The sequence below is a fragment of the Myotis yumanensis genome, unplaced genomic scaffold (assembly GCF_028538775.1).
Source record: "Myotis yumanensis isolate MYYU_CA2020_CCGP unplaced genomic scaffold, mMyoYum1.0.hap1 SCAF_11, whole genome shotgun sequence".
NCBI classification, from domain to species: Eukaryota; Metazoa; Chordata; class Mammalia; order Chiroptera; family Vespertilionidae; genus Myotis; species Myotis yumanensis.
This window is the reverse complement of record NW_027223762.1, coordinates 68,416,673-68,538,568: the sequence shown is the minus strand read 5'-3', so window position 1 is coordinate 68,538,568 and position 121,896 is coordinate 68,416,673. Positions and strand designations below refer to the sequence as shown.

General features: G+C 48.5%; 2 protein-coding genes across 2 annotated transcripts; one reads left to right on the top strand and one right to left on the bottom strand.

Annotated features, from left to right (window-relative positions):
• Positions 1 to 335: 335 nt before the first annotated feature.
• Positions 336 to 62,409, top strand: TGFBRAP1 (transforming growth factor beta receptor associated protein 1). Its single transcript, XM_070429841.1, has 12 exons — positions 336 to 409; positions 22,748 to 23,448; positions 37,289 to 37,483; positions 40,000 to 40,154; positions 42,897 to 42,979; positions 44,964 to 45,305; positions 47,020 to 47,077; positions 51,980 to 52,123; positions 53,641 to 53,784; positions 54,513 to 54,672; positions 57,778 to 58,232; positions 59,950 to 62,409. The coding sequence occupies exons 2-12, from the start codon at positions 22,761 to 22,763 to the stop codon at positions 60,124 to 60,126; spliced, it is 2,601 nt and encodes an 866-aa protein (XP_070285942.1). The 5' UTR covers positions 336 to 409; positions 22,748 to 22,760; the 3' UTR covers positions 60,127 to 62,409.
• Positions 62,410 to 81,413: 19,004 nt separating this feature from the next.
• Positions 81,414 to 82,729, bottom strand: GPR45 (G protein-coupled receptor 45). The gene has a single exon (XM_070428541.1). It carries the CDS (start codon positions 82,727 to 82,729, stop codon positions 81,623 to 81,625), a length of 1,107 nt encoding a protein of 368 aa, XP_070284642.1. The 3' UTR covers positions 81,414 to 81,622.
• Between the last annotated feature and the right edge of the window lie 39,167 nt (positions 82,730 to 121,896).

The window sequence follows — 121,896 nt, the reverse complement described above, 5'->3', positions numbered from 1 at the left end:
CGGTGCGGGCGGGGCCGGGAGCAGGTGCGCCGGGACAGCCTCGCCGCACTCCGCACCCGCGCTCGCTGCCCGGCGGTCCGCGCCTCCGGGACCTGCCGCCCCGCCCCGCCCCTCACGGCCGCCCCACCGGGCGGCGGAGGACACTGAGGCCCAGGGGGCGCCCCTTGGCCGCTGCGCCCGGAGCGGGATCTGTAAGGGCCGCGTGTGCCCGGCTGCGGCGGGCGGGCGGGCGGCGCAGGGACACTCGGGCTCCCGCCTCCCGCGCAGGGCGGCCGCCCCACGTGACGGGAAGCGGCGGCGGCGCGGCCGGACCAGCCCCGGAGCCGCGGCCGGAGCGGGCGGCGGGCGGCGGGCGGCGGGCCCAGGCCGCAGGGCCGGCTGGACGCGGGGGCCGGCGGGCGCCGCGCCGGTGAGTGCGGGGCCGTGGAGCGCGGCCGGGGCTGGGACGGGAACGGGTGGGGCGCGAGGGGGGCCTGGGCGGGGCGCGAGCGGACAGCCGTGCGTGGGGCATGTGCCTGTCAGATCTGGGACGGGGTGCAGGTGGGGGTGCCGGCGTGGGGTGCGCCCGTGTGCACCTGGCGGGGGGGGGGGGGGCAGGCGGGCCCGAGCGCGGGGTCCGCGGTGTGGATGTTGTGGCGCGAGGAGGGAGTGGGTATGTGTCCGGGGAAGGTCCGAGACCTCGTCCTTGGTTTGGGGTGAGCTGCTGGTTTTCTGGAGGGGGCCCTGGGAGGACGGTGCCCAGAGCCCCTTGCGCCCCCACCCCTGTATAGTCGGGTTTTGTTGCTGTAATTGACGCTCATGGGATTTCAGAGCTCAGTTCCGGGTCACACCCGACCTGACTTGTTGCCCTGAGCCGGAGGCTCGGCAGCTGTGCTGGGAGGAGGGCAGAGACCTCGCCCCGTTCCCGCCCAGGGGCTGGGAGCTGCCGCCCGCGCGGTTTGCCCGCCCCAGGCCCTGGGGGCTGCAGGGGAAGCTGGGGCTTCAGCCGCCTCCCTGTGCGTCCAGTGGCGATGACTCTGGAGACAGAAGCTGTCCTCCGTCGCCGGTTGTCTGCCTGCCGCTGTCATTGTTTCCGCTCAGGGACTGTTGGGTGACCCTCTCCAAGTCCCAGGCCGCTCTGGGGGCCCGGCCTGGCTGCTGGAAATGGGGGTTTACACGGTGCTTAGTGCACATGACTGTATTGGGTGCTGGGGTTTATCCCGAGGAAATGCCTCCGTGATTGCAGTGACAGGTCAGGCACCGAGGGCAGTGGAGGAGGCTCCTGCAGTGAGCTGGCCGCCGGGAGCCAGCACTCAGGGCATAGGGGCCTGTGGGTGCCAGTGCGCCCCCCTCCCAGACTTGCTTCTCTCTTGTCAGCCAGAAGCTTCCAGCACTAGGTCACATAGGAAGGAACATCTGGCCAGCTGCTTCCTTTTTCCTTCAATTCTGCCAGCCAAGCAGCCTCAGCAGTCACAAGAGCGGCCTTTCTTTGGTGTGGCCCTAGAAACAGCCCTGACGGGACTCCTTGGGAGCCTGTCTACAACCAGCCCTTCCCAGGCCCCGGTGTGTCTGCTCCACGTGGGCTCCAACCCTGATTCTGTCAGTCAACCCTGCACAGGCAAAAAGTCTGTGTTTGGATTCCCCCCAAACTTAACTACTAGTACAGTTGTCCTGGCAGACACCAAACCCTCAGATTCTCAGACCCTTATATAAAACTATGGGCCCAGTGCACAAATTCATGCACCTTAAAAGGAACTGTGGGTCACGAGGCTGTGGTGGGCACAGGGGCAGGTCTTGGCCCATCCTCTGTACCCCTGCCCAGCCCCTCCTGCCGTGGCCCCGGTCCCATCTTTACCGGCAGCCCCGCTCCCTCCGCCGCCACCGCTGCTCCCATGCACCAGCCCTGCTCGCACCCCCTGACGCACCCCCTGACGGTGCCGAGCCATTGGGACGGGCACCGGGCCCTGGCAGCAGGTGCGAGCGGCAGCTCCGGCTCTGGCTGCATGTGCGAGGGGGCTGGCGCCGGCAGTGTGAGCGGCGGCTCTGGTGCCAACTGCGGGTGCGAGTGCTGGTTGGGACTGCGGCGCACGGGAGCAAAGACTTTTCAGTAACTACCGGAGGCTCTCCCTGATGACAGCGACCGGCGCCCCGCCTTGGTCTGGTGCCCCCGCTCACCTGCTCCACCATCCCGCTGCAGCCGACACTCACCATGTTCCGGGCTCTGCCGCCTGCTGCTGATGTCCGCCATATTCCTCACGCACCCTCTGGTGGTCAGCAAACGTCATAGCCACCGGTTGTTTGGTTGTTCCAACGTTCGGTCTATTTGCATATTAGGGTTTTATATATATAGATGACATAGAATGATGCATACAGTTGGTCCTCCACATCTGTGGATTCTCAACTGTATGTTAAAAATATTGTTTTCAGTCCTAGCTGGTTTGGCTCAGTGGATAGAGCAGTGGTTCTCAACCTTGGCTGCACATTAGAATCACCTGGGAATCTTTTTAAAATCCTGATTTCTGGGCCTCATCCTCCGGAAATCCTGTTTCTTTGTTATGGGGTGAGGCCACAACATTAGTAACAAACAGAATTTCCGGAGGATGAGGCCCAGAAACCAGGATTTTAAAAAGATTCCCAGGTGATTCTAATGTGCAGCCAAGGTTGATAGCCACTGGGATAGAGCGTCAGCCCACAGACTGAAGGGTCCCAAGTTCGATTTCGGTCACGGGCACGTAGCAGGCTCAATCTGGGGCAGGCTAGATCCAGGGCACCTGTGGGAGGCAACCAATTGATGTCTCACATCGATGTTTCTCTCTGTCTCCCCCTCCCTTCCACTCTCTCTAAAACTCAATGGAAAAATATCCTCGGGTGAGGATTAACAAAAAATAAATAAAATGTTGTTTTTAACTGTATATTTGTTTTTGAAAAATTCATTATTAGTGGACGCACGCAGTTCTAACCCGTGTTGTTCAGGAGTCAACTGTAAGTGTTAACACAGTGAATGCTTACTCTGGAGTTAGACTCCTGGTGGGTTCTGATCCCAATTTTCTGTACACGTCACAGTATATACATTGTACAAAGAAGTAGGTGATACCCTCGCCTTTCCTCCTCCACTGCCCTCCTCCAGCCGCAGTCCTCCGGCCCTCGCATTGGGAGGAGTTAGTACAGCACTGCAGGCTCCCAGGATGCTTCTGCCTCTGCCCGACCCTCAGGCACAGGGCTTTGTAAGGGCCTCTTCTCCCATTGAACAGCTCCAGCTGACAAGGTTTGAAAGCACAGAGCTTGCTGTTTAAAAAGTGCTCAGTATTCTAGGCCTGATTTGCAGCTAGCATTTCTTTTCAGGAAAACAAAGTTGTTATTACGGCTTATTCCTTCATGCCGATATTAAACATTTGTGATCCTTTAACAAAGCTCGAGGAAATTTTACTTAATGAATTACGCATCTTCATCTTGGGCTGAATCCAGTGTTGATTAGAAATACATTAATCATTTGTGGTGACCAGGTGTTTGGATACCGACTGCTGAGTAATTTGGCCCATACTTTACAACTCATCTCTTTGGTGGTAAACCTGGCCCGTTTTTCTTTATTAAAAAATGCTAGCTACTAAATCTGAGTGTAGAAGTAGCAAGCTAATTGGAGCCCCCCCTGAGCCTGAGTGCGCTGTGCAGAATGGGGGCAGTCACTGGGCGTGTTGTGAAGTCTTGCAGTTGATTTGAGACCAAGATCTTTTCTTGATAGTCAAGTAGCTGCCATCGAGTAAATTAAAGATTCAAGAAAAATAATATATAAAAGAAAAATTTCCCAATATCCAGAAGGCACTGAATAATTCTTTGTAGTTTTTTGAGGTCCAGTATTGAGGAAAATGTTATGAAGAACATGCCCTGGAGACCCATACTCCCAGTCTACTCCTCTTCCCTTCCTCTTCCCCTTCCCCAAGTCCCTTAAGTTATGACATTAATATTATAGGGCGTATATAATATATACATAGGCAACATACATTACATGCATATATAAGATGTGTATATGCGTATATAAGGTGTATATAAATGGTATATATGCGTGTACATATTCACTGTGTATGTATATTTACATACGTCGTTAAATAATTTTGTTTAGTGTTGCCCAGGAAAAGGATACTATCTGCGATGAGTCGCATATTGGTACATGCCAGAATAATGTCGAGGGGACCGTTAGGTGTCAGGCTTGAGCTGTGTTTTATACATATGTGTTCTTTCAGGCCATTGGAACAAGTTTATTGTGCTATGACTAGACTTTTGTGATCTCTGTCACATGAGTGCAAAAGAACGTGAACTGGTTGTCCGGTAGGTCCTCGTTTTCAGAAGAGGGACAAGTTGTGTTTGGCACAAGTCAATAAATTTGTTGTGGATTCCTGGCAAAGCTCAAGATTGAGTAGATGTCTGTGAGAACTTCGGGAAGAACCTGGGCCCAGCATGGGGTGTGGTTCTGTGAGGACAACTTATGCCACATAAAAATACATCCTGTTTTGATAAGGTTAGGTTGGTGGTGAAACATGTAAGGGGGTCATTCTGTACCCGAAATTGAGCAAGGCAGTTCTGACACTGAGTCCCACTGATTTGTGACAAAAGGTGTCAGAGAGTAGGGGTAACCCATTCTGGTGCAGAGAAACCTAAGGGGGCAGGCTGAGGGAGGATGATAGGGCCCTTGCTTTAGCTCAGGGTGGGAAGGCCGGCCATGCTGAGCAAGGGCCCCCTGGGAGGCACTGCGGCAGGACAGTCATCATAGGCCTCATACCACGATGGCCTTGTGGGTAGACTTGTTGCTTTCTTCAGCAGGACTGAATTCTAGGAGAGCATCTGAAATCACACTTGCCCCCTTCGGTCAACAGAGCGGAAAGAATATGGCCTTGGAGACAGAAACAGAAACGGTTTGAAGTCCCTGTTTTATCACCTGGTAGCTGTGTAATCTGGAGCAAGCCGCCGAAAATCTCTGTCCGTAATAATGTCCACCTCTTAGAGCAGGGGTTCTCAACCTGTGGGTCGCAGCCCCTTTGGGGGTCGAACGACCCTTTCACAGGGGTCGCCTAAGACCATCGGAAAACACATATATAATTACATGTTGTTTTTGTGATTAATCACTATGCTTTAATTATGTTCAATTTGTAACAATGAAAATACATCCTGCATATCAGATATTTACATTACGATTCATAACAGTAGCAAAATTACAGTTACGAAGTAGCAACAAAAATAATTTTATGGTTGGGGGTCACCACAACATGAGGAACCGTATTAAAGGGTCGCGGCATTAGGAAGGTTGAGAACCACTGTCCTAGAGGAATGTGAGTGTGACAGGACGTCACTTCCATCAAGTACTCAGCGCCCGTCCTGCCCCAGTGACTAGGGGCTCTCAAGAGGCAGCCGTCAAGGTGTCGGCCAGGGCCACAGTCGGTTGCCTGTCCTTTGTCTAGACTTGGAGCAACAGGAGCAACTGTACCCCTGGGAAGCCAGGTGGTTCAGTGGGTAGGGTGTGTGCTTTTGAGGCAAGCTGCCCGGGTTGGAATCTCCGCTCTCCATGGTCATTCAACCTTTCGAACCTCCATTCCCTGCAGATGGTATAATCATAGTACTCGCCTTCTAGGCTCGTTGTGAGCATGAAGAAAGCATTTAACAGGGAGCCTTCCAAATGTCTTAGCTCCCCCACAATAGTGCCACCACCTGTGGTTCAGAGGAGCTAGATAATAGTGCAGGGGAAGCATGTCAACCAGCCCATTCCTATTTTACAAGGGGTGACAGGCCCTGAGGCTCTATGTGACTTGCCTAAGATCAAAAGAGTTGGCCAAGCCCCTGGAGCTCAGGACCCCAGATTAATATTGAGAATGTCTGCTTTGCACCAAGCCCACTTGACCACCCCTCACTGCGTGGCCCAGGTTAGCTCCCGGGCCTTGAACCTTATGCAGAGGGGGTGGTTAGGGGGCCTCATCTCTGCTCCTCCCAGCTCTGCAGACCTGAAGTCCTCCTGCTCGCCATCAGGGCCTCCCACCTGCCTGCTTCTCCTGAAGCTCAAAGGATGTCAGATTTCTGACCCGCAGGAGTCAGCTGACATTTACCCCAATATAGTCTGAGTTCATCTATGAGAAATATTTCAGATGAGCAAAGGTCCCAAAGTCTCCCCTTTGAAATACACTCTCAGAAGAAAAAACTTAATAGGTAGATATTATTCATACCTGTAATTTTAAGTTAGGACACTAAATTTAGAAAATTCACCCCCAAAAGTTACTGAATAAAAACGATCATAGAGCCTGGCCTGTGTTGCTCGGTGGTTGAGCATCAACCTATGAACCAGGAGGTCACAGTTCGATTCCTGGTCAGGGCACAAGCTCGGGTTGTGGGCTCGAGCTCCAGTTGGGGGCGTGCAGGAGGCAGCTGATGAGTCATTCTTTTTCATCATTGATGTTTCTATCCCTCTCTCCCTCTCCTTTCCTCTCTCTGAAATCAGTAAAAAACATTTTTTTTTTTTTAAAAAAAGATCATGGATTTGCTCCCGCGGCCTGAGTTGCCTCGGGAGTCCGCTGGGCTGCTGGCCATGGTGTCCACTTTCTCCTTTCTGGTTACTGACAGCTCGTTCTGAGCATCTCTTTTCCTGCTAGAAAAGGAGATTCTCAGCTCTCTCTCCTCTTTTTTGAATTATCCAAGGTAAAATGATAAATAAAAAACTGTGATTACATTTACCTTTTTATGTTCACTTTCTGTTTCGAAATAACTGGCTTACTAAGGGGTTGAATGACATTACCGCACTCACCTACGCTCCCGTCCCCGCTGTTAACATCTGGCACGGCCATAGTGTAGTGATCAGAACTAATGCATTACTATCAGTTCTACTGACCACACTTTATTTGATGTCACCAGTTATTCTACTAATGTCTTTTCTGCTCCTCAGTCCTGCTTTTGATCTCTAATCTGTGACGGTTCCTTAGCTGCCCCGTTTTGCATGACCTTAGCACTCTGAGGGCCGCCGGGGACTTCGTAGAGTGTCCCTCAGTGTGGGGTAGTTTGGCGTGATCTCAGGGTTAGGCAGTGGGGATACAGTTTCTTCAAGAACACCACAGTGGTGGCATGACGCAGTCACACTTTAACTTAATGTCGGGTTGCATTCTGTGTCCCTCTGAAGTGACAGGAGCAGCGGTCATGAAACTTCCTGGTCCCTTAGGAAGGTAGGTCACTGGCGCCCAGGCCCCCGTGAGCAACTCTCCCTCCTGCGCCCCCGTGAGGTGGGACAGAAGTGCCTTTCGTTTCCGTCATGTTTCTCTTCGTTCCCTGTGCCCAGTCGCCCAGTCACCCTGTGATGTTACCTTGAGGAGTTAGGAGAGCTTTTTCTGAGGCAACTACAGGTTAAAGAACAAAAATGTTCAGCTTTCTTATCACACAAAAAATTAGGTTTGTGACCACTGAGCCTTTGAGTCCTATCAAATCTCATCTGACATTAGAGCAGCGGTTCTCAACCTGCGGGTCGCGACCCCTTTGGTGGTCGAACGACCCTTTCACAGGGGTCGCCTAAGACCATCCTGCATATCAGATATTTACATTACGATTCATAACAGTAGCAACATTACAGTTGTGAAGTAGCAACAAAAGTAATTTTATGGTTGGGTCACAACATGAGGAACTGTATTTAATGGGCCAGAAGGTTGAGAACCACTGCTTTAGAGGGTCAGGAAAATACTTCATATTTCCTTTGGTCTGGAGAGGATGCCGATTGTAATTATAGTCAATTTGTAGCTTAAGAGGGGAGCTGATTGGCCCACAGACCATTCAAATTCATCTTTCAGGTGCTCACTAAAGTTTTGAGACACTGATGTGATTTTATTAAGTGTTTTATTTCTACAGACTGTGAAGGTGATTGTCAGATCGCCAGTGGAGTCACCCATAGGAACTAAGTGGAGGTGGTTAGCTGTTTTGTGTAGAGGACTTCAGTTAACATTTCATTTTGTTAATTTAGCATGAAGAGAACATCTGCAGGTAGCTTGCAATGGAAGAACTTTTGCTAGCAAGGTTTGTCCAAACCCACCCAAATGAAGAATTTTGAGTTTGTGATTTGGCTATTCATTCAGTCAGGGACGTAGGATAGCTGAAGGAAAAAAATGTGTCCAGTCATACCTGCCTGACTTGCTCTATACCTACGACAGCATGGCCGGGAGAGGAAAGATGAGGGTGGGGTGGTCCAGGACCTGGGAGGAGGATGGAGGGTCAGAGTTTATGCTCAGTGCTGCGGGGATGTGAACTCAGACTGGACGCTGGGCAGCAGGTCCCTTAGTAACTCTGCACACCGTTCCTGCTTATTAATTAACAAGCTGCCCTGAGCCGGGCTGAGTCCATGCCCCACCCAGCTGAGTCCCACTGCCTGACTTCTCTGGGCTATCTCAGTCCAAACACCAGGTCAGCCTCCATTGCTGAGACCAAGGAAACAGTACTAACAGGTAAAACAGCTGATTCCTTTTTTGTGTGCGTGTGGCACTTTTGAATAAGGCTGCTCTGTATATTCTTGTATGAGTCTTTGTGGATATTGGTATGTACTTGAGACAAATGGAAACATTAAATGTGAAATTGTGGGGTAAATGCATGTTTAACTTTATCAAAAAGCAACAGGATAAATGCATGTTTAACTTTATAAAAAAGCAACAGCTTTCCAAAGTGATGGTACCATTTTGTACTCCTTCCAACAAAGTATGAGATTTCTAGTTGTTCTGCATCTTCATTAACATCTAGTGTTGTGGGTTTGTGTGTTTTTTTTTAGTGTTGTAAACTTTTTAATTGTAGTGATTCTAATAGTTTTGAAATGGTACATCATTGTGGCTTTTTGTTTGTAGGAGTTTTTGTATATTCTGGATATGTGTGAGCCCTTTGCCACATATATTACTGAGATTTTTTCTCCCAGTCTGGGGGTTGCCTATTCATTTCTATAATGGTGTCTTTCAATGGATGCAAGTTTTATTTTAGGTTTTGTAAAATCCAGTTTATTAACTTTTTCTTTTATGGTTAGTGCTTTTTGTATTCTAAGAAATCTTTATGTACCCCAGGGTCCCAAAGACATTCTTCTATGTTTTAGATTTTACTTTTAAAATAATTCGATGTATCTCAAATTAATTATTGTATATGGCATGAGGTAGGGATAATTAATGTTAATTTTTCCTCATAAGGTTATCCATTGTTCCAGCACCATTTATTGAAGTGACTTTCCTTTCTCCATTGAATGGCATTGATGCCTTTGTCAAGAATCAATTGAATGTATATGTGGGTCTAATTTTGAACTTTTTCTTCTGTTCTATTGATCTGCTTTCCAGATGTCTTAAGTACTGCAATTTTATAGCAGTTTCTAAAATCAGTTAATAAAGGTCTTCAACTTTGTTCTTCGTTTTTAAGATTGTTTTGGTTATTCTAGGGAGTCATTTGCTACTTAATGACTCGGATACATCCTCGTTGTGCGAACATCATATGGTGTGCTTACACAAACCTAGATGATATACTAGTAGATAGCCTACTACACACCTAGGCTAGATGATACAGCATATTGCTCCTAGGCTATAAGCATGTACAGCAGTTACCATACAAAGCAACACAAGATTAAATCAAGCACAAGATAAAATGATGCAATCAAGAGATGAGGTAAATATGAAATGTGTGAGGCTGCTGCCAGTGTAACATGGTATTCTGCTTTACAGCACACTTTTTTTTTTTAATAAGTAGAAAGAGCACACTCTAAGATAATGATTAAAAGTGTAGTATAGTAGATACATAAACCAGTAACATGGCTGTTTATTACTGTCAATAATTATATATTATACATAATTGGATGTGCTATACTTTTATATGACTGGCAGCACAGTAGGGTTGTTTGTACCAGCATCACCACAGACATGAAAATAATACATTGTGCTGTGATGTCACCACAGGTACAATGTCACTAGGCAATTGGAAATTTCAGTTCTGTTGTAATATTATTGGACCAGCCTTGTATATACTATTTGTTGTTGATCAAACATTATGTGACACATGATTGTATTTTGATTTTCATTTAAATTTTACAACCAGCTTGTCAATTTCTACAGAAGAGTTTGCTGGGGTTATAATTTCGGTCTTCTTTAAGGTATTACAAGATTTTGTGATTTTCTTTTTTTTAAAAATATATTTTTATTGATTTCAGAGAGGAAGGGAGAGGGAGAGAGAGATGGAAACATCAATGATGAGAGAGAATCATTGATCGGTTGCCTCCTGCACGCCTCCTGTGGGGGATCAAGCCTGCAACCTGGGCATGTGCCCTTGACCGGAATCAAACCTGGGACCTTTCAGTCCACAGGCCAACGCTCTATCCACTGAGCCAATCCGGCTAGGGCTGTGATTTTCTTCATAAAGATCTTATACATCTTTGTTAGATAAAATTGCTTCATGTCTAATTTTTTATGCCATTGTAAATGTCTTTCATTAAGATTAACGTTTTTAATTGTTGTTCTATGTAGAAATGCAGATTAATTTTGTCAACTGATAGGTTTTGGTGCCAATGCAATGCCAACAGAAATCCCCGGTTTGGGGGGCAGTGAAGAAGGAAACTTTATTCAGTGCAAACAGCTTAGTTGTGATACAGCACAACTCTGGGGAAGCTTAATAGTGTGACAGCTCAATTATGAAGCAGCACAGCATGGCTGCAAGACAGCCCTGGGACCTGGCAGGCCCCTCTCCAGTTAGGTAGCTCTGCTCTGCTCCAGTGAGACATCCTCTGTGTTTCATCTTCAGTGTTTCAATTCCAGCCAGGGAACACAGAGGGAATGTGCACTCCTGGAGCTAGAGGGGAGGTGGCTTATCTGGATAGAAATCCTCACTCCTGGGCCCAGTAGTAGGGCCTCACTCCTGGACAGACTGGTCTGTCCTCATGCAAATGAGAACTCCAAATCATCATAGTTTGGTCCAAAAAGCACTGTCCTGATTGGTCAGAACAGAGTCTCTCTGATTGGTTAGTGAAGATGGGGGTGAGGGGAAGAATATAGCAATATAGCTGCACAGCTCTGATTGGATGGGGAAAGCCTCAGCCCTATTGGTTGAAATACTATTCCAGGAACTCTTTTTAAGGGCTGGGTCAGATGACAGAAACACTGTGCAGGCAGGCAGTTCAGGGCAGGCTTCTCCCTGAAGTGTAGTTTGTGGAGAGGTCCCTGTATACAAATGGTTGCTAGGCTCTGCTTTTTAATTTTTTAAATTTGAGCCCCATTAGCCACCAGGAGCCCTTTTTAGTAAGTATCTTCTTTCTCAGGGTGCACATATATTGGTTTTAAAAATTGTGAGAGTCTATGCAAACACTAAAATCATCTGTAAATAATTATAGTTTTAAACTAGTGGCCTGGTGCACGAAATTCTTGCACAGGGGAGGGGGTGTTCCTCAGCCCGGCCTGCACCCTCTCCAATCTGGGACCCCTCGAAGGATGTCCTACTACCAGTTTACAGGGATAGGGCCTAAACCAGCAGTCGGACATCCCTCTCGCAATCTGGGACTGCTGGCTCCTAACCGCTCACTTGCCTGCCTGCCTACCTGATTGCCCCTAACCACTCTGCCTGCTGGCCTGCTCACCCTCAACTGCCCCCTGCCGCCGGTCTGCTTGCCCCCAAATGCCCGCCCCCCCCCCCCCCCGCCAGCCTGATCACCCCCAACTGCCTCCCCTGCTGGCTTGCTCACTCCCACCTTCCCTCCCCACTGGCTTGCTCGCCCCCAGCTGCCCCTCTGTTGGCCTGCTTATCCCCAACTGCCCCGCCCCCCACCAGCCTGATCACCCACAACTGCCCTCCCCTCTTGGCCTCTAACTGCCTTTACCTCGGCCCCGCCACCATGGCTTTGTCCAGAAAAATGTCCGGAAGGTCTCCTGAAAGGTCTCCCAGTCTAATTAGCATATTACCCTTTTATTAGTATAGATTCTTTACAACTACCTTCTTTTTCAGCCTGGCAAAGTCTCCCAGGTCAGTGTTGGGTAGAGATAGAGTATTAGTTTGCTAGGGCGGCCATAACAACGTACCAGGAACTGGGTGGCTTAAACACCGTAAATTCATTGTCTCACAGTTCCTTAGGGTAGAGCCTGAGGTCAGGGTGATGGGCAGTGTTGGTCCTCCTGAGGGAGAATCTGTTCCCGGCCTCTCCCCTAGCTTCTGTAGCCTCAGGCATTCTGTGGCGTTACTGTCCTTCCTCTTTGTGCGTCTATCTCTGTGCCTAACTTTCCCCTTTCTATAAGGACATCAGTCATATTGGATTAGGGCCCACCCTAATGACCTCATCTTAATTTGATCATGTGCAAGGACCCTATTGCCACAAAGGGTCATATTCACAAGACTGGGAGTTAGGACTTCATATTTAGGGGAACATACTTTAACCCATAACAGATGGTAATAATCTTGTTCTTTGTTTTCTGTTTTTTCCCTTTTAATTTGTAAACATGGTGTGCTAATTAATATTTAATACTTTTGAATATGAGTGAGAGTGATCGATTTTTCTTTTTCCTACATCCTTATCTGGCTTAATATCAAAGTTGTACTTTGTACTGGCTTTATAAAATGAAGTGTGATACGTTCCCGCATTTAAATATGTTTTCCTAGATTTGGCAGTGTGCCATGGAAAGTAGTAGGGCCTCTGAAAGCTTATGTGGCTGTTGTAAAGAACACAGAAAAACATTTGTTTGAAGCTGATGGGTAAAATAAAAATCTGCTGCCCAGTCCCATGTGTAGCCCGAAGAATAGAATTATTGTTGAGCTGAGGCTTAGGAATCACGACGAACTGCAGGGAAGGGGCCACAGCGACATGTCTTTTATCAGTGGCTACAGTGCGAATGAAAAGGTAAAAATTCTGTGTACATCTGCAGAAGAAAGTTAGTGTTTTTATGTTAGCGTTTTCAAAGACACTCAGATTCTCGTGATCACCAGTGGCAGTGTGGATACTCGTAATTTGGTAGAAAGTAATTACTAATATTTTAATTTTGGACTTAGCACATGTTGCTTTACGTTGTTACTTGATTATTTTTCTAGTCCTATTTCCTTAATGAGATTGGGAGACGTTGGGATATGGAAGTGATTTCTTGAATTTTATTTTGCACACTTACAGGTGCTTGTTGCATGTGTAGAATCTTTTTTTAAACTGTTGTCCATGCATGTACTATTTTTCAGTCTCTTTCCCTAACTAGGTATGTACTTTGAAATTTTGAGAAAAGTATTAAAATGTTGATCTTTTAAATATAACCATGCTTTAAAGGTGACATGCTAACAAAAAGTTAGTTTAAACTTCAGGTCAGTTTGAGATCACACAATAAAGTGTAAATTGTACACCTTAGAGAAATTTTTAATTTTATTACCATGTTAAACCTCCGAATTCAGCCCCCAGTAAGTTGGATTTAATCATAATACAGGTTTGGCCAAAAGTCTATCTTTTATGATTCATATTTAATCTAAGCAAATTTATCACATGAACTAGATCATGGAGAAAATTTCTCCACTGCTTGAAGGAATAAACCATTTTTTCATCCCAGAATGTTACCTTGTCAGCTTTCACTTACTCTGTGCAATTCTGCTTTGGCAACTGTGAAGTTCATAACACAGTATTGTGGACAGTCACTATGCTGTGCATTCGGTCTAGGAATTATTTATCTCCTAGTTCCAGGTTCCTACCCTTAAACACCACCTCCCATCCCCCGAACCTCAGCTCCTGGTAACCACCATATATGTGACAACATCTTTATCCAGTCATCTGTCGACACTTGGGTAGTTTTCACGTTTTGGCTGTTGTGAATATGCTGCGTTAAACATGGGAGTGCAGATATCTCTTTGAGATCTTATTGTAATGTTGTTTGGATACACACCCAGAAGTGGTATTGCTGGATTATATGGTAGTTCTATTTTTAATTTTTTGAGGAACTCCATATTGTGATCCATAGTGGCTGCACCAATTTACATCCCCACCAACAGTGTCCAAGGGTTCCTTTATCGCTACATCCTCGCCAACATTTGTTATCTCTGGTCTTCTTGACGATAGCTATTGTGACAGGTATTTCGATGTGCATTTCCCTGATAATTACTAATGTTTTGAATCTTTTCATGTACTTGTTGGCCATTTGAATGTCTTCTTTGGGAAACTGTCTTCTGTTTAGTTTCTCTGGCCACTTTTATTGGACTGGTTTTTTTAAAAAATATTTTTAATAATTTTGAGAGAGGGAAGAAGGCAGAGGGAAAGAGAGAAACATCCATGTGAGAGTGAGGCATCCATTGGCTGCTTCCTGCACGCCCCCTACTGGGGATGTAGCCTGCAACCTGGGCATATGCCCTGACTGGGCATCAAACCCGCAACCTCTCAGTGCACAGAATGACACCCAACTAACAGCCACACCAGCCAGCGGGCGCGGATTGTTTATTTTTTTTTGTTGTTGTTACTAATTTGTATGAATTGTTTATATATTTGTCATTAACCCTTTATCTGATGCATGGTTTGCAAGTACTTTCTTCCATTCCTAGGTTGCCTTTCATTTTGTTGAATGTTTCTTTTACTGTGCAGAGCTTTTTATTTTATTTTTTAAAATTGATTTTAAAGCGAGGAAGGGAGAGAGAGAAAAACATTGATCGGCTGCCTCACCCCCTTTTCTCTCCCCCTTCCCCCTACATGCACCCCAACTGGGGATCAATCCCGCAACCTGGTTATGAGCCATGATCCAACATTAAGCCTTTTGGTGTGTGAGACGATGCTCTAACCAACTGAGTCACATCGGCCAGCACCCTGTGCAGAGCTTTTAATTGGATCTAGTCTCACTTGTTGATTTTTTAAAAATATATTTTTATTGATTTCAGAGAGGATGGGGGCGGGGAGAGAAAGATAGAAACATCAATGATGAGAGAATCATTGATCAGCTGCCTCCTGTATGCCCCACACGGGGGATCAAGCCCGCAGCCCGGGCATGTGCCCTGACCGGGAATCCAACTGTGACCTCCTGGTTCATAGGTCGACGCTCAACCACTGAGCCATGCTGGCTGGGCCCACTTGTTGATTTTTGCTTTTGCCGCTTGTGCTTTTGGTGTCCCATGAAAAAATCATTACCCAGGCCAATATCAAGGAGTTTCTTCCCTATATTGTCTCCCAATTTTATGGTATCAGGTCCCTGGTTGTTGATTTCTAATTTCATACCATTGTGATGGAAAAGATACTTGGTATGATTTCAGTTTTCTTAAATTCACTGAGACTTGTTTTATGTCCTATCATATGGACTTTCCTGGAGAAAGTTCCGTGTACACTTTAGAAGAATGTGTAGCTGCTCCTGTTGGATGGAATATTTTATAATGCTAAATTCATTTGATTTGAGGTATAGCTCAAGTCAGTCCATTGTTTCCTTTTTGATTTTCTGCCGGGATGATCTATCCATTGCTGAAGGTAGGATATTGAAGTCCCGCATTATTATTGTTTGATCTACTTCTCCCTTCGGATTTGTTTGTGTTTGCTTATTATGTTTGGGAGCTCCAATGTTGGGTGCATGTGTATTTATGATTGTCATCTTCTTGATGAATGTACCCCTCTGTCATTATATACCAGGGTAATGACCTTTTTTGTCTGCTGATTTTGGCTTGAAGTCTATTTTGTCTGCTGTGAGCACAGCTACTCCCACTTTCTTTTGGATTCTACTTGTATGGAATGTCTCTTTTCATCCTTTCTCTTTGAGTCTTTGTCTTTAAAACAGAAGTGCAGGGTCTAATTTTTTAAATCTATCCAGCCACGCCGTGCCTATTGATTGGTGAGTTCAGTCTATTTACAGAGTTTTTGATTTGTGATGTTTTCTAACATTATTATGTTTCTAATGTTATATTTCTAATGTTAATATCTAATATTTGTGATGTTACTAATGCCAACTTACTATTTTCTGGTTGTTTGGTATTTTTATTGTTCCCGTTTCCTTTAATTTCTGCCTCCCTTTGTAAATTGGTGATTTTCCCCAGTGGTATGCTCTGCATCTCCATTCTTTCCTGTGCAACTGCTCTAGACTTTGGCTGTGTGGTACCACGAAGCTTACATAAGACACATCATAGATAACTGCCCATTTTAGGCTGCTAGCAATTTACCTTAGATCATCTACAAAAGTTCCCCCCTTCAACTCCCCTTTTTACATTTTGATGTCATCACTCACTCTTTTTATGTTGTGTATTCATTAACAAGTAATAGCTGTAGTTATTTTTAATACTTATTTCCTTTGACCTTTATGCTGTGTTGAGTGGTTGGCACATCACCCTGTTCCATATTGAGTTTTCTAAGTCTGATTGTATGCTCACCTCTACCGGCGTTTAGTGTCTTTATGTACATTCTCATGTTGCCGATGAGCGTCTTTTCACTTCAGCTTGAAGAACTCCTTTCAGCATTTCTTCCTTCCTTCCTTCCTTCCTTCCTTCCTTCCTTCCTTCCTTCCTTCCTTCCTCCCTTCCTTCCTTCCTTTCTTTCTCTTTTTTTCTTTTTTCTCTTTTTAGAGAGTGGTAGGGAGGGGGAAAGATATGAGAGAGATACATCAATTGGTTGCCTCCCACAGGAGCCCTGGGCTGGGGATTCAACCGGCAACCCAGGTACGTGCCCTGGACTGGAATTAAACCCTAACCCTTCAGTGCGTAGGCCAGGGGTCTAACTACTGAGCAATGCTGGCCAGGGCTCTGGTTAGCATTTCTTGCAAGGCAGGTCCAGTGATGGTTTTGTTTGGGAAAGTCTTTACATCTTCATGTTGGAAAGATAACTTTGCCAGGTAGAGTTTTCTTGGCTGGCAATTTTTATCCTTCAACGCTTCAAATATGCCTCCTCTCTCTCCTGGCTTGTAGGGTTTCTGCTGAGAAATCTGTTGATAACCTAATAGGGTTCTTTGTTTGTAGGTTATGATGTCCCCTCCCTACCCAGCTACTACTAGATTATTTTTTTTGACAGTTTCTTATAATGTGTTTTCAAAAAGTTTTTTTTTAATTGAGATAATAGGGTGATTTATTAGCTTTCTGAGCTTGATATCTAGTTATCTTCCTGGCTTTAAGAAATTATAAGCTATTATTTCATGTACATATAATTTTTAAAAATTGATTTCAGAGAGGAAGAGAAAGAGATAGAAACATCAGTGATGAGAGAGGATCATTGATCGGCTGCCTCCTGCACGCCCCGCCACTGGGGATTGAGCGCACAACCCCGGCATGTGCCCTGACCAGGAATTGAACTGTGACCTCCTGGTTCATAGATCGATGCTCAACCACTGAGCCATGCTGACCGGACTCAACTATTATCTCTTTTAATACATTGCCTGCTCCTTTCTAACTAACTCTCTTCTCCTTCTGGAATCCCATTGATCACATATGCTTTTTTCACTCTTCATTCTTCTTTCTTTGTTCTCCCCTGACTGTGTTATTTCACAGTTCCTGTCCTCTAGCTCATTCACTCTATCTTCCATTTGCTCTGCAGATGCCCTCTATTGCGTTTTTCATCTCACTCTGAGTTCTTGAGCTCCAGAATTTCTGTGATTTCTATCTCTTTGGTTAAAAGTCTCATTTTGATCATGTATATATTTTTTGAAAATTTGCTGAATTGACTTTCTGAGTTTTCTTGTAGCTCATTGAGCTTTGTCAAAACAGCAATTTTGAATTCTTTTTCAGCTAGATCACAAATTCTATGCCTTCGAACTCAGTGGAAAATTGTTTTCTTTTTGCAATGACATGATTTTTTGGTTTTTCGTGTTCCTTGCAATTTTTCATTGCTGTTTTCACATTTGAAGCAGCAGACACCTCCTAAGTCTTTGCTAGTTAGCTTCTATGGGGTGTTGTGTTTGATGGTGTTATATTATCTGGGTTTTCTCCCTCTCTATGGGTGCACCTCCTGCATTCTTCATGCTCCCTCTTGTGACCGAATCCTTAAGCTTTTATGGCTTCTCTGGTTCTTTCAACTCGCTGGAAACCTCTCTTGTTTTCCAGAAGGTGGTGGTATAGCTCAAGTATGTGGTTTGTCCCTTGCCCATTTTCTGAGTGGGCTCCCTGTCTGCCAGAGTTCTCTCTCGTGCTGCACACAGAAGCACACACAAGGAGCTGGCACAGAGGGAGGGGATGTGTGGGTTTAGTGCTCAGGCGGTGGGGGTGCCTGCAGACCCAGTGGGAGATCCCTGGGTGTGATACGCCCAGAGGCTGGCGGGTGGACTTCCTGCTGCATCTGACTCCTTTCATTCCCTTTGAAATTCTCATCTGCCTCTTTCCCAGCCCTTCGTCCTCCCAGCCAGGGAGGTCCTGCTGGGCGGCTCTAGCCTCTTCCTGCACAGCTGGGTAGCCAGGCACTCACTCACGCCTTCCTCTCCTCCATGGGAGAAGTGGCCACAGCCGGGAGAGGTGGCTACAGCCAGGAGAGGTGGCTACAGCCGGGAGAGGTGGCTACAGCCGGGAGAGGTGGCCACAGCCGGGAGAGGTGGCCATAGCCTGGGAGAGGTGGCCACAGCCTGGGAGAGGTGGCCACAGCCGGGAGAGGTGGCCACAGCCTGGGAGAGGTGGCCACAGCCGGGAGAGGTGGCCACAGCCTGGGAGAGGTGGCCACAGCCGGGAGAGGTGGCCACAGCCTGGGAGAGGTGGCCACAGCCGGGAGAGGTGGCCACAGCCGGGAGAGGTGGCCACAGCCAGGAGAGGTGGCTACAGCCAGGTGAGGTGGCTACAGCCGGGAGAGGTGGCCACAGCCTGGGAGAGGTGGCCACAGCCTGGGAGAGGTGGCCACAGCCGGGAGAGGTGGCCACAGCTTGGAGATCAGCACCTGAGAGGTGGCCACAGCCTGGGAGATCAGCGCCTGGGCAGTGTTTCCCTAGGTGGTGCGTGCTGGGAAGTTGCCCTTACCGCTGCCTCTGCTGTGACCAAGCTCTGTTTTGTTTTTTTTGCTCTACTGCAGTGGTTCCCAACCTGTTTTTGGCCATGCCCCACCTAAGCATCTCTAAAATCCTGATCCCTCCCCGCCCCCGCCCCCGTGACATGCAATTCTTATTACAAAAGTGAACATCTTTTCACGTGGAGGAAGCCTAAAAGGCCATTAACTTGGTCTAAACAAGCTTCCAAAGAACATGGCATCCATGAAAGAGAAAAATAAAAGAACAAAAGGACAGTTGAAGTATTGAGGAAGAAATCACTAAGAAATTGTTAAATAATAATAATATGAAATCATATGAAAAAATAGCAAATAAAGTTTCAAAACATAACAGAACTAAAATGCATAAATATGTCACAATATATATTCATATATTATATATGAGGCCCCTAGAACCATAAGAAATACAAAAAAATCACCGTTAATAACTCATTCTCGAAGTGCTTCCCTTAAAAATCAAATTGCCCCTCTGTGGGGCGTGTGCCCCACTTTGAACCGCTGCTCTGGTAGTGTACTGGACTCTCCCTGCAGGACGTCAGGACCTGTGCAGATTCTCTCTCGTCTGCCTGCCTGCCCAGGTCAGCATTGGCATTCTCTAGGTTTACATTCCAGCCGGGGGAGAGGGGTCTGGGCAGGCCTGTGGTCCACTGGTTCCACAGGCGGTACCGAGTTTTGTCTGCCTGTCACTGCATGTCTGGTGGGTGAGCCCCACCCCCACCCCCAAGTCCCCACAACACCCACAGGGGAGCTTTTATTTGCTGACGGATGGCTAATTGGTTGTTTAAAAAGGAACATCTTACTCTACTGTGTTATTGACAGCATTCTGCTTTTTACAAATTACCATTTAATTATTAAAGCAGGTCCCTTATTTAAAGGCCTATAGTAGGACACTTATTTTTAGCAAGACTTGAGTCACTGAATACCAGATAATGAAACAATATTGCATGTCTTTTTAAACATTATAGAATTATGATTTTTTGATAAACCGAAGCTTTTTTAAAACAACTCTCTCCTCCTCCTTTCCTTCGCTGTCCACCCCAGTATTTAGGCTAAATATGAGGTGTTTGATTGTTTTCCATATGCATTTGGCCCTTGAGCAAGGCGGGGTTGAACTGTGCAGGTCCACTGATACGCGGATTTTTTTTCAGGCGACCCACTCAGTTCACTGGACCTGTGCAGTTCAAACCTGTGTTGTTCAAGGACCAGCTGGCAGCTGGGAATCCGCATGTGCAGAGGGCAGTTTAATTTCTATGTGGGTTTTCAACTGCGTGGGGGGTGGGCACCCCAAATCCCATGTTGGTCAAGGGCCAAGCTGTATTCTTTACGGCACACATCTTTTGTTTACCTCTCATGCTAGGTCAAGGTAGAGACTAGAATTATGGGCAATATACTTAAAGAAGTTAAATAGCGAGTGGGAGTCTGCGTGCCTGAAGCTTGTTTCTCTGTTCCTGCTGCGAAGCCAGCCACCGATTTCATGTCCCAGCAGAGGAGTGGCTGCCCTGCCCTCGGAGAGGACAGCCCTCTTTGCCCATCACTGAAGGAAGAACCGTTCTGTTTCAGTATAAGTGTTTAATTCAGCCGTGGGCAAACTACGGCCCGCGGGCTGGATCCGGCCCGTTTGAAATGAATAAAACTAAAAAAAAAAAGACCGTACCCTTTTATGTAATGATGTTTACTTTGAATTTATATTAGTTCACACAAACACTCCATCCATGCTTTTGTTCCGGCCTCCGGTCCAGTTTAAGAACCCATTGTGGCCCTTGAGTCAGAAAGTTTGCCCACCCCTGGGTTAATTCATTAGGATTTAAATGGAAACAGTCGTGTCTAGGGTGGATTTTGGTGATTCTGCTTGGTCATGGCACATAGACGGTGGTGTGTGAAACTTGTCAGATTAAAAGCCCTCTTCCCCAGCCCTAGGCTTTTCCGGGGACCCTGGGGGTTGTGCAGCCCAGATGGATGGATGGACGCGATTCCTTCTCTCTGAGGCCTCTGAGCGTGTTTTCCACAGCGCTGTGCGGAGGAGCGCATGTAAATGCAAGGACTACATTCTGTCTGTCAGTCAGGGGGACATGGGTCGCCAGCTCAGGGCCGTGGACAGCACCGCTCCATCCCTTGGAGCCCAGCGTGGAGTTAAAAGTAGAGTACGCTGGGGGCCGAGAGACCCACCTGAACTTTCAGGGAGTGGGCACGGGGGTTGGCTAATCCTCAAAGTGTTGCAGAAGACCAAAGAAAAACCAAGCGAGGCTTTAAAGAAAAGGAGGGACACTGTTTACTACGCCGGCGGACTCAGGGAATAACTTTCCAAATCTGAGTGAAGAAACATGCAGGGGGCTTCTTTTTATATCTCCCTGTGGTCTTTGTCCCGCAAATATGGATTATGCTTCCGGTCCTTTTCTCGGGCCTTGCAAGAAGGCCCCCAGGTGTTGGGGGTCTCCAGGCCATATCTGATGGTTGGGCCTGGTGCCAGCGTTAATAACCCTCGCTCTGGGACAGTGCACTGTTCACAGTTTTATGGCCTCTATAACAGGTTCTGCAAGACCAGTGTCTGGGAAGGAGGTAGTGACTTAATTAAGGTTATCAAGAATGTACACTGAGCTTGCTGGTATGGATTCCAATTGCTAGCCCCCCAAATATCAGGGTTACATTGGAATTAGCCCTTTTTAGCTTCTCAAAAGAACCATATGAAGTAGGCGCCATCATTACTCTCATTCACAGATGAGGGCCCTGAGGCAGGTGGAAGCCAAGTGAGCTTCCCAAGGTCATGTTGTTACCAAGCGACAGGTAGGGATAGGGAGGAACTGGTGCCAGGGGAAACCTTATCCCAGCCCTGGGCATTCTGGGATGCACAGAGGGGAACCGGAGTCTCCCTGTGTGTAGCTGTCACCGCTCCAGTGGACAGAGGGATAAGAAATTGTAGAATTCTAAAATCTTTGAGTTGATTCCTGCCCTTCCCTGATGCATACATCTTCCTTGAACATTTCCAAGGTCTCGTCCAGCCTTTGCAAGGTGATTAAGGAATTTAGTTTCTCAGGAGGCACCCGCTTTGGGGGCAGCTTGAAGTGGCAGACAGTTCTCGAAGCCTCCCGCTCAGTCCCCTGCAGTTCCCGGAGCTCAGCTCCCTCTCCTGCGTGAGGGCAGCAGGGACTGAGATCAGGGAAAGGCCATCTTGCCACTTTCGTTGCCTCTGTCTTTGTGCAGCGGAAACACCAGCCCTTCAGAGGGAGAAGAGGAAGCCAGGTGAGCGAGGGCAGCCTGTCCTCAGTGGGAGTGGCCGTTACCTGCCAGGCCCGTGACCTCGCAAGCCCTCCCGAGAGACGCGGAGATGTGCCTGTCTTTCCTCCACACGGACACTTACTCTGGGGCCAGCTGTGGTGCTGGACCACGTGCACCCTCATAGGGAAGAACCCTCATGGGAAGCGAGTGTGGCTCCTGCCCAGTGTTCCCGACAGGGTCCCGGGGCAGGGTTTAGCAACACCATGTAGTGCGTCCCACCAGTCACTGCATGCAGAACTCAGGGCAAGATCGCCGGGGTCGTTTCTGCCTTTTCCACACAGTTTCACAGTTTTATGTTGTCTGTGGGGATATGTGTGCTTCTCTTCTGCCTGCAGGTGTGTCTCCTATACAGAGCGAGGAAGCCCACATGGACCGCTCTCCCCGCCCCCCTTTTGGATGAGTGCTGGCTCTCCTGCTGGCCTCTCCCGTTGGTCTGGGGGGAGGAGGCAAGTGGGAAACCTTTTGCCTTCACTGTTTTTAACAGTGTTGAATGCTTTCCCTTCCCCGAAGTTGTAACTGAGGAGTCAGTGTATGTTTGTTGTGGCCTGAAACGGCTCTGCTCACTCCTCGTGAGGTAAACACCGTTTTCCTTTCCTCTTCCTGCAGACCAGCAGCGGGCATGATGAGCACCAAGGCCTTCACGCTGGTCTCTGCCGTGGAGCGAGAGCTGCTGATGGGCGACAAGGAGCGCGTCAACATAGAGTGCGTGGAGTGCTGCGGCAAGAACCTCTACGTGGGCACCAACGACTGCTCCATCTACCACTTCCTGCTGGAGGAGCAGAGCCTGCCTGCCGGCACGGCCACGTTCACGGCCACCAAGCAGCTGCACAGACACCTGGGCCTCCGGAAGCCAGTGTGTGAGCTGCGAGCCGCCTCGGCCCTGCACAGACTGCTGGTGCTCTGTGACTACTCCATCACCCTGGTCCACATGCTGAGCCTGGAGCCTGTCCCCTCAGGGGCCCGCATCAAGGGGGCTGTGGCGTTGGCCTTGAACGAGAACCCCGTGAGCGGGGACCCGTTTTGTGTGGAGGTCTGCATCATCTCCGTGAAACGCAGAACCATCCAGGTGTTCATGGTGTACGAGGACCGGGTCCAGATTGTCAGGGAGGTGTCCACGCCGGAGCAGCCCCTGGCGGTGGCGGTGGACGGCCACTTCCTGTGCCTGGCTCTGACCACGCAGTACATCATCCTGAACTACAGCACGGGCGCCGCCCAGGACCTGTTTCCTTACTGCAGCGAGGAGAAGCGCCCCATCGTCAAGCGGATAGGGAGGCAGGAGTTCCTCCTGGCAGGCCCGGGAGGACTGGGTGAGCTCCTGCTGTCGCCTCTGCTACCTTCGCCTCCCACCTGCCCATTCTCTCCAGTTACCTCCACAACTGCATGCTGAAATTAGAGTGGTCACATAACCAGTTTCTTTTACATTTTACTTTTCAATTACAGTTCACATTTAATATTATTTTGTACTAGAGGCCCGATGCACAAAGATTTGTGCAAGAATGGGCCTTCCTTCCCCTGGCTGCCGGCACTGCCTTCGCTCCAGCCGGAGCTGCCTTTCCGCCTTCCCATGCTGCCCAGAGTCCGGGAGTGGCTGGGGCGGGGCAAGACGCTTGGTGCCTGTGTATGCAAATTAGCCCACCATCTTTGTTGGGTTAATTTGCATACTCCTGATTGGCTGGTGGGCGCCATGAAGGTACTGTCAGTTTGCGTCTTTCTCTTTTATTAGTGTAGATTAGTTTCAGGTGTACAGCATAGAGGTTAGACAGCCATGTACTTTACAAAGTAGACCCCTGATATTTCAAATACCCCCCTGGCAGCGTACATAGTTATTATAGTATTATTGACTGTATTCTCTGTGCTGTACGTTACATCCCTGTGACTGTTTTCTAACTGCCAATCTGTACTTCTCAATCCCTTCACCTTTTTCAAGTCCCCTATCCCCGCCTCCCATCTGACAACACTCAGTCTGCCTCTGTATCTGTGAGTCTGTGTTTTATTTGTTCTTTAGTTTTATGTTGTGTTGACATGGAGCCAGAATTTGCTCTGGGGAGAAGATTCCTTTAAGTAAATAACTATAAAAATAAAAGTCTGTAAGCCTTCCAGGTAAGATTTCCTCTAGTGTGTGGGTGTGTCAGTTGATTGTTTTTGCTCTTCATTCTCAAAAGGATTTGAGGTAGCTCACCGATAGGTCTTTTCAGATTCGAAGACCTCAGTGTTACTGACATAATTTTCTCTTAATTGACTGAGATTTCATCCCAGCAAGAAGGATCTAGTAGCCAGCGCCTTGAGAGGGCTTTGGGGGTTTTGTACGTTCTTCCTAATTCTCTGCCCTGCCATGCAGAAGTTAGAATCAGAGCTACTGACTTCACTGGCAACCTGTGATGTTTACTTCAGCTGTGGAGGCTCCCTCAGGGCGTGGGCAGGTGTGTGAGGTGCAGCTGTGGAGGCTCCCCTCAGGGCGTGGGCAGGTGTGTGAGGTGAAGGTGTGGGGGGCTCCCCTCAGGGCGTGGGCAGGTGTGTGAGGTGAAGGTGTGGAGCCTCCCCTCACGGTGTGGGCAGGTGTGTGAGGTGCAGGTGTCAGTGGTGGCCCCCTCAGGGTGTGCACAGCCTGTGGTGCTAGGGCTCTGTGATGTGCACACATTTGTGTTGAAGTGTGTCCATGTTCATTTTGCAGTTGGTGTGAGTCAGATTCATACCAGGCCTAGACATCACAATTGCTTGGCAATTGTTCAGTGTCTCGTATCTTTAGATTCCCTTGTCCTCTTTTTCTTTAATTTTCTGTTGTAAAAGTTGGATCATTTCCGTTGCATATTGTTGAATATTTGAGGCTGACCTTTGTGTTTCCTGCAAACGGGGAGCAGCAGAGGTTTGGTCAGATTCAAGTGTCGTTATATTTCCTGGTTTCTGAGGAGAGGCAAGACTTACTCATAGGTGGGGACTTCTGTCAGGGCCACACACTTTCTTGTGATTGTGTCTGCGTTGTTACTAGCTATTGGTGAGTATTGCCTACATTTTTTTAAAAAAACAATATATTTCTTTATTGATTTTAGAGAGGAAGGGAGAGGGAGAGTGAGAGAAACATCGATGTGAGAGATAAACATCAATCGATTGCCTCCCGCGTGTGCCCTGACTGGGAATCGAACTCACCACATTTTGTTATATGGATGATGCTCCGACCCACTGAGCCACCCGGCCAACGCAGAAGTCTGCATTGTTTAAAGATGAGATCCAGTATGAGGTCATGTTGATAGAACCAGGTCAGGGCTGCGAGACACTGACCTTATCTACCTGTGTACCTGAATCCCCTTCAGCCACGCCGAAATCTCCCTAACGGCCACCCAGCACACTGGTTCCTTTGATTTGTCCCACAGCGCACAGAACAGAATGATGCTGACACTGCGGCTCCCACATGTGGTTACTGAGAAAGTCCGATTGTTGGTGGTTCTTTTGTCCTTCAGGTGGTATGGGAATGTCCGTCACCTTACTGTGTGTTAGATCATTTGGAGTAGTTCCCTTCCATGTGGTTATGCACCACCGGGACATACAGTTAGATCAACTTGTTTCATTTTACTTTTGATTTTTAGAAATTGCTTTATTTTATATTTTGTTATGTAAATATTTAAAGGGTTCCAAGTCAGATCGATACAATAAGGTATATTCAAAGAGCTTATATCCTGACTCCTTCCCCCATATGTTTTTATGGTGTATCTTTTCATTTTTAAACAAAAATATAAACAAATATGTGATTATTTTTATCTCTTTCTTTCTTGGCTTTTTACAGAACAGTGTGTTAGGAGCCCACTTGGTAGGTTGATGCATGTTCCCCATTGCTTCTGCATGCTGCTCTCGCGTGTGGCAGTCCCACTTGATTCAGTCTGCCCCCTGTTGGTGGGCATTGGGGCTTTCTCCAGTTCTAGGGGATTAACAAGAACTTGCCTTTTTGTACTTCCCCATTGTATCCACGGAAAGCTTCTAGCGGCGGGACTGCTGAGTCAGAGATAGTGCCTGTGCACCCTGCTAGGTGTCGCCATGCGCCTCATCTGCTGGGAACTATCTGTTCTTCCCCTGGCCATTTATTTGAGTGTCTTTTTAAAGAGGGATGTTCCCACTCTTGTAGGTTATAGACAAATTCATCCATATTCTCTGCTCATGATTTTATGGTTTCATTTCTTACAGTAAAGAATATAAGGAGTGGATTCATTTTATCCTTTTCTATACTCTGTTCATTATCCCAACAAATTGATTAAAGAGTCCATTTTTCCTCACTGGTTCAGGTGGCTGCCTGCAGCGTTCACTACATTTCCTTCCATCATTGGGTCTGTCCGATTTCCCATTTTGTTCCATCAGGCTGTCTATTCATGAGCCAATACCTGCTTAGTTATAAAGACTTTATAGTGAAAACATTTGATCGCAATATCTTTTTGCTGGTTTTAGTGTTAGGATTGACGGGAGACGGTAGTTGTTATTTAGAATGCATTTTTTCCTCAAGCTTACTTTGTCTCAACTACATAGACATCATGCAAAATTGTTGTTTTGCTTGTAATTGGTACAATTACTAAGTTCAAAGAAATCACTATAACCAATGCAAATCCACTTTTAACATTTGAAAGCTATGTATTACATTTGCCTTTCTTTCTGAAGATAACATGTGTCCACTCCTGTATCATGAGTAATTGCTCTTAACTTTTTTGGTCTTAATTTAAATTTTATTAATTTAAATTAATATTTTAACCAATATTTTGCTGAAAATTTGATGATAAATTGACTTTATTTTTTAAAATTTATTTATTTATTTATTTTTAGAGAGAGGTAGGGAGAAAGAAACATCAATTTGTTGTTCCACTTATTGATGCATTCATTGGTTGATTCTTGTATGTGCCCTGACCAGGGATCGAACCTGAAACCTTTGGCATATTGGGATGATGTTCCAACCAACTGAGCTATGTAATCTCAAGGGGAATATGGGCACGGAGACCTCTCCCAGCCCTCACGCTGTGCAGTGCGGAGGCCCTAGCATGAATGTGCTTGAAATGAAAAGGGCAGAAACCAGAGGCGATTATTAGTTCTATCTTTTGATAATGCCTGTTGAAATGCAAATAAATCCACTAGCCCTCACCTCATGACTGCCCCCGCAGCGCAGATAAGGGGTCCAGTGATATTTAGAGGGTGCACAAGTGAAAGCAATGGTTTTAAAGGATTTTACACATTTTGCTACACTTGCACTCCTTGAACAATATGGAAACGAGGCTGTCACCTGTTCAGCAAGTATGTAGGCCATTGGCAGGTGTAACAGGAGTGCTCTCTGTTTCTAAGCGGATCTGTGGCACCTTATGCTTCTGGACCTGGACCCCGATTGCCAATGACTGCTCTGCCCTTTGACTCTCGTGAACTCTGCTCCTCTGTTTGTGTAGAAGCCTCTGTTCTTTACCTCTGGTGTCTGCCCTTTTCATTTCGAGAATGTTCATGCTCGGGTCTCCCCACTGCACGGCATGAGGGCTGGGCAAGGTCTCCGTGCCCATATTCCCATGAGAGCTGTGCTCTACGGAACACAGTTATTTCAGCAGAATCCTTGGGATTACTTAACTCTACCAGACGCCTGGGTGAAGGTGGTGGGCACGGCACCGGTGCCTGCTGGGCTCTCTGGCGGCTGGTTCTGACCACGTGGAGAAGTCAAGTTCGTGCGCACCTAATTTGCTCCTCCAAAGCTCAGCCTTATTTCAGGTTCTTAATGCTTCCAGTAGCTTTGCGCCTCGTGCTTCTCTCCTTCAGGATTTTGTAAAGTGTTTTGAGTACTTTGGTGATATTAATTCACCCAGTTTGGTTGGGTGTATTCAGACCTGAGTTACACCCTTCTCCCACTGGGAAACCTTGGGATGCCAAGCCCACCCCCAGCTGTGCGCGTCGCCCCCCCCTCTGGAGCCAGCCCAGACCCAGAGCACTGTTTGTTCGATCTTACCTCTTACCCGAGCCATCTCCACGTGTCTTCCACGTTCTAGGGAACTCCTGACTTCTTATCGCTTCGGAAGAAGTGGAAGCAGGAGGCCCTCAGCCGCCTCGGAGCAGCCCGTGGTGGTGCTGCACAGAAACGTGTCTCCCGTGTGGTCTAGTGTTCTGTCCTTGTACTTGTCCCTGAGAAAGCACTCAAGCCCCATGCTCTCCCCTCGCAGAAGTCTCTCAAGTTCCACGAAGTGCAAACCTTGCCTGCCAGCTGCCCTGCTCCCGATTCCCATTGTGTTGGCGGCTCAGCCCAGCTGTGTGGGCCTGAGGCTGCCTGACCCTCTAAGTCAGGCTGCAGTTCCTTGGAAGTCAGCCCTGCTCTTTGCGCACCGGGCCTCCTCCTGTGGCAGGCAGCTGCCTGGCCTCCGTGTCTGGGTCTCCCCCTCCTTCGTGCAGCCTCCCCTGCAGGTGGTTTCTCTAAGCCCTGGGATATGTGCCGATTTCAGGCTGTACTCCTCCACCCCCACCTAAACCTCCCTCTCCCACCCTCTGCACCCCATGAAGGGTTTGCCCTGTTCTGGGAGCCACTCCTGTTAGGGGGACACGCTCCCCTCTTCCCTGCCTCCCTGTGAGCTCCTGCTGCTTAATGCCGAGCCCACCCACCCCCTCACCCTCCCTGGGTTCGTCTTCCCTGTGCAGCCTGTCTGACCACAGCTCTACCTGGACCCCACCTCCTTCTCTGCCAGGTTGCTGCCTCTTGTAGTAATTACTTATGTCCTTTCCTGAGCCCCTTCAGCGCTGTGAGTCCCTTGGTTGTGTCTCAGTCTGTCCCTCCGTATCTAACTCAGTGCTCGACTCACAGCAAGGGCCTAGCAAGTGTTGAATTTAGGTTGATGCTCAACATGCTCATTTATAATTTTTCTGTTTGTAGGTGTTCATTTAATAAATGAGCTTTCCTTTCTGTTCGTGATGAGTTCACCCAGAGCCCTACTGTTTGGTATATGATACTCAAGTTTATGCTGTTATTAAAAATGGCACAGTGGCCATCCTTGTACTTACTGGTTGGTGATAGATTGAAAAGCAGAATTACTGAACTAATTGTAGGTGTATGTTCAGTTTTGATAGAAAACACCAAATTATTCTCCAAAACGTTTCTTTATGCCATACTAACACAGTCTATAACCTTCGGCCAATGTAATGGGTAAAACTTGCTTTTTTCTTTAAATTTGTGTTCCCCTGGTTACTAATGAACATGGACTCTATTCATGAGTTTATTGGTCATTTGCATTTTGTCTTCTGTGACTTACTGATTCATATCTTTTGTCTGTTTTTCTATTGAGTTTAGTCTTCATAATGATGGTTAGAGACTTAAAGGGTCAAAGGGAAATACTTAAGGTGAAAGAATGGTTCATGTTAGGCAATTGTAACTGTGGTGGGAGATGCACACGTTCTCTTTCTTTCTCTTTCTCCCTCCCTCCCCCCTCTCCCTCCCTCCCTCTTTCTCTCTCTCTCTCTCAAAAAGCTTATTGTTCTGTCATCCTGACAGTTTCAGTTGGTGCTGCTTCACACTCCGAAAGCCAGTGTTGAAAGGGTTGGGCAGGGCCAAGCAAGGGTTCTGGGCACAGGGGAAGGCTTCAGAATATGTTCGGGAAGAGCAGGGCTTGCTCCCCTGTGAGCCCCAGGGCGCCCAACCTCTTGAACAGCCTCATTGAGCGGGAAAGCGCTATCTCTGTACTTGATTTTCATGATGACACACCATCACACACTTCAAAACCAGTTAAAGACACCTTAAAAGATCTTGCCTGGGAAGTATTAACCCACCCGCCGTATTCACCAGACCTTGCTCCTTCAGATGACCACTTGTTCCGATCGATGGCACACACGCTTTCTGAGCAGCACTTCAAAACGTACGAAGAAATGGTAAATTGGGTCTCTGAATGGTTTGCCTCAAAACAAGAAAAGTTCTATGGGGACGGTATCCACAAATTACCTGAAAGATGGGGGAATGTGTAGCTAGCGATGGACATTACTTTGAATAAAGCATTTTCAATGTTTCTCTTGAAATTATCCTGTTTTCTTTGATTACAAAATCCACCATCATTAACCGGTACACCTGGTATATCATCGGCTGCTGCTTTGGGGGTCGGACGTCCTTTCTGGGTGCCCATTGTTAATCCTTAGCACCGACACACTCCTCTCGCTGCGATTCCAAACATACTGCAGCACGTTGTCATATGCAGCCCACTTTCCCCGAGGATATTTTTCCATTGATTTTTAGAGAGAGAGAGAGACAGAGAGAAACATCTATATGAGAGAAACATATGGATTGGTTGCCTCCTGTACGCACCCCAACCAGGGCCGGGGAAGAGCCTGCAACCGAGGTACAAGCCCATGTACCAGAATTGAACCCGGGATCCTTAGGTCTCTAGGCCGACGCTCTATCCACTGAGCCAAACCTGCTAGGGCTACCACAGTATTTTAATCTACTCATCTGCTGATGGCACTTAGGTTGTTTCCAAATCTTAGCTATTTTAAATTATGCTGCTATGAACATAGGGGTGCATATATCTTTTCTGATTTGTGTTTCTGATTTTTTGGGATATATTCCTAGAAGTGGGATTACTGGGTCAAATGGGAGTTCCATTTTTAGTTTTTTAAGGAAACTCCATACTGTCTTCCACAGTGACTGCACCAGCCTGCATTTCCACCAGCAGTGCACGAGGATTCCTTTTTCTCCTCATCCTCGCCAGCACTTGCCGTTTGTTGATTTGTTGATGGTAGTCATTCTGACAGGTGTGAGATGGTACTCATTGTCATTTTGATTGGCATCTCTCAATGATTACTGACTTTGAGTATTTTTTCATATGCCTCTTGGCCTTCTGTATGTCCACTTTCTAAAAGAGTTTATTTAGGTCCTTTGCCCATTTTTGATTGGATTATCTTCCTTTGGTTACATTATATGAGTTCCCTATAAATTTGGGGGATTAAACTTTTATCAGATGTAACATTGGCAAACATGTTCTTCCATGCAGTAGGCTCTCTTGTTGTTTTGTTGATGGATTCTTTTGCTGTGTAGAAGCTTTTTATTTTGATGTAGTCCCATTTGTTTATTTTCTTCTAACTTTCCATTGTCCTAGGAAATGTATCAGTAAAGATATTGCTATCAGAGATGTCTGAGATTTTGCTGCCTATGGATTCTTCTAAGGTTTTTATGGTTTCCCGTCTTACATTTAAGTCCTTTATCCATTTTGAGTTTATATTTGTGTGTGGTGTAAGTTGGTGGTCTAGTTTCATTTTTTTGCATGTATCTGTCCAATTTTCCCAGCACCATTTATTGAAGAGACTGTCTTGACTCCATTGTATGCTCTTGTCTCCTTTGTCAAATATTAATTGAGTGTAATGGCTTGGGTTAGTTTCTTGGGTCTCTATTCTGTTGCATTGATCTATATGCCTGTTCTTGTGCCAGTACCAGGCTCTTTTGATTACGGTATATTTGTAGTATAACTTGAAATCTGATATTATGATTCCTCCAACTTAGTTCTTCTTTCTCAGGAATCCTGCGGCTATTTAGGGTCTTTTTTTTTAGTCCATATAAATTTTTGGAGTTTTTGTTGTAATTCTAGGGATTGCATTGAATCTGTAGATTGCCTTGGGTAGTATGGACATTTTAATGATGTTGATTCTACCAATCCATGAAGACGGTATATTCTTCCACTTGTTTATGTCTTCCTCTATCTCTTTTTTTAACGTCCTGTAGTTTTCCGAGTACAGGTCTTTTACCTCCTTGGTTAAGTTTATTCCTAGGTATCTTAATTTTTTTTGTTACAATGGTAAATGGGATTGTTTTTTTAGTTTCTCTGTGAGTTCATTATTGGTGTATAAAAATGCCATAGATTTATGGGTGTTAATTTTGTATCATGCTATGTTGCTTAATTCATTTATTAAATCTGGTAGTTTTTTGATGGAGTCTTTAGGGTTTTCTATGTTCAATGTCATGCCATCTGTGAATAATGACAGATTTACTTCTTCTTTCCCAATTTGGATGCCTTTTATTTCTCTTCTTGTCTGATCGCTATGATTAGCACTTCCAATACTATGTTGAACAGGAGTGGTGAAAGTGGGCATTCCTGTCTTGTTCCTGTTCTTAGGGGAAATGCTTTTAGTGTTTTCCCATGAGTATGATGTCGGCTGTATGTTTGTCATATATGGCCTTTATCATTTTGAGATATGCTCCCTCTATTCCACTTTGCTGAGAGTGTTTATTAAAAATGGGTGTTGGAATTTTTCAAATGCTTTTTATGTGTCTATTGATATGATCATGTGATTTTTGTCTTTCAGTTTGTTTATGTGATGTATCATGTCTATTGATTTGCAAATATTGTACCAGCCTTGCATTCCTGGAATAAATCCCACTTGGTCATGGTGTATGATCTTTTTAATATATTGCTGGATCCGATTTGCTAATATTTTGTTGAGGATTTTAGCATCTATATCAGGGGTGGGCAAACTTTTTGACTCGAGGGTCACAATGGGTTCTTAAACTGGACTGGAGGGCCGGAACAAAAGCATGGATGGAGTGTTTGTGTGAACTAATATAAATTCAAAGTAAACATCATTTACATAAAAGGGTACGGTCTTTTTTTTTTAGTTTTATTCATTTCAAACGGGCCGGATTTGGCCCGCGGGCCGTAGTTTGCCCACGGCTGATCTATATTCATCAGGGATATTGGCCTATAATTCTCTTTCTTTGTAGTGTCTTTATCTGGTTCTGGAATTAGGATAATGCTGGCCTCATAAAAAGAGTTTGGAAGTGTTCTTCCCTCTTGGACTTTTTGGAATAGTTTGATGAGTGTAGGTGTTAGTTCTCCTTTGAATGTTTGGTCAAACTCCCCTGTGAAGCCGTCTGGACCTGGGCTTTTGTTTGGTGGGAGTTTTTTTATTACTGCTTCTATTCCCTCAGTTGTAATCAGGTTTTCTGATTCCTCCTGATTCAGTTTTGGGAGATTGTATTTTTCTAGGAATTTGTAAATTTCATCCACATTGTGCAGCTTGTTGGCATATAGTTGTTTATAATATTTTCTTATAATCCTTTGTATTTCTTTGGTGTCAGTGGTTAATTCTCCACTTTCGTTTCTGATTTTATTTATTTGGGTCCTCTTTCTTTGTTTCTTGATGAGTCTGACTAACACTTTATCAATCTTGTTTATCCTCTCAAAGAACCAGCTCTTGGTTTCATTGAATTTTTTGGTAGTGATTTAAAAAAATATATTTTTTTGATTTTTAGAGAGGAAGGGAGAAGAAGAGAGAGATAGAAACATCAATGATGAGAGAGAATCATTGATTGGCTGCCTCCTGCACACCCCTCACTGGGGATCGAGCCCACAACCCAGGCATGTGCCCTTGGCCGGAATCGAACCTGGGACCCCTCAGTCCGCAGGCTGATGCTCTATCCATTGAGCCAAATCAGCTAGGGCGGTAGTGATCTTTTTAGTCTCTATGTCATTTATTTTTGCTCTAGTCTTTACTATTTCCATTCTTCTATTTACTCTGGGCTTTTCTTGTTGTTCTCTTTCTAGTTCTTTAAGCCATAAGGTTAAGTAGTTTATTGTAGATTTTTCTTATTTTTTTAGGTGGGCCTGTAGTGCTATGATCTTCCCTCTCAGGACTGCTTTTGCTGTGTCCCAGATTTGGGGTTCTTGTGTGTTCGTTTTTATTGGTTTCCAGGAAGTTTTTTATTTCTTTCTTGATCTCATTGGTAAACCATTCATTGTTTAATAACATGCTATTTAGTCTCCATGTGTTTGAATGTTTTGGGGTGTTTTTACTGTAGTTGATTTCTAATTTCATTCCACTGTGATCTGAGAAGATGCTTGATATGATTTCAATCTTCTTGAACTTAGAGGCTTGTTTTGTGTCCTGATATGTGGCCTGTCTTTTTGAATGACCCACGTGCACTTGAGAAGAATTTATATTCTGTAGCTTTGGGGTGAAATGTTCCATAAATGTCAATTAAATTCATTCTGATCCAGTGTGCAATTCAGAGTCATTGTTTCCTTGTTAAGTTTTGGTCTGGAAGATCTATACAGTGGAGTCAGGGGGGTGTTAAAGTCGCTACTATGACTGTATTTTTGTCAGTCTCTCCCTTAACCATTTGTACGCCATAAGTGTCTATAGACACAAGTGACAAACCATTTTATTTAAATTCAAAACATTGTGGCAGTTAACTGGTTAAAGTCCTCTAGAAGTTTTTAAAATATATTTAGGTGCTCCTATATAGGGTACATATATGTTTACCAGGGTTATATCCTCTTGTTGGATCGATCCCTTTAGTATTATGTAGTGACCTGTGTTGTCTCTTGTGATGGCCCTCATTTTCAAGTCTATTTTGTCAGATATGAGTATTGTTACCCAAGCTTTTTTTTTATTTTCCATTTGCATAGAAAAATCTTTTTCATCCCTTCACTCTCATCCTATGTGAATCTTTTTTTCTGTGCTGGGTCTCTTGTTGACAACATATAGTTGGGTCTTGTTTTTTTATCCATCCAGCTACCCTATGCCTTTTGATTGGAACATTTAACCCATTTACCTTTAAGGTTATTATTGATAGGTACTTATTGATTGCCATTTTAATTCTGTATGCTTAGGTTTCTCTCTTCTTCTAATTACAGCAGTTCCTTTAGCATTTCTTGCAATGCTGGGTGGTGATAATGAACTCCTTTAGCCTTTTTTATTTTTTTTATTTTTTTGTCTGGGAAGCTCTTTATTTGACTATTTTGAATGATAGTCTTGCTGGATATAGTTATCTTGGTTTCAGATCCTTGCTTTTCATTACCTTGAGTACTTCATGCCATTCTGTTCTGGCCTATAGAATTTCTATTGAGATATCAAGTGTCAGCCTTATGGGAGCTTCTTTGTAAGTAACAGTTTGCTTTTCTCTTGCTGCCTTTCAGATTCTCTCTTTGTCTTATAGTTTTTGGCATTTTAATTATGATGTGTCTGGGTGTGGGCCTATTTGGGTTCTTCTTGGTTGGGACTCTCTATGCCTCCTGAACTTATATGACCTTCACCAGATTAGGGAAGTTTTCTGCTATTATTTCTTCAAACATGTTCTCTTTCTCTTGCTCTCTTTCTTCCCCTTCTGGCTCACCTATTATGTGAATATTGTACATTTCATGTTGGCTCCCTTAAGCTGTCTTCCTGTTTTTTAATTGTTTTTTCTTCTTGGTTCTGATTGAGTGAGTTTTCTACCCTGTCTTCTAATTCACTGATCTGATCCTCAGCCACTCCTAATCTGCTGTGTATTCCTTCCAATGTGTTCTTTATTTGTGCTATGTCATGCTTTATTTCTGGTTTCATAGTTACTATATCTTTTCTCTTGCTGTTGAGCATCTTTACCATCATTTTTCTGACTCTATATCAGATAAAATTCTTATCTCCATTTTATTTTTCTCTTCTTCTGGAGAATTCTCTTGTTCTTTCATTTGGGGGTTGTTACTTTGTCTCCTCATTTTGGTCGCCTGTTTGAGTTTGTGACTTTATGTTAGGTAGATCTGCTATACCTCTCAATCTCTAGTGTAGGACAATCAAATGCTGTTTCTGACTAATTAGATCAGGCAAAGACTCCAAGCCTCTAGAGCAGTGGTTCTCAACCTTCCTAATGCCGTGACCCTTTAATACAGTTCCTCATGTTGTGGTGACTCCCAACCATAAAATTATTTTCATTGCCACTTCATAACTGTAACTTTGCTACTGTTATGAATCATAATGTAAATATCTGATATGCAGGATATATTTTCATTATTACAAATTGAACATAAAGCATAGTGATTAATCACAAAAACAATATGTAATTATATATGTTTTCCGATGGTCTTAGGCGACCCCTGTGAAAGGGTCGTTCGACCCCCAAAGGGGTCGCAACCCACAGGTTGAGAACCGCTGCTCTAGAGACTACCTCTTCTTGCACACTGATTGGATTTAGTCCTCTTTTTTTAAAAATATATTTTATTGATTTTTTACAGAGAGGAAGGGAGAGGAATAGAGAGCTAGAAACATCGATGAGAGAGAAACACCAATCAGCTGCCTCCTGCACACCCCCCACTGGGGATGTGCCCACAACCAAGGCACATGCCCCTGACTGGAATTGAACCCGGGACCCCTCAGTCCACAGGCCGACGCTCCATCCACTGAGCCAAACCAGCCAGGGCTGGATTTAGTCTTGACTAGCCCTCAGGCAATCATCTACAAGTATGGCGAGAGCTTATCCCTACAAGGTGGGGCAATTGCTTCTGCTTGGATGCTAATTCTAGTTCTCAGTCTCTTAATGGGCCTCAGTAACTCCACACTGTGGAGCAAGGTGCTTTCCAATAGGGTTTGTCAGCTGTCTTCCACCCAGGCAAAGCCACCTGTATAGCAAATAGGGAATTTGTGACCTCCGCAGCATGAGGGAATGACTCAGAACTGGAAACTGGGATGTCTACCTTTTGAGGTATAACCCCAGAGCCCCCAATCCTGACTTCTGCTCACACAGCTCCAGTTCACTGTGTCCTCCCTCTGCTGGAGCACAAGGTGGGTAGCTGCACAGGGAATTTTGTGTGTTGGCCCTTTAAGAGGGTGCCTGCATTTCTAGCTGTCTCTTCCTGGCAGACAGCAACCCTGCTGCTTTTCACAGCCAGATGTTATGTGGTCACATTTCTCAATTCTGGTGCTTTCTGCTTGGGGTTTAGACCCCAGCGTTCTCAATGGGAACCCCCCGGAGCTGAGATATGCCTCTGGAACCTCAGCTGGTGTCTGTGGCAGCCGGCTAAATCTTTCACGCTTCCGCCCCTCCTACCAGTCTCTATGCGGTCTTCACTTTTGGTCCTCATTTATCAGGATCCTCTCCAGCGAGTGTTTAGTTGATTATTCAAGAAGTTGTTCTGTGTTTTAGTTGTAATTCCAGTTAGGTCCTGGGAGTGTGTCCATGCAGCATCCACTTACGCCACCACCATTTTTAATCCCCCAGTTTACCTTCATTTTTAGTTGGAAGTAAATATAAGATATACACTCTGGGAAGCTAGTTCTCATGGAAATGAAGTCACGTAGAGTTCTTCACACATGCAGCAAATTTTGTTGTCTTTCCTATCTGAGATATAAGGAAAGTGAGAGATATTCTGCATCCAGACGCAGGAAAATAAGTAGTTATTTAAGGCCTCCTAATCCCTGTTTTTCTAGGCATGTTTGCCACCGTTGCTGGGATTTCTCAGCGGGCTCCTGTGCACTGGTCGGAGAACGTGATCGGGGCGGCCGTCTGCTTCCCCTACGTCCTGGCGCTCGACGACGCCTTCATCACAGTCCACAGCATGCTGGACCAGCAGCAGAAGCAGACCCTGCCCTTCAAGGAAGGCCACATTCTGCAGGACTTCGAAGGTACCAGTTTACGCAGAAATCTTAACAAAATTCTGTGTATTCCTTCCATTGTGACATTTCCTCAGTAAATATTGCTCCGGGCCCATTAGGAACCGGGTTTATGCTGAGCATAGCAGGTACAAGGTGATGGTAACACACATTCCACACTTTGGGGGCCCAGGGTCAGTGGGGAGAGAGACATTTAAACAGTAGGCACAGCAGTTGAAGAGCCTGATAGGATGAAGTAAGGGGAGAGCAGAGGAGGAAATATTTCCTAGAAATATCAGGAAGGGCTTCCTGAAGGAGGTGGTATTTGAGCCAAACCTTTAAAGGTGAGAAGGACTCAGCCAAGCATATGTACTATGAAAGAACCTTCAGGTAGAGAGCAAGGTGCATGCAAACCTGCACTTCAGGCCCCGGAAGCAATTCAGTGGCTGTGGTGCTCAGCGTGGAAGGAGGATGGTATCAGATGAGGAGACCAGGGCAGTCAGGGAGGGACTGCCTCTTCTGTGCAGTGGGGAGCCAGGGGGCGGATTTATTTTACTTCTAAACTTTATTAGAGCGTTTTTAAATGTACTGAAGAGTTGAGAGAAGACAAAGGAAACCTCTGTGCACCGTCCACTTAGATGTAGCGCCTAACGTTGAAGTGGAGGACCACACAGCGTTTAAACCGTAATGCTCCAGCCTGCCTCTCCTCAGAATCAGGGCACTTTCCTCCGTGACCACACCACCCATCCGCACCTTAGAGAGTGAGCTCCCATGTCCTGCCTGTGTCAGATTCCCCCAGGGGTCCTAGAATGCTTACTATGATCTTTTCTTTGGGCCAGGAACTAGTCCAGATTCCTGCATTGCGTGTATCGTTTACGGATCTTAGCTTACCACACGTTGCCCTTCCTTTTTGAGATGCTGGGGATGTGAACTTCCGAGGACTCACCTGGCATGTTAAGCCCCTCAGCTTCCAGCTGGAGGCCTGGCACAGCCTCAGAGGACACATTTCATAACGGTGTTCAGTGCCGTGTACCTCGGGTGCTGAGGTGGGCGGGTCATGCACACCGAGGGGCTGTTGATGTGCCCACCCTAGGTGGAGCAAGGGGGGATTCCGGGGAACAGGGACTCCAGCACAGAGAGGGGACAGAGTCTCCTGAGTATGGGAAAAGCTAGTTTGGTTGTGAGAACAGAAGACAGATAATCAGACTAGAGAGCAGAGCGGGAGGACCAGGGAGGGAGATGCGGTGACGATCCAGGCCAGGAGACGAGGGCTGGCTGGGCTGCAGTGGGCAGGAGTGCAGGGGAGGCGAGCTGACAGCAGCAAAGGCGTGGCTGACCGGAACTCTCCTTGAGGCAGAAAGAGAAGCTGTGCCAATGCTTCCTGTGAACATGTAATAGTTCGCTTAACACGTGTCCCCAGGGCGCAGCAGAACTCAACAGCTTTGTACTGGACTCTGGGACATGGGTCACTCAATTGGTTGTAGCGTCATCCCATGCATCAAAAGGTTGTGGGTTCGATTCCAGGTCAGGGCACATACCTAGTTTACGGGCTCGATCCCTGCTTGGGGCACCTACGGGAGGCGACTGATTGATGTTTCTCTCTCTAGCTCTTTCTTTCTCTCTCTCTAAAAATCAAGCATTTCCTCAAGTGAGGATTAAAAAAATAAAGCTTTGTACTAGGACAGTGATGGCGAACCTATGACATGCGTGTCAGAGGTGACAACGTGAACTCATTTTTTTTTGGTTGATCTTTCTTTGTTAAATGGCATTTAAATATATAAAATAAATATCAAAAATATAAGTCTTTGTTTTACTATGGTTGCAAATATAAAAAAATTTCTATATGTGACACGGCACCAGAGTTAAGTTAGGGTTTTTCAAAATGCTGACACGCAGAGCTCAAAAGGTTCGCCATCACTGTCCTAGGAGCTGGTCTTGGATTGTAGTTGCACGCCTGGGTGGATGCCTGTGCAAGGTCCCCCAGGTGAAATGGGGTGACATTGTTGGCCACGGTCAGGGTGACTCACAGCTGTGTAGGGAGTGAGTAAGGTAGTGCCGAGATGTGGAGGTGTTTGTATGGCAGGTGAGTATGAAATACTATCTCATCGTTCAGAATGTTGTGTTATAATCTTGTTTCCTGTAAAGTACCTAACATGAACAGAAAATAAAATTTTGAAAGTTTTATATGAGGTACATCCTAATTCGGACCGACAATTTTCCATAACTGATCTCTATCACCTCATTGGACTGTATATTGTATATCTACTCAACTGGTTGTAAATTTGTCAGCACTTTTAAATAAAAACAATGCAAAAAAGGATATTTTATACTTTGGAAATGTAGTGTTAAGACTTTGGCCTTTGCTGACAGTTGAAAGTATGGGATGAAGAAGAGAGAGGCGTTATCATTTCTAGTTTTTATGGTGATTTTGTGTGGGCGAACACCAGTGAAACTGATCAGCAAGTCAGAGCGGGGTCAGTGTGGGGAGCAGTGTGTTTTCTTGCCGGCAGTATGTCTTCCCCTTTCCAATTGGTTGACTTTCTTCCCAGGAAGAGTGATTGTCGCCACAAGTAAAGGAGTTTACATCTTGGTTCCCTTACCTCTGGAAAAACAAATACAGGATCTTCTAGCAAGCCACAGAGTGGAGGAGGCGTTGGTTTTAGCAAAAGGAGCCCGGAGGAATATTCCAAAGGAAAAATTTCAGGTCTGTAGCTACTGATGGAGGAAGCATGCCTCCGGGGCAGTAAGCAGAAAGCATTCAGGGTTAGCCCCACACAGAAGCCCTTCTTGTGTGCCGACCGCTCGGGCGGAGTTCTCTCGGCACATCCCACTGTGCAGGTAGGAAACGGGTGCAGAGCCGCAGGACACGGCCGACAGCCAGGTCAGGCTGGGAGCCTCCGGCTTCTGTGCTCGGTACACAGAGCTGTGTTTCTGATCAACTTCCTTCCTCAGTGGCCTTCAAAGAAGAATCAGGGCATAATTCTGAAAGCCAAGAGTAGCAGCAGGTTACTTTGTTTCCTCCTTTAGAATTTTATTTGTTGGGATGGACTGAATTGTAAAAGTTTAGGTTTCTATTTTCTACAGGTTAACCATACTGATAACTGTCTAATACTGCAGGAACCCACCTAGTTAATTTCCTTAGGAGAAAACTCAATGCACTTAAGAAACATGAGCTTTCGTAGAGTTGGTATGAATAAATGTAATGGATATAATAATCACAAGTTATTCTTATTTCTAATGAAGTCACATTCCCTAACAATTGCTTCTTGATCGGCTGTCAGGTTAATTCAGGTTATGTTCTGGAGTCGGGAGAAAAAGAAATGTGATGTGAGTGAGTGTACATTCATGTGAATGTCTAAGTCAGTGATTCCCAAAATGGGTGCTACCGCCCCCCGGTGGGCGCTGCAGAGATCCAGGGGGGCGGTGATGGCCACAGGTGCATTTGGGGGTGATGAGTAACTGCTATTAAAATTAAAAAAAAAATTAATTTCCAGGGGCTGAGTAATATTTTTTCTGGAAAGGGGGCGGTAGGCCAAATAAGTTTGGGAGCCACTGGTCTAAGTCATCGTTGAAAGGGCTCATGGACGTAGAGTAACCCTTCACAGTCCATGGCTGTGACTGCTGTGGAATGAGAGGATGCTTTATGCTGAAAAAGGTAGGTTCTAAAAGCGAGAGGCAGGAAGTGTACTTAGTGCTTATGGGGTATGAAAGAAGGCATCTTTTCTCTATTTAAATAGTGATGAACTCTCATCCTTCTAATTTTTTAAAGTAAGACCTACCTATTAGCTCTCAGCAGGGGGCAGCAAAAGCAAAAGGAAGAAAGTGCCTGCTCAGGGCCTGCTGTGCTTTCCTTACACCGCCAGCCAGTGGCCCAGAGGAGCCGGTAGCCAGACCTGAGACCCTGCTGGGCCCCTCACTTCTCTCGCCTGTGTATCAGGGACCCCTGAGCTGCCGCCTGCAGACGAGTTGGATGGCTGGACAGGCCGGTCCTGGGGTGCCCCTCCTTGAGCACGTGCGCACACACACACGTGCTTGCACACTCACACGTGCACACTCATGTGCACACTTTAAGTTTGTAACATTTTCTTAGAGAGGCTCTCCTGGTTCTTTGTCTGCTTTTGCCTTTTCTCCTCTCTTCTTGCCACGAGTAGACATATGCAGTGAGTATTAAGAACATTACTAGCCGCCTTGCTCTCTGGTCCGATATCTCAGTCGGCGTGTCCCCTCTCTAACATGCTGTTTGCCTTCTCCCTGTTGCTGCAAACACACACAGCCCTGGGACCCTCAGAAGGACCTCGGGTTCAGCCCTTTCTCTGTGCCCGTCGTTGCAGTTGATTGGTGTCAGCAGCCTCCTCGGGGTGCCTGCTCCATCCTCCATGCCACCCTGGGGTGATCTTTCTAAACTGCAGACCACATCCTGGCGTAAAATGCATCAGTGGGGGCCTCCTGCCTACAGTAAAGTCCACACCCTGCAGGTGCTTCAGATCGGCCCCGCCCGCTTCCCTCCTCTCCTGCCCCCTCTGTCGCCCTGCGAATCGTGCCTGAACCACAGTTCACCTCACAGGGTAGAGGACCTGGGGAACAGCGGTTGAGCCCTGCAGTGTGAAAGCCCTCTGAGAGGCATTTTAAACATTTCAGTCCTCAGAGCAGGTAAAACATAACCAGTACAGTCTGCAGAGACAGGAAGGCACAGCAGCTGGTGAGAGCAGAGCGCTGGGGCCTGTCTCCCTGTGCGGACCTGCCGTGCACCTGCCGCGCACTCGCACACCTCTCCCCCCTTGCTCTACTGGAGCGACTTCCATGTGCTGTAAATTACTATTTCGATACCTTGTTGAAATATGCCTGTTCTCGAGCCTTCCCGGCTCCTGGGTACACTCTTATTTCTCGGTTTCCCACCTCTGCTCATTTCTGGGCTGTGCTACAAAGCAATGGGTCCGCGTGAGTCACAGCTGTGGACCGGGCTCCCAACAACCCTGATGGGATGGGTGTGAAGCAGAGGTGGTTGTTTAGGGGTAACCTCTCCTGAAGGGGCTGTGTTTTTAGGGTTAGATGTGACCCTTATCATAAGGTACATTACTTACTTTAACGTTAGGATGCGTGCGACCAAATGCTAGCCCAGGCTTAGAGATGCCGGAAAGGGAGAGGAAGGAGCCAGGTGGTCAGGAGACTGGCATCTCACCGTTCACCCCCTTCTCTTCATTTAAAGCAGGAACTGATCTTGCTCCACTGAGCGCTAGGGAGGGATTATCAAGTTTGACTGAGGGGCTGGGAGTAAAGGAGTATTTCTTCTAGAGATCCAAAGAGACAGAGAATGTGGCGCTTTAAGAAAGAGGCATCGAGGAGACAAAGGTGTGTGTCCAACGTTTCCTTGATTTGTGTCATGTGCTGTGGATGGTATTTCTGTCGAAGCTTCTAAGCGTGGATCTGATAGCTGTCTTTCTTTCAGGGAATGTACAGAAGAATCCTGCAGCAGGCGGGCTTCATACACTTTGCACAACTGCAGTTCCTGGAAGCTAAAGAGCTCTTCAGGTAATTCGAGGTGCTGAGCAGGACTTCCGAGGGTCCCTCTGTGCTCAGGGCTCCATTCCACCTCGATGCTGCGGTGGGAGGTGCTGCCCTGGTTAGATGGTACCCATCCCCTGCACCCTCGGTCTTAGTTTAGCTGTCCCGTATCTTAGAGGGTGGGGCTGATGCGGGCGTACAGGACAGGAGAGGGGAGTTTAAAGAGTGGATTTGATAACGTGGAGGGTTTTTAGGAAAATACTATTGTTCACTTTTCCTTTTCTCCAGAGGTTTCACAGGAAGCTATGAGTTTAGAACAAGAGCAGGCAGTTCTGGGAGGACTTATGAAAACGATTCCCTAAAGACTATAAATGGCCCGTCATAGTTAGCTCGCTCAGGAAGTTGTGTTTCTCCCGGGAGGTTCCCAGCAACATGAGTAACGCTGTCTGTACCAGGGCCATCCGCCCTCGCCCCTTGCCCGCTCCCGTCTCACCCGTTCTCCCAGCTGCCCTGCCCTCTCACACTGTGTGCCCAGCATGCTTTGCAGAAGATTAGGTGAAACCTGTACCGTCGTCTGAGTACCCATTAACGCATTGCCTATGAGCAGCTTTCAGAATGCGGGGCTGGAGCAGAGCCTGCGGTGGGAGCCGCCACAGGCTGTGCTGGTCTGTGCGGCCTCCAGGGCCTGCGCTCAGGAGGAGCCGCGCCTGCCGCCAGCGCCCGGCGCCATGCACTGGGGCTCTGATCGTGTCCCTGGTCCCGGATTAGTTGCAGAGAACAGACTCTGGCTAAAGAAGGGGTTCCCGTGTGAGCCTGGTGCCCGCTAACCTTTTGCCTGCAGAAGTTCTCCGCTGTTGTCATCTGCGCCTGGATGATCACTAGCTTTGGGGTCGGGGAGGAGTCCTGGTCCCTGTGGGCTGACACTCTCACTCACACCTGGTCTTGTCCCCGTGGAATTGGCAGCCTCCTCATTGGGGTCTTCCGTCACGTCACGGGTTAATTTAAAATACAGGTGAACGGTCATGGTGCGCTCCTAGGAAAGTTTGCCGATTTTGTCAGAATAAATGTGGGGCCTGTCCATGGTCAACACGGGCTCCTGTGCTTTCCACGTCAGCCTCTGTATCACTTACCGTTACATCGACTGCTGCTCGCTTTTGTCAGCGAGGCCGGGGAAGTGCAGGTTTGAGGGGGACCCTCCTGGGACAGGCATGATTCTGCCTTCCCTTCCTGTGCCCTCGGCAGACCATGCTAATAATACTCGTGATTTTTTCCTCACTCCATTTGCTGTTAGAAGTTTGGTGCTGCTCACATGGCCGGTGCCCGCACCTCGAACCCTCCCACCCTCCCACTCTCCCACCCTCCCACGGCGGGTGTGTCCCACAGGCGGCTCTGACCCTGGGCCAGGCCTGAGGCTTTGCTGGCATTGCTGTTGTTAGCACTGTGGGCAGAACTGGGGCGGAGGGAGGTGAGGGGAGAGGGAGCGGTGATGTGGTAGCGATGGGCATTCCTGGAGGGCCTCCTGGGCCTTGCGAGGTGAGGACTGCTGGCCGCTTGAGTCCTCAGGAGTTCCTGGAAAGGGCCGCGGTGCCCGTGTCCCGGGTCCCAGGTGCCTGCTGAGGAAGCTGGAAGCTGGGGTCCCGAAGAGCCTGTAGGACGTCCAGCAGCCGGGGAGGAAGCAGTGCAGGACGACCCAACGCTGATGGGTGTTGCCTTTGTGTCTTTCTTTGCCCTGGGGCCCCGGGGAGCCACAGCCCGTGGCGTGCGGCTGTCTCAGAGTTTCACTGCAGCACGTGTTGTGCGTCCTCTCTCTGGTCCCCTCCCTCTGTGTGAGATCAGGTGGTGGCACTCGGCTCAGGGATGCTGTGCCTCACGTGCGGGTGAAGGCGGTCTCTGCGGTGGTGCATCGCTTTCCTGCTCCGTGCGCAGCGTGCCCGCCCTCCAGTGCTGTTTGTGTGCCTACGTGCACTCTCTCTCTCTTTTTGCTTCATTTAGTTTGACACTGTAATTGCAGAAGCGGCCAGCTTGACGTCCGGGAGCTGATCTCTCTGTGCCCCTTCCTGTTGCCCACCTCCTCTTCATTCACGCGGTCTCACCCTCCTCTCCACGAGTACGCAGACCTGAACCAGCTGACCCAGGGCGACCAGGAGAAGGCGGCCAAGTGCAAGCGCTTCCTCATGACCTACCTGGAAGAAGTGCGCAGCTCAGAGGTGGTCCACGGCTACAAGGAGGACGTGGACACGGCCCTGCTCAAGCTGTACGCCGAGGCCGGCCACGCCAGCCTGCTGGACCTCCTGGTCACCGAGAACGCCTGCCTGCTGGCTGACAGCGCTGCCTGGCTGGAGAAGCACAAGCGGTGAGTGTGCTCCGCGTGCCCAGCTTCCTGCTTGGCCTTCCCTCCCGTGGGGAGGCTGCTGTGAAGCCGATGAAGCCAGTGGGTTTGAGTTGCCAAGGCCCTCAAGGGGCTGCCCTGAAGTCCCAGTGACAGCCAGCGCCCTCCAGTGGCATCTTCCGTGTGGAGCTAACCAGCCTGTCGTAAGTGAAGTGGTCCTCAGGTTGCTCCTGTTCCAGGTAGGATTCGCCTGCGGAAGACACCAGTGTTTGTTGGCACAGTTAATAGCGCACGTTACCCACTGATGCCCAGTTTGAATAGATAGACAGACATCTGGATAAATAGATAAGAGGGGCCTTCTTGGTCTCGTGGGTAAGAGGTTATGGCTTAAAACTGTCTTTGTTACGGGCACGCGTTAGTAGGGGGCCACCCCCTCGCCCCTCGTGCGAGGGCAGTTAATCCGAGGACACGGATTGGGTGCTGGTGGCAGCTTCCTCCTCCTGGGATGTCACGTGGTCGAATCTTCTGGGTCTCACGAGTTTTTTCTTTAAAAGTGTTGGGTGACCCCCACGCTCCACTTGGCAATAAGGTTCTTGGTCTGTGTTTTTGTTATGTATTTGAAATGACAACTGCCCTGGTGAAATCTCACGGGGATTGGGTGGGTCCAGTGCTTGACCCTGTTCAGAGGCCAAGACAAGAGTCTGGTGGTTGGTCTCCACGTGGCGCTGCTCCTCCAGCTGTCCCTCCGATTCCTGAACGCGTGTGGAGTGGAGTCCTTTTGTTTAGGACCAGAAAATACGCTGACACCTCTCGGTAGTGATGGGATGACAGGGTCCGGAGAGTCAGCCATATCCTGGGAGTTTGCTCTGTGTGGGAAGAAATCTGACACCTCCTGGGTCCCTTGCTCCAGTCCCCTGCTGGGGAGGAGGGGACCAGGAGCAGGACACACCTGCAGAACTCGGAAGGGTGGCCGTGGCTCACTGCCCAGGCAATGCTAATGTCATTGCTAATCCTTTCTACTTGCTCAAGGTCACACAGTCATAAGTAATGCAGCCTGAATAGAAACTCATGTCCTTGAACTCTGGTGGCCTCCCCCAGGACTTTCCCTGATGTTCTATTCTCTGTGATGCCTGGATCCTGTTGGTCTTTACTGCTGTTCATGTTCAAACTCCTTACTCCTTGCAATAATAGTTCAGATAGCAAACCTTCCAAATAGTCCTTTAATATTAGATTAAAGTGGCTAACTGAAGATCTATGAAATTATAGTAATATTTGAAGCAAATTGTAAAGAAATTTCAAATGTGATATTCCATAGTAAAGTCATAGTTTTATTGGTCAGCTTATCTTAGACTTGAATGTGTTTTTTTGGAAATTGATAGGGCATAAATTTTTTATTTTAATCCTCACCTGATAATATGCTTAGAGAGAGACAGAAAGGTTGATGTTAGAGAGAAACATTGATTGGTTGCCTCCTGTACATGCCCAACCAGGGATGGAACCCACAGCCTGAGGATGTGCTCCGACCAGGAGTCGAACCTGACGCTTTTGGTGCCCGGGAGGACAGGCCAACTATCTGCCACTGTCCAGGGTGCTGGGCGTGCATTTCACACCATAAGTAAATAAGCAGAAACGAGGACCTTGTTGCTGAACTCTGAGTGGGGAGAAGGCAGGGTGGGGGGTCACTGTGGGGTGCCCCACAGAAGGCGGGAGGGGCACTCACCACGCTGTTTTCCTACAGGTATTTTGCACTGGGACTGCTCTACCACCATAATGACCAGGACGCGGCTGCAGTTCAGGTTAGTTCAAACACACGTTGGCATTATTGGGAAACCAGTCCGTGTGCCTTAGTGTAGCTTAAAAGTCATCACAACTTGAGAGAGACCACTTTCCCCTGATCTGTAAGCTTTTGTAAACGACAAGACGACTACTGTTTTTAGAAAGTAAATGTCTTGAGAATGTGGGCCAAGAATTTTTCCTTTGTCTTTACATCTCTTCATAAGAACATTATGAAGGCTGAGTTTTTTGAAATCTTAAGAAATAAAATATGCTTTCTTATTGAGGCTTCAGACATTTGCCTTCACTGCCTTATTAGAAAATTAACACTGGGAATAACGGTTCGTTTTATAATTTCCTGCTAATGTTAGCGAATTTATAATATTAATAACTGTTAATGAGAGTAACGATTGCCAGAGAGCTGGTAAATTATTATCCCTGTGTCATCTGTGACAAAACTAAAACTGGTTGCCGGCCAGTGGTAGGGCGTCGACCTATGGACTGGGCGGTCATGTTTGGCTTCCCAGTTGGGGTACATGCCCGGGTTGCTGGCTCCATCCCCACTGTGGGGTATGCAGGAGACAGCTGATCAATGATTCTCTCTCATCGTTGATGTTTCTATTTCTCTGTTCCTCTTCCTTCTCTCTGAAATTGCAAAAATATTTAAAAACACACAAAACTGAAGATGGTCAAGGCAGGTTCAAACCACTGACCAGCGGTAGAGCTGGGGGTGGAACCAGAACTGGCCGGATGCGGAGCCTGAATCAAGTGACCAAGTGTTAGTCTTGCATCTGGCAGCATCTGACTGACCGCTCTCACACTCTTGGGAGACCATTCCCCTGTGGTAGTTGCCATCCACTGGGATTGCTGTGGTTTTTATGGAAAGGAAAGTCTTTTTTTTTTTTCAATTATAGTTTACATTTAATATTATTTTGTATTAGTTTCAGGTGTACAGCATAGTGGTTAGACAATCCATATACTTTTTTTTTTTGTGTGTGTGTGTGTGTTTTAAAATTTTTTTTTTTTTTGAAAATTTTTTTTTTAATTAAATCTTTATTGTTCAGATTATTACATTTGTTCCTCTTTTTTCCCCCCATAACTCCCCTCCTTCCAGCTCCCACCCCACCCTCCACCCTCACTCCCCACCCACTGTGTTCATCCATAGGTGCATGATTTTTGTCCAGTCACTTCCCGCATCTCCCACACCCCTTTTCCCCCCAAGAATAGTCAGTCTATTCCCTTTCTATGTCCCTGATTCTATTATAATCACCAGTTCATTCTGTACATCAGGTTATTTATTCACTTGATTCTTAGATTCATTTGTTGATAGATGCATGTTTGTTGTTCATAATTTGTATCTTTACCTTTTTCTTCTTCTTCCTCTTCTTAAAGGATACCTTTCAGCATTTCATATAATACTGGTTTGGCGGTGATGAACTCCTTTAGTTTTTCCTTATCTGTGAAGCTCTTTATCTGACCTTCAATTCTGAATGATAGCTTTGCTGGATAAAGTAATCTTGGTTGTAGGTTCTTGGTATTCAGCACTTTGAATATTTCTTGCCATTCCCTTCTGGCCTGCAAAGTTTCTGTTGAGAAATCAGCTGACAGTCGTATGGGTATTCCCTTGTAGGTAATTGAGCCTCTTTCTCTTGCTGCTTTTAAGATTTTCTCTTTGTCTTTTGCTCTTGGCATTTTAATGATGATGTGTCTTGGTGTGGTCCTCTTTGGATTCCTTTTGTTTGGGGTTCTCTGCGCTTCTTGGACCTGTAAGTCCATTTCTTTCTCCAGATGGGGGAAGTTTTCTGCCATTATTTCTTGAAATAGGTTTTCAATATCTTGCTGTCTCTCATCTTCTGGCACTCCAATAATTCTGATATTAGTCCGCTTAAAGCTGTCCCAGAGGCTCCTTACCCTATCTTCACACTTTCGGATTCTTTTTTCATTTTGCTTTTCCAATTGGGTGTTTTTTGTCGAATCTTTGGTTTGATTCTTGTGCTCCTCTGGTCTGCTATTGGGTATAATATTCTTTATTTCAGTCCGTGTATGCTTACTTTCTAATTTCTTTATCGTAGCATCGAGGGTCTCATTAGTTTTCGTGAGGCTCTGCACAAATTTATGGCAAGCCCTCAAAATTGCGATTCTTAGCTCCATATCCTCCATTTCTGTCATGTTTTTTTGTCTCTGCATCTTTTATGCTTTCTTGGTGCACCCCCTTGTGGTCTCTGTGCGCAGTCTTGTTCTAGCCAAGCCTTAATTGTTGTAGTTAACACTAGAGGGATTTGACCGCCAGGCCGACTGGCTATAGGAATCAGCTGTATGGAAAACGTCTGCCTTCTGGGGAGGCGCTAATCCAGCCTTTGCCTGAGGCAATCGGCAAATGGCTGTGCGCAGGGTTTTGGCGGGGCGGGCTCAACAGGGCGGGCGGAGGGAGCAGTTATGGCCACGCTCAGTCCCGTTCCCAGAGGCTCTGCTTCTCAGAACCCCGGCAGCCGCTGCAAACCTCAGAGAGAAAGCTGCCCTCAGGTTCCAACTGATGCCGGATAATCCCGCTTCTCCCGTTTGAGTCTGGGTCCCTAGAGACTCGCCCGGATCTGGAGCCCAGAGTCTGAGACTCACTCCCGACAGAAAACGACAACCGCGCCCTCAGCCACCAGCCCGCTTTGCGCGCGCACCTCGGTACCTTTGTATTTTCCACACTGCGCCGCCTCTGAGCCTCGATTTGCTCTTCTCTTTCCTTCTAGTTGTAGAGTCTCTCTTCAGCCAGCCTTCCTGTGGTTCTGGGTGATGTCCGTTCAGTCTTTTAGTTGTATTTTTGAAATGGTTGTTTGCGACAGCGGTCTCCGGTGTTTACCTACGCCGCCATCTTGGTCTCGCCCAATCCATATACTTTTTAAAAATTTTTTAGTGTTGAAAGTATTACATATGTCTCCTTTTCCCCCCATTGACCTCTCCCAGCCTGTCCCTGTCCCGCCAGCCCAGGCCTTCACCCCCCTACTATCTGTGTCCATTGGTTATGCTTATATGCATGCAAGTTCTTTGGTTGGTCTCTTACCCTCTGCCCCCCGCCTTCCCTCTAAGGTAGTGGTTCTCAACCTTCTGGCCCTTTAAATACAGTTCCTCATGTTGTGACCCAACCATAAAATTATTATTTTCGTTGCTACTTCATAACTGTAACGTTGCTACTGTTATGAATCGTAATGTAAATATCTGATATGCAGGATGGTCTTAGGCGACCCCTGTGAAAGGGTCATTCGACCGCCAGAGGGGTCGCGACCCATAGGTTGAGAACCGCTGCTCTAAGGTTTGATGGCTGTTTAATGCTTCTATGTCTCTGGATCTATTTTTGTTCATCAGTTTATGTTGTTCATTATATTCCACAAATGAGTGAGATCATGTGATACTTATCTTTCTCTGACTGGCTTATTTCACTTAGCATAATGCTCTCCAGTTCCATCCATGCTATTGGAAATGGTAGGAGTTCCTTCCTTTTTACAGTAGCATAGTATTCCATTGTGTAGATGTACCACAGTTTTCTGATCCATTTGTCTGCTGATGGGCATTTAGGCTGTTTTTAAATCTTAGCTATGGTGAATTGTGCTGCTATGAACAGAGGGGTGCACCTGTTCTGATTGGTGTTTCTGATTTCTTGGGATGTATTCCTAGAAGTGGGCTCATGGGTCAAATGGGAGTTCCATTTTTAGTTTTTTGAGGGCCCCCCGTACAGTCTTCCACAGAGCTGCCCCGGTCGCAGTCCCTTGGGTTGCTTTGTGCCACAGTTTCCCCGTGGGCCTTCTTTTCTGTGCTTTGTGAACAGCCACGACCACCAGCACCACTCAGCAAGCTGAGGCAGCTCCCTGACTTTGGCAAAGGCACACTCACATTTGCTTAAACTATTGTGGCAGCATCACTGCAGAACAGGCTGAGAGAGAAAAATGGTTCCCGCCAGCAGGCACCCATGGCTGAGAGTAGATTTGAGTGTCAAAGATAAATTTTTATCTGTAAAAAATCAATAAAATACATATTTTTTAAAAAAAAGAATTATAGCTTGATATACATGTAATAATATTAGCAGAGGTATATATAGAGATTTACAAAATTGAAATAATATGAAAAAATCTCACTATATGATAGACAACCACTATGTTTTTAAAGTGACACATTTTAGTGTGTCTGTGATCAGATTATTTGGTTTAGGGAACTCAGTGTTGAAGAACCTGGTGCCATAAAATATGTTGGCACGCCGATCGTCGGACTCAGCCGCTGCTGCCTGCCCGTTTCTGGGGCTTCTGGCTGGTGGCATGGCCCGCAGTGCAGCGCGGAGGAGAGCGCGGAGGCACGGGCAGCGGCCCCTCTGCCCCGACGCTGCCCCAGCTGGGCTCGAAGGCAAGCTTCACTTCACGGCAGGAAGTTCTGCAAGAAATGGCAGAGGCCTCTCGTTACAGCCTGTCCCGGGGCCTTGTGCAAAGGCTGTCGGACACTAGGGGACAGAATCAGAGCGTTTGAAAGGGCAGTGTCTATCACAGTAGGAAAAAGACTTTAGGTGAGGAATTCCTGGAATGGAGAAGGTGGAGACGGCCTGGCCAGCGGTCCTGGGTGACTTCGGTGCTGAGCTGTCAGTGACCACGTTGCTTTTGTGCAGAAACTTGCTGGACACACCCACCTCTCCCACACAGGGCGTGTGTGACCTGTGTCACTGACGTCACTAAAGAGGGGGGAATAGGACAGGTGCTTTGTTTTCTTGATTTCCTGAGCCATGCCTTCTACACTTCTTTATTTCTCTGAGAAAAAGTTAAATTTGACTTAAGCACTTAAAATTTGTCCGACTGCTTTTAAGTATTAAAAGGCCAAATAAGTAAGTGCGTGCCCTTTCTCAGCCGCTTCTAGCAGGTACGTAAGCTTTTGTTTCTTCTCGTTGCTCCTGCCAGTTGTGGGTGAACATCGTGAACGGGGAGATTGACGACCCCACGCGCGCAGACCTGTACGACTACGTGGTGGACTTCCTCACCCACAGCCCGGACCACGCGCTGGTGTGGCAGCACGCCGACTGGGCCTTGCAGAAAAGTGAGGAGGTTTGTGCTTCGTAAATGCATTCGGGGGGGCGGGGGGGGGCTGGGGTGGTAAAGACAGACAAAGCCTTGATTTGGGTGGGTAAGCAAGCTTCGCTTTGAGCTGTGTCCACATCCTTTGCTCCCCTTTACGAGCCCCTGCGCACCTGGCGTCCCAGCGTTTCAGTGCTTTTGGAGACGCACCGTTCAGCACCCTGCCACGTTAGAGACGCGGCAGCATAGCCAGCCCCATTCTTAGCATCTTCTGCAAAACCCCACCTAACTGAGGCTGGTGGCCGTGTGGTCCGTGGACGGGAGCAGGATCCGATGGCTGCTCTGCAGGCTGGGTGCCCGGCCTGGGCCACGCCAGGTGAACCACTGCCCTGTCTCTGCTCCCACCGCCATGATGTGGGGGTCGTGGATCTGGAGGAAGGAGGGCAGCCGTGAGCAGGACTGGCCCATCTCGGAGGCTGAGCAAGGACGTCAGTGGTCAGTGAGAGAGCACTGGGGCCCCAGAGGGGACAGCGAGCTCGGGGCAGGGCCAGGATCCCGAGGACAGACCCAAGACGCCTGGGGAAGCATTCAGTTCTCGCCGCTGAGAACGCCTGCGCGGCCTCGCTCCCTCTGGAGACACAGCAGTAGCTTTCTGATGCAGGGCCTTGGCCACAGGTGCCCTTCTGAAATGTGGGTCGCCCGTGTCCTCCCTGATGCTGTCCTAACTGGAGTCGGCCATGTTCTCCATGTACGTTTCCCATCCTCTGTACTCTGCGCTGGCACACGCAGCACCACGCGCTGACCTGCTCACCCCCGCTGACAGCCTAGTGCCGCTGCAGTGAGGACTCTCCCGCTGCTAAGAGGTGGTCACGGCGCTCGGGCTCTGGGTGCTCCCTGACCCTGCACCGGTCCGTCACATGTGTCACCTCTTTTAAACAAGGAGATGGCCCCAGTGGGCGCCTCAGGATGGGAGCCCGGGCTCCGAGAGCTCTGAACGTCCCCGAGGCGCTGCAGTTGGCAGAGCCGAGCTGTGCTGTTCCGCTGATGGGCTTTGTGGTGGGCGAGCATGTGCACACAGTGCCCAGGGCAGGTGCAGGCTGGGTTTGCTTCCCTGCGTGCCGTCAGCACGTCCTCAGAGCACAGAATTGCACTGTGGGCCCCGGGAGACAGGCCGGAGGCAGCCTGGACACTGGGTGCTCCGCCAAGCGGTGTCAGCGTCAGAAGAATGGGCCGCAGGGTGGGCAGCACTTCAGATCCTTCCACGTCCTGGTCAGCCAGTGACCGTCCTGGTTTGGGATGATCTTAATATTACAAAGTTTTGCTTTATGGGTTGTTTCCAATAAATGTTTCATTTTTTAACTTCTGGCCCTTTGGAGGGAATGGCCAGGCTGTGAGGAGGGCCGGGCCAGCAGCCTCTGCTCCATCTGCGAGCTTCCTGTGCACTGCTCCCAGAGCCTCCGGCTTCACCCAGAGCGCGGACTGCAGTGCTCGGGACACGGTGAGAGGGGCCTGTGCACAGCAGGCACTCAGGCGCGCTCTCCCCTCAGGTTGGAGTTCAGGTTTTCACCAGGAGGCCTTTGGAGGAGCAGCAGGACGGTTTCAATCCAGACGATGTGCTCACTCGCCTTAAGAAGTACCCCAACGCCCTTGTGCGGTACCTGGAACACCTGGTTATGGACAGGAACCTGCAGGTGAGCCCTGAGAAGTGGATCAGGTGGGCCGGTGGCAGCATCCCGCTCTAAGCGACGGGATTCCACACTAAGACTTGGTGGCAGGTGGTCCTCGTGTAGCGTTCTGTGCCCTGGCTGCCCAGCTGTGCTGCTGGTGGTCTGCAGGAGCTGGCGGTTGTGAAAGAGGCGGGAGGAGTAAGTAGCTTCTTACCCTCATCTCATGTCCACCCTGCTCGTACTTTCCTTCTCTACTCCTTCCTCGTTGATTTTCTTAAAGGAAATGAGAGAAGCTGTACCTCTTTGGAGAATCCTGTGGCCCTTCTCAAAATGAGAAGTAGCCCTTTTATAGTTTCCCTGTAAGTTTTTTATTTATTTATTTTTATTGATTTCAGAGAGGAAGGAACAGGGAGAGAGAGATAGAAATATCAATGATGAGAGAGAATCACTGATCGGCTGCCTCCTGCACATCACCCACTGGGGATTGAGTCCGCAACCCGGGCATGTGCCCCTGACTGGAACCAAACCTGGGACGTTTCAGTCTGCAGGCCGAGGGTCTACCCACCGAGCCAAACCAGCTAGGGCCCCGTGGATTTTAAATCCGCCTTCTCTGCGTTGTGGTTTCTGAGAGGGTTTTGACCAGCCAGCGTGTTGTGCATTGTCCTTGTGAATCCACCAGGCCCCCTCGGCACTGCGGGCCGGGCACCCAGTCTCCCCCTCGCGAACGCATTTGCTTGGCCTGTTTCCTGCAGAGGGAAGAGTACCACACGCGCTTGGCCCTCCTCTACCTGGACGCGGTGCTGCAGCGGACGCCCGGCGCCAGCGGCTCGGGGGCCAAGGTGACGGAGACCCAGGCGAAGCTGCGACGCCTGCTGCAGAAGTCCGACTTGTACCGAGTGCACTTCCTGATGGGTGAGGCGAGCTCGTGGTCGCTCCACGGTAACCCTGCGGGTGGCGGGAGCAGGGCAAGGCTTCGGCATCGCTCCTGTGGTTCGGTGGGAGATCCCTGGAGCCTTTCAGGCACAAAGCCAGCCCCGCTGGAGGGGGTCTGTAGTCTCCACAGACAACTAGTGAGGACGCTGCTGCGCTCGGGAGACCGGGCCAGGTCCCTGCACACCCTGGTCCCTAGCTCTCCCTCGGCCGGTCCGTGCAGAGCGTGTTTGATGCCTCTGTGTAAAGACCCTCATGTAGTATCAGCTGATTCGTGAACACTGCCTCACAGCAGCAGCGCCGAGTCAGCCCCCCCGAGGCTCAGCGGACGCACCGCTCCTGGGAGGCACCAGCCCTCCTGTGCTGCCAGCGTAGCCGCGTCCAGCCCTGAGCTTGGGCCGTTGTAAATGCTGAACCACCTACAGAAGCACAGCAGTGCTGCCCCGGGACCTGAGGACTGTGATAAGCACACGTGTGCCCAGTGAGAGCTGAGCATCGCTTTGCTTCACCTGTCGCTGGCTCACCCGTTTGGCCACGCGGGCGAGGCCACAGATGCCTCAGAAGAACCACAAGTATTGCTTTTGGAGTTACAGATAGATGCTGGCGAGGAGGCACATACAGAATCTGCAAACACTGGGGACTGACTATGTGTATCCCAGGCATAGGTCACAACGCTCAGCATGCAGTGTGACGCTTATTTGCTGACCTTTGTAGCAGAGGAATGTGAAGCTCAGAGCAGGTGCCCAGCGGGCCCAGCTCGCCAGCCCCACAGCAGGCGTTCCGAGCAGGCGCAGAGGCCAACACTGGCCCCAGCCCGCACTTGACGTTCAGACGCTCGCCCACAGCCACCGCCCGTTATGATGGGTCAGTGCCCGTGTGGTCATACTTGTTCAGCATTTCCACTGCCCCCTGGCTTACGTCCTACTTTATGCTGTACAGATCCCTTCATAATAGCTTCATGCTACTCAGTTTGTCGATGAGTGTTCTTATCCCGCCACCTTTGTGGAGCATGCACAGTGTCAGACATGCACAGAGGGTGGAGAGCGGTGTGGCTGGAATCCTGTCCTCGTAACCGAGGGTCAGGTGAGGCCGTGGAAGCTCCGCATGGGGCCCAGGGAGTAGCAGGCCAGGCCTCGGGTGGATGGGCCGGGGAGCCGCCCTGAGGCAGCCCTGTTCTGACAGTCAGAAGGTAAGCCTGGGAGCGTGCAGGAAGTGGGTGTCCCCAAGACTGGAACAGCACTGCAACTCAGACGACCGCTGCCCCCTGGGAGTCAGGTGACTCGGGGTGTCACTGGGGCACGTGGCATAGTAGTTCCTGCCAAGCCCTCCCATGGGGGCGAGAGTCAAGCATGAATGAGACGGCAGACGTGAAGGTGTAGGTCGCTGCCAGACCTTTTCGTCACCGTCTTTGTGCCTCTCCTGTCCCTTACGGGTGGCGTCCACTTAGGAGTGATGTGTTCAGGGTCTGTGAGGACAGCTGGTGCCTGTGCAGCCTGTGTCTGGTGCCGTCGGTGGCCTGTGGATGAGCCAGCCCTTTGCTACAGGACTGGTGGTGTCTGCCTTGTGCGTTAGGCGTGGATGTGGCCAAACTTCAAATGCAAAAGGCCTGTAATAGGAATAAACCTTGGTCCCTGGAGAGGTGGTCCTCGGAACACCCCTGCCCAGTGGGAGAGACCTTAGGTTATCGTCCTGGCTGGCAGGGGAGTGGGTAGCAAAGGGACGTCACTGAGGAGACGCGGCCCACCACGGGCAGCTGGCCCCTGTGCTCCTCTGCTGGTGCCGCTTACTTAGCACCTGGACATTTATGTTGTGGACAAACAGGAAAATCTTTAGGCCGAGCATGTCAAACTCAAAGGCTAACACGGGCCAAATAAACAAGGCTTAAGTGTATGGGTCGCAAAAAACAAAAGCTTCAATTTTCATAGAAACGTAGGTTTATTTCGATAGAGACATGCTGAATACAAAGGACTGAAATAAACGAGTCATCATTAACAAAATAATAGAACATTTTAATAAAAATTAACATTTTTTCTTGTACATTAACTTACCAAACTGAATAACTGCACGAATTAATAAGCGTAACGCAAATAAACCTATTCTTCTTGTTCTCCGAAAGCGAAATATTTCCTGTTGTGCACACCAAACAAGTCAGTACAAGACTAATGATGTGGCAATCAGCTGCTAAAATATTCGCTGCTAGTATTAGTGGAGAGAAATGATGCGCCTGTGCATAAAGTGCATAAGGGAAATGAATGCAACACGATTATAGTCATCAGTCATTAGCGAACGTTGTAGTTTGTTATTAATAATTATGTGTAACAGGATATTGTAAAAATTAAGTTACGAGTTTTTTATTAAAACTTTTCTTACATACCGTTATATTGGCTGGGCCACATGCGGCCCGTGGGCTACAAGTTTGACATGCTTGCTTTAGGCCCGTGGTTGGCAAACCGCGGCTCATGAGCCACATGCGGCTCTTTGGCCCCTTGAGTGTGGCTCTTCCACAAAATACCACCTGTGGGCGCGCACGTACAGTGCGATTGAAACTTTGTGGCCCATGAGCAGAAGTCGGTATTTTGTGGAAGAGCCACACCCAAGGGGCCAAAGAGCCACATGTGGCTCGCGAGCCGCAGTTTGCCGACCACTGCTTTAGGCTGATGTAGACATGTATTTTAGCAATGTGAACCCATATGCCTTTGCATGGAATAGAGTTCAAATTAGAATAAAGGGGTTTGGCCAACTGCATGGTGAGAGGTGACGTTATCTGTGATGCTTTTCTGCGTTAGTCAAGAGGCCCTCACTGGACAGGGGGTCCTGTGGGCTGGTTGGAGGCCCCAGGCTGGCACAGAGGTCTCCCGGGCCTTCTGAGACCAGGGTCATGTGTTTCGTTCATTCTCTAAACTCTGAGCAAAGCTGTATTCTGTGACCTGCCTGTCCTTAGAGAGAGGTAGCACGTGTCTTTGGCGTTGTGACACCAGATGCAAAGCGTGGACACGGACGCCGCTCCACATGGTCTGGGGCTGGGCGTAGGAGCGGCCAGGCGCCAGCTTGGCCTCGCGCTGTTCTGACCCGTGGTTCTGCCCACAGAGAGAGTGCGGGACGCTGGCCTGCCCATGGAGAGGGCCATCCTGCACGGGAAGCTGGAGGAGCACGAGCAGGCCCTGCGCACCCTGGCGCTCGAGCTGGGGGACTTCCCTGCGGCCGAGGACTACTGTGCCTGGCGCTCTGTGGGCAGGGAGCCTGCCTACCGACGGCAGCTCTTCCACACACTGCTGGCCCTGTACCTGGGCCCGGGCCCCAGCCCTCCTGCCTCCGCCTCCACCTCCGCGGAGCTGGCTGTGGCCGCCGTGGACCTCCTGAACCGCCACGCCGCGGAGTTTGACGCCGCCCAGGTTCTGCAGCTGCTGCCGGGCACCTGGTCGGTGCAGCTGCTCTGCCCGTTCCTGACGGGCGCCGTGCGGGACAGCACCCACACCAGGAGGACTGCGCAGGTGGCGCTCGGCCTGGCCACGTCGGAGAACCTGATCTATAAGCACGACCAGGTGAGAGCCAGGCGCCTCCGGACGCGGGTGTTCTGCGTGGCGTGCGTTTTGCCTGGGGAATATTCTGTCAGTGTTTCCTCTGCAGTGTCAGTCTGCGTTCCGCTCGGAGAGGCCTGTGCGGAGCGTGCTTTCTCCCCTTTCCAAGACGATGGTCAGGAAGGCGGTGCACGTTGTGTGCCCAGCGCTTTTCCGCACTTGGCATCATGACATCACTTCCTCGTCACAGCATTTGAATGCAGTACTACTATTATCTCCGTTTCACAGGAGGGGAAACTGAGGCACAGAGCAGTCACGTCAATGGAAGAGCCAGGCGTGCACCCCAGCCCCTCGGAGCGCCACATCTTGTCCCGCTGTCACTCAGCTCGGGCTGCCCTAGCAAATGTCCCCTCGGGTTAGACAGCAGCGCTTGTTTCTCACGTTACAGGGGCTGGGAGTTGAAGATGCGTGGCCGGCAGAGTCCCTGCCTGGTGCGGACTCCCTGGCGCTCCCTGTGTCCTCTCGCAGCAGAGCAGCTCTGGCCTCTCCCTCTTCTGACAGCCCTACTCCCGTCCTGGGCGCCCACCATGGCCTCGTCTGACCTTAGCACCTGCCACAGGCCCCACCCCCAAGTACCATCACATTAGGAATTAGGGCTCCAACGTATGAATTGGGGGGCAGAGTTTAGTCTGCAACAGCTCCCCACCTTTCCTCCCTTTGGAGACCCCTCCGTGGGAGGAGCAGTCTCCCCAGAGCAGGAGCCAGTCTGTCCCCCTTGGAAGCGTCATTGGCTCCCAGAAGAGGTCGATGCCTAGACGATTCCATCTCACCTCTTCGGCCGTCACGGCTCGGCAGGGCATGTGGCACCCCTCAGGGTGACACACTCTCCGCATGTATGGCCTTCGTTTCCGCTGTTCTCTCTGCCGGGGTGATCTCACCTGTTGCTTCGTGTCTGAGGACCACCTGCAGAAAACTCGGCCAGGTGGTGTCCTGGTGGAACCTTCACACCCCTCAGCCGGTTAACCATTCTGAGCACGCCTTTCGTAATTGCTTGGTTCCTTGAGAGCAGGACGTGTCATTTATGATCTCAGTATTTATGATCTCTAGAGCCAAGCTAGGCATCCCGAGGGCACTGAATAAATGTCGGAGGACTGATGACACTAATGTGTCCAAGGTGAACTCACCAAGTTACTGCTCAACCTCCAACCAGCTGCCGTGTGGGCCGCAGGGAATTGTGCAGAAAGCCTCTTAGCTGGTGATGGAGTCACAGCTCAGGCTTGTTAGTACCTTAAGGAAAGAAAATTGTCCTAGGACGTCAGGAATGTGCCACTAACCGGCCCTGTGGCTTTGACCAGGTGCCTTGTTTGTGCCTTCCTCTGCTTGTGTGTCGGTGAGCGGCCCCGGGAAGCGAGGGTGGAGCGGCCTCATCCAGCTCTAAGGGCACCACGGCAAGCAGGCCTCGCCGGAGTGCGCCCGAGCTCACAGAGCGTCCGAGGGGCCATCTCGGTGGGAACGCCTCCGCCAGACAAGCACCAATGATGTTTGTAAAATAAGAAAGGGGTTTGTTTCGAGGCTCTTTGTGCTTCCCCAGTTACTAGGCTGTGTTTGTTATTTTCCTTCTAATACTGTGTTTCAGGAAGTTGATATTAAAGCAATGCTCATCAGTAACAGTGGTCCCTGGGGTCAGGCGTGTCTGAAAGACTAAACAGCAACATGTGAGAACCTGTCTTTATTTTCGCAGATGAAGCTGAAAAGAAGCTCCTTCCGGCTCTCAGACAAACAGCTGTGCCAGGTGTGCCACAGTCCCTTCTGCGAGCCAGTGTTTGTTAGATACCCAACCGGTGACCTCGTCCACACCCACTGTGCTGCCAGCAGACACACGAACCCCAGCGCCCCCCGCCCCGGCGCTCGGACTTGAAGGGGCCGCCTGGGCGCCAGGGGGACCTCGAGTTCTTCGCACACCAAGCTCGCCCAGTGCAAGGAGCAGAACGCGGCGGCGCTGTGCCAGCCAAGACAGAGGCGACGTCTCGGTGCCCGGGAGGCTCCGTCAGTGTGAAACAAGTTCTCTTCCCTGCTGACCAATCGGCATTGAATGTAAACAGGAAACCCAAAAGGAGAGACGTGCTCGTTCGCCCACCCAGACACACGGTTGTCCACTTGGACGGATAAGTGAGCCTTCCAGGTGCACCCCCACAGGCTGGCGCCCACCCACGTCAGGCACACACTTGCCTGGACAGTGGCTTCAGGTGGCAGCAGGTGACCTCTCCCGCCCGGCGAGTGGCCAGGGCAGGGTCCTGTCGGGCAGGTTTCACGTCGCACTTCTCCTCCCACATGGTGCGTGCTCCGTCCACGACACAGTGGCTGCTTCCCGATGACCTCGGGCCTCTGCTCTTGCCCTTGGCTGGCCTGGGAGGTGTGTCCGTTCCCTCCTGCTTCCCTTCTGGCTTCTAGCAAGTGAACACCACTACGAAACTGATGACGGCCGAGAGAGGGGCTGCCTGCCCGTCTGGACGACGGCAGAGACAGGGAACCGTGGGGACAGGGCCCATGTGTGCTGGCCTGAAACTCCACGGTCAATGTGCTTGACTAAACATTTTTATTTGAAGTTATATTATCTTTGTAATATTTCTCTTATTTAGAAAATCATCTGTCGTATTTGTTAGGGATGTTTTTCTTGTTAAATGTACCTCCTATTGAACACTCGGGAAGTTAAAAGGGAAACAATGAGCACAAACCGAGCGTATTTTCAGGCGAGGCCGGCTTCCCCTCACGCTCAGCTGGGCAGGCATGGGCGCTGCCGTTGCACGTGGGGAGGTGGCGCCCTCCCTGCAGGTCATGCCACACCCTTAGAGGAAGCCCAGCCCGCTGCCTTACCTCCAGCACTTTACATGCCTGCTCTGAGGTCTCCTGCTCACAGGGAAATGAATGCCTGTCGGTCCCAGACTGCAGATTCGTTCTGTGGTTACTGCACTGCCCTCTCGGGTTTCTTCATTTTGATGATTGATTCTGTTAGGAATGAACAATAAAGACACTGTACCCCATGCAAGGCTTGCAAGCAAGCATCAGCGTCTGTGAGAAGAGAACCTGGAACACGCCCTCCCTCAGCCTCAGCCTTACGGAGGGGGATGAAGAGCCCACTCCAATCTTTAAAAACGTCTTCTGCACTAGCAGTGGTCAGCGTTCCTTTTCCTTTGTGAAGCCAACTGGGCCAAGAAGACAAAGGCATCCACGCTTTCTTTCCTAACTAAGTCTCGGTGAGCTCAACAAGAGATAATGAAGGAATTCTGCCTGCAACGCGGCCAAGAGCTGTTACTCGGGGTGGACACAAAGCCCGGCCAGGAGCTGCCTGCGGATGGCTTGCAGAATCACCATATTACTGTGCATATCACCGTTCAACTTGTGTGCTTGGATTTACTCCTCGAAGAACGGGCGCTAGTCCATGCAATATGCACTTTGCAAAGCACTGTTTCTACTCAGAATGGGTAAAATCTTGAAAACGTCTTGTGATTGCTCATTTCTAACTTGGGGCCACTCGTCTCTTTTTTCCCTGCACATTGATCAATACTTTGAAATTTTTTTTTTCCTTTAGAATAATGGGAATTGGAGTTGAACAGTTTTCCAGCTCTCCCAGATCCTCAAAGACAGGCAGAATTCTGTGACACTGCAGAATTGTCTCCTGTGTTCAAAACCTTTCTCTAATCTTTCTTGAACTCCCACAAGGCTCTTTCCTCAAATCATATTTTGAAAAGAAATACATGTTCTTTCGACAGGCCTGCTGCGTTGTGACCGTGCTGTTGGACAGAGCAATTGGGAGCACCACTCAGCCCCTTTTCCCTCCAGGTTCTGTGTAACCATTCTAGTTAAACAGCATGAACTGAACTCGGTTGTCATTTTATGTTCTGTGGGCAAGACTGTCTAATTTTATGGCCTGTGTATCTGCTGTTCCTGTCGAGAATTAACAGGGGGTGTGTAGGGTGTGCGGCACGGGCCTGGCTCAGCCCTGGGAAGCTGTGCTGGAGGGAGGGGCCTCGGTCACACCATCGAGCGATGCCTGTCACGCAGCTGGGGCAGCCCTTGCTTTCTGCTCGCTCTCCTGTGGAACCCATTGTCCTTGCAACTCTATCCTTTGCCCCTGGTTGGGTCCCAAATACACAAGATGTACAAATGTAAACTTGATTTTATTAAAATTCTTTTAATTCTTTGTCCTTTCTGTAGTTATTTTTTAAAAAAATAAAATTCTCTTGATAAAGGGAGGATGTCCACTCGCCCGGTGGTGCCTAGCCTACGAAGTTCCAGAACTCAGCCTCCATGCCTGGGACTCCTCCTGCCACTGACAGGATTTTCACAGCACCCCTTAAGGGTTTTGTTACTTTACCAAATTTTAAATGACCCACTTCTCAGTTTATCTCCCGCACACTCTTAGGTTGCTCCTTGAAAACCCCTTCAGATACATTGTGCCCTGAGGGGTCAATGGAGGTTTCTGGTTACTTCTGACATACTTTACCTTTTAGCTAAACACTCTTAAGTAAGCCTCCTGCCCTTGCATTTCTAATCCTCAATGTATTCAAGGAATAGAACCTTTAAAAAATTTCACCTTTTAAATGTTGATTTCCCTCTTAGAACCTTGTTCATAGCAGGTCTGGGAAGTTCTGTGGAGTGACTTTGCTGGGCACTCTCTCTCACCCAGGCCTGGCCCCTCCCAGCACTGTCCTGGGCTCTCTCTCTCTCCCTCATCCAGGCCTGGCCCCTCCCAGCACTGTCCTGGGCTCTCTCTCTCTCTCTCTCTCCCTCATCCAGGCCTGGCCCCACCCAGCACTGTCCTGGGCTCTCTCTCTCTCTCCCTCATCCAGGCCTGGCCCCACCCAGCACTGTCCTGGGCTCTCTCTCTCTCTCCCTCATCCAGGCCTGGCCCCACCCAGCACTGTCCTGGGCTCTCTCTCTCTCCCTCATCCAGGCCTGGCCCCTCCCAGCACTGTCCTGGGCTCTCTCTCTCTCTCTCTCTCCCTCATCCAGGCCTGGCCCCACCCAGCACTGTCCTGGGCTCTCTCTCTCTCTCTCTCTCCCTCATCCAGGCCTGGCCCCACCCAGCACTGTCCTGGGCTCTCTCTCTCTCTCTCTCTCCCTCATCCAGGCCTGGCCCCACCCAGCACTGTCCTGGGCTCTCTCTCTCTCTCCCTCATCCAGGCCTGGCCCCACCCAGCACTGTCCTGGGCTCTCTCTCTCTCCCTCATCCAGGCCTGGCCCCTCCCAGCACTGTCCTGGGCTCTCTCTCTCTCTCTCTCTCCCTCATCCAGGCCTGGCCCCACCCAGCACTGTCCTGGGCTCTCTCTCTCTCTCTCTCTCCCTCATCCAGGCCTGGCCCCACCCAGCACTGTACTGGGCTCTCTCTCTCTCTCATCCAGGCCTGGCCCTGCCCCAAGCACAGGGTGAGCTGACATAGGCCGACTGTTCTGTGCTCGGGCTGGTAGGGGGAGGTACATGAGTCATCCATATTTCAAGGTGAAGAAACTGCAGCAGGGTGTTGGGTGGTTGTCTTATGGCTGAGGCACACCAAGCCAGAGCTCTGCCCCACAGGCGGTTCCCTGCCTGCTGCTGCACCAACCACGCACAGAAGCAAAACCAGGAACCAGCCCAGGGTTGACTGTTCCTGCAGAAAACCCTGGGGCGGAAATGTGGCTGCTCTTTTTACATTTCTACGTCATTGGTATTGGGTGCTTCATTCGCATGTTAGGGATGAAGAGGGGGCGCATAGGCTTACACACACCTGACCAGACTGGAGAGGCTGTGGACTCAGCTGCCTGTCCCGGTGGCTGAGTGACAGAGTGAATTGATGGACAGAGAGATGTGCCCACGCAGTTAAATGGCTGCAGCAAGAAGGGGTTACAGAGCAACACACGGCTCAACAGCCAGCGGAGGCTTGAGAAGTAACATGTTATCACGAGGTGTCGGGGAACCGGGTCTCTGGCTCCACCAGCCACTGTGGTCCTGGGAAAGTCACACCTCAGAGGTAGAGCAGGTGGTGTCTGAGGAGCCTTCAGGCCAGAGCCATGGGGGTGGACCAGCCTTTGACACCAAACGCTGCCCCACAGGTTCTTGGGGCTCTCCGGGCAGCACCCAGCTCAGAAACTGGGCTGCAGGGTCCCCCTGGCTGTGTCTGAGCTCCCAGATCTCAACCCCCAGATCTCAACCCCCAGAGTCCAACCCCCAGGTCTCAATCCCCAGGTCTCAACCCCCAGGTCTCAATCCCCAGGTCTCAACCCCTGGATCTCAACCCCTGGAGTCTTGCTGTATTGCAGAGACTAGGAAAGTGCCTCTGTGGCCGCCACCTGCTGGTTTCAGAGCTGCCATCTGCAGCTGTGAGAGGAACTGGTCTGTCTGAGCCTTTCCAATAGCTGGCTTTCAGGCACCCCTCTGCCAGCATTTTCCAGGCTTGGCTACACGAATCCCTTTGCCTTTCCTCATGGCTCCCACAGTTTCTCACCATTATGGCCATCTTTCCCCAGAGAACGTTTTCTGTTCGCTTCACTTGAAATACTAGTTTTTCCCTTTCAGCTTCCATTGGTGTTGACTGGGCCGGGGAGGCGGATTCCCAGTGTGAGCGGGGCCACAGAGCATGCGCACATCGCTGCCCTCAGCTGGCTCTTGCAGCCCCGTGAGTTCATGACCCAGCCCAGTGGGTGTGCCCAGTGGGCTGGGGTGGTCTGTCGCCCCCACTTCCGCAGCTCGCACATTATAGTAAGACCCCAAACGCTTTCTAAACTGCTCTTCAGTACATTGCTGACCTGCAGTAACTGTTGACTTCAGCTCAGAAATAAATATAACGGAAATGCTAAACGCTGCTTTCTCGAGAGTTAGAGTGTAAGAAGCATGGCTGCGGTTGAGGTTTACACTGCTAACAGCATTTGATTTCACTTTGATTTCAGTGGTTCTCAACCTGTGGGTCGCGACCATCGGAAAACACATATAGCATATCAGATATGTACATTACGATTCATAACAGTAGCAAAATTACAGTTATGAAGTAGCAACGAAAATAATTTTATGGTTGGGGGTCACCACAACATGAGGAACTGTATTAAAGGGTCGCGGCACCAGGAAGGTTGAGAACCACTGATTTATAAGAATGTATCCACTTTATAGGAGTAAACAGTCAGAAATTCAATATTCTGTCCAAAAAAGACAGGTTACAACATTCTAATATGGCTATATAATTTTTTGTGTGTGGATTCTTTCAAACATTTCTTAAAAAAGCAAAATGGATGTTCATCTCAAAAGGAACCATTAAAAACGAGAAAGCAATACAAAGGTCGTCTCTAGCAGCCTCCGGTGGTTAGCCTGCGGCCTGGTCTCTGTCCGGCCTGGCAAGCCCAGCGCCTCGGAGCTGGCGGCCTCCCGCACACCCTCTCAGGGTGCGGGCCACACCGTGTCCATAAAATTAACAACTTCAGCTTAAATAAGCTTAAATAAGGGTGTTAAATACAGCACACTTCATCGAAGCCTCTGTACAAAGACCATTTGGCCTTGTCCACATGACCCCAGCCCGGCGTGCGGGAGGTTCTGGCACGTGAGCAGGCGACCCTCGTCTGACAGTGTCCACTACACACTAAGGTCAGGGTGACCACTGAGTGTGCCACTTACAAGGCGGCCGCCTCTTTTTTAAAAAAGTCAGAACCCTGTCAAGATTCAGGCACCATTTGCTCCTGCAAATAAATGAGCCTCAGTAACTGTGTGCAAGCGAGTGTTAAGCATCAAGCACACCTTCCCCACGCCTGGCCACGCCTGTCTTATGGCTATGATAGTGGCTGTTAATATAGCTATATTTAAATACATGTTCTGGTGTGTTAGTTTGCTTGCCGTTTTTATGAATTTTTTAAATTGAGGTAAAATGTACATCACGTGAATGTATCGTGTTAATCATTTTCAGTGCACAGGGGAGTCTGGCGAAGTCCACTCACAGAGCTGTGCAGCCGTCACACCCTCTATCTCCAGGCCCTTCTCATCCTCCCAGTCAAGCTCTCCCCACGGCAGCAGCCCTCCTGTCCCCTGGCAACTTCCATTCTACTTTCTGTCCCTGAACTTGATGTCTCTGGGACCTCAGGTGAGTGGAATCACAGTTTTTGTCCTTTCATGAACTGGCTTATTTCACTGAGCCATTATGTCCTCAGAATTCATCCATGTTGTAGCATGTGTCAGAGTTTCCTCCTTTAAAAGACTAAATAATCTTCCATTTCATGGTTTTTAAAATAGTGTATTTAGTTACCCTAAGCATGTGCACATATACTATTTGCTTGTGTTTTATGTAAAATTAGCATTGCTATCTATAATAATAAAAGCGTAATATACTAATTAGACCAGACAGCCAAATGACCTTCCGGATGTCCTTCTGGACAACTGTCCAGACAAAGCTGGGGCTGCAAGGGCCAAGCCCCTTGCACAGATTTCGTGCATCGGGCCTCTAGTTTTATATATTCTTATTAACATGTAGGATATAGCCCTGCATTAGCCATCTAGCAGTCATCATTTATTGTCCTAATTCCTTCCATTGGGTTAAAACAGAGCAACAAACAAAGCTCCCAAATGGCCCAGGGCAGGCCCTTGAAGTGGTTCAGAATCAGTCCAGGTCTCTATCAACTAGGAAAGGCACAGGGACCTGCCCATCAGACATGACAGTTGTGCACATGCATGACCTGCAGAAGCTGACCGAGAACCAAGGGCCAGACTCACTTCTTCTTTTTTTTTTTTTTAAATATATTTTATTGATTTTTTACAGAGAGGAAGGGAGAGAGATAGAGAGTTAGAAACATCGATGAGAGAGAAACATCGATCAGCTGCCTCCTGCACATCTCCCACTGGGGATGTGCCTGCAACCCAGATACATGCCCTTGACCGGAATCGAACCTGGGACCTTTCAGTCCGCAGGCTGATGCTCTACCCACTAAGCCAAACCGGTTTCGGCTCACTTCTTATTTTTTAAAAAAATATATTTTGATTGATTTCAGAGAGGAAGGGAGAGAGAGAGAAAGAAACATCAATGATGAGAGAGAATCATTGATCGGCTGCCTCCTGCCCGGGCCCTGCTGGGGATCGAGCCCACAACCTGAGCATGTGCCCTGACTGGGAATTGTACCGCGACCTCTGGTTCATAAGTTGATGCTCAGCCGCTGAGCCACACCGGCCAGGCCAGACTAACTTCTAACAAAGCAGCGGCTGCAGGCCAGACTCAGCAGCCGGCGTGCTTCCTGCAGGCCCACACGATGATGTGCACATTTCTCTTCTCCCAGCCTGTCCACACGGGCTCTGGGGCAACTTTCAGGCGGGAGAGGCAATGCCAGTCCCAGACGCTGGCCAGGCCCTGCGAGAGGCTGCAGTTGTCCTGGCTCCAGTGCCAGCCTTCGAGTGGGTCACGGGAGGACATCCGGGGCGCCGGCAGCCCGAGGCAGCCGAACGCCAGGTAGGCAGGGGCATTCTCTTCGCTTTCCTGGGAGGGCAAGGGAGTGACTGGGCAGCAGTTTCTGGACAGCACGTGTGTGCGTGTGGGTACGGCGTGCTGAGGGCTGTGCTCCCCACGTCTTCCAAACACGTGAGTCAGAACCAGCCTGCTTCCTCCGCCGGGCCCTGTACGGGCGCCGAGGGTCTGGGCGCTGGGCTTTCTAACCTACCCCCGATACGCGCAGACCTGCTCCCCGGGCCATCCAGCAAAGGCTGGGCCGGCACACTGACCGTGCGCACCCCGCACCCCACATCCTCGCTGCTCCTGGAACCAGCGTCACCCCACCGAACGCTGGAGAGGTACCAGCTGTGCACATTCCCTGTTGGTGCTCGGCTTGTGCCCACGGGTGTGATTTTCAGAGAGCCTGTGTTTACCCAAATACCAGCAATGAGCTGCCCCCTAGCAGCCCGCAGGTCAGCCATTCCCACCTCCATGGCCAGAGGACGGAAGGCTCTCTCCATGTGGGCACCATCCGGGCTGTCCTCAGTGGGCATGGTCACACCACAGGCCTTCCTCCGAGGTTCCTGCCACGTTCACACAACTGCCAAAACAGGACTGACCCTGCTGCAGAGGGGACTAAAGACTCCCGTTACCAAGAACTGTGTCTAATGCTAAGGGGACAGTTTCCTTTTCCATCCATGTCCCGTATTCCTATGTTCAGTCATCAGCGGGAGAGGCACCTGTGCATGCTGCAGAAAGACGGGTAGTCCCATCCCGCCCCGGCAACCACTGCCCACATGTCTGCCCTTCCTCTTGGTCTTTACATCGTTTTTAATGACATGGGAAGGGACCCCCAGCCCCACCACCAAAAAGGCAGAATACAAAATGTTTTAGCCAGTGTATTTGGAAAATCCTTTGTTTTAAAATGGAGCCTATTAACAGAAAATTTGAGGTATGATAAGACCAACGGGTCAGGGGACACTTGCATTGAAAAGATAGTGTTTATATTCGCAGCTCCCAGAGGTCCTCCTCGCCCCACTCCAGGGGTGCCCATGAGGGGCGCCAGGGTCCATGGGCAGAGGGAGCAGGGGGACTGCAGGCAGCAGCGCGATTGTGGTTTCCAGGGAAGGGGGTGAGGTGGTGAGCAGACTCGAGGCTGCTGCTTAGGATGATCCCAGTGGCCTCTGGGTATAGGCTGTGTCCTGGTTGTCTAGTGGACCAGGCCCTGGTGCAGAGGGCGGAGGACAGTGGACGGCGGCCTGACGTGTGGAGGGGCTGCTAGGCGAGGTGTTCACTGTCTAAGACCCCCGGGTCAGCAGGGCCCCCAGTGTGAAAGCATCAGACACAGAAAGTAAAGGTGCAGTTAGTACTAGTACATCCTTTTGATGAAGCCCGGGGCAGCCGCAGCTGTGTTCCACTCCCATGACAGAGAAGTGAACATGGGGAACCTCGTGCACTCCAGCAGCAAGGTGAGAAGGGCGGTCTTGAGTGACAGCACAGGGAGAGACGGGGTCTGCACGCCTTCCTGGGCCCGAAGCCAGCCAGATAGGCTCCTCGGTGTTCAAAGAGTTTCTGAGTTTGGAGGACTCATGTTTGCCTGCAGGTGCCAGGAATAACCGCAGCCCCTTCAGCCTAATCAGTTTCTGAAGAGGTGGAAAATGCCTTTAACGGTGGTTGGTTTTGTGCTTTTCTATAGAATTAATGGATAGGTATTAGTTGACCGTAGCCTACACAGAACTGCAGAGCTCCTGACTGCTGTCTCCTCATCCCGTGCTGTTTCCTCTCCCTGTGCCTCCACGCTCCAATTCATGAGCCAATGGGCACCAAAGAGTGTTGGCCCAGCCTGTGGCACAGGGCTCCTGGTGGCTAGTGGGAACTGATCCGTGACCTACCTTAAGAGGTTCTGTGTTCAGTAATCCCTGAGCACAGCTGGCTCCAGGATAAGTCGCCTGGACTTTCTGAAAAAGCAATTTTGTTGTGACACCAGAAGCCTGGAAGTCCGCTGTTAGAAGTTTATCTCAGGAAAACAGTCAGCAGCTAGGCAGAAAGATTCACGTGGAATATGCTCATTGCAGCATTTAAAAAGAGTAACAGAGTGCCTACGTAACTTCGCTGGGGGCACCTCCAGGCAATGGAGGGCTCCAGCCATTAGAAACGACTTCAAAACACAAACAAACAAAAGCCCATGAAAAATAGAGGATAACACTGTGGTACAATATGATCTGAATTTCTCAAAGAAAAAGATACATTTTTGTATGTAATAAGCAAACACTACAAAATCTTTATTTTTCTTTATGTTTTTGAGTAAAAAATCCACACCTCTGATAAACACATTAGTTATTTTCATTTCTTTCTTTTTTTTCTTACTTAAACTGATGATAGACTTTATTTCCTCCCTTTCCCCCATTGACCCCTTCTAGCTTGCCCCTACCCCTCGCCCCAGGTCTTCACTACCCTATTGTTTGTGTCCATGGGTTATGCATATATGCATATGCATACAAGTTCTTTGGTTGATTTTTCCCACACACCTACCCCTGTCTTCTCTCTGAGATTCAGTAGTCTGTTCCATGCTTCTATGTCTCTGGATCTATTTTGTTCATCAGTTTATTTTGTTAATTAGATTCCACATTATGAGTGACATCATGTGATACTTGTCTTTCTCTGACTGGCTTATTTCACTTAGCATAATACTCTCCAGTCCCTCCATGCCATCTCAAAGGGTAAGAGACCCTTCTTTTTCACTGTTGCATAGTATTCCGTGGTGTAAATGTACCACAGCTTTCTATTCACTCATCTACTGATGGGCACCTGGGCTGTTTCCAGATCTTAGCTATTGTAAATTGTGCTGCTATGAACAGAGGGGTACATACATTCCTTCTGATTGTTTTGGGTCTCTTAGGATATATTCCTTCCAGACTTTTCTGGGAGTGAGAATGAGCACCCTCATCTTTTACACACATATCTCTTCTTACCCCTCAGCCCTGCCCTACCCCAATGATGTCTCAACCTCCTCCTCAGTCTGTCCCTTCCCCACACAGACTTCCTGCCAGAAGCGACCCTCGGGATTCCTCGTGTCTGTGCTCAGTGGGGCTGAGGCATCCTTCTTGGCCTCTCTGGTCAAGAGAAATTCGAACACCTCCCCAAACGTCTGGATTGGGATCCATGATCCCACACAGGTGCGATGACATCGCCTGTCATCTCTGAATCCGCTATGGCCCTTCAGGCCCACGCCCTGTCCCTGTGCCTGCCCAGGGAACTCCAGAGCTTAGAGATCTGCAGGGACATTTAGGGGAAAGGGAGGACCTGGAGGCCAGGTGAAGAGCTGAGTTCTGTGAAGGTCAGTAGTCTTCAGCTGAAGTTTATCTGCCTCTTGTCAAGATTTGTATACCATTCAGACATGACACCCTGTAATTCAGTTCTCTAAACTTCAGTGAGGCTACACATACTGTGCTGAGGCTTCAGGGAATTCTCCAGAGCCAGGAAATGCAATGTTGGTTTGTCTTCTCCCATCTCCTCTCATCTCTCCTTTCTTTGGGTCTCCTTCCTTGACAAATGAGTGTGGAGCTTTGAATTCTAGGCTAGAATCTGGGATGTCTCTCCTTTGAGCCATGAGCTCCACCAGCCCCATTGGTGACGATGAGTGTGGAGCTTTGAATTCTAGGCTAGAATCTGGGATGTCTCTCCTTTGAGCCATGAGCTCCACCAGCCCCATTCACTTTAAGTCCTCTCTCTCTCTAGGGTATTCTGGGCTTTTCTTGTTGTTTTCTTTCTAATTCCTTAAATTGTAGGGTTAAATAGTTTATTATTAATTTTTCTTGTTTTTTGAAATAGGCCTGTAGTGCTATGAACTTTCCTCTTAGGACTGCTTTTGCTGCACCCAGAGATTTGGGGTTGTTGGGTGTTCGTTTTCATTTGTTTCCAGGAAGTTTTTTATTTCTTTCTTGATCTCATTGGTAACCCATTCATTGTTTAATAACATGCTATTTAGCCTCCATGTGTTTGAATGGTTTGGGATGTTTTTACTGTAGTTGATTTCTAATTTCATTCCACTGTGATCTGAGAAGATGCTTGATATGATTTCAATCTTCTTGAACTTGTAGAGGCTTGTTTTGTGTCCTAACATGTGGTCTATCTTTGAGAATGACCCGTGTGCACTTGAGAAGAATCTATATTCCTCAGCTTTGGGGTGAAATGTTCTATTAATGTCAATTAAATCCATCTGATCCAGTGTGTCCTTTAGAGTCACTGTTTCCTTGTTAAGTTTTTGTCTGGAAGATCTATCCAGTGGAGTCAGCAGGGGTGTAAAAATCCCCTGCTATGACTGTATTGCTGTTGATCTCTCCCTTAAAGTCCTCCAGAATTTTTTAATATATTCAGGCGCTCCTATATTGGGTGCATATATGTTTACCAGGGTTATATCCCTTTGTTGGATCAATCCCTTTAGTATTATGTAGTAACCTTTATTGTCTCTTCTGGTGGCCTTCATTTTGAAGTCTATTTTGCAGATATAAGTATTTCCACCCCAGCTCTTTTTTTTTTCTTTCCATTTTCCTGGAAAATTTTTTTCCACCCCTTCACTCTCATTTTTGTTCTGAGATGGGTCTCTTGTAGACAGCATATATTTGGATCATGTTTTTTTAATCCATTCAGCTACTCTATATCTTTTGACTGAAGCATTTACACTTAAGGTTATTATTGATAGGTGCTTATTTATTGCCAGTTTAATTCTTTATACCCATGTTTCTCTCTCTATATATTTCTTCTTCTCAGTACAGCAGTCCCTTTAGCATTTCTTGCAGTGCTGGTTTGGTGGTAACACACTCTTTTAACCTTTTTTTTTTTTTTTTTTTGGTCTGGGAAGCTCTTTATTTCACCATCTATTTTGAATGATAGTCTTGCTGGATATAGTAAAATTGGTTTTAGCTCCTTGCTTTTTATTGCCTTGAATACTTCATGCTATTTCTTTCTGGCCTGTAGAGTCTGATGAAAAATCAGCTGACAGCCTTATGGGAGTTCCTTTGTAGTCAACAAATTGCTTTTCTCTTGCTACCTTTAAGATTTTCTCTTTGTCTTTAATTTTTGGCATTTTAATTATCATGTGTCTGGGCACAGGCCTATTTGGGTTCTTCTTGCTTGGGATTCTCTGTACCTCCTGAACTTGTGTGACTTTTTCCTTCACCAAGTTAGGGAAGTTTTCTGCCATTATTTCTTCAAGCGTGTTCTCTATCCCTTGCTCCCTTTCTTCCCCTTCTTGCACACCTATTATGTGAATATTGTTATGTTTCATGTTATCCCACAGCTCCCTTAAGCTGTCCTCCTGTTTTTTAATTGTTTTTTCTTTTTGGTTCTGTGATTGAGTGATTTTTTCCTATGCTAATTCACTGATCTGATCCTCAGCTTCTCCTAATCTGCTGTGTATTCTTCCACTGTATTCTTTATTAGTGCTATGCCATTCTTCATAGATACTATATCGTTTCTCATGCTCTTGAGCATCTTTGCCACCATTATTCTGAACTCTATGTCTGATAAATTTCTTATCTCCATTTCATTTAGCTCTTCCTCTAGAGAATTCTCTTGTTCTTTCATTTGGGACTTGTTTTTTTTGTCTCCCATTTTGGCTGCCTGTTTGGGTTTGTGACTATGTATTAGGTAGATCTGCTATGCCTCCCAATCTCTAGTGCAGGACAGTGTCAGACACTGTCTGTGACTGGCCCTGCATACCCTGTTTGGAGCTATCAACAACTGATAGCTTATGGCTCCCTCTGTAGGAGCTTTGTGTCTTTGGAAAAGACTAAGATGTGCCTCAAGGTATGCTTTTCCTAGCCCCAGGCCCTAAATTAGATCAGGCAAAGACTCAAAGCCTCCAGAGATCCACCTCTGCCTGCAGCCTGATTGTATTCAGTCTTGATTAGCCCCAGGCTATCGACCACAGCATAGGGTGGGAGGTTTTCCAACAGGGTGGGGCAATTGCTTCTGCCTACAGCCTGATTGTTATTCTCAGTCTATTAATGAGCCTCAGAAATTCCACAGGGTGAGGTAAGGGGTTTTACAATAGGGTGGGGCAACTGCCTCCCCCCATGGCAAAAACCACCTGGATAGCAAAAGTTCGCCTGAGAAAGTTGTCCTCTGCAGTGTGAGAAATGACTCAGCACAGAAAACCAGGGAGTCAGCCTTCCGAAGTCTAACTCTAGAGCCCCCAACCCTGATTTTTGCTCACACAGCTCCAGTCCACTTTGCTCTCCCTCTGCAAGATCCCAAGGTGAGTGGCTATACACAAAATTTTGTGTGTTGGCCCTTTAAGAGGGTGCCTGCATCTCTCCATGGCAGATAGCATCCCTGTTGCTTTTCATAGCCTGATGTTGTGTGGGCACCTTTCTCAGTTCTGGTGCTCTCAGTGGGAACTCCCTGCAGCTGAGCTATCCCTTTAGAATTTCAGTTTCTGTCTGTGGGAGCTCAGCCAGCCTTTTGCACCTCTACACTTCCTACCAGTCTCCATGTAGTCTTCACTTTCCATCCTTGGTTATGAGGGTTCTCTCCAGTTAGTCTTCAGTTGATTATTTAGGATGGTTTTTCTGTATTTTAATTGTAATTCCAGTTTGGTCCTGGGAGCGTGTCAGTGTAGCATCCATTTACTCTGCCATCAGTTTGGAATCTTCAGTTGTTTTCATTTCTACAAGGAGCAAATTACCTGTATAATTAAAAAGTCAATCGATAGGTATATTTTTAAAACATTTCTTAAGCCTAGGGAATATTTATTCATAAAGAAGGAAAATATGCCCTTCTTGTATAGATGCTACCTGTAGACTTTATAGAGTCAGTTCTTGTCTAGGTAGGAACCTAATGGTATCTGCTTATTGCATTGTTTGAGAAGGAAAGAGAAGAGGCCTGTAGATAGAAGAGGGCCTGCAGCTTCCCACAAAGACACAACAGAGTTGTAGACTCTGTGAGGTGAAACCCTGTGGAGTATCATTTCGGTGTACAGTGTGGGAAGCCTCCATGAGTGCCCATCTGGCCCCAGTGAGAATCCCACAAATGGGTGTGTCTCAGCAGCACAGGGCTCCCCTCGGGGGGAGACACTGCTGAGCAGCCTGGGCTGACCACTTCCCAAGAGGCCCAGCACACCCTGGAGAGAACAGGCAGCTAAGGAGAGAAGGAGCCTCCCGTTACCATATTTATCCCTCCCCTCTGGGTCCTCTGTGCGAGCAGCTTAAGCTCTCCGTTTCCCATGTGCATATAAAAAAGTTATCCAGCCTCGTTTGTCTTTTATGGTGAGGCTAGTGAGCCTCATTTCCTGGTTTAATAAAACTTTTGAACCTTTGTGACACCACACAATACTGCAATGAGGAAACATGGTGGCAGCATTTCAAAAGGACACTTAATAAGGAGCAGTAACCTGTTTTTTTTAAAAATGTCTCCAAAAACAAGCTTGGCTATTTTTTTCCCTTGGCTGGACGGGTTGGCACAGGACCAGCAAATGCCAGTGGCCATGGGAGCGCACAGTGGAGATGGAACGTGCAGATCTGGTGGGGGACTTCGTGCTTGTTCCCTGGCCTTTGGGGAGCTTTAGGGTCTTAAACCTTGCTGGGGTCCAACCCCAGCAGGTCCAGGGGTCCCCAAAGGTGTGGACGGAGTCGGCGAAGAAGGAATGGCACGGGGTCAGCATTCAGTTGATCAGCATGGCGAGGTTCTTCCTCCAGGATCTCAAGCCAGGTTCATCGCCAGGTTCTGTAGCAAGGTTCTCCAGCCAGGTTCTATCCAGGTTCTCCTGCCATGTTCTGTCTAGGTTCTCCAGTGAAGTTCTGTAGCCAGGTTCTGTCCAGGATCTTTTGCCATGTTCTCTGGCTAGGTTCTGGTTAGGATCTGATGAGGATCTGATGTGGATCTGATGAGGAGCTGATGAGGAGCTGATGAGGAGCTGATGAGGAGCTGATGATGAGCTGATGTGGATCTGATGTTTATTGTCTTGTTACATCTATATTTATACCAGCGGATTTTAATCCTGTCAATTTCTATTACAAAGGTTAGGGCGTTTCTTATCTCCATTCCAGGGAGTAAAGATTATGTAGCTTAACTACCCGCCTGGCACTTAATTAAGGGGTTGTATCCCCTCCCTAACCTCAGGGAAAGATCCCCACCTGGGGAAACAACCTTTCTCGGAGAGGTGACCTTGGTTAAAACACATAGCGCCAAGAAGGTGAGCAAACATATTAAGAACAGTATGCCATATATGCCAGGTCCCTTGAAACAGCAAGGATGGACCGGCTCCCGGCAAAACCTGAACACCTTGGAAGGCTGACCTTGCACCTCAGGTCCTCATATTCCTGACTGCAGAAGGTAACGTTCTGGCCACATCGAAGTGCTTAGACAGGTGAGTTCTTTATGTTCCTATCAGACTAATGAGGCCAAATCTGTTTGCACAGAGGCTGCCCTGTTCCCCTTTCTGAGCCAGGCAACCGCTGGCCCTCTCCTGTCTCTAGAACTCCATGTCGCCTGCTCCTCCAGGACGAAGGGCCAGAGAGCAGAGCGCAAACTGGAACTGCCTGCTAAGGTAGCCTCTCAGCCATCCCCTCAGCACTCACACACACACACACACACACACACACACACACACACACCATGCTTGTGCTCAGCACCCTTCTATTCTTATAGATCCAGCTAGGAAGGGAAGCCCTGAATTTCCTTGAATAATTTAATCGCCAGAGCCTGGCCTGTGCCCCTCCCACACTTGGTGGGGTCTTCCTTGTCATTGGCAACCAGTCTCCACCTTTTAATAGGCAAAGCTTTGAAATTATAGTCTTTCCTTTAAAAAACAAATTCTCAGGCAAAGGTGGTCTCAATCACCGTGAGGACTTACAAGGCAATATAATTACTCACGGCCATTTGTAAACTTCCCCGCCACAGGAGGACAGACACCAGGAAGACTTGTCAGACCAAAAATGCCAGACACCAGGAATCAAACCATATAAGGAACTAAAACTGTGAAGCAGCACCCACAATGCATTCCTGTTGACCCAATTCACTGCCCAAGCTCACCCACCAAGTCCCCCAAACCCACTGATGACAAAAGCTTCCTGCCATTGACTGCTTATAAGGACAAGATTTGAGCTCCTAGGGGCAGCCATCATCGACCCAATTCTCTTTGGCTTGGTGCCCTGTAGCCCTTCTCTCTGGATATTCCCATCCCCCAACCCCTTTTCTTTAAATAAATTCAATTTTTCTTTATTCACTGTCTAAAATTATTATTTTGCCTGCCTGTGCACCAATGACTTTAACCTTTCAATCACTGTTGATTTTGTTTTAAATAGTAATTTTTTCCCCCTTATTTGGCAAATTCATCTCTATGTGGCTGCAAATTTTCAGGTTAGCCCTCCTGTCTCAGATCTTCTGTGTCTAAAAGGTTACCTGTGGTTCCTCTCGTCCTTGGCACAGGTGTAAGTGCCTGCAATCTGTGTCTGGGAGCGGGTCCCTGTATGTTGGGGTGAGAGGTGGAGAGAGAGGCAGCCTTCTGGGGTCGCTGTGACAGAGGTGTGCTTATTTTACAATGAGGAAATGGTCAGTGATGAGATTTCTACTTCAATGTGAGAATTTGTATATGTACTAGGATCCCTTGTTTTTCAAAACTGTGCCATGTCTTGGCAGAGACTACTGGGAATGCATCAAATCCTTCTCCTGTCCTTCCAGGCTAAGAAAGCCAGAGCTGGGCACACACTCCAGACTATAGACCAGCCGTGGGCAAACTACAGCCCGCGGGCCGGATCCGGCCCGTTTGAAATGAATAAAACTAAAAAAAAAAAAAGACCGTACCCTTTTATGTAATGATGTTTACTTTGAATTTATATTAGTTCACACAAACACTCCATCCATGCTTTTGTTCCGGCCCTCCGGTCCAGTTTAAGAACCCATTGTGACCCTCGAGTCAAAAAGTTTGCCCACCCCTGCTATTGACTTACCTCCCAGCCTCCTTTGCAGCTGTGTGGTCATGTGACTCAGTCTTGACAGGGAAGCCCAGGGAGTGTGAGTGTCTTACCTCTCTGCTCCTCCACACCCTTTTCTCTCCTCAAGGGCCAGGGGGAACCTGGACGGGAGGAGGGAGACCTGAACCGCCTCCTGGCAGAGAACCCGCCCGCTGCCCTGGACTTAATGAGAGAAACAGGGTTATTTTTTCACAGACACTTTCGAGTTGGGCGGCTGTTTTAGCAGCCCCACCCTTACCCTCGTCACACTCCTGCCTCCCTCCTGCCTCCCTGCGTGCTCACAACCCTGCTCAGCTCTGCAGCGAGGAGCCCCTCAGAGCAGTGTGCTCTCAGGATACGCATGGGAAGGTGTCCACCTGTCCGTCCTTCTCCTGGCAGCCCAGTGAGGCAACAGTTTGGATGCGGGCAAGTGCTGCAGTCCAGCCATCGGCAATTTCACTCTTTAAAGTCAAACCCATGCTCCTGGCTCCTGTGGATGTTGTGTTCTTATCCACTGAACCCCGAAATCTTAGGCCCACCTGACGATGAGGGAGGGGACTAACAGCCAGCTTCTGAAACAAATCGCTGGCCTTGCCCCGGAGTACAAAGGTTGGCTCAGGGCAAGCGGACGGTACAGCTGTAGTCATTATTGCCACCGCGTGTGCAGCCTCTGCCACGGCCGCGCAGGGGCCGGACCCTTCATGTGAATTAGTCCATTTATTCCTCACGGAGCCCTTGGGGGGATATTTACACCACGTGGGAGAGGAGAAAGCTGGGACACCAAATCACTTGTCTGAAGCCCGAATCACGCAGAGAGCAAGGTGGCCCTGGGTTTGGGGAGGGCATGCCCTCTGACCCCACCCTCCCCCGCCGGCCCCGTGCATTTCCTAGGAGTGAAGCCTGGGTGCTGACACTCCGAGACTTCGGGACCCTGGGAGGTGGGGCTGCCAACTGTGTGAGCAAGGGGGCAGAGCAACATTGTAAATACTTAACCAGCAGGTTTTTAGCCCAAAAAAAGTGTGCGCTGTAAGTCACACAAGGGGAAAGCACACCCAGGTCTCAGAACAGCAAAGTAGGAATTGATCTAGGTTTTCGTCACTTGTCTGGGTTGGCAGAACGCCCTAGATGACCTTTGCTTTTATTTCACCCCAACAGTAGGGACCAAGATTCAAGATGAAAAGGTAGTGGATTTTCCAGGGGACTCGGAATTGGGATGACACTTCTGAGACTTGTGTCTCATTTTTCTCCCAAGGAACCAGGGGGCTGCCTCCTGGAGAGTCACCACCATCGTCACCTCCCAAGGCTCCACCAAACAACTCAGGTGCCAGGGTTTGGGTGACTGCAGGGCTAGAGAAGAGACAGAAACAGAAAACAAGGGAGCTGTGGTTGTCCTCCTACAGAAGGAGACAAGCTTGGACAGCTGCTTTGGGCACAGCCTGGGCCTCGTGCAATGGCTGAGGGGAGGAGAGTTTTTAGAGGTTCGGCGAGGAAGAGAGACTCCCAAAGGCGACGCGCTGGGAGTTGGAGGTGAAGAACACAGGTTATTTAGCAGGGCCGTGATTTAAAATGATCTGGGCCCCACCACTGACCCCAGGGCTCACACAGTCTCCTGGGTTTCATCTACCCTCAATGTCCTTCTTCAGTCACTCCAGCGAGGGGAGTAACTGCAGGCGTCTACGCTTCCTGAAGTTGCTGTGTCTGGAGCCCAGACGGTTGGCTTGGTGCTAATTATGACAAGAGAGCATAGTCTTATACACAGAAAGAGCAATAATACTTTATTTAAAAATATGTACAAAATTATTAGTTTGAAACACATTACTTTTCAACATACATCATGTAACACTGACGGGTGTGAATTTTGGTACTTTCATTCATTCAGTTTTGTGATTTCTCTTTTACTCAAGGCTCTGGGGGAGCATTTTCTTCAACGCCCACCAGGGGGAGGTGACCACTGGCCTGGTCCCTCCGGGGCTGGCTGTGCTCTGGGCCCACTAAGGCTGAACTGGACGGGAGCCAAAGGCAAACGCTGACCCTGCTGGGGGCACTTGGGACAAGAACTGACAGGCCATCTCAATCACACACCAACTGCCCAGCTTTCTCTCTGCACCTGGGTAAAGTTAGTGAGAACAAGTATCACTTATTTTCACAACAAGTCCTGCTCTGGGCTTAGATAATATAAATAACATAAATTATGTTCTCTGTAATGCCTGCTCTTCCCTGCCCCTGTCACCAGCACCACGGGAAGCGAGTGCCAGGACAGGAGCTGGCCTCTTGCTGCAACCTGGGAAAGGAACCGAGAAGAGCAATGAAAGGGAGCATCTGTGTTAGGCCGAATTTGAGTTGCAATGATTTTTTTAGAAACATATTTTTATTGATTTCAGAGAAGAAGGGAGAGGGAGAGAGAGAGAGAAACATCAATGATGAGAGAGAATCATGGATGGGCTGCCGCCTGCACGTACCCCACTGGGGATGGAGCCCACAGCCCAGGCATGTACCTTGACCAGAATCCAACCATGACTTCCTGGTTCATAGGTCGATGCTCAACCACTGAGCTACGCAGGCCAGGCTTGAGTTACAATGATCTTGAGATAAATTGGACACTGCCTTTGGGCACAGCCCGGGCCTTATTCATCCCTCTTTCTCCCACAGTGCCTTGCGTCTAGCAGGCACTTAATAAAGGCTCATGGTGTGGAAAATAAACAAATACAGAGGAGCTGTGACTACGAGCAGACAACATACCCTTGTAGAATCTGAGAGTGTGAGAGATGAAAGGGACATGGGAGAGCATCTAGACTTGCTTCTTTGCATGGTAAATGGGGAAACAAGCCCAAGAAGTCAGGTGAAGTGAACAATGTCACACACTAGCTCCTGTAGAGTCAGACTTGGGTTCAGATTTCCTGAACTTCTCCTTCAATTTCCCACTCTCTTCAGATCTGAATCTGTAAAAAGAGCTGTATGAACTCAGTGATGTGCCTCAAACTCGGGAAAACCGACCCCACGTCAGAAGCTCTGGAGTAATGGGTGACCTGGGCCAGGTGGCCAAGGGCCCAGCGCAAGCAGCCAAGTTCCCTGTCGGCAGCCTCGCTCCTAGGGCCCCGGTCCTGCCTGGGCTCGGAGGACCAAGGCCCTGAGCGGGTGGCCCAGAGGACAGCGGAGGAATGAGGTAGGAGGAGCACAGAGATCAACGGGGACCTGCGGGCAGGTGGGTGTCTGTCCGACCCCTGCCAGCAGGTCCAGCGCAGAAGTCCATGCGGCAGCTCAGGAGGCTACAGCCTCAGCGTGTCCAGAGGAAACGTGTAAACTAAGCCCATGAACCACTTCTGAGATGGAAAGCAGGTCGCTTCAAATACTTGCTGAGAAGATGAGTTACAAGAGAAGGACTGTGCCTTTTCTGCCCCCCGGAGAGTGAAGCAGAGAGAACGAAGGGAGCAGCAAGGGAAATAGTGGGGCAGAGGGACGGTCCTGGCAGACAGGGAGGATGGAGGCCCCAGGCCCAGAGACAGGGTGTGCTGGGCGGCAGGAGAGGCGGAGTACACACCCAGCCCTCCCTGGGCTTCTCCTCTCAGCTGAGCTGCCCCAGGGTCTCCCACGTGCGCTCCCGGGAGCAGAGAGGCACCGGCTCCCTCTGCTCCCAGCGTGATCTTGGTTTACAGAAAGGACGATGTGGCCTGGTTGGAAACGCTCATGTGATCAATGTAAAGAAACCACAGGGTTTCTCTTAAGCAGAGCCTTCCTCCTGCCCACACTCAGCCCACCCACCCCCTGCTCCCTCCTCTTCCCTGACTTTCTGCCCACTCCCTGCTCCCTCCAGTTCCCAGCGCCTTCCTCCCGAAGTCTCCATCAGACCCACCCCTGCCCTCCTGCAGCAGAACACAGAAATCATTCACCCTGCAAGGGAGCCGGGCTCCTCTGCTCACAAATGAGTACCTTTGTGCTTCATTGGCAGCCACAGGATGCCCACTGGGGCTCAGGTGCTAGGAGGCAGAGCAGGACAGCCAGGCCCTGAGCCCCCTCCACCTGCCCGCCTCTCGCTAGACAGCCGACTGGTTTTCGTTGCACGTGTAGATGGTGCTGGGCTGGACGCGCCTTCGGATGCGCTCAGGCACTCTGGGGAGGATCTGGAAGGTCTGGGGCAGCAGCTCTATGCAGGCCTCGCGGAACTTTTTGATCCTCCAGCAGTAGACGATGGGGTTGAAGACAGACTTGATGTAGCCGAGCCACAGGACGCAGGAGCTGGTGGTGTAGAAGGAGGGGCTGCAGTAGAACCGCCGGCTGAACACGGACAGGAGGCTGTAGACGGCATGCGGCAGCCAGCACAGGGAGAAGCCCACGAAGAGGATGAGGATGGTGGTGAAGGCCTTAGTTTTGAAACTCAAGTCCAAGCTGACCTGCTGCTGCTGCTGGCGCCGCCGCAGGCCGGCCCTGGCGAGCTGCCGCAGGTCCAGGGTGTCCGACTGGTTGCGCACGCGGACCGCGTTCTTGCGCACGGCGTGCAGGATGCCCAGGTAGGAGCCCAGCATGACGCCGAAGGGCGCGAAGAAGGCGGCCACCACCAGCGTCACCACGTAGGCGCGGCCGGCCGGGAGCTCGGTGTAGCCCAGCACGCACTGGGGGGCCCGCGCGGGCACCTCCACTAGGGTCCAGCCGGCCAGCGAGGGCGCCGACACGCAGAAGGACAGCGCCCAGGACGCGGCGATGATCGCCTTGGCCCGCCGCGGGGTCAGCCGGTCCTGGCGCTGGGCGATGATGAGGAAGCGGTCCACGCTGATGATGAGCAGGGCGGCCACGCCCTCCAGGACGAAGAACCAGTAGAGCGCGGCCGAGAGCCGGCAGAAGGAGTCGCCGAAGCGCCAGCGCACGGTGACCAGCGTGGCGGCCGCGAAGGGCATGCAGCACAGCGACAGCATGATGTCCGAGAAGGCCAGCGTGGCCAGCAGCAGGTTGATGGCGGAGCGCATGGCCGGCCGCTGGTACACGATGACGCAGACCACGGAGTTGCCGAGGAAGCCCACCGCGATCATCAGCACCAGGAGGCCGGCCAGGCACCCCCGGAGCGGCGCCGCCGCCGCCTCCCACGCGTGGCTCCCGTTGGGCGGCAGGGATTCAAACGTCTCCGCGGACGTGCGGTTGCAGGACATCCTGGGGAGAAGCTGGGAGTCTGGACGGAAACGCCGGAGGGGCGCCCCTCAGCGCTGCGGGGGCCGCCGGGCTCCGTCGGCTGCCTGCATCCCCCCGGCCGGCTGGGCTCTCCAGGGCGGTGGAATGGTCGGGAGAAGCGCCTTCCTCCGGGAGCATTCGCCAGGGTCTGTGATTCATCAGGGACATCCACCGGCTCAGACCGCGGCCTGTGTCACAGCTTCCTGGGGGCGCTCTCCCACCTGGGCAAGGAGCGGGGAGACGGAGTTAGAGCTTGCAAGCTGCTGAGTATCGCATTTAATCCCGGGCATTCTAGACTGAAATGGGGAGAAGAGGGGACCACTCAGCTGCCATCAGGGACAGGTTTGCTGTTCACAAGCACTGTAACTCTTGCTAAGTAACCCGGAGAAACCCATCAGACCTACTTTGCCAGGGGTTAGTAAGTGAATACGTTCTAATCACCACTTACGGAATAAGCATGGGTTTAATGACTCGAACTACAAGCAACCCGGCAGAGTGAAGTCTGGAGAAGCCGCTTTCATGGGAGGTCAGGGAGCGTGTCTGCCCTTCTCTGCTCCCTCCCAGCGCCCGGAACAGGAGCTGCCAGAGGTCTATTCACTGAGTAGGTGAGTCCTATGACGTTTAGTTAGCTTTATTCTGAGATACACGTAGGTGGAGTCACGTGCAGTTGTAAGACATAATCGGGCAGATCCTGTATGCAGTTTACCTCAGAGGCATCTTGGGTAGCCAGTGTGCTGGAAAGAAGGAAACTCCCCCCAAAGATAAGCTCTTTTAAAAGATGCTGCTGCCCTGGCCGGTGCGCTCAGCGGTTGGAGTGTCAGCCGGCCGACTGGAGGGTCTCGGGTTCCTTTCAAGGTCAAGGGCACTTACCTGGGTTGTAGGTTAGATTCCCAGCCTAGGTGTGTGCGGGAGGCAACCAATCACTGTGTCTCTCTCACATTGATATTTCTCTCTCTCTCTCTCCCTCTCCCCCTCGCTTCCACTCTCTCCAAAAAAATAAAAATAAACAAAGAAAGAAAAAAGATGATGCTAGCTTTCCTTTTGTTTCTCACAGATGTGGGCAGCATGGTGTTCAGCGATCAGTAGCCTGAGTCCAGAGTCTTGCCCGGGCTGGGTGAAAGGCAGCCCCCACGGCGCATCCATCACTGGGCTCCCTCTAGCAGGCTGCCTGACCTCTGCCACCAGGTGTGCCCTCGTCATGCAGATCACATGGTATCCCGTGAAGTACCTTCACCATGCCAGTCATAGAGGACTCTATAAACCTTAACACGTGAGCCCCGAGGCAAGTCACCACAATGTTACAATGACTATCGCTTAGTTTATATGTGATACTCGCGCCACTCCTGCATCTGTTTAAGACCTGCCAGCAGGTGAAGTGGCTCCACCCAGAGGGAGGCTGTTATACTTTTCCCCATCCCTCTCCCCCACCCCCACCCCACTTCCCATACAGGTGGTGGGACCAGGCAGCCGCCCCAAGGGCAGCTGGTCCACGGCCTGGCCATGAGGACTCTGAGGGCTCACATTCACTCAGTAGAAATCTGAACTAGGAAATAAAGTAACTAAAGCAACAACACGGAGGGATGTGACAAAGGGCTTCATGGAAAAAAAGCCCCAGTTCAGTCCAGGCCAGGAGGGGGTGCTGATGTTCTTCCTTTGCCCCTCCAAATCCTGGCCACTCTCTGCCTTGACGCTGCCCAGGAGACGGGGTACCTTGCTTGGGAGAGAGGTGAGGTCTTTTTTTGTCCTGGCTCCCGCCCGTCTGGTTGTGACTGGCAGTGGTTCATTCTTCTCAGAAGGTCTCAGCCCCTCAGGGCAACTCCCCAGGAAAGCCCAGCCCTCTCCCAGTCCCCTGACTCCCTGCCTCAGCCTGTGGCGTCCGGGTGACGCCCAGCGTGCTCCCAGCCTTCATCCAGTTCCCTTAGCCTGGCCTCATCTTTGACAGGAGTCTCTTACTAATTGGGTCTGGACTCCTTCTGATCTGCACCCTGAATGATAAAGGGGTCCTGGCAAACTGAAGCAGAAACCAAGAGTAAGTAGGTATCAGAAGGAAGAAGAAAAGGGGTGCATGTGTGTGTGTGCACGTGTGTATGTGTACATGCGCATGTGTGTGCCTGCATGGAAACAGAAACACGGGAAATCTGCCTCAATTCCTGACAGGTTTCCAATTAAAGCTGCATTTCCACATGCATTTTTATAATATTTATTCCTTTCTTTGTTTTCAATTAAAATATTAGCTTCTTGTTTTTGTCTAGTCTCTCACACCAATCTTTGCCATCACCTCTCAGAGGCAGGCTCTTTCTGCCATTTTGTGGTTGGGGTTTTGCTGACGGTTACCCCATAACCAGATGATCACTTATGTCTAATTTCCTGATTTACTCATTAGAGATGCTATCTGCTGGCCTCACCATCTGAAAGATGAGGTTTAGCTCAGTCGACTTGACCTCACTCTCTTCCTAATGATTTCGATTCACTATTTTTAAAATAATTTAATTGAGTGACCATTGTAACTATAAAAATATACTTATATGTCTGTATGGCCTATCCAATATGGACAGTATCTCTTCATCTCTGTAAAATATGGATTTGGTACCTCTTCCCATCCCCCACAGCCTCTCTCCCCTTTCACGTTCATACTGTCATTAACTACGCCTGTCGGTAATATTTACACCCTTTCCTGAATCCACAGCCGGCTTCCTATGCCTTTTTATCAGTTGACGTTGAGAAGTTAACTACCATGAAAAGTGTTTAGATTTCTATGTCTACATCGCATTGCTCAGGGCTGAGTCGGATTGTCTGCTGGAATTCCATCCTCCCGCCTGGTGTGACTTGATCCTGGAGGGGTCCCGTGTGCACATGCCAGCATCACGGTCAGATGGCATCTATTGTCTGACAGCTCGTCAGCTCTGATGCTAATCACATGCCATGTGACAGCTGTTTCACGTGCTGCCGTGACTTTCCTGTGCCGCTCTCGGTGCTTTCCTGGAAGTTTCTTGTTGCCTTTCTCATTTCTTCCCAGGCGCAATGAGCCTTTCCCTGGTTTCTCAACCGCTTTCTTTCAGAAGATGATCCTTTCTTCCCAAGGATCCCCTCCTGGAGCCTTTGTGCCTGCTCCTCGATTCACCATTTTTAAAATAATTTAATTGAATGACCGTAATAACTATAAAAATATCCTTATGTGTCCGGATGGCCTTCTGTCAAGTATGGATAGTATCTCTTCATCTCGTGTTCCTAACCTTTGTCATTTTCTTTCTTGGTTTCCTTTGTTTTTCTGGACAATATCCTTAAATCACTGGCTAAGAAAGGGCTTTCTGAGTCCTTGCTCATCTGGAATCTTCTGCCCTTCTGCTGGCTGCTGGCTTGCAGGCTGGCGTGTAGGCTGGAGTGATTTCCCAGGAGCTGGGAGGTGCCCCCTCTGGCATTCTACATTGCTGGAATGAGGTTGCAAGTAGATTGGATTCTTTTCCTTCGTAGGTGACAACCTTTTGTCTATTGACGGTTTGATATTTTCTCTCTGAAAATATCTTTATAAGGGTGTAGCTAGATTTGGGTCTTTTCTCCTTTATTGGCTGGATACTCGGTGGGTCTTTTAAATCCAAAGCCACGTACATCTCGACTGGAAAAGTCTCTGATTCACACCTGTATTCGTTTTCTCCCTCCTGATCATCTGGGTAGGTGCTGGACCTCACCCATTGGGCCTCAATTTTGCTTTTCCTTTCCCGGACATATTTTGTCTGTGTTCTTAGTCCCTTTTTATGCTACGCTTTGGGGGATTTTTAACTTTATGTTTAGTCCTATTTAATTTCTAATTTTGGCATTCATATTGTTTAAATCTGAGAGCATTCTTATTTTCTGTGCTTTTTGCAGAGCACTTTATTCCTATGGATGTACTATACTGACAGGCACGGAGTAAGAAAAACAGCCCCCACCCCCCCTCCCCGAGCCGAGGCACAGGAGGCCTGAGGATAACACCTGTCCTTCTCTCCAGTCGGTGGAAACGGACGCGTAGAAGACACTTTGATGGTTGGAAATCTGAGGGGGAGGGAAGGAATCTCTCTTCCTGCTCTCTCAGTGTGACAACTTTATGTGGGACCCGTTCTACGCTAGTGCAACACCCTTACATGCTCTCCCAGGCTTTTCTGATACCCAAGGACCCGTCTTGCCAAGATGCACAAAACCCATGGAGACGAGGCCCAGACACTGAGAGCACTGAGGTCCTGAGGGTGTGGGGGGCCTGCCTATAACCACCGAGCAAAACAAATGCTGACGCTATTTTCACTTTTCTCCTTGTTTTCTTAAAAGTCAAAGTCCTCTTCGGATTTCTTTCTGTTTGTGAAAACAGGTACTAATGTAGGTCTTTTGTAGAAGTGAAGTGATGTAGCATGAACTTTTGAAAAGGGAATATATACATACATACATATACTGGTGTACATACACGGGCACACACATGCATGCATACACATGCACACAGGCACATACGTACACACACATGTACAAACGTGTGCACACATATAACGCCAACAGAACTTGCTGTTTCTATTCCAGCCCAATGGCAGGGCGTTTGGCGGGCTCTGTAGCTGTTACTGTTGCTTCAGGGAACGAGGGGGCTCTGACGTGACTTTTCTATCCTGGCGCAGAAGGACGTTCCGGTGCACGGATTGCTGGGAACAGGGTGACTCTGCCACTGCCTGCAACAGTGTCATCTGTCTTTTTGATACAAACTCTCAAACAGATGGTATATTTCAATTTCAATAACTTTATTGGCAATGAGGAAATATGCAGGGACTGCCAGAAGTTAGACATCAAGTAACTGTGTTTAGAAGCAGGTGTGATGCCATATGTCTCAACTTCTAAGAAAAGTGAGCTGAAGGAGACAGATTTTTTATTTCTCAATTCAGACAGGCCCTTGCGGGGGGAGGGGAAGGGAGAATTTTTAAATAGAACTGAATTGGGAAGCCTTTTAAGGAAGCAAATCTTTATTGACTATCCTTAGCAACACCTGACGTTTAATGTGCTTATTACATACAGCTAAGCCCTTTAGAGACCAGTGCTTCCCTGGACCTGCGTCAGCGTGACACAGGACCTGTCACACACACAGCGTCAGCATGACACAGGACCTGTCACACACACAGTGTCAGCATGACACAGGACCTGTCACACACGCAGCGTCAGCACGACACAGGACCTGTCACACACGCAGCGTCAGCACGACACAGGACCTGTCACACACACAGCGTCAGCATGACACAGGACCTGTCACACACACAGCGTCAGCACGACACAGGACCTGTCACACACGCAGCGTCAGCACGACACAGGACCTGTCACACACACAGCGTCAGCATGACACAGGACCTGTCACACACGCAGCGTCAGCACGACACAGGACCTGTCACACACGCAGCGTCAGCATGACACAGGACCTGTCACACACGCAGCGTCAGCACAACACAGGACCTGTCACACACACAGCGTCAGCATGACACAGGACCTGTCACACACACAGCGTCAGCATGACACAGGACCTGTCACACACACAGTGTCAGCACGACACAGGACCTGTCACACACACAGTGTCAGCGTGACACAGGACCTGTCACACACACAGCGTCAGCATGACACAGGACCTGTCACACACACAGTGTCAGCATGACACAGGACCTGTCACACACGCAGCGTCAGCACGACACAGGACCTGTCACACACGCAGCGTCAGCACGACACAGGACCTGTCACACACGCAGCGTCAGCACGACACAGGACCTGTCACACACACAGCGTCAGCACGACACAGGACCTGTCACACACACAGCGTCAGCACGACACAGGACCTGTCACACACGCAGCGTCAGCACGACACAGGACCTGTCACACACGCAGCGTCAGCATGACACAGGACCTGTCACACACACAGCGTCAGCATGACACAGGACCTGTCACACACGCAGTGCCAGACCAGCCAGACCTGCTGACTGAGGAACTGACACCAGCCCCCTGTGTGCTAACTGCCAGGGAGGTCAGAGGGTCCCAGTGGTGGGGTTCACTACGCGCTGAGCTCTCTGGCCCTCGCAGTGACTCCATGGTGTGTGAGGACCTGTGAGCAGCGCTGATGGAAGGCAGCAAGTAGCTGGTTAGCCCCAAGCCCTGCATTAGCTCGGCTCGCCACTTCCAGACCGGATGGTGGGAGTTCACATCAGGCTTTCGTGTTGGCAGTGAGTTGGCGTTTCGGAGGAAGAGCCATGATGTCGTCCAGTGGGAACAGAGATGCAGCAAGAGAGGGCTGCAGGGTGTCTGTGGGACCGAAACGCTGGAGCCCAGCAGGCTGCGGACAGTCGGGCCGGGCAGAGCCGGACACCGCCGTCCACGGCCCGTTACACTCTGTGCCCGATGGCTGTGCTGCCACAAGTGCTCTGGAGCAGACGTGGATGAGACCTACGTTCCCTCAAATCTAAACCTGCTGCGTGTAGAGGATGCAGGATTTCCTGCTGCAGCGATGGGAGGCGCGGGCGGCACGAGGACCTGACCACTGTGCAGCTTCTGGCCAATCCTTGGTGCTCAGGGACACATTTAGGAAATATTCAGATGACATGCCGGATGACAGAGTCAGAGGGCGAGGGGTGATGCCCTGGGCACTCCAGCAGCCCTCCCTGCTCCCCAGCTGCCCTCCCTGCTCCCCTGCAGCCCCTCCCTGCTCCCCTGCAGCCCCTCCCTGCTCCCCTGCAGCCCTCCCTGCTCCCCAGCAGCCCCACCCTGCTCCCCTGAAGCTCCTCTCTGCTCCCCTGCAGCCCCGCCCTGCTCCCCTGCAGCCCTCCCTGCTCCCCAGCAGCCCCACCCTGCTCCCCTGAAGCTCCTCTCTGTTCCCCTGCAGCCCCTCCCTGCTCCCCTGAAGCCCCACCCTGCTCCCCTGCAGCCCCTCTCTGCTCCCCTGCAGCCCCTCCCTGCTCCCCTGCAGCCCTCCCTGCTCCCCAGCAGCCCCACCCTGCTCCCCTGAAGCTCCTCTCTGTTCCCCTGCAGCCCCTCCCTGCTCCCCTGAAGCCCCACCCTGCTCCAGGGCCAGGTGCCCCAGGTGCAAAACCAAGTTGCCCAAGTTCAGAGCTCTGCATATACGAGGTCTAATCCAGACATAATTTTTGCTCTGACCAAAGAAACAGTAACAATATTTGGATAAAACATTAAGCAAAATGTTCCAAAACTGTGCTCTTACTTCTTTTTCCCAGTGATATACCATTACTGTTTCAGTTACAGACGAGGAGACAATCGGCAGGACTCAGTGGTTTGCTGAGATGACACCCGCGGAAGAAGGGGCACCAGTGCTGCCTGCGCTCTGACTCCCGTTCCCGGTCCTGGGCCGGGCGGGTGCCGCGGGCCACGGTGTGGACAGAGGCCTCTCCACAGACTCAGAGGACCGTCAGGCTGGCCTCTGCCTACCCTCGAGGTCGTGACGGGGAGGAACAACTGGTATTTGACGTGCTTCTTGAACGTCCACAATAACCTGCAGCCCTTCACGAAGGCCTGTTTTCATGTGTCTTTCACGTACCTTCCCTAGGAGAGGGAAGCACCCAACTCCTCAGGGGCCAGACCCCAGGGGGTCCTTGGGAACTGTATTTGTGCCTCTGACTGTGGAAAGCCAGCCTTGGCCCCTTTATGAACTAGTTTCTCGGTGCTGCACCTGAGGTGGCGTTTTTAAGGCTCTGCACCAACCATGGAGATTTTGCTAGAGGCACAAAGCACGTGGTGTTGTTTAAATGGATATAGCTGATATTTAATGAAATCTGAGTCACTTCTCTTTCCCAAGATGCAAAGATGAGACCCGCCCACGTGGACTTGCTGGGGGGACCTGTGGCGGCCCACGCCCCGCTCAGGCCCAGGCGCGGGGCTCATCCAGCGGCACCGTCCTCGGGCGCAGCAGGGCGCTGCGCAGAGAACCCTTTCCTTCTCCAAATCACGCACAGGCTCCCCGCTCTGCTTGGCTTTCTAAAAACCACTTTAAACTTCTTTGTACCTTTTGCAATTTTTCTAACATTTTGTGTCCCTAGTCTGAAAACAAACAAAACACAACGAACACCCATGTCTGGTAAAAGTCAGCATTTTCATTTGTAATATAAGGAAGACAGGCATAGCTATGTATTCAGTTATAATTATTTTGGATGTTTTAATGTTTTTAACAGCTTTATTGGGACATAATTTACATATCATAATATTTGCCCACCGTAAGTTTACAATTCAATGATTTTTTAGTCAATTTACAATGTGCAACTGTCACCACAATTCACTGTCAGAACATTTCTGTCATCCAAGAAAGACCCTCATTTCTGTTTGTAGATAACTGATTGAATTTTTAATAGTGGTTTTAGTTCATTTTCCAGAAAAGAGTTTTCAGTACTGCCCAAGAATGTGCCACCTCTAAGGGGGGCCTGAGGGCTGGCAGCCCCTGGTCCATGGAACAAGCAGAAAGTGGCGTTGAAAAGGGTTCTTTCCTATTACAGATGAAAAATCTTTCAGTCCTCCGGCCAGGCCCATGCTGATACCATGAGTCGGGGTTAGTGAGTACTGTTGAGCAGAGAAAGCACAGCTTAACGTACTCACATGCCTCCACCACATGCCCACCAGCTGACATGAAGTCATGATGCCCCCGGACGTATGGGAGGCCATGGAGACTTGGGCCATAAGGAAAACTCCAGGGCTTGGGTTGAGATCTAACCATAGTCTGGGCTCTGTTTATAGCCTGTAACCCGGGGAGGTCCTCAGATTCTTTGGTACCCATTCGTAGATGGGCCTCAGATTCTTTGGTACCCACCTCACAAGGTTGTTGTGAGGATGAAAATTTAGAAAAGCACCTTGCAGAGCACAAGGCACCAGGCAAGGGGAGGGGCGGGGCCTTTACGGGCACAGAGGGCGAGTCCTGATCACCCAATGTGTTAGGTTTTGGGAGTAGTCTGAGCCAACTATGGGAAGGTGGGTCCCTGGGGCTGCTGTCCTAAGGGTTTTGCTTCTGAGCAAATTTAATTTTACATGCATGGCAGTTTAAGGCTTTGCAAAACATTTCATGATCTGTGCTTTCAACTCCCATGAGGCAACAGAGTATGTGCATAGAAAAGCTGGAAGTTGGCACCTGGCTCATCCTTCAAGTCGAACTTTTGGGATTCTTCTAGAGTAGACAGAGCATGCGAGCGCTCCAGCTGGCAGAAAGCACAACTTCAGAATTTGAAGGAGAGAAAACCTTTTAGCAGTGCTGGGGCCCACCGCTCTCTGGCACAGCCATGGCATTCAAGCCACAAATGGAAATGAGCCAGTTGGTCAATGACCTTGCCCGTCCACAGTGAGGAAGAGGGCCTTCCAGAAGAGAAACAACCATGGGAGAGTTTACTTTGGTTCGTAAAATGAAAAACAAAACCTAAGAGGGAAGTGAGTTCCTTGAAGTAACTTCTTTGAGTTGTATATCAAAGTGAAACTAAAGTCTTAGCCTTCAGATCAGAGAAGTGCTCACTGAATTCTTGGTTTTTAAAAAGTTATTAAAACATCAAAATAGTGTTTGTCAACTTGTGCGTCCTGGATTGAGCACTATCTCGGCCAATCCAAACGGCCAGTCTGCACACAGCTGTCTTCACTGTTATGCAGACACAAGCCGCCTATACAGTAAACAAGTTTGTGCATAAATACAGTGACTACGGTGACATTTAATGCTTCAAGGATTGACTGCCTGTAACAGCAAACACCTAATTGAACATGTTCCTGCTTTCATGACTTGTTGGATAGAAATGCAAAGCTGCTGGGGTCCACGTCGCGGGGCGGGGGGGACACGGTGGCAGGGTGGGCATCTATGGGGTGGCCCTCAGGGTCGCAGACTCCGCATTGGACTTCCTGCTTGGCCCTCTGTCAGTTGCTCACAGTATTTATATTGATGAGCCTCAGCTATGTTGTCTGTGAAATGGACATACAATACTAATATTGTCTCTTTAGGCTTAAAAACTAAATGAGAACAAGATGTGAAACATACACATTTTGTCTTTCATGGACTCCAAGGGCCACTGATTTTAAGATGCTTCATTACTTTACACCCGCTACCCAGGAAAGCACGCTCCCAGTCAGCCCGACATGGTGTCCTCGCAGCAGCCCGTGCCCGGGGGTCACCACGCGGCTCCTCGCCCGTGACTTCTCCCAGGCGGCCCATGCATTCGGAGGTAGCAGGCAATTGTACACTTTTATACATTGATGTATGGGGGGAATTTTTTTTGCATGTATCTTGGTAACAAAACACAACACAGCATCATCTGCGTACTGTAAATACAGGGGTTGGCAAAAGTAGGTGCGCAGTGTGAGTACATGAAACAGAGTTTATTTTTGTATTATTACTATTATTATTATTTAATCCTCACTCTAGGACATGCTCATTGATATTAAAGAAAGGGGAAGGGAGAGAGAGAGAGAAGAGAGAGAGAGAGAGAGAGAGAGAGATATTAAGAGAGAGAGAAAGAAACATTGATCCTATACTTGCCCCAACCAGGGATCCAACCTGCAACCTAAGTATACGCCCTGAATGGGAATCAAACTCAAGACCTTTTGGTGTATGGGATGATGCTCCAACCCACTGAGCCACACTGGCCAGGGCTATATTATTATTTGTTGTATTACTTATTGTATTACAACTGTCAACCTACTTTTGCCAACCTCTGTATTGTTAATTCGCTATCTATTATGATGTTTTGACGTATTAAAAAAAACTTCCTGGCCCGGCCAGCTTAGCTCAGTGGTTGAACATTGACCTGTGAACCAGAAGATCATGGGTTCAATTCCTGGTCAGGGCACATGCCCGGGTTTCGGGCTCGATCCCCAGTAGGGGGTGTGCAGGAGGCAGCCAATCAATGATTCTCACTAATCATTGATGTTTTTATCTTTCTCTCCCTATCCCTTCCTCTCTGAAATCAATATATATATATATACCTTCCTGGCCGGGGAGGGACTGCCAATTCTTAGAGGCAGCAAAGGGCCCAGCCAGGAGCCGCCCCCCACGTGCAGACTAACAGGTCCGAGCCAGACCCCCTCTCTCTGGCCTTACACCCCAGCCTGCAATATCTCTGTGCCTCGACCAGGTTCCAGGTGACCAGAGACCAGCTCTTGAGCGCAGAGCCATTGGAATTATTCAAACTAGCCAACCTTTCGATGTTCACCCTGCCCCGCCTGGTCCTTCCTGGGCAGCCCAGGCCTCCCCCTGCTCCTGTCTTCCTGACCACCCTGGTGTGTCCCCCAGGGGCCCTTCATGCATGCCCCGCCCCCTATTCTAGGAGCTGTGAGAACAATAAACTTTTTTTTTCCAGGAAAACACAAAACAGTGTGTGGGATTCTTCCTTTCCTAACTCCCGTGACTCGTTTAGTTTCTGTGTCGCAAGAAAATGTGGATTGAAGTTATTCCTTGAATGCCAAATTTGTGCTTTTCCAATATGAAATGTGCACCCCACTGTGCTGTTTTTGTCCGTCTTCGTGTGTACACCGGTAGCTTTCTAATTCAGGGCAGAATTAGGCTGTCATCCTTTTGAAAACAATTTAAACAGCGAGCTCATTACTTAACTGTAAATCGCAGTGATGACAGCATGAACCGCTGTGACCGACCCCACTCGCCCCTCCACACATACACATGGAATGGCATGGACATGGCAACCACCAGCCGACAGCCATGGCTGTGAGATGCATCCTATTTCAGAGACGTGAGCACGTAAAGCACATGTGTCTTAGTTCTGACCAAGATGCTCTGCTTGCCCGAACCGCAGCCAGGCTCCCAGCCTTCCCCCAGGTGACCGTGAACTTCCTTGTAAACTCCAGCTGCAGCAAGAACCCTGCTAAGTCAGTTTAACTGGAACCCTCCCTCGATGTCTGAGCACCCTCCATATCTGGCCGAGCCCCTCATTCTCCACCAGCACCCAAGTGTATCTGATCACCCCACCTACCCTCAGCAAGAATCTGTCAGTGACAAATGCAGGTGGAGGAGAAGTCTGGAGAGCCCGTCCTTCCTGTTAATGCATGCATTAAAAACAAGGCCGTTCGCAAGGGTGTTCTTTGGCAATCTCCGCTCATCTCCCTGCCTCTAATCTTCCCTTCCGCGCCCCCTCTCACCCCCCACCCCACCCCCCGTTCGTGCAGCAGCTAGGGGCCTCCTGGCAAAATGCAAGCCAGATCAAGTCACTCTTGTGCTTCGGTTTCTCCCTGGCTCCAAGCTCACTCAGAAATGAGAGTGGAAGCCAAACTTGATATTTAATCTAGAAAGACCAACGTGGTTTGTCCCTCTGTGTCACCATCTCCCCCCTTACTCCCTCCTCCTCTCACTGTTCTCCGCACTGATTCTCTAGTTGTGCCGCCAGAAAATGGGCCATGCTCCCGACTCGGGCCCTTTGCACCTGCCTTTTTCTCTGTCCAGAATATTCTTCCCATCTATCCTCTTGCCTCCTTTCCTTACTTCCTGAGAGTCTTTCTTCAAAAGTCACCTTCTCAGCAAGCCCTTCCCATCCATCACATCGACCATATTAACAACCATGCGGCTGAGAGCGTCAAATCACCCCCTTTCTTACCACCAACATACCAGAGAGCAGAGGCCCTGGTGGCTTTGGTCATTGTTTCACCTACAGCACCTGCCATGGTTTCTGGAATTTAGTAGGTGCTCAGTAAGCAGTTATTGAGTAGATGAATTATTGACTTTCCCGATTATTGTTAATCTATGTGTTCTAAGTATTCTGCAGGTAATATATTTATTTTTTCTAATAAGAAAAATTGTCAATTTAAGTCATTACTACCCTTTAATCTGTAGGTCTCAATTTTATACCATTTCTGTTTTGAGCTCAAGATATATCGATATGATAGGTAGGAAGGGAAAGCAGAGACTGGACTGGGGGAGGGGAGGAGGCAGGCAGAAACGGCTCTCTCAGGCCAGATCCCAGGCAGCCGTCAAACCCCTTGCTAAATCCAGGGGCTGGAATTTAATGCTGCTCCTTATCAAGAAAGCCAACTTCCTAATTTAAACCCTGGGACAAAGTATTTCAATACCAGCCCTTCCAACTTCTAATAATTTTCAACATACTTCCACTGTTCAGGTTTCTAACATCCGCAAAAGACTTACCCAGCATGAGGAACACGTTTAGTTCAAAAGCCGCCAACACCGAAACCATGTGAAGCACATGGCCAAGCCCTGGTGACGCAGCCCTGGGAGCATTTCCACGTGGGCCCCACATGCAGCCGGGGGAGGAGGCCCAGCTCAGGTTTCCTGGATGATGTCTAGCAGTCAGCGCAACACAGACCTGCTCTGTGGGACCCTCCTCTGAGTGATGTCATCCCAACGTCGGGAATGCACAGAAGATGATGACTTGGCTCTTACTTGGGGACAGAGGTCCTTCTAGAGCAGTGGTTCTCAACCTTCTGGCCCTTTAAATACAGTTCCTCATGTTGTGACCCAACCATAAAATTATTTCGTTGCTACTTCATAACTGTAATGTTGTTACTGTTATGAATCGTGATGTAAATATCTGATATGCAGGATGGTCTTAGGCGACCCCTGTGAAAGGGTCGTTCGACCGCCAAAGGGGTCGCAACCCACAGGTTGAAAATCGCTGTTCTAGAGACTGTGGCTGTCTCAGGGTCTGTCTCTACTTTTCTCACGCATCCTCCCTAAGCAATCTATTCTCATCCAAGGCTCCAAACATCCCCAAGATGCTGCCCAGCCCCAATTCCAGAAACCCAATCTGGCCCACCTTTCTTGAGTGTCCCTCAGCCCAGCCTGCGCCCTCTCACAATCTGGGACCCCTCGCTCCTAACCACCCGCCTGCTCGCTCCTTACCACTTGGCTCACCACTCCTTAGCGCTGCTGCGGAGGCGGGAGAGGCTCCTGCCACCGCCACTGTGCTTGCCAGCCGTGAGCTCGGCTTCTGGCTGAGCGGCCCTCCTGCTGTGGGAGTGCACTGACCACCAGGGGGCAGCTCCTGTGTTGAGCGTTTGCCCCCTGGTGGTCAGTGCGCATCATAGTGACTGGTCGTTCTGGTCACTGGGATTTTATATATATAGAATATGTTTTTATTTTTATTTTTTCTTTTTTTCTTATTTTACAAACCCTTGTGTCGAGGGCTGACTTTCAATAGATCGCAGCAAGGGAGCTGCTCTGCTACGTACGAAATCCTGACCCAGAAGCAGGTCATCTACAAATGGTTTAGCGCCAGGTTCCCCACAAGCGTGCGTTGCGTGAAGGGCATGGGGGCGGCCTAGAATATGTTTTTATTGATTTTTAGAGAGAGAGGAAGGGAGAGGGGGATGGGAGAGATAGAAACATCAAAGAGAGAGAAACATCGATTGTTTGGCTCTTGCTTGCCCCCTACTGGGAATGGAGTCCTCAACTTGGCATGCGCCTTGACTGAGGATGGAACCAGCGATCTTTTGGTGCATGTACCGACATTCAACCACTGAGCCACACCAGCTGAGCTATTTATTTATTTTTAAAATTTATATAAGCTTTTCATTTATTTTTCATTTATTGCTACTTTAAGCCTAGGGACAAAATATTTCAATAGCAGCCTCTCCAACTTCCCCATATCTATGCATACACACACAAGGGAACTAAAATGGGGGAAATTCACTTGAGGAAATGGAATACTCCAATTCCAGACATCAACAGCACATTAATCAATACAGACATTGCCTATGGTTTCACTTTTAAAAATTCAAGACAGATAACTCTCATCAACCTATTACCTAGATAAGGAAGCTTTGACTTTTGACTATATCTAGAATGTTTAATATGTTTATAATGAGAACATTTTCAATATGCTTATGTACATGGACTTAAGAGCAACTTAAAAATTAAAACCAGAATGAAATATTGAGTGAATAGAAGACTGAGTAGAGGCTGCAGGATATGGCATTGAGAAGGGAAGGCACATGAAGATTTGGGTGGGGAAATACCGAGGGAGAGTATTTTGGTGAGGAAATGAGCATGTGGCTACACTGATGGGGAAGAGCCAATAGCGAGGGAGGACCTGAGGATAGTGGTCAAAGGCGAATGCGAGAGAGGGGAGGATACACCTGTGGAGAGGGATGAAGGGATAAAGATGATACGCAGAAGACCATCAACTCTTGAATGTCTCACACGCAGCCACCCAGATGGAACTCAGCACCTTGCCCCCAGCGGGGTCCCCCTCCATTGTTCTGTTTCTCAGCACTCAGCACCACCATCCTTCCAGTTACCAAAGCACAATCCTGGAGTCACCCTTGCCTTCTCCCTCCTCCTCACTCAATGCTGCCAACCAATCACCTATTTTCTGTCTTAATAATCTCAAAAAGCAATCCGCTCTCTGTCCATACTGCCAATGCCGTATTTGGGGTGCCCTTATCTTTCCACGAGGTCACAGCAGCCAACCAGCCCTAAGGTGCCCTTCCTCACGCCCACCATGTCCACCTTCTGCTGGAGCACGAGTGTTGCTCCATGAACGAAGCTGGACCAGGTCACTGTTGGCTTAAAGCCCACCAATGGCTTTGTACTGATCTTGGGGGGAAAGTCCCAGCTCCATAAAATGATTGACAAGGGTGTGTGGAGACTCAGTAAAAGGTTGGGAAATCAACTTTTTGTGTCTTAACCAGCACTGGAAAAAATAGAATAAACTGGAACTAGAGTACTTTGTGCATGGTAAGGGTGCGTGTTGTTTGTGGCTTGTCCTGACTTAAGACATAAGATGTATTTCTTACTGTGCATTGTAGTGAAGACAAGTTTGAAAAAACTATAGACAAGGACTTTTGTGATCTGGCCCTGGACCAATACTCCAGACTTCCCCGTACCTTCAACATTCTCTTGTAACGTGGAATCTCAAACACTCAGCTCCCCACTCCCTCCAGCCCTTTGCACAAGCCGTTCTCCTTCCTTGGAGCTCTGTGCTTGCCCCGCACACACAGTCCTGCCCTCCCCACCCCCGGCCTTGCATGGCTAGTTCTTACTCTTCAGATCTCAGCTTACACGTCCCTCCCTCATGGAAGCCGTCCTTGACCCCTAGGCAGGGATAGGTCACCTGCCACAGGTGTCCCAGAACATCCTGCCTTCCCCATCGCAGCACACACAACACTGCAGTGCAGCGTCTGCTTTCCTGCTCCTGTCTCCATTGTGGCGAGAATTACATCCATCTTTTCACCTCTGTCTCCCCAGCATATAGGAGAGGTCCAACATATTGTAGGTATTTAATGACTACGTGTTGAATGAACAAACAAATGAGCCCATTCAGTAAGGGTGATTTAAGGGCTGCTTGAGCCCCTCTGATGTGGGAGAGCCTGTGGACATACAGAAACAAACAAGGCAACATTATTGCCTTGAATTTAATGATAACAAATCCCTGATTCCTGCAGCAAGGTGCATCCCCCCAAAATGGCGCACAAGCAAGTTCACGAGCGAAGCATGCTGCCGAGTGAGGCTGGGCTGAAGGAAGAGTCTCTTGTGCCCTAAGTAAAAGTCAACAAAACCTCCTCCAGCTGCCATGTTAGATTTCAGCAGGTGACTCCCAGCATGGAAATCTTACATTTTATTTATTTACTTATTTTTTAAATATATTTTTATTGATTTCAGAGAGGAAGGGAGAGGGAAAGAGAGATAGAAACATCAATGATGAGAGAATCATTGATCGGCTGCCTCCTGCACACCCCACACTAGGAATTGAGTCTGCACCCCGGGCATGTGCACTGACTGGGAATCAAACTGTGACCTCCTGGTTCATAGGTCAATGCTCAACCACTGAGCCATGCCAGTTGGGCGAAATCTAAGGTTTAAATAAAATTTTTATATATCACATAAAATTCCATGTGTGGTTTAAACAGGACTTTAATATTTTGGGACAATGGTATAGTTCCTTAAGCCAAGCTCCAAACACACCTACCCAAGAGAAGAAAGAATCCATGTAAGTAGCAGCTATTTACACCTTGGCAGTTCACCCCTCACATTAACTCCTCATTCCTTTCTGTAATATAAATGGCGCTGGGCAGTGGGGAGAGCATTCGAGCCCCTGAGACGAGGAGTCTGAGAGAGAGGGACGAGGAGCACGTGGTGCTGGAGGGACAGTCTCCACTCCTGCTCAGTGTGGTGGAGAGCGGGGCTTGGGCCAGCGCAGTCCCGAGCCCTGCCTGCCTGCGGCCTAGGTGCCCTGGTCAAGGCCCTCCGTCTTCCTGCAGCGCGGGGCAAGGGGACCTGCGCCCCAGCGTGCTGGAAGGATGAAGGCTGACTCGGTGTAGGCCCTCCGTGCAGGTGCCCACGGCCACGAGGGCGGCGGGTTCCCTTCACAGGAAGAGGTCTGCAAGCGGCCTCTCAGGAAGAGGCGGGTCCTCTCACCCCTAGGCAGGCAGGCAGGGACCAGGATCAGCCACTGTCGCAAACCCCGCCCAGGGGGTCAGAGCATCGCAGCAGCATGAAAAGTGAGACTGCCCAGGACTCAGGAGATAAAGGGAACTTTCACAGCCAGGAAACCACCGGATGCACTGTTCATTCCTTTTCCTTTATGTCTATTGTGAGCCTCCGTGCCGGCAAGCATCTTCGCAGCAATAAAACGTTTTCTTCAGGGACAGTCGGTGTGAGGAAGTGAGGGAGGAAGGAAGCGATTGACTGCTTATGACTCCCTGTAGCCCGAGGCCTTCGGCTCCTCTGATGCCAGGCCCCAGGGCATGGCGTGTTCCCCATTTCCTAGGCTGCTGGAAGGCCTGGAGGAAGCCAGAGGGGAGGCCGGCCAGCTGGACCCAGGGGGAGCGGGCCTCCCGCCGCCTTGTGGAAACAATTCCAGCCGACACCCCTGAGAAAGCTCATATGAACCAGCGAGGGAGCCCTGCATCTCGCCCAGCGCTCAATGTAAAACAGTGCAGAACAGTCATGGGGTTGTGAAAGGAGGGGCTTGCTTTGCTCGGAGAAAGTCTGGAGGTCAGATCCCCAGAGCCCCTATAAGCCATTTGTGAAAGCAGGAAAGTGAGGGGCTTGCTTGGCTTTTGCACTTTGGGGTGAGGATTGGAGAAAGGTGCGCATATGTCATCAAGGGGAGTCAAATAAATAAAAAGGTCTTCCCTCCAGTGCATCACAGTGGGTGACGGTGAATTTTATGTGTCAACTTGACTAGGCCACACTGTCAAAATATCGGTTAACCTTCCTTTCGCATGTCTCTGTGGAGGTGTTACTAGATGAGATGAATATTTAACTCAGTGGACGTTGAGTGAAGCAGATCTCCCTCCGTCATGTAGGTGAGCCTCATCCAATCAGTTGAAGGCCTTCAGAGTAAAGGACTGAGCAAGAAACAATTTTGCCTCCAGACTGCCTTCAGATTGGAGCTGCAACATCAACTCTTCTCTGGGTCTTCAGCTTGCCACCATCAGACTTACCAGCAGCCACTCTGCTGTGAGGCAATTTCTTAAAACCCATCTATCTATCTATCTATCTATCTATCTATCTATCAATCTACCTTTATCTATCCATCCATCCCATTGGTTCTGTTTCTTTGGAGAACTCGAATTAATATGGGGTAGGTGTGAGGACACTCCCCTGACCCAGGTATAAAGAAGGTGGTTAAGGCGAGATAAGGTCTGATAATTTCAGATCTACCAGAGTAGATTGGGAGGTGAGGGGGGTGAGGGGTGGAGTTAGCCTAACATCTGGGTAGTGAGAGTCAAAAAAGATTTTTGTGCCCTTACCAGGCTAGGAGATGGCAAGCTGGCTCTGAAAGATTCGGCTCACACATCTCTGTTCACCCATTCGTTCACGTGACAATCCTGACTATAAGGCACTCTGTAGACATTGCGGGTTCAGCGGTGAGCAACGCAGGCCTGCCTTCCTAACTCAAAAAGAGACAATACACAGATAAACTAGGAGAAGAGAAGTAAAGTAAGGGGATGGAGTTTGATGGACGGCTTGCGGGTCTTCTGTGTAGCAGATTGCCAACACCTGCGATAAATGCAAGCCCTGCCCAGTTTCCTGCTGGAGGCCAACTAGTTCATGGGCAGCTAAGGCACAGCTCTGTCCAGGGGCCAGGCAGCCTCCTGTGAGGACACCGAGTGCCCGTGGGCCCACAGGAACTGTTGCTGGAGGAAGTGCCTCTAAGCTCCCAGAAGCTAGCCCTCCTCAGGCTCTGCACTCAGGGGAGACTGGGCAGTGTGAAGGCCCAGGTGGGGCCTCAGGGGCTCCGCCTGGCTCAGCACCCTCTCGAGGCACAGCTTCCTGAAGTCTTTGCCTGTGGAGTTAATCAGGATAGAAAGCTGCCTCTTTCCTGAGATGCATTCACGTCTAGGATGTAAGGAGCATCTCCATCAGGTATAGAAGAGCTCAGGCCCATGAAGGGGACAGGGAGGGGCGAGCCTAACACTGGGGCCTGACAGGGAGGGAACCAGGCCAGATTTCCACCTGCAAAAACCAGGAGCCAAGCTGCACTGGTCTCTCTGGTCTTCACAGGCTCCAGGAATCAGCAGAGGGAAGGGCCTAGGGCTGGCTTTGCAGTGGGACTTCTGAGCTGCAAAGGAAGTGTTTTCCATCCTCGGACTTCACAGAAACAGCCTCACACACTGAGCGGAAGTGACGGCTCTTCTCGGCCGTTAACGGTCCTGACTGCAAGGCTTGGTCGGCGTGTGCAATCGGCGTGTCTTCTTCAGAGCCCTGGCATTTCAGCCTGGAGCTGCAGTGCTGAGAGGCACCCCTGCATTTCACACAGACAGACCAGGGAGGGAACCAGCTCGCGGCAAGTTGAGCATTAGTCACAACTGCAAATGGAACTGACGGCTGTACCCCAGCAGGAGCGGAGCCTGCGCGTGAGCAACGAGATGGAGGTGTGAATACACAAGACTAACATTTTATCTTGTGGACTAGGCCTTACATGGGAGATGGGATCGCGCCTTTCTATGTGTTTTATGTTCCTGCTACTGAGCTTAGTAGAGACAATTATATGTGAGTGAGCATGGTATTTATTAGATTAAAATGCATGACAGCAAGCTCTTAACTTTCCACATTAATGGCTGGAATCATGGGGACTAGCATTAATAAAATAGGGGTTATAATAACAACAACTATTACTACCTAAAAACCTAACCATAAGACCCAAAACCATAAAACTTCTGGAAAAAAAAAAAGCTTATGAGAAAGCATTATATTAGATTTGGCGACGATTCCCTGGATCTGATACCAACAGCATAGGCAACAAAAACAAAGACAGACAACTAGAACAACATCAAACTTAAATCCTTTTGCACAGCAAAGGAAACAATCAACAGAGTGAAAAGGCGACCTATGGACGGGAGAAAACATTTGCAAATCACATATCTGTTAAGAGTTTAAAATGCAGAATATATAAAGAACTCCTACAACTCAACAACAGCAACAACAAAAACAACCAGATTGAAAAGTGGGCAAAATACTTGAATAGACATTTCTCCAAAGAAGAGACACAAATGGCCCACAAGCTTATGACAACACGCTCAAAATCACATCAGGGAAATGCAAATCACACCGCGATGAGATAGCCCCTCACCCCATTAGGATGGCGACAAAAGCAGGAGCCTGCATGTGGACGTGGGGAAACTGGGACTCTGGGCACTGCTGGTGGGAATGAAAATGGTGTGGTCACTGTGGAAGGCAAGATGGCGTTTCCTTAAAACATTAAAGACAGAACTGCCATATGCTCCAGCTAGTCCACGTCTAGGTGTACAGCCAAAGAATTGAAAGCACAATCTCACAGAGATATTTGCCCACCCCGTGCATCAGAGAAGTATCCACAATAGTCAAGGGTGGAAGCACCCCATGTTCATCCATAGGTGAATGGATAAACCAAATGTGTGATCTACATACAATGGAACATCATTCAGCCTTAAAAAAGAAGGAATTCTTTTTTAAAATTTATCTTTATTGTTGAAAGTATCACAGACGTCCCTTCCACCCATTAACCCCCTCTATCCCACACCCGCACCCCCCAGATCTACTCTACTATTGTCTGTGCCCATGAACTATGCATATCTCTCTATATAAAAGCCTGAGTGACCAGTCTACCAGTTGATCAGTAGCTATGATGTGCACTGACTACCAGGGGGGCAGACGCTCAATGCAGGAGCTGCCCCCTGGTGGTCAGTGTGCTCCCACAGCAGGAGCTCCCCTCAGCTGACCAACGGGCGCCTGGATCATGGCTCCCAGTCCCAGCATTGGGGCTGACTGGGTGCAAGCCCCACCACTTCTCCAGTACCTTGTGAGGAGCGAGGCTACGATGATGAGCAGCGGCTGTGAAGTCATAGGCGCCGAGATTGCAGCAGCGCAGCGGTGGCAGGCGCAGCAGGGCCAGGATGAGTGGGAGCGGCAAGGCACCCAGCCCAGGCTCAGGGTCCTCCCTGGCCACCTGCTGCTTCATGCACTACTTTGTGCTGTGCAGGATCGACACTGACAGTAGGCTGGAGCCCCAGGAGCTGGCGGGTAAGGTCGGGCTGTGGCAGCATGGAGGTCCACTGATCCCCACAGGCCAGGCCGAGGGACCCCACCGGTGCACAAATCCGTGCACCAGGCCTCTAGAATGCATATAAAGTTATTTGGTTAATCGCTTTCCACCCAACCGCCCTCTTCCCTCTGAGAATTGTCAGTCTGTTCCCTGCTTCCATATCTCTGAATCTATTTTGTTCGTCAGTTTATTTTGTTCATTAGATTCCACATATATGTGAGATCATATGATACTTGTCTTTCTCTGAATGGCTTATTTCACTTAGCATAATACTCTCCAGGTCCCTCCATGCCGTCTCAAAGGGTAAGAGCTCCTTCTTTTTATTGCTGCATAGTGTTCCATGGTGTAAATGTACCACAGCTTTTTTATCCACTCATCTACTGATGGGCACTTGGGCTGTTTCCAGATCTTAGCTCTTGTAAATTGTGCTGCTATGAACATAGGGGTGCACACATTCTTTCTGATTGGTGTTTTGGGATTCTTGGGATATATTCCAAGAAGTGAGACCACTAGATCAAATGGCAGTTCCATTTTTAGCTTTTAGAGGACACTCCGTACGGTTTTCCATCATGGCTGCACCAGCCTGCATTCCCACCAGCAGTGCACGAGGGTTCCCTTTCTCCACATCCTCGCCAGCACTTGTCATTTGTTGATTTGTTGATGGTGGCCATTCTGACAGGTGTGAGGTGATACATCAGTGTCGTTTTTATTTGCATCTCTGATGATTAGTGATTTTAAGCATTTTTTTCATGTGTCTCTTGGCCATTTGTATACCTTCTTTGGAGAAGTGTCTATTTAGGTCCTTTGCTCATTTATAATTGGATTGTTTGTCTTCCTTTTGTTAAGTTGTATGAGTTCTTTATATATTTTGGAAATTAACCCCTTATCAGATGTATCATTGGCAAATATATTCTTCCATGCAGTGGGCTCTCTTTCGCTTTGTTGATGGTTTCGTTTGTTTTTTTTGCTGTGCAGAAGCTTTTTATTTGATGTAGTCCCATTTGTTTATATTTTCCTTTGTTTCCTTTGACCTAGGAGATGAATTGGCAAAAATATTGCTACAAGAGATGTCTGAGATTTTGCTGCCTATGGTTTCTTCTAGGATTTTTATGGTTTTATGACTTACATTTAAGTCTTTTACCCATTTTCAGTTTATTCTTGTGTAAGTTGGTGGTCTAGTTTCATGTTTTTGCATGTATCTGTCCAATTTTCCCAACACCATTTGTAGAAGAGACGGTCTTGACTCCATTGTATGTTCTTGCCTCCTTGTCAAATATTAACTGAGCATGTTGGCTTGGGCCTATTTCTGGTTTCTCTGTTCTATTCCACTGATCTATATGCCTGTTTTTGTCCGCACCAGGCTGTTTTTATTACAGTGACTTTGTAATATAACTTGAAATCTGGTATTTGATTTCTACAACTTGTTCTTCTTTCTCAAGATTGTTGTGGTTATTCAAGGTCTTTTTTGGTTCCATATAAATTTTGGGGGTATTTGTTCTAGATCTGTGAAATATACCATTGATATTTTAATAGGGATTGCATTGAATCTATAGATTGCTTTGGGTAGTATTGGCATTTTAATGATGTTGATTCTATTAATCCATGAACATGGTATATTCTTCCATTTTGTTTGTATCTTCCTCTATTTCTTTTTTCAATATCCTATTGTTTTCCAAGTACAGATCTTTTACCTCCTTGGTTAAATTTATTTCAAGGTATCTTATTTTTTGTTGTTGCAATGGTAAATGGGATTGCTTTTTTAGTTTCTCTTTCTGAGAATTCATTATTGGTGTATAAAAATGCCATCAATTTCTGGATATTAATTTTGTATCCTGCTACTCATATACTGTAGCATGGATGAAACTAGAGGACATTATGTTAAGTGAAATAAGCCAATCAAAACAAATACCATACAGTGTTATTTATTTATTTATTTATTTATTACTGATTTTAGAGAGAGGAAGGGAGAGACAGAGAAAGAAACATTAATGTGAGAAACATCTCTCGGTTGCCTCCCACATGCAGGGGATCGAACCTGCAGCCTGGGTATGTTCCCTGACTGGGAATCAAACCCGCCACCTTTTGTTGTATGGGGTGATGCTCCAACCAACCGAGCCACGCTGGCCAGGGCCATATGATTTCATTTTTATGAAGAATCGAAAGTAATCAAACTCAAAGAAACACAAAGTAGAATGGCCAGGGGCTTGGGGGAGGGGAAATAAGTTATTCAATGGGTACAGATGAGCAGAACTCCGGAGACCTGCTGCATTGAAAGTGAAGGCACGTTTAAAATTAAAGTTTAAAAAACTGCTTATTGAGCCCTAATTAAGCTCCTTACCAATATTTTTTCATGGGGTCATTGCAAGCCATCCTGCTGAGGAGGGCCCCTTGTGCAGACGGTGTGATTAACGCTTCGAGGGCAGTGCTGTCGCCCAGCCTGGTGAGCAATGTGCCTGAGTGACAGCTAAGAAGTGGCTGAGCCGGGAGGAGAGCTGCCCCAAGCTCATTCCCGGAACCACCACATGATACTGTGGGGCATTAGAGGCTGGGCTGGGGTGACCTTTCTCCCCCGACGTGGGGCTCAGCCTCTGGCACAGTGTGTGTGTGTGGGGGGGGGGGGGGGGCGGGGAGGGGGGTGAGCTGGGGAAGGAAGCAGGCTACAAGGCTCCTTAGTTTGGAACTAGGGATGAGTGAAGGGTTTTGTTTCCAGAGGCAATGAATCTAAGGTTAGTTTCCCAGGCAGCACCTGAGCAGCACAGTGGGTCACCCAGAGGAAAAGGAAGGCTGCCTGCATGTGAGTGAGCTAAGCGACCGGTCCTGTGTTGGGGCCTCACTGACGTTATTTAATCCTCAGCAAAGAGTCAGGAGTCAGGGTTCTAATCGCCATCCAGCAGATGAATACAGAGGCTCACAGCGAATCAGGAACTTGCCCAAGGAAGCACGGGACCACCGCCCCCAGAACTGGAAAGCTGCAGCTTCACTGCAAGCACCGGACGCAGCCTCCAGGGGGCGTGCGGCCACACTCTCCTGGATCCTGTTCCTCTTCCCAAACCCCATCACTCCCTCCCCTCCCTGCGCCCGGCGTCTGGCTTCCTGCTTAACTGGAAGAAACAGAGCCTCCCAGACTGCACCCCAACCCACCGCGAACTGCATCTGTGCAGACACTCCCCCCCGCCCCCGCCCCGTCCCCCGCCCCCGCCTTTCTCTGCCTGACCTGTCCTTGGTCCTGACGCCAACCAACCCTTCCCCATCCTGCAAGGCTCCTCTCGGTCTCCCGCAGGGTCCACGGTCGCCTTCCTTCCCCGCTGGACCATTCCCACCTCAGCGGAACGCTTTTCTTGTGTGGGTTGTTTCTAGCGTAGTTCACATCCAAGTGAGTCGTTTTTTAACTGTTCCTCCTCTAAACAATAACCATTGTTTTCTTGATTCACTGTCTAGTTTTAAAAACAACTAACAATTAAAACAAGAATAAATTTCCATGGCAAAGCTATTCAAATTCAGTATATTTCATGACTAAAATTTTCACTTATCAAACCAAAATATTGCACGTTTCAGCTTGCACTCTGCTGTTTAAATTTTAAACACAAATAAAAACTTCAGTCAGTCACACAAAAATGACGGAACTGAAGTAACTCAAGTTCTGTTTTTAAAAGTATACATTTCTAAGTCCACGAAGATCTGTTTGACGATCTCTCTGCCATTCTCTGAGCTCAGGGACAACTTCCTAGAGCGACTGCAAAAGTCACCCATTAAAAGCAACACAGACTCCCACACACAGGCACTGTACCCGCCTGCTTGGCTGGAGGCCTCCGACTAGGCGTAGGCCAAGGATAGCACATTTATGGCATGCATTTTCCCACTCTTCCCTTCAGAGACCTTGGCAGACGTTATCATTCAGTCTCCATGACTCACCAGCCACTGCTAATTCATGGAGTTGGCATGTGGAATGACATTTATTTTGCCATCTTTAGTTTTAAAATGTTCAAGCCCTGGCTGGGTAACCCAGTTGGCTAGAGTGCTGTCCCCATACACCAAGGTTGTAGGTTTGATCCCAGTCAGGGCACATACAACAATCAACCAATGAATGGATAAACAAGTGGAACAACAAATCAACATTTCTCTCTCTCTCTCTCTCTCTCTCTCTCTCTCTCTCTCTCTCTCTCCCTCCACCCACCCCCCACATCAATAAATAGCTCGACCGGCATGGCTCAGTGGTTGAGCATCGACCTATGAACCAGGAGGCCATGGTTCGATTTCTGGGTCTCAGGCTCAGTCCCCAGTAGGGGGAGTGCAAAAGGCAGCCAATCAATGATTCTCTCTCATCAGTGATGTTTCTATCTCGCTCTCCCTCCCCCTTCCTCTCTGAAATCAATAAAAATATAATAAAAATAAAATCAATCAATCAATAAAATAAAAACATTCAATGTATACATTTTAAAATATATATATTTTTATTCAAACTAGCCAACCTTGCGATGTTCACCCTGCCCCACCTGGTCCTTCCGGGCAGCCCAGGCCTCCCCCGTTCCTGTCTTCCTGACCACCCTGGTGTGTCCCCCATGGGGCCCTTCATGCGTGCCCGCCCCCTGTCCCTGGAAGCTGTGAGAACAATAATCTCTGTTTTCCTGAGCCGCTCCTCTGTCTTCTCTGGAGGCCACACCTGACTGATCATCTCATCAAAGAACACAAAACACTGTGGATAATAGTCATTATCCACTAACTTATCATGTACTTAAGGCCATTTTAAGTTATGAAAACATCACAATATACATAAAGAAAAAAATATATGACTAGAGGCCCAGTGCATGAAATTCGTGCATGGGTAGGGTCCCTAGGCCTGGCCGGTGATCAGGGGCGATCGGGGAGCCCCCACTGGCACCCACCTTGGCTGGCCTGGTGCCACCCACTCGCTGGCCCTGCCCCCGCCACTGCCGCAGGTTGGCACCTGTGGGCTGGGGGCAGCTCCTGCATTGAGCAACTGCCCCATGGTGGTCAATGTGCATCATAGTGACTGGTCATTCCACCAGTTGTTCCGCTGTTCAGTCGATTTGCATATCAGGGTTTTATTATATAGGACAGGCTCAGTTAGTTGAGGGCAGAGCAGAATTTGAGCATAGGTGGAATTATTAAAACTAGCCAACCTTGCGATGTTCACCCTGCCCCACCTGGTCCTCCCTGGGCAGCTCCAGCCTTCTCCTTGCTCCTGTCAGTAATGGCTCTGCGCTCGAGGGATGGTCTCCAGTCACCTGGAACCTGGCCCTGGGATGGACGAGGCACAGGGATGTTGCCAGTTGGGATGTAAGGCCAGAGAGAGGGGGTCTGGCTCAGACCTGTTAGTCTGCACGTGAGGGGTGGCTCCTGGCTGGGCCCTTTGCTGCCTCTAAGAATTGGCAGTCCCTCCCCGGCCAGAAAAGTCTCTAAAGATGAAAAAACATCATAATATACATAAAGTAGAATATATATGATATGCTCATAAATAGAACTTCTAGGTTACATGTTCTTCAAAACTTCCATTGCTTCCCTTTAAAAATATATTTATGTATGTATGTATGTATGTATTTACTTATTTGTTTTTATCCGCCCCCCCCCTACATCCCACCACTGTCCTCCTCTCTGGCAACCATCAGCTTATTCTCTATATCTATGGTCTGTTTCTGTTTGTTTTTTTTTTTCTTTCTTTTAGATTCCACATGGAGGTGAAATATTACAGCATTTGTCTCTGTCTGATTTATTTCACTAGCATAATATTAACTATGTTCATCCATGCTGTTGCAACGATTTCCTTCATTTTTATGGCCGGGTAGTATTCCATTGTGTAAATGTACCAAAGCTTTTTTATCCACTCATCTATTGATGGGCACTTGGGTTCCTTCCATATCTTGGCTATTGTAAATAACGCTGCAATGAATATATGGTTGCATATATTCTTTCGAATTAGGGTTTTGGGTTTCTTCAGATAACTACCCAGAAGTGGAAGGACTGGGTTACAAGGCGGTTCCATATTTATTTATTTATTTATTTATTTATTTATTTATTTATTTTTGCTAATCCTTACCCAAAGATATATTTCCCCCATTGATTTTTAAAGAAAGTGGAAGAAAGGGGGAGAGACAGAGAGAGACATTGATGTAAGAGAAACACATTGATTGGTTGCCTCTTGCAAGCGACCTGGCTAGGGTAGGGGATCGAGCCTGCAACTGAAGTACATGCCCTCGACCAGAATCGAACCCAAGACCCTTCAGTCCAAGGACCGACATTCTAACCACTGATAAAACCGGAGGGATGGGGAACTTTTTTAGGGTCGAGGCCATTTGGATATTTATAACATCATTCAGGGGCCATAAAAAATGACCGATTTAAAAATTAGCCGCTATATTCGGTCAGACATTTAATTAACTCACCCCTACTGTCTTGGCAGGGCCAGGCCAAATGGTTTTGTGGGCCTCAAGTGGCCTGCAGGCTGGACGTTCCCCACCCTGGCTACGGCAAGGCGGTTCCATTTCTAATTTTTAGAGCGACCTCCATACTGTTCTCCACAGTGGCTGCACCAGTCTGCATTGCTACCAACAGTGCAGGAGGGGTCCCTTTCTCTACATCCTCACCAGCACTTGTTGTTTGTGGATTTGTTGATGGTAGCCATTCTGACAGGTGTGAGGTGATATCTCTGTGGTTTTAATTTGCATCTCTCTGAAGATTAGTGATGTTGAGCATCTTTTCACATGTTTATTGACCATCTGTATGTGCTCTTGAGAGAAATGTATATTTAGTTCCTCTGCCCTTTTTGTTTGTTTTTTAGTAGTTAACCTTCAGGGGAGGATATTTTTTCATTGGTTTTTAGGCAGAGTGGAAGAGAGAAGGAAAGATGAGATAAACATCAATGTGAGAGAAACACAGATCGGTTGCCTCCTGCACAAGCTCTGACGAGGGCTCAAGCTGGGGAGGAGCCTATAACCAGGGTACGTGCCCTTGACTGGAATCAAACCCAGGATCCTTTGGTCCACAAGCCAACACTATCCACTGAGCCAAACTGGCCTGGGCTGCCCATTTTTTAATTGGATTTGTGTGTCTGCGTGCGCGTGTGCGTGTGCGTGTGCATGTGTGTGTGTGTGTGTGTGTGTTGGTGTATGAGTTCAACTTAATGCACTTTGGATAGTAACCCCTTATTGGATGTGTCATTGGTGAATATCTTCTCCCATTTGGTGGGTTGTCTTTTTGTTTTGTTGATGCCCCTCCCTGCTTCCTGTTAGGTGCTGGTGCTGGAGGCAGTGCCACTGTCTGGCCTGTGCGATGACTGAATGAGGTGGTGGTGTGTGTAGCACACTGCCTGGCACACAGGACTCCATAAGTGGCTGCAGTTGCTGTGATTATTATTGTTATTTTAAAATATATTTTCATTGATTTCAGAGAGGAAGGGAGAGGGAGAGAGAGAGATAGAAATATCAATGATGAGAGAGAATCATTGATCGGCTGCCTCCTGTAAGCCCCACACTGGGGATGGAGCCCGCAACCCAGGCATGTGCCTTGACTGGAATCGAACCTGGGACCCTTCAGTCCGCAGGCCGATGTGCAAGCATGTCAAACTCGAGGCTGGCGGGCCACATGCCTTGTTTACTTAACACGTTAATCACATGATGCTGTGATTATTTTTATTGTTCTTGCTCAAAGCTTTCCCAAACCCGTCCGGTTACCATGAAAGAACTACTTCCCACCCTGTACCACGGACATGAATTTCCAGAGCAAAATGCCGAGGAACGGTGGGTGCCCCCTTGAGGATGAGCAGATGCAGCCACATTCGGCTCTCCTTCGCGGGAGCCAGGCTGGACGCCAGCCTCTTCCTCCCGCCCGTGTCCTAACATCAAGACCCTCCGCTAGGAGAGCAAATCATTATGGCCTTTGTGCGAGGCAGTTTGAACTTGCCTTCCTGTTGCTTATGAACTAACTCACAACCCAAGCTGCTGAGAAATCTCTGCATGTCACACATTTCCCTCCTGACTGATAAGGAAGCACTACAAAATAAACTGTCATCTCACAGATCCCGGGACTAATTGCCTGGCAGGTAGCAGGCCTTCCCCCTCCACCGGTGGTTCCCAAGGAAACGAGGTTCGTGAGCTCAGGACTAACATTTGCCTGCACCTCCCAGTTCCCTGCAGTAGGCTCACAGCACCGGGGCGCGTGCCCCAAACATCACCGCAGCTTTTCCACTCCTGCACGAGGTGCAAACATCTCAATCAAAGATTGAACAAGGGCTCAGCCAACCATCAAAGATTATCCAGCATTTCGCTTGCCTCACACTGCCTGTGTGCTCTGCTGGCATCAAAACACAGAGGCCCTTGAAATCCCAAACCGCAGTTTCAACAGTAGTTAACCCTTTAGTCATGAGAGGTTAAAATTTTCTTTGGTGTATTTTGATAATTTCTTAATTTTTTTTTACATGGACATGTGTTACTATTTTATTTTACTTTTTCATTGCAGCATTGTCTTTATTTTTAAATAATTTTTATTTTTCAATTAGTTGACACACAATATTATATTAGTCTTAGGTGTACAACATAGTGATTAGACATTTATATAACTTAGGGAGTGATCACCCTGATAAGTCTAGTACCCATGGCACCATGCAGAGTAATTACAATATTGTTGACTATAGTCCCTCTGCTGTACTCTACATCCCTGTGTGTCACTTTATTTGTGAGAACTATTTTTTAAAAAATATATTTTACTGATGTTTAAGAGAGGAAGAGAGAGGGATAGAGAGTTAGAAACATTGATGAGAGAAAAACATCAATTGGCTGCCTCTTGCACGGCCCCTACTGGGGATCGAGCCCACAACCAGAGTTGAACCTGGGGCCCCTTCAGTCCACGGGTCGATGCTCTATCCACTGAGCAAACCAGCCAGGGCTGTGAGAACTATTATGAACTATTTCAACCTACAGAAAATTACAGGAATCATTAAAATGAGTACTCACACATTATCCAGATCTTGTTTTACATTTATAATCAGAAACAACAGTAGTGACAACCACAAAATCCCCCAATTCATCCTTATTTCCTCCAATCCATCCTCTTGACTTACAATTTCTGACCATGGCAATACTGTAATTCAGGCAATCAGCATGAAAACCTTAGAACTGTGAGTGAAAGTTATCCATTCCTTAACACACAATCCAACTGATGGCACTTCTAAGTTTCTTTTTAAAAATCCATAGTTTCATTCCCATTGCCACTGCATTTCAACGGCCTCAGTCACCATTCTCTTCCTCATTCTAGTCCTTTCTAGGCCAACAGTTGTAGCACTTTGAAGATAGCAGTACACTGTCTCATGGCTTGATTGTAATTTAGAAATCAGCAATGGGTCTATGGAATTCCTTTGTGTGTCATCTTTTCTTTTTTTACTGCCCTCTCTAGATGGTGATTTGGAATTTCTCTATGTGATGCTGAGATATAGATGTCTTTCTAAACATGCTACTTGGCATTAGTTAGGCTTTCTGGAGCGGAGGAAGCTAGTTTTCCCACAATTTCTAGAAATTCTCAACTGTTAAGTCATCAAATTTTCCTTCTCTCTCATTCTTTCATTTTCTTCTTTCTTCTTTCTCTGAGAGGAGTTCTCACATTATTTGCTGGTCTCCTAACCCCTCTAATGTTCCATCTCTCAGCTGTGCATTCTGGGTCACTTCTCCATGTTTTCCTTCCGGTATACAAAGTCTTTCTTTTGCTGAGTTTATGTTGCTATTTAATCTGTCCAGGAGTTTCAGTTATTACTGTTTTCATTCACATGCTTCTGACAAGGCTCTTTACAACCTTTTAGAATTTCTGATAGAAATTGTTCTGCTAATGGCACCACTTATGGTGGCCCTGGATATTGTCAGGATGGGGGCTGGTCACGAGGAGGACCAACCATATGATTAAAGGGCTGAAACTTCCAGTTATCAGCCTTCTAGGGAGGAAATGGGGCTGGAGGTTGAGTTCCATAATGTGACCATGCCTGCCTAATGAAAGGCTGATAACAACTGGACACCCAGTTTTCCTGGCTGCTGAACACATTGACATAATGGGAGGGTGATGCTTTCTCACTCCCTCTTGGAGAGAGAGCTCATTTCTTTTTTAAAAAATTAAATTTATTGGGGTGACATTGATCAACATGTTCATATATGTTTCTATGTTACAAGATCTGCATATTGCACTGTGTGCTCACCATCCAAAGTCAAATCTTTTTCTGTTACCATATTTTAGAACTCCCTTCCTCCCCCACCCCCTTCCCTCTGGCAACCACCACTCCACTGTTTGTGTGCACGAGTTTCAGTTTTATATCCCACATATGAGTGAAATCATATGGTTCTTAGCTTTTCCTGACTGACTTATTTCACTTAGCATAATGTTCTCAAGGTCCATCCATGTTGCAAAGGACACTATTTCGTCCTTTCTTCCTTTTTTTTTAAAAAAAAATATTTTTATTAATTTCAGAGAGAGGAAGGGAGAGGGAGAGAGAGATAGAAACATCATTGATGAGAGAGAATCATTGATTGGCTGCCTCCTGCACGCCCCCTAGTGGGGATGGAGCCCACAACCCGGGCATGTGCCCTTGACTGGAATTGAACCCGGGACCCTTCAGTCTGCAGGTTGACGCACTATCCACTGAGCCAAACCAGCCAGGGCTATTTCATCCTTTCTTATGGCTGAGTAGTATTCCATTGTGAATATGTACCACATCTTCTTTATCCAGTCCTCTATCTCAGGACACTTTGGTTGTTTCCATGGCTGGCAAGGCATGAAAACAATGAACATAATGCTTCAATGAATACAGGGGTGCATATTTCTTTGCAAATACATGACTTTGACTTCTGGGTAGTATGTACCCAGGAGAGGAATTGCTGGGTCATATGGTAGCCCTGTTTTCAATTTTTTGAGGAATCGCCAGACTGCTTTCCATAGTGCTTTACCATCTACATTCCCACCAGCAGTGAACGAGGGTTCCCTTTTTCCACAACCTCTTCAATACTTGTTATTATTTGTCTTGTTGTTAATGGCCACTCAAACAGCTGTGAGATTTTTTAAAAACATAATTCTTTATTGTTGAAAGTATTACATATGTCCCCTTTTCCACCCCCATTGACCCCATCCAGCCCGCTATGCCCTCAGCCCCAGACCTTCAGCAACCTATGGTCTGTGTCCATGGGTTATGCATACATGCATACAAGGGCTTTGGTTGATTACCTCTCACCCACCCACCCTCCCCCGCCTTCCCTCTGAGATTCCCCACTCTGTTCCATGCTCCCATGTCTCTGGATCCACTCCCTTCATCAGTTTATTTTGTTATGTAGATTCCTCATATGAGTACAATCATGTGATACTTGTCTTTCTCTGACTGACTTATTTCACTTAGCGTGATACTCTACAGGTCCCTCCATGCTGTCTCAAAGGGTAAGAGATTCTTCTTTTTTTTTTTACTGCTGCATAGTATTCCATGGTATAAATGTACCACAACTTTTTTTATCCACTCATCTACTGAAGGGCACTTGAGCTATTTCTAGATCTTAGCTATTATAAATTGTGCTGCTATGAACACATGGGTAATTCTTTCTAATTGGTGCTTTGAGTTTCTTAGCATATATTCCTAGAGATGAGATCGCTGGGTCAAATGGTAGTTCCATATTTAATTTTTTGTGGAAACTCTACACTGTTTTCCATAATGGCTGCACCAGTCTGCATTCCCACCAGCAGTGTACTAGGGTTCCCTTTCCCCCACATCCTCACCAGCGCTTGTCATTTGTTGATTTGTTGATGGTAGCCATTCTGACAGGTGTGAGGTGATATCTCAGTGTCTTTTTAATTTGCATCTCTCCAATAATCAGTGACTTTCAGCATTTTTTCATATGTCTCTTGGCCATTTTTTCAAATGTCACTTGTCCACTTTGGAGAAGTGTCTATTTAGGTCCTTTGCCCATTTTTTAATTGTATTGTTTGTCTTCCTTTTGTTAAATTGTATGAGTTCCTTACATATTTTGGATGTTAACCCTTTATCAGATGTATCATTGGCAATTATGTTCTCCCATATAGTGGGCTCACTTTTTGTTCTGTTGATGGTTTCTTTTGCTTTGCAGAAGCCTTTTATTTTGATGTAGTCCCATTTGTTTATTTTCTCCTTAGTTTCCTTTGCCTTAGGAGACTTTATGTAAACAAATTGCTACAAGGGATGTCTGAGATTTTTCTACCTATGGTTTCTTCTAGGATATTTGTGGTTTGACGACTTACATTTAAGTCTTTTATCCATTTTGAGTTTATTCTTGTGTATGCTGTAAGTTGGTGGTCTAGTTTCATTTTTTTTTTTTTGCATTATCTGCCCAATTTTCCCAACACCATTTATAGAAGAGACTGTCTTGACTCCACTGTATGCTCTTGCCTCCTTTGACAAATATTAATTGAGCATAATGGCTTGGGTCCATTTCGGGGTCTCTGTTCTGTTCCATTGATCTATATGCCTGTTCTTGTGCCAGTACCAGGCTGTTTTGATTATGGTGGCTTTGTAGTATAACTTGAAATCAGGTATTGGTGATTCCTCCAACTTTGTTAATCTTTCTCAAGATTTCTGCAGCTATTCAGGTGTTGTTGTTGTTTTTTTTAAATTCTATATAAATTTTTGGAGATTTTGTTCTCACTCTGTGAAATATACCATTGATATTTTAATAGGGGTTGTATTGAATCTGTAGATTGCCTAGGGTAGTATGGACATTTTAATGATGTTAATTCTACTAATCCATGAGCATGGTATATTCTACCACTTGTATATCTTCCTCTATCTCTTTTTTCAGTGTCCTGTAGTTTTCTGAGTACAGGTCTTTTGCCTCCTTCGTTAAGTTTATCCTTAAGTGTCTTAAAATTTATTTTTGTTGCAATGGTAGATGGGATTGTTTCTCTTTCTGAGAATTCACTATTGCTGTATAAAAATGTCAGAGATTTTGGGGTGTTGTTTTTTCTGCTATATTGCCAAATTTACTTATTAAATCCAGTAGTTTTTTTTTTTTTTGGTGGAGTCTTTAGGGTTTTCTATGTACAATTTCATGCTATCAGTGAATAATGAGAGTTTTACTTCCTCCTTTCCGATTTGTATGCTTTTTATTTCTTCTTCTTGTCTGATCACTGTGGCTAGGACTTCCAGTACTATGTTGAATAAGAGTGGCGAAAGTGGACATTCCTGTCTAGTTTCTGTTCTTAGGGGAAATGGTCTTAGTTTTTGCCTATTGAGTATGCTGTTTCTTGTAGGTTTGTTATATATGGCCTTTATCATGTTGAGATATGCTCCCTCTATTTTGCTGGACTTTTTATCAAAAATGGATGTTGGATTTTGTCAAATACCTTTTCTGCATCTATTGATATAATTATGTGATTTTTGTCTTTCAATTTGTGTATGTGATGTAGCATGTTTATTGGTTTGCGAATATTGTGCTAGCTTTGCATTCCCGGAATAAATTCTACTTGGTCATGGTGTATGATCTTTTTAATATATTGCTAATGTTTTGTTGAGGATTTTAGGCTTTATGTTCACCAGGGATATTGGCCTGTAATTCTCTTTCTTTGTAGTGTCTTTATCTGCTTTTGGAATTAGGGTAATGCTGGCCTCATAAAAAGAGCTTCGAAGTGTTCCTTCCTTTTGGATTTTTGAAATAGTTTGAGGAGGATGGGTGTTAGTTCTTTGAATGTTGGTAAAACTCCTGTTTGAAGCCTTCCAGAGCTGGGCTTTTGTTTGCTGGGAGTTTTTTTTTATTTTTTTATTACTGCTTCTATCTCATCAGTTGTTATTGGCCTATTTAGGTTTTCTGATTCCTCCTGATTAAGTTTTGGGAGGCTGTATTTTTCCAGGAATTTGTCAATTTCATCTACATTGTTCAGCTTGTTGGCATATAGTTGTTCATAGTATTCTCTTACAATCCTTTGTATTTCTGTAGTGTCAGTGGTTATTTCTCTGTTTTCATTCCTGATTTATTTTTTGGGTCCTCTCTCTCTGTTTCTTGATGAGTCTGGCTAATGGTTCATTGATCTTATTAATCCTTTCAAAGAACCAGCTCTTGGTTTCATTGATTTTTTTTGTACTGTATTTTTAGTCTCTATGTCATTTTTTTTACTCTAATCTTTAGTATTTCCTTCCCTCTACTCACTCTGGGTTCTTCTTGTTGTTCTTTTTCTAGTTCTTTAAGTTGTAGGGTTAAATGGCTTATTATTATTTTTTCTTGTTTTTTGAGGTATGCCTGTAGTGCTATGAACTTCCCTCTCAGGACTGCTTTTGCTGTGTCCCAGAGATTTGGGGTTGTTTTGTGTTCATTTTCATTGGTTTCCAGGAAGTTTTTTATTTATTTCTTGATCTTGTTGGTAACCCATTCATTGTTTAATAACATGTTATTTAGTCTCCATGGGTTTAAATGTTTTTTGGTGTTTTCACTGTAGTTGATTTCTAATTTTATTCCACTGTGATCTGAGAAGATGCTTTATATGATTTCAATCTTCTTGAACTTGTAGTGACTTGTTTTGTTCCCTAACACGTGGTCTATCTTTGTGAATGATCCATATGCGCTTGAAAGGAATGTACGTTCTTCAGCTTTGGTGTGATATGTTCTATAAATGTCAATTAAATCCATCTGATCCAGTGTGTGCTTTAGAAATCTGTTTCCTTGTTAATTTTTGTCTGAAAGATCTATCCAGGGAGGTCAGTGGGGTGTTAAAATCCCCTACTATGGCTGTGTTGTTGTCAATCTCTCCCTTAAAGTCCTCTAGTGCTTGTGAGGCCCTGCAGCAGGCATGGCCAGCACTTCTCACACTGCCTTTATAGCCTGGGAGACTTAGTGAAGCTGGAGGTGACTACATCCCTCCTCCAGGGCCAACAGAGTGCCAGTAGCTCCTGCAGGAAGCTGGATTGAGTTGGCCTCAGGGGCCTGGCTAAGGTTGTGACAGGCCCGCTCAGCCTGCTGTGCTATTCCTCCCACCACTGAAGGTCGCCCCAGGAGCGGCTCAGCATGGTAGCCTGCCCCACCTCCATGAAGCCCAGCACCTGCTTCTGGAACCCCTGCAGGGTGGCTGCAGCCTTTGCAAACAGCTGGCTTGCCCTCTCCTGCTCTGCCACAGCTGTGCTCTTGATAAGTCCTGTGGTCCGCCAGGACTGTGCAATGCCAGCGCCCAGCTCATCCATGGGTTCCTCTGCAGCACTGGGCTGTTTGGGCTGCTCGGCCTCCTGGAGCACGCGCTGCTGCTCCAGTGGCATGAGCTCATGACCCCATGTTCCTGGGCAGAACAGGCCTCGCACAGGCACATGTGCACCGCAGTGGTGGCACCTGGCAGTGTCCACATAAGGTGGACCCAGGTGCACGGGGCAGATAGAGGTGAGGCAGAAGAGCAGGGGGTAAGGGCGGTGCCCTCAGGGCAGGCATGGCAGCTCGAGGCTCTTCACCCGCCATTCATGGCTTGTCCATGGCTCGGGCTCTCTGTGCACTAGACCTGGCAGAGCTTCAGCAGCTCAGACAGCATGTGGTTCTTGCAGAGCAGGCCATTGGTGAAGGGTTCCTGACCCAGCGGGCAGCAGGCTGTGCCTCCAGATGCACCAACTCCCCTGCACCGTGGTGCAGCCAGGGCACGCTCAGGCAGGCAAGGTGGAAGTGGTGGCTGCAGGGCAGCATCACAGGCTCTGCGGCTCCAGCTCAGGGCAGATGTGGCAGCTGAAGGTACCGCAGACGTCAATGGCTCTGCAGCCGCCCCGCACTGCCTGTTCTTAAATTATACTTCTTTTAAGACATTTTCTTAGTGATTGCCCAAGAATTTGCAATATGCCTTTATACTTAGACTAGAGGCCTGGTGCATGAATTTGTGCACTGGTGGGGTCCAGCCGGTTCACCCAGTGGGGGCCATCAGGGGCTGGCCAGCTGGGGTGAGGGGCTATGGGTGATTTCTCAAACACTTTTCTTTATGTGGATCTGAGTATGAAGATAGCCAATTGATGTTTCTCTCTCACATCGATGTTTCTCTCTTTAAAAAATTCAATTTTTAAAAAAGAGGTCCCTAATAATGTGCACAACCCAACAAGAAAGTATCAAAACATGTAAGGCAAAGCTGCTGGGATGGAAGGACTACAAACCCACCATTGTCCTGGGAGCCTGCATTGGTAATTAGCAGGCCCAGCAGGCAGAGAATCAGGAAGGATATGGTTGAACTGAACAGCACATTAATCAGCGATCCTAGCTGACACCTGTAGGACTTCATTCGAGAGCAGTAGAATAAGCATCCTTTGCAAGCTCACGTGGACTGTTCGCTGCCTATACTATATTCTGCTGTAAAACATGCCTCAAAACATTTTTTAATCCTCACACTAGGATATGTTTTTTACTGATTTTAGAGAAAGGAGAAAGAAGAGGGAGAGAGAGAGACCGAGAGAGAAAGAGAGAGGGAGAGAGAGAGAGAGAGAGAGAGATCAGTTGCCTCCCACATGCACCCTGACTGGGCGATCAAACCTGCAACCTGGCTATGTGCCCTGGCCGGGGATCGAACCCACCACCCTTTGGTTCATGGGACCACACCCCAACTCACTGAGCCACCTGGCCAGGGCACCTTTTTTTTTTTTTTTTAAGACCCTAATCTTGGCTGCCAAGCATCTCTGAAAGTGAGGAGGACAGATCATGGACATGTTCGTGCTGAGAACTTGTTTTTCCAAAATGAAGACCAGAAACGCAGCCTCTCCTGGAAGCCCCATGGGGCTGTGGCCAGGCGACAGCAGGTGGCCTCCCCACACCCCTTCCTTCACCTCCCGCAGGCAGCACCTCTGTGCTGTTCTGTCAGCAGCAAGGATGGGGGCCTCCTACCCCCTGGGATTCTGAACTATAAATATCTATGGGAACAGATTTCTCCACTGGCAATAAAAATAGAGAGAACTGTGATTGGAAAGTAAGGAAGAGCCTCCTATCTCTTCGTGAACAGGATTCCAATTATTCCCATCGGCCTGTGGCTTTACAGTGCAGTCTGTCTACAGTTTCTTATAAATCCTTTAACTCTGCAAGTTTCTCCCCAAATATGTTGCCATTTCCCTCGGCTCTCCATGGGGTGGCCACTACCTTCACACCCAGCCCCAATAAAGTGAAAGAGTGTGTGTGTGTCGGGGGGGGGGGGGATTGGGAGGCAAAAGGGGGACCTCTGTAATACTCTCAACAATAAAGATTTTTTTTAAAGTGGCAAGATGTGATTCATCTGCCAGATTCCAAAAAATAAAAAGTGAAAGAAAAAACCCCCAAGCTACCAAATATCTAAACAATGGATATAAGCTACCAAACAATGGACACTTTTCCATTGATTTTTAGAGAGAGTGGAAGGGGGGGGAGTGGAGGCAGAGAGAGAAACATCGATGTAAGAGAGACACATCGATTGGTTGTCTCCTGTACGCACCCTGCCCAGGGCCAGGAATGAGCCTGCAACTGAGGTACATGCCCTTGACCGGAATCGAGCCTGGGACCCTTCAGTCCACGGGGCGATGCTCCATCCAGTGAGCCAATTGGGCTAGGGCCTCAGTCTCTCCTCTTGTTTGGGCCTTGAGAAAGAGGAAATGAAATGGAATGAGGTGAGGCACACATTTCCTAGATGCAGGCCAGTGGTCCGCGTGGCTCTCGCAGGCTCTCTCTTGGCGGCGTGCAGGCAGCCACGAATGAACCGCCTGGAGCCCAGCCTTGGGGCTGACA

What these genes read in the sequence shown, in the direction of transcription:
- TGFBRAP1 (XM_070429841.1), top strand. Translation starts at nt 22,761, where the DNA reads ATGATGAGCACCAAGGCCTTCACGCTGGTCTCTGCCGTGGAGCGAGAG. An exon ending in GAAGCTAAAGAGCTCTTCAG is followed by an intron (nt 42,980 to 44,963) that starts GTAATTCGAGGT and finishes CTGTAATTGCAG; the next exon opens with AAGCGGCCAGCTTGACGTCC. An exon ending in TTATGGACAGGAACCTGCAG is followed by an intron (nt 53,785 to 54,512) that starts GTGAGCCCTGAG and finishes TGTTTCCTGCAG; the next exon opens with AGGGAAGAGTACCACACGCG.
- GPR45 (XM_070428541.1), bottom strand. Translation starts at nt 82,729, where the DNA reads ATGTCCTGCAACCGCACGTCCGCGGAGACGTTTGAATCCCTGCCGCCC.